Source organism: Vipera berus (genome assembly GCF_964194415.1).
Source record: "Vipera berus genome assembly, chromosome: 2".
Classification (NCBI taxonomy): domain Eukaryota; kingdom Metazoa; phylum Chordata; class Lepidosauria; order Squamata; family Viperidae; genus Vipera; species Vipera berus.
Genome location: NC_138203.1, coordinates 208,028,602 through 208,145,955, shown reverse-complemented (window position 1 = coordinate 208,145,955; position 117,354 = coordinate 208,028,602). Strand labels below are relative to the sequence as shown.

At 40.5% G+C, this 117,354-nt stretch overlaps 1 protein-coding gene across 3 annotated transcripts; it reads right to left on the bottom strand.

Moving 5' to 3' along the window:
• Positions 1–8,196: 8,196 nt before the first annotated feature.
• Positions 8,197–65,189, bottom strand: SYNPO (synaptopodin). 3 transcript variants are annotated; one of them, XM_081320437.1, is made up of 4 exons: positions 64,983–65,189; positions 22,160–24,438; positions 12,655–12,897; positions 8,197–10,114 (listed from the first exon to the last, which is right to left on the bottom strand). In XM_081320437.1, exons 2-4 carry the CDS (start codon positions 24,095–24,097, stop codon positions 9,878–9,880), a joined length of 2,418 nt encoding a protein of 805 aa, XP_081176563.1. In that variant the 5' UTR covers positions 24,098–24,438; positions 64,983–65,189; the 3' UTR covers positions 8,197–9,877. The 3 variants fall into 3 exon arrangements, 2 of the variants coding, with proteins under 2 accessions (XP_081176563.1, XP_081176562.1); XR_014025490.1 differs by having other exon boundaries at positions 9,973–10,114; positions 10,445–12,897; XM_081320436.1 differs by having other exon boundaries at positions 9,937–12,897.
• Positions 65,190–117,354: the final 52,165 nt, after the last annotated feature.

Here is a 117,354-nt window from a genome sequence, read left to right as displayed (position 1 = left end):
TGCATTTGGGCATGCAGATTGATTTTGTTACTGCTGCTATTTGCATTATATATTGCTTTCAGGAAGAGGTTTGGGGGGCAGATTATAATTACCCACCACAAATACCAATTTAAAAAATGCAAACAAACAGCAACAGGAAAAAAAAACCATCAGCAGAAACAATAGAACATCTCTGTTTCTTAGCCGAGGGAGCCAGCATTATCTGAAAACTTTTCCGTGGTCGTGTGGCCAGCATGACTATGTGCCAAGGTGCACGGAACACTGTTGTTACCTTCCCACTGAAGTGGTACCTATTTATCTACTTGCATTTACATGCTTTAGAACTGCTAGGTTGGCAGGAGCTGGGCCAAGGATGGGAGCTCACCCTGTCGCATGGTACTTGAGTCTCAAACTGCTAACCTTCCAATTGATAAGCCCTCTCGTCCAAAAAAGCAGCCCAAATGCCTGGTCAGAGGTAGGATGAAGGGTTTGCAGGGAACAGTGGGAGAGCTCTTTCTCTCACCACCTGGGCAGCCTGTTAGTTAGCCATGAGTTGAAGCAGAAGGGAGTAATCAACAAGAGCTGAGAGCAAGCGGTGACACTGGCAGCAAGCCAATAGCACCCAGAAGTAGCCCATTGAGATCTCAAAAAGGATATAGGAGTAGGAGACATGGCACTTGTCTTGCCGTACAAACAGGAGAAAATATGGCCGCAAGATAATCTCCTGGATAGCAGAAACAGCAGAAAACCTGTCACACATTAATTTGGGATGGGCTCAGGGACAAAATGCTAGAAGAATCTAGCTTTCATTTCTTGTAATTGCCACATGGTAAATAAATAAAATTAATTCTAATATCAGGGGTTGGTTTTTTAGATAGGTGTATTGTTCTTTTAAAAAATCTGCTAAAGATGGATTTTAAAACTGTATTTTAAAAGAGCTCTACCTTTGTGTCTAAAAAGAGCTCATGTAATGCTAATTTCAGTTTTCTGAAGCTTCAGCTAAAAATTACGTGGGCAGATGGGTGGAAGTTTGAAACAATCAAGTTTTTATGTTGAGCTCTACTTTACCTTAGTAAAAGCACATAATATCTAATGCTGATTATTATTTTTATTTCATTACAGGGAATGATGATATTATAGGAAGTATGCAGAGGCAAAAAAGAAACAACCACGTTTCCATTTTAGGGTTGTTTTAGTAGTGCAAGAAAATAGCAAGTGTAATATAAATAGAGAAATATTATCCTATTTTATATATTATTTAGCTTAGTTTCTCATGATGAGTGGTGATTGCACTGTCTTCTCCTGTGCTAAAATAATTATTGCCCAGTTAGTTTTTAAGCAAACTGAAGAGGGTTTTCGTGATCTTGTTTGCTCTGTTGAAGGAAGGCAACATCTTAGAAAAGTTTTGATACATTTAGTTTGGCAACAAAAGTAATAAAAAATGGAGGTCCTCTTGTCACTGGTAGGTCCGCAAGAGATGATGTTTAATTAGTGTGTTTTTTCTCATTTGTATTTCCTTTCCCATAATTAGGCCTCTTTCCATTCCTGTTATTCCTTGCAAATATGCAGCTATGGGTTATGTATTGCCTAGGGTAGATGCCTCATTACTCAAACCAGTACAAAGGAAATGGGTAACTTCAAAGGTTCTGTTCTTTCCCCTGGTCTAGGCAATTCTTCAAAACCTTCTTGAACTTGGAATGGGCAGCCTTTCAAGTGAGATTCTTTTTCCAATAATGAGTGTCCTTTTCAAAGACAGGGTTGTCCTCTGTAAGGTTGAATCCAGGGAATCACAGTGATATCTATTGACATCTTATACATTCTATTCATCTATAGTAGACAAAAGATGAATAGCCAGTCCTAAAAGATGACTATTAGACCCCCACAGCTACAGATCCTGACTAAAGTACCAGTTCTGGCATTGTTTGCCTACCCCACCTTTTAAGGTGTGTGTGTGTGTGTGTGTGTGTATAAAGTTATGCAAGAATGCAAGTAAACCTCATAGTAGAAATATCCAGATAGAGTAGAGTAGAGTAGAGTAGAGAAGTGTAGAATAGAATAACAGAGTTGGAAAGAACCTTATAGGTCATCTAGTCCAATCCCCTGCCCAAGCAGGAGTCCCTACACCATTTCTGACAGATGTCAGTCCAGTCTCTTCTTGGAAGCCTCCAGTGATGAAGCACCAACATCTGAAGGCAGTCTGTTCCATTGGTTGATTGTTCTCACTGTCAGAAAATTTATCCTTATTTCTAGGTTGAATCTTTCCTTGATCAGTTCCCATCTGTTATTCCTTGTCTGGCCTTTGGGTGCTTTGGAAAAAGGTTGAACCCCTCCTCTCTGTGATAGCCCCTCAAATATTGGAACACTGCTATCATGTCTCCCCTGGTCCTTCTCTTCACCAGACTAGGCATGCCCAGTTCCTGTAACTGTTCTTCATATGTTTTAGCCTCCAGTCCCCTAATCATTTTGTTGCTCTTATCTGCACTTTTTTTAGAGTCTCAACATCTTTTTTATAGTGTGGAGACCAAAACTGGTTGCGGTATTTTAGGTGTGGTCTTACTAGGGCTTTAAGAGTGGTATTAGTACCTCATGTAATCTTGATTGAATCCCATTGTTAATGCAACTTAGAATTGCATTGGCTTTTTTGGCTGCCTCTGCGCACTGTTGGCTCATATTTAATTGATTGTCCACTAAGACTCCAATATCCCTCTCACAGTTACTGTTATTAATCCAGGTTTCACCCAATCTATATGTGTACTTTTGGTTTTTCTTGCCTAAGTGTAAGACTTTACTTTTCTCTACATTGAATTTCATTTTGTTAGATAGGGCCCAAAGTTCAAGTCTATCAAGATCCATCTGGATCTTGAGCCTATCATCTAGGGTGTTGGCTATTCCTGCCAGCTTAGTGTCATCAGCAAATTTGATAAGTTGCCTTTCTATTCCCTCATCTAGATTGTTTATGAAGATATTGAAGACTACTGGGCCTAGGACAGAACCTTGTGTGCCCCACTGCTTACTTCCCTCCATGTAGACATAGTACCATTAAGGCTTATTTTGTTGAGTGCAGTTTGTCAGCCAGTTAAGAATGTATCTGATGGTGATGCTGTCTATCCCACCTTTTTTATGCTTTCCAAGAAGTAGGTTGTGGTCTACTTTGTTAAATGCCTTGCTGAAGTCTAAGTATACTATGTCCACAGCATTCCCCTGGTCTACTAATTTTGGTTACTTGATCAAAGAATGAAATAAGATTGGTTTAACAAACCCGTGCTGACTTCTAGTTATAACTTTCTTTGTTTCTAGTTGTTCGCAGATCTGTTTTTTTAATCTTTTCCAGTATCTTTCCAGGTATTGATGTTAGGCTGATTGGTCTGTAGTTTCTTGGATCTGTTTTATTCCTTTTTTGAGGATGGGAACCACATCAGCTCTTTTCCAATCTTCTGGTAGTTCCCCAGTGCTCCAGGATTTTTGAAAGACATGGTACAGTGGTTCTGAGATGACATGTGCCAGCTGTTTCAGAATTCTGGGATGTAATCCATCAGGTCCCAGTGATTTATGTTTATCAAGATCAGACAGGTGTTCTTTTATCATTTTCTTTGTTTATTTTAACTTTTATTTCTAGTCTGTCTTTTTCAGTGATGTTTTTGGTGGGTTCGGCTATAATTTCTTTTTGTGTGAAAAATCAGTGTTTTGATAATGAAAGTTCAATCTTCTTATCTGATTTTAAGTGGGCTAGAAAATACATACAGCACAACCACAATGCAATGCAATATTTCACTTGCAGACTAAAATATTGGGGAATATTCAGAGTATTCTTATGTATTTCATGTCCAAACTCAATTACCACCTCCATTGGAGGACCAGAAGTAAAGTTATTCATTCATTTAGAACTGCTAACCTTTTGTGCTCATTCTTTTTCACTGGAGTTTCAGAGACTAGGATAAAACCTACTAATTGGCATTTTCAACCCAGTTTGATTGATCTGAACTTAAACAATTCTCCCACACGGAATTCTGTTGATGAATTGTACCTGCCAATTCATGTCTCAGATAATAAAACTATTTGACAAATATTAAGCTTGGTAGATGCTACCATCCATCCCCTTTCATCTGACCCAGGGTATTTTCCTTGTATACAATTGTTGCATTGTGGTTCTATATGAATAAATGTTGTGTAGTGTTCACTGTATTTATACCACTATCAAATGCCATTCCCTCAGTGTTGAAACCGTGGGCGAAATTGGAGGTGTTTGAAAGATCACTTGTGTTTATGATGTTTGCATGAGCCAAATGCCTAGTGGGAAGCCATGTAAACCTGTTCAGCTATTAAAATTAAATGTTTGTTGGTGATTCATTGCTCAGCTGTGTATGTGCATTGAAAATTAAGCAGCTCTGAACAGAATATCTCATTATTTCCCCCTCTGGTCAGGGATGTCAAGGGAGTCAAAAAAAGTCAAGATGGTGGCTACAGTTGTGCAATCAAAGCATGGTCCTCTTTTTTAAAATCTGCATCACCTCTGCCTGTGGTCAAAAAAGATGAATTGCAGGATAATCACAAATGTCCTGCTTTCTTTCTCCTATTATGTCAAGTGAGGTTGACAGAAAATCTTTGAGAAATTGGCTGTATGAATTCAGGGATGCTGCCTCTAGACTAATTGTGCCACTGCTGGATTGGAGCACACACATAAAAAAACAATAATAGAAAAAATATATTGATGGAGAAATAGGTTGCAGATTGTTTTACGGCCATATGAGCAAATAATAGGACACTCCGGCCCCTTCCCAGGCTTATGTGGCTCCTAGAATGGAAGATGTTCCATCAAGAGTTTACTTCTTCTTACAGATGAAGGGTATCGGCACGTCCTAAAGCCCATTTCTTGAATATCTTTGATTACAAAGTTTGTTGTAATTATACTTTCCTTAACAGCCAAAGGCAATGATATAAACACATGATAAAAAAGCAGTGTGGCTGTCCGCTCTTCAAGGTAAACCAGGTCAGGAAATAGATTCTACAGTGATTACTGGAATTTTATAGCAGTAGTAATAGCACTTAGATTTGTATACCATTCCATAATGCTTTACAGCACTCTTTAAGAGGTTTACATATTGGCCCCAACAATCTGGGCCCTCATTTGAATGACCTGGGAAGGATGGAAGGCTGTGTCAACCTTGAGTCCTCAGGATCAAACTCCTGGCTGGGGGCAGAGTTAGACTAAAATACTGCATTCTAACCCCTGTGCCATCATGGCTCCTTTATTTTGTTGTTGCAGGCTTTATTTACAGAATTTGGAAAGCCTGACAGAGATTTCCCCTCCTTCCCCATTTAAACCAAGGAGAATCCAGCTGAGGCAATCCTGAGTTTCTTTCTCACTTCTTCTCTCTTTCCAGAACTAAGCTGGTGTTTACGTAAGAATACCTGTAGAATACCTTCTTTAAAGCCATCTCCCTACACTTCTACATTGTACTATATACGCTCTACAGAGATTATCACTAGCCACTGGATGGCATTGGAGTACAACACTGGACTAGATGCATCTTCTGTCTGATCCATCGGGACTCTTCTTCTATTCTTATGTGTACCATTATGATTTTACTGAGGGTTGGAAGATGGAAAGACACAAAGAAAACTCCTTAGTGAATAATTTTGATTCACTGCATTGAAAGGTTCTAAACTGGACTTTATGTTTCAAACATAAACCAGTAAAGGGATGTACAGGGTTATTCCCCCCCCCCAGAAAAACACATGTGATTGTTACACTAACACAAGTTGCACCTGATTTTTATTCCATTTTTTTTTCTGGTGACAGAAGAATTTGCTTTGGTACCAACTTTGGGATGGAAATGTAATTTATTCAAATAAACGAATTTAAGTATGAACATAAAGCTTGCTTGTGTGGAATCTTCTTGTCATGTATGGACAAAGTTCCTGTAATGGGTTCCTGTAACTGCTTTGATTTCTTCCTTTCTTGCTTTTCTTGCCTTCAAATCGATTTTGACTCCTGGCAATTGCCTAGAGAAGTCCATGCTATTTTCTTGACAGAATGTTTCATAAGTGGTTTGCCACTGCCTCCTTCCTAGGAATGAGAGACAGTAACTAGACACCCAACTGTGCCTAAGGCAGGACTAAAGCTCCTGGTCTCTCAATTTCTAACCTGGTGTCTTACCACTACATTAGATTGGCTGTCTTATTTAGGACGGAGTGTCTGGCCTGCAAATCCCCAGATCATGCCTAGACGGCAGCAAAGCAACATAGAGACTTCTAATTCATCCTGATTTTTGCAGTCTGTAATATGTATTACTATCTTATTACTATTCCTGGCTTCCAGATGTTTAGCTGAATGACTGCCATTTAAAAAGTTTCATTCTTGCCTTTCCTCCATGGTTTCTATGAGTATGTGGGCAAACCCACAAAGACCCCCCAAGTGGACATAACAAAAGGTGGGTGTATTTCAGCATAACAAAGAGTTTAATTCCATAATAATGTATGATTGACAACCAGGCTATATGGGCTATTGTCTGATTTATTTTGGAGCTTTTATATAACTGTATGGCATGGTGAGGACGCAAACAGTATCAGGTGAAGGGATACAGCAAGCTGTACATGTTCTCAGTGATACATTCAGAAATAAGATGACTCACAAGTCAAAAAAGGTGTAAATTGCCCCCAAGGCTCCTACATGCATTTTTGTCAATATTTGTAGTACAATTTCACATTGTCTCCTTGCACTCAGTCCTTTGGTTTTCAAAGCGTCTTACTCCCAGCAAAGTATATACAAGTATATACATACCACAATTAGGACTGGCAACTTGGCCGTTAGGCTAAGTGGACAGTAAGTGGAACTATGCTTACAGTCTTACTTTCATTTTATTTCACTTTACAGATCTGCAAAGGTCATCAATGCAAGGACTAATCATAAAGTTACTTTTTTATCACTGTCATACTTGCGAATGGTGGCTAAACAAGACAGTTGCTAACTGAGGACTACCTATGCAGAATTACAGCCTTAGTTAACTTACATTTTCCCAACTGCTCATTTCTTCTGTGATTCTGAGGAATTTAGCAGATCAACGTGTTAGTGTAAGGATAAAAATTCGCCCATCCTTTGGTGCATTGTTTTGTGGAATATAACCCCGGAAAAACTGTGGCATGAACTGAAACTGCACCTTTGCTGTATAGACAGATCTAAATCAAGAAACAATTTTGTTCATGAAAACACAGCAGTAAATCCTGCCCTAGGGAATTTCTAACAGCAGAAAATGAGTTCAGGTAGGTGCAAGTAGGTATGGCCTTTCCTTTAGTCACAGGGCAATAGTGGATGAATATTGCAGAATGGAATCTTATATACCTATATGGGGGGGGGGGCTTCTCAGATAATATGCAAATAGGATTGCACTATAAGTTAGCAGGGAAGGGAACATACAAATATTCAATGTGCCCTTAACTTGCTTTGTAACGTATATGTGGAATATATTTCTGTGAAATAAGGCACGTCTGATAAATGAGCTGGTCCCATAATAGAAAATAACCAAAGGGGTAAAGGTATCATAATATACTATCAAACTGCATCCATTAACTTAACAATTTGGAAGTAGTTACGGATATGCATTCTGTTGCAGATTCGTTGAGCAGAAGTCTCAGTTGCTATTTACACACAGAATCTGAAGACACAGAGAAAAATTTTACACTGTCACTATTTAGAAGCCTCGTGGCTGCCTTTTTACCAATCCCTCACTTAAGGAAAAATGGGGCTTTAATCCTGGGATAAAATAGGAAGATAGAATTCTTGAGGCTAGTTTCAGGCTTTTCGTTTCCTGGACCAAGCTTGGCTTTTTCCTTCCATAAGCTGTGCACAGCAGCAGCAATTTCATAGGTCAGGGAGAAAAACTGCCTGTATAGGTTCTTGATATCTCTTTTGAACACCTTGTCTTACTCTTACTCTCACACTTGACATGCAGCATTTCCTTCGTCTTAACTAACCAAGATCTTCCCAAATGACTGAGACAGTGCCTTCTCTCTGCCACAAGAGGTATGAAAACAAAGCTCAACTGTTTTGCTTTTATGCTTTGCATTCTCAGTGGCAGATTTATTTTCCTTTTGCTCTTAGGACAAAACTTTGCAATTGGCACCCTAGAGGGTGCCATTGGCCTTTTTTCTTGTCATCTTCCCTCCCCCCCACTCCTCTCTCTCCCTCCCCCCTTTCTGTTTCTCTAAAAGAACATGTTGGCCGATCTCCTAATGCTATCTGAGAATGACACCTTGATGTTCCGCGTGCTCCCTGCCTTCTGCATGAAATAGATCACTTTGGCTCGACCATCATGGCAGTGTCCTGGTGGCAGGGTTCAGTGTGCAGTTCTCTCCTCTCCCTTGCCATTTCTCAGGAGAAAGTGCAGCAGCAGCAAAGTAAAAGAAACAAGCAGTGACTATTTTGTAGCGCGGAGTGCTTTTGGATCTTTCTTTGAATTCTTCTACTCTACTTAGTCAATGGTCTTGACTAAACAGCACAATGGGTCTTTCCAGCAACAGGAGAACCTGCATTTTGTTCTGTGACCAATACATCTGTTCTCTTGCCAACAGTAATCTAAACGATGGTTAGGAGGAAGTCTAGATGGGAGTTGGCTGGCTGCTTCTACCATGGTTTGAGAAGAGTAAGGGCACTAGGACTGAATGGCTTATATAAGTCTTCCATGCAAAAATGTCCCCTTGATATGTGCACATAGGAACCACAGCCTGGCCAAACCCACGATTATTTACAAAAACCTTCCTCAACCATGTCCCTTTTAACATGAGGTGGCTGGGAATTGAAAGAGTTGAGGTCCAGCACGTCAGAAGCCAATATGCTGGGAAAGAACCTCTAGAACGTCAGACTGGTCTCTTTTACAGCCTGACCTGGAGATGCCAGGACTGAATTTACTGTAAGCCAAGCATTTCTACTCTATCAATAATCCCTTCTCTTACATATTCATATTCCTTATTTCTGAAAATGCCTAGCACAGCAATCCCATTTTTTCTGCTTCTTTTACTCTGTATATGATATAAACTTGAGGGCCTTGAGTTTCAGAACACTTGAACAGCATGGCTAGGCCAGCTCAGGCCCAGTGCCTCACTTCTCCTCATCCCTAAAAGGAATACATCAAAATCTTCCTGTGGAGACGTTATACTGCTGAAGCAGATGTAATATAAGGGCTATTTGGTAAGCTTGACTAAGTTTATGCTGGTATGTTTCCAAGGTGCCCACAGCCTGGAGCCTCCTCCATCTGATCTCCTACATAAGCTATGTATGATCAGAAGAAAACAAAGATGGGGGTGGCCCCAATTATTCATTTCTGGCTCAGTTTGAATTAATACCAAATAAATGTTCTCGTCTTTAAAGGTTACAGGATAAAAATAGAGGGCAACTGCTGAATCAAGGGCAAGCAGGGAAACACCTGATACGACCTAATCCACGCCAAGACCCGCTGATGTATTAGCTAGATGACACCGTATCACTCAGCAGAGAAGCAAGAGAAAAATGGGCAAGACACAGAGGGCCAGAACTGAGAGGGGAGGGGGAACCTTTTGCACACAGGACTCACTTTACTCTCATTGCCTGGACTCCAGACCACAGAACACATTGCCTGGAATTCTTGTAGTTAACTCCATCTGAGACTACAGTATGGACACAAATACTGCAGACCTATTCTATTCCTATGACTGGAGAGGGCAGGATAAGCATGGGACAACCAGGCGGTAAAATCTATCTGAATTATTCTCTTCTCTGTCTTTTCTCTTGGCTTGTCCAAATTACTTTGCTCAATGGGAAGAGATCTATTTCCCCAGTCACCCTGCTCCAGTCAGCTATTTCCATCCACACAAGGATGGATGCTTCTATTCTGCAGGATTATGGCAAGGTGCAGCACTGAATAAATTATTGTGCACTCAAACTGGGCTCACACATCACACAACCACAGACACTGCTTTGTGGCTTAAAGTAATGAAGAAAGCCAGTTATAGAGATCAATTGTAACTCTGAAAGAGAAATGTGCATGTATATGCATGTCTTACACTTCAAGAAGTCCTTCATTCTGGATGCTGAACAATAAAGGCAATGATGATATGAGGTGTGTTTTTCTTTGCTGCTCAGCAGAGGTAGATCAGAAGTTTCCTAGGGTCATACAGAGGGTGTAAATAGATAAGTGTTACTACCAGACACAGTACTATGCCTTGTAGATGTTGCTACGAGGCACAGTAGTGGGGGATAAGGCAAAGAGGAAACTTGGAAGGGAATTTAGCCTATAGGGTTTGTCTGCTATTTACTCTGATAGGCAGACCTCCTTGGTAGATTGCAAGGATAGGGGCCTGAGCTAGTTGATCCATATAGAATCATCCACTTGACTGGCTTATATATCTTGGTACCTTGGTATGTTTTAGATAATGGCTCCTCACTTTTCCTTTCCTAGTGTGGAATGTTATTCTGAATGCAAATCTGTCCCACCTGGTTAGGGATACAACTTCAGCCTTTTTGCCCTGACCTGTATAGGGTCTGAGATAGATACAGGTGAAAATCCAAGTGACCCATGAAGTTGCTGATAGGTGGCTGTGTTAGGGAACAGCTCTGTTGAGCTTCCCTACTCTTGGATATAACCAACTTTGCTGGGATATTGCTCCTGACCCTTGTAGAGGTGGAGCTCTCTTCTCCATGTGCTGTTTCCCAACCCTTATGCAAGAAGCACCTGGAGGCAGCTTCCTCCAGGTGCTGAAGGAAGAGTTGCCAGAAGGGGCATTATTTTGGGCTTACTAACCAAGAAATGTTTGAATCTCCTGCCCAGAGGGACATCTTGGATAGCATTGCCTCCCAGATATCTGGTAAACTACAAAGCAATGGAAGAGATTGGAAGACCTCTCTCCTAGTGACTGGCAGTACCAGAAGCATTGCTCACTGGGCACTGAGTCCCTGAAATCATGGCAAGAGTTCTGAGGTCATTTGGGTACATTCTGGGAACAGGCCTCCATTGCTGCATGTTAACTGGAAACCCATGTGCATCCTTACTGTCACAATCCCAGACTGGCTGGCTTTGGTGGCATTTCCAGAAAGCTCGGAAGTGCCTCCATTTCATATTCCTATGTGGTGTCTTGTAATGAGTACTTGGACTGTTGCTTGAATAGGTCTTTCATCCTCTTGTGATTCAGCTCCAATAGTCCAGAGAAGAAAAACATTCTTCTTTCACTTCATTTGGTTTACTATATATAAAGTCAAGCTTTGTATTTGGAGGAAAAGTATGCTATGCAGATGAAGCATCAACAATAACTTGTTGATTTCTTCTGCTTCCCTCAGGATGGTGGAGTGGAGGCCAACTGATACTTAGCTCTCTCAAAGTAGAGCTAAAACAATGGCAGTTGCTTCATGGAAGTGAAATATGGGCTTAAGGTTGGTTTTTTCTCTCCTACTGTAACCCTCATTGAAACTACACCAGGTTCTGTCGTGAGCTCTGTGTCCTCCTGTGGGATATTTCTCAAAGGGACAGAAAGCAATCAGATGCTTCTTAATCTCCCCACAAGCAAGGCAGTCATTGTGTCTCCAGTCCAACTGAGAAAGCAAAATCTGGGAAAGTCAAGCATGTTCCCCAAGAGAGAGAGAGGGAGGAGGAAGCTAACAAAGATCCTGTGGAAATGGATGTCCTGCAGGAATAGAAGCTGAAACACACTTATTCTTTGTGTGAGAAATGTTTCTCAGAAATAGGCCTATTTTCTTCTTCAAAGTCCCCAGGAAGTGGCAAGCTTGGAGAGAAGGTGTTACGCATCTTTGCAGATGAACTTCCTCCGCCTAAGACTTAATTAGGCTGGCAGGATTATGCATGTATGGACCTGCATCAATTTTTTGGCAACAGTTTTCACAACTGTTTTTTTCGATTCACATCTCTTGGCCCATGTTTAAGAGGTACAGGATGCTTCCGATGGGAGGCTACCCCGTTTCAGCCTCAGACTGCCATTCCAGCCTCGTGGACAAATATTGAAGCTGCGGATGCTAGGTGACTTGACCCCAGAGCAATCAGAGTCCACGGATGCCTCTGAATTGGTTGGGGACATGGAAGTGGAGTGCTTCACCGGGGAACATGTTGTCATCTTGGGAGACATCAGGGGGCTTTGGAAAGTGGGAGAACAAGCACCCAGGTTTTTTGGGCTGGTATATGATATCCCACTGGTGTTTGCTGGCAATGTGAAGACCTTGTGGCTATCCACGAATGTGGTTTTTTGAAGTGGCTCTGGATTCTTGTGTGATACAGAATGAGTGCCCATTATACTTGAGCCATTATGGTTTGTTGATGCAATGAACTGGGAAGCTCCAGTTCTAGCAGGCAGCATGAAGCATTTGTTTCCATTCATCCTCCCTGCTTTTGGTGATTGTAGTGGGCTGGGAGATTTGATGCCTAGCAACCTGGGGCTGTTGTTTGATGATGCACTAGCCTGGGGTTGGGCAGCTGAGACGGGGAGGGAGGCACGTCTGTAGCCATCCATTCCTGTCGGCTTGGGTGATTGAAGTGGGCTTGGAGAAAGAGTACCCCTGTTCATAGGACTTCCACCAGTGGATGACACATTGGGGCAAGGGACAGGGGGCGTGAAGGGCCTGAAGTTTTCTACTCCAGTGAGTTTGGGAGAAGAGCTCTTTCTCCGGGCAGCATTAATGATATTTCTTGCCAACAGCACCTGCATCTGTCGGCTGGACTTCGGGTCAATCTCCTGTCGAAATGGGGACAGAGACCTTTCACTCCAGGATGGAGACATGGGAGGAGGTGGAGTCATAACATGGGCTGCTCGAAAGGCTTCAACAAGTCCATCCTCAGATTCTGGAGTTTGGGCTGGGCTCATCCAGCCCTCTATGCTGCTGGACTGTCGCCTTATCAGCTGTGGGGTCCATGTCGGGGAGGCAGGCAGGGATGCTTTTCTTTCCTGCAACAGGAAGAGGAATAAATTTTTAGCATTCTGTTCCTCTAGACCCTTCAGATTGTGCTTACCTGCAGAAGGCAATGTCTGGCTGGGTACCGTAAGAGGAATCAAGGTGCAGAGAACAGCTTGCTCCCTACATTTCTTTTCTGGCTATATCCATTCTTCCTCAGATGACTTATACTTCCCTTACTCCATGAGTTCAGTAGGAAAATATCCTGGTACTACTCTAAGGGCGTTTTTTATCTGGGAATTGTATAACTGGAAAAGATTTGAAAAGACAACACGGAGAGAAGGACTTCCAACTGCCTGCCGGCTTCCCCATTGACTTTGCTTGTGGGAAACTGGCAGGGAAGGTTGTGAATAGTGATTTTCTGACAGCAGGATTGTACAAAGGCCATGCGTACAACATCGGGTAGTAGCTACCACTTGTTCAGGGCTGTCATAAATTCAGACATGATTTAATGTGAGTGGTCATTAAACAAGGACCACTTGTATTTTATTTTATTTATTAATTTTTTATCCTGCCCCATCTGCCCTGTAAGGTGACTCTGGGTGGTAGTGCTTTGGAGGGGAGTCTGGGGATGCAGGATAGGGATCACAGCAATGGGGACAGCTAATGTCATGCTGATGCAGTTTTCTGCCAATGGATGATGTTCAATGTAGGAGCCCTTCCTCTCTTTCTACATGTTTCCTCTCACTTGTCCTTTCTCCCTTATATTTGTACACCTTTCAGATGCATCTATAGGGTCTGCAGGCAGGAAAATCTCTTAACTTTGATGAGAGACACTCATGGGAAATAAAGCCTCTTCACTGGAATCCAGCTAAAAAGAGCCCCATTAAGATTTATGGAAGTGTTAGAAAGCCTAATGGGTAGGGACAATGGTGGCAATAGGACATAGGAATTGTTGTGGCAAGATTTTTCTGGAAGAAAGACCACCTTAGCCCTTCCTCAAGAACTGCCACTTACCCTCCTCCCCTCTGGGAAACAATGTCTCTACTGGAACAAGATTTTAAGAGTTTCTATGGGCACCAGCACAAAGCCACAAAAAAGTTCATCGCCGTTCCAAACTGATCCCTTATCCAGTTAAAATGTACAGTTTCCTGATAGAATTTGTAAGAGGTGTTTGGTGAACAGGCAAAGCTGCATCCTGAATTCAAATCTGGGATTCCTTGCATAAAATTAAATAGAAAACCCTTGCCACTCAATTTATTGATATGGGAACTAACAGAAGGCAGGGATGGTGTTCATTTACTGAAGGAGCTAGGAGTTCCCCGGTGTTGTTGGGCTTGTAGGAACATCTGAGATGTTGAAAAAATATTATAGGCAGATTTGCTAAGGGCTGCTTTGTTGGCATTGTCAGTCACAATGTGGTTGTCCTGGGGGACATATAAGTTTGGGTTTATCAGCAATCCACTTGTCACTAGCTGTACTATCTCTTCTGCAGGATGCTCCCTTTTTCTCCATGCATTTTTGCTCTTTTCTCGGGATGAATGGGCACAGTTCCAAAGACAGATCTGAGCTGAAATTATCACAGTTTTATTTTCTACGACACCTCGTGAGACCCTTGGTCTCTTTAGAAATAAAGAAGGTGGGGGATCAAACTGCATTGAAGCATGTTGTCCCTCCACTTTAAAAAAAAAACAATGCAGAAAATCAGCAGGGGCAGCTCCTGGTGGATAGTAAGGGAGATACCTATAGGATCACTGGTGCTCTCAGATATTGTTCTTTAGGGCATACAGTAGATCTACGTCTGGAATTTAATCTGCCAATCCCTGTAAAGAGTTTCAGGGTTTTTCTGGGGGTTTTCTGCTTTCATGTCAGACTTGTCTGCTGGCCACTGCCTGGACAAGTCCCTACAATATTCTTGGCAATGTTTTTCAGAAGGGCTTTGCTATTGCCTTTGAGTGAGAAAGACTAGCCCAAGATCACCCAGCTGGCATTGTGCCTAAACCAAAACTAGAACTCACAATCCCCCAGTTTCTAGTCCAGTGTCTTGAAGTGCTACACCAAATTGATTCCATTCTGCAAGAACAGAACTAAATCGCTAAGTAGCGACATGTAACATGGCTATGAAAACAAGAGGGCCCGTGCAAAAAAACTGAACATAGAAAGCAGGTGGAAGCAAGGAAACGAAGCAGAAGAACCTCTGCAAACCACAGAATGAATAGATAAATCCAGGAGCTTCCACTCATTGCTTGAAATTTCTGAGAAAAGTGAGATTCCTCTATCGACAAAACAAGGTGCTAAGTGGGATAGCAGGATGTAAAAGGAGAAAGGAATCTCAAAATCTGACGTTGAAAGCATGCCTCACTCACTCCTATGCTGTGGTTTTCTAGCATTATTTCCTTCCTTTACAGTACCTTTCAACTCACGTTTTAGGACACGTAAGGGAAAAAAAACACGCCAACACAGGAATATATCCTGATGGGTTTCCTGACTTACTTGTTTCATTGATTTCCTGCCTTTCTCCCAAATGTGTATCTCATTGCTGAAATAGGCTTGATAATAAAGACCTTAATGCATGTATTAAAGGGAGGGCTTAGCATAACAGCATTTTAGAGAAAGGAGGGGAAGCTGTCAGAAACAGCAGTAATTGAGATCCATTGGTGCATCCAAGCACAGGGGTCTGCAGCTCTCATAAAGAAGAAGAAAAATGTGCAGTACAGCACAACACGAATCCCACTGCTCTGTAGTTGCAATCCAGTTTCTGGCAAAATGACTAGAAGTCTTAGTATCTACATGTGACATGCTGCATTTTTTTAATCATTCTTTCACCCCCACTGACTGCATTCAGGTTAGCATGAGCGGAAGTGCTTCTTGTTATCATTGGGTTAGAGATGTTAAGCCAAGAGCCAGAAGGCATGTTGCTGCAGACATTAATGCACAAAGGTAACTATTCACATACAACTTGTCTGAGAACAATTTATCCAGCTGTATTTGTATTGGAATCCTGAAGTTGAAATTATTTCAGATGAACTGAGGTTTCTCAGTTTGTATGACTAGTTGAACAATTTGGATTGCCTGGGGAATGAATATCTCTTGCATTAAATTCCTCCCTCCCTCCCTCCCTCCCTCCCTCCCTCCCTCCCTCCCTCCCTCCCTCCCTTCCTTCCTTCCTTCCTTCCTTCCTTCCTTCCTTCCTTCTCTCATTCAGCTGTCCAAATTTTGCAACATCCCTCCTGCTCTTCATAGCTGTCAAATGGCTTCTTGTTAGTGGGAATGCGGACATGGAGATATCAATGGCTTGTTAATTCTTTTGTGCCATGGATTACTGAACTTTAGTCCACTATTTGTACACCCACCCACACATACAGACATGCACACAACCACACCCCAGAAAATAAGCATTAGGGGTGAATGCTGCTGTTTCCCTTGCTTCCAGCATCCTATCATCTAGGAAGCAGGCCTCTCTCTTCTCTGCCTCTCTCTCAACTGCTGCTGCAAGTTTCAGGAGAGAAGAGGAAATTCAGTCCTTCATTAAATGGAACATCTAGATAGGAAGCACCTGCCTCACTGAAAACATGCCTCGGTCAGCTTTCAGCAAAATATTTCATGTATTTTCAATGTTCAATAGTATGTGAAATTCCTAAGCATTGATTAAACATGTAATATCACCCCATTAAAATCGTTCTTTCCATAGGATGCCTTTGACAGTAATTAAACCACAGTGAACTATGGGAGTTGTAGTTTAAAACACATGTGGAGGGCTCCCAGTTGAAGAAGACACCCATGTTGTTCTCAGCAGTACTGGCAATGTATATTTTGTGTGCAGTTTTTAAGGCATACCTTGAACTCTATAATGAAAGAAACCAAATGTTGACCAAATTTGATACTACACAGGTAGACTGTGAGAAACCGGTGTCTATCCCTGAGACCCAAGCACAACTATGATGTGATATTTGACACAATGGGCACACTTTGAGTGGATCTATAACAGTTCTTCATGAAATAGTTTTCCATACTCAGACTTAACCTTAATTATACTTGATACTATCCTTAACCTTCCTGTTTATTATGCGTGAAGGTTATACACAAGAACCTGCACTTTGTTCATTTATATTAAACTACGTAGCCTTATAGGATATACCTTTTAAAGAATATTTGAGAATCTGTGACCCTTTGGGTTCTGCTGAACTGCAACTCCCAGAAGCCCCAACATCAGTAAGTGTAATGAAATATGTTGGATGATCTTGGGGGATTAGGAGGAGAGATGCTGTCTAGGAAACAATCAGAAGAGAGGCCCAAACCTCCAGTGGATTAATGGTCATAGGAAGGAAGGACCTGCATTAATTGTTCAGGAAGTTAAAAGTGGTGGTGGTGAGTTTGTACCTTCAGACTTGCAAGATTCTGTTAATGCAGCCTTATAATAAAGTAGATTTATTTCTTCTGTGTGGTTTACCTGAGAGAACTGATAGTAGTTCAGCAATATTTGCATTCTCCAACCAGTCTGTGATTTGACATATGCTCTAACTCCTCATTTGCCCTTCCATCTTTCTCTGACTCTAGATTCAAAATCTGTCCCTCCTTTCTTCCTTGAAGATGTCTTGCTGACTGAAGCAAAGAATAACTGGTGCCCATTTCTCCCCAATGCTTGAAGAATGCTTCAGGTGGATGGGCTTCCTCTGCAACCGTCTCCCTACTTTCTCTTCCATGACTTACCTAAAGTAAGCATTTTACCCTGTTGTATCCCTCTCCTTAGTCTTTCGTGGTTCTCTCCTTCCCTTGCTGCAATAGCACTGGTGGGATTATTTAACCTGGCTTTCCTGAGCTTAGGCACCCTCAAGATAAGTGGACTTCAACCGAAATAATTTTCAACAGTGGCCAGGCTGGCTGGGAATTTGGGAAATTGTCAATACATCTGGGCTGAGACTGAAACTGAAACTGTCAAAGTGAGCCAAAGCACTTGAGTTTCCCAAACATTACTCTAGATCTGTGTTTGTCAATCTCAGCAGCTTTGCAATGCAAGTATGCTAGCTGGGGAATTCTGTAAATTAAATTCCATACCTATTGAAGCTGCTGAGGTTGGGAAACATTGCTCTAGGCCTACCTTCATGGGCTGAACTGTACTTTCCACATTCCTAGATAACTGTGGGCAAAATCCGTAAGGCACAAGCTTGAAGAAAACTACTGGACTTTATGGCCTGGGGAGGATGGGAACGACAGTCCAACATTTTGGGAGGATTCATAATTGGTATTCAGTTATATTCTAGGCAACCGTCCTACATTCCCTAGATAACTTTTCTCAATTCAACCTTTGTTCCACTACTTAAGTCAATAAGGTCATGAAGAAGATTAAAAAAAAAACCTTCCTGGGTAAAGTGTTCACTTTAGAATTGTTTGCCAAGTTTTTTCCCTTTGGTAGAAAGCTTTCATCCAACTTTCTTTAAATTTCAGTGAAGTGGGGAATACAACAAGTTTAATGCTCTCTCATTTTGAAATCTTCTTTAGCTGTGATGGAAAAAACTTCATTTTCTTTTTCCTTTCCTTTCCTTTCCTTTCCTTCTCTTTCCTCTCCTCTCCTCTCCTCTCCTCTCCTCTCCTCTCCTCTCCTCTCCTCTCCTCTCCTTTCCTTTCCTTTCCTCAAAGAAATGTCAAGTCATCTAAGTTCTACTCTCCTGGGGTCTGTTTGACCTATCTCTTCTTTGACTTTCAGGTTTGAAGAAGAGAAAGTGCAGTTGCCACGTTTCAGGCTTTCTTAGTCCTTTGATACTATTTCTCTAATATATGGTATATCAATGCTATTCATGTATAGATGGCTTTATCAGCTCGCCCTGCATTAGCGCTTTACCAAGGCAGATGTTTTTATTGGATTAATGAAGAAAAGGGAGAAAACCTCTTGCTGCTTCTTGATTAGCCAGCAGGTATATGGTATTCAGTCAGGAATGTTTGCAGGAGAGGGTTGAAAAGGTCAAGACAGCAGCCATACCCACATAATCACATCCCGACCCTTTTATGTGTACATTGTGATACACATAAAAAGGACCAGGGCTGCAATAGCACTTAGACTTATATACCACTTCACAGTGCTTTACAGCCCTCTTTAAGTGGTTTACAGAGTCAGCATATCGCCCCCAACAATTTGGGTCCTCATTTTACTGACCTTGGAAGGATGGAAGGCTGAGTCAACCTTGAGCCAGCGAGACTCAAACTGCTGGCAGCCGGGAGTCAGCAGAGGTAGCCTGCAGTATTGCATTCTAACCACTGTGCCACCTCAACTCAGCAATCATATGGTCATGGCTGTATTTTGACTTATTTAACCTCCTTTTGCCCACCCCCTGATAGACCCCCCCAGGGCTCAGCATAGCTATTTAAATAATATATCAGAACTGAAAGAAACCATTGTCCTGCAACACCTAGCTATTCCACAGCCCTTCCCGCAGTAATTCTCCTTCTACCTTTGGAACTATTCCAACTCTGAACATATAGCATGGAAGAGAACAGAAAATGCACTCAATAATATTAGTTTCACATTTGGTACTGCCAACCAGTAGAAGCTTTCTGTCTGATAAGAGCCTTCCTTCATTGATCTTGCTTGCTTTACAGGCAGTCCTCAACTTACGACCACAACTGAGCCTCAAATTTCCATTGCTAAGCAGGACAATCGTTAAGTGACTTTTGCCCCATTTTACAACCTGTTTTGTCACTGTCGTTAAGTGAGTCATTGCAGTTGTTAAGTGCATCTGGCTTCCCCATTGACTTTACCTGTCAGAAGTTCATGACAGGTGATCACCTGACCCCGGGACACTGCAAAAATACGTGACAGTTACCAAGCGTCTGAATTTTGATCATATTTGATCTTGGAGTTGAAGTATTGTTTGTAAGTGAGAAAATTTCCCGTAAGTCACTTTTCCGGTGCTATTGTAACTTCAAACAGTCACTAAACGAATGGTGCTAAGTCGAGGACTACCTGTATTAGTCTTCTGCTAGAATTTGTCAAGCAGGAGAAAGCAGGAAAGAGGAAAAGCCAGAGGCAGAGAATGAACTAGATTGGGAATCTCTGTAGAAGAAAGACAGCCAGCGTGGCAGTGGGGCTGAGGTCTTGGACCAGGTTCTCGTCTACCTTCAGCCACAAAAGTGTGATTTTGGGCAGGTCTTCTTTCTTCACGTCAGCCTACCTGACAGGACTGAAGTTATGGAGCAAAAAGGGAGAAAGGAAGCAACAGCATATGTTGCTTTGTGCTCCTGACCAAAACGTAGGATAGGAATGTAAGAATGGCTAGTGTGACTGAGTGTTTTGTGTCTAAGCCTTGCGGTTTGCAACTTAATAAATCACGGGAGGAGGCCGATGGCAGAAATGAATTCTCAGTGCTGGATTTGCTTAGAGACAGCTCACTCTGCAGGGTAACCCACCACCTGTTCTGTAGAGTCAGCCTGAAGGTCAATCTGCAGTCAGCTTACTTTAAAGATGACCTTTTTTTATTGCAAGCAAATGTATAAATGAAGCCTCGCTCCACATAATTGCATAGAAATTTGAAGTTGTATATCCTAAAGAAAGATTGCCCCACTTGAAAAGATTGCAGGAGCTCACTTTGGACCTGTTGCACTGGTCTACAGACCTGGTCTGAAGATTTCCCACTGTGAGGAAAATGAAGGAAGGGCTGTGATGATGGCTGGAATTAACATTAATTCCTTACTTAACACAAGGGATCTCTTACTTCTAAATACCAGAGGCATAACTTGATCATGTTGTTCTGTGGTCTATGTATCATCTCAGTGATACTTTTAGTCCCAAATATTCAACATTCAATTCAAATCCATAAAAAAGATTAACGTGGATGTTAAATAAGAGATTAAGTGTGGAAATGTGAAAATCTTTTTATTTGCCTTCTGTTTCAATCTTTTTTAGGGAACAGCATGATGTTCCTTTTTCCCTTCACTCCACAACAAAAAGGAAAATCAATCCTAATGACCAGAAAAACATGTCAGCATTGAAATCCCTTCCACCCCCCCAAAAGACCTTAGTATTATCAAGAAATACTGTAGCATTGGGACAGTATAGAAGAAATACTGTACCACAGAGACTATATTTTACACATCCCTGATTTCCGTTAATAGTCACTGGTGCTGAAAAAGGTTCTTCTGTGAGATAATTGCACTGTCAGTGGATTCTGCCAGTATAAAATGTTTGAAACCAATTTATGAAACCTCACTGTAGTTCCCAGAGTCTAAATCATGGTACTTGGCTGTATGTATCTCAGCAGTTTAACTGGTTTGAGGCCCTTTGGGTCAATGATAACAATCTCTGTGTTCTCCTGAATCCCAGTATAAGGAGGATAGAATTGTCATAATATTACTTATTGTAAGCTAATTGCAGAACATCTGCAGCTATTCCCTGATGGCAGAAAAAGGATTTGGGGTGCATGCGAGGAGGGCAGTGTGTGACTTTTGAGGTTTGCAAGCTGGTTTAGTCCAACAAGCACTTCTGTGCATTAAAAGTTGTTATTAAATTAAATGTGTATTAGGATGCTAAGAAATTAAGATGAAGTTTGTGTTCTGGATTATGTTTACGATACATGTATTCACCCAAAGGTATTCAGTTTCCTGCCATCTAAGAGAGACAATAAAATTAGAGAGGAGAAATAAATGAAACACAATGGTAGCAGAGACAGGAACAGGCATCAGCTAGAATTGTCTTTTGGCATCAGCAAAGAACAGAGAAGGTGAGCATGTCATATTGGAGGCTCTTGATGCAGAGAAGACAGAGGAGAAACACCTTTCAGAGCAAAGAAGCCAAAAAAAAAAAGGTAAGGCAGAGAAGAAGCCAGAGATTGGATGTTCATAAGAGTTTCTGGGCATGAGAAAAAAGAAAACATTTCTTTTTGCTTCAGTCAAGCTTCAGCTAATAATCTTCTAAGGACTCACTCCTATGCTTTGACTATTTTTACATTTTTTTGTAGGCTAAATTCACACACTGCTGAACACTCTTTGGAACTTGTATAGCACAAATCCAATCGCACAAGTTCTATTGGGACTGGCTTAGCCGAGATACGCTGGCATTAGGCTAAATTGGTTTTTCCGAAAAAGAAAAAAAAGCCTGCTCAGTTTTGTTAGTGGAAAATGTAACTTAGCTTATTATGGTTTGAGAGGTGGCACTTTTATGCAAGATTATTTGCGCTCACAACTCATTAAGCTGTCTTCATTTTGCTTTTTTTGCTTTTCTTTGCACACCACCAATCAGAAGCTAATGACGATGTAGGTCTTTTGCCTGAACCCTTGCACACTCTTTAAAATCTATTATTTATAGTAAAAAGAAGGTTTCCACACCTGAGGCTCAATCCCTGCATTCTTGGTGGAGTAAGATGGTCTTGGAGCTTGGAATACTCCTTTAGCTCTTGGAGACAAAATTTTAGAAGAGTAATCAAAAGATCCTTCCGGTGATGTTTCAGCGTTTGCTCTGATCTTCTGTAATGGAAACATGTTTCCAGGTAATGGAGCAAAGAGGCCAGGCAATGTTCTGCTTGGGCTGGACTGGGCAGGTGCTTTCAATAGAGGAGAAGGTGCCAAGGATGAAGTAAAGGAAGAAGCCTGTGTCATATAACCCCCTTCAGGGACTACAGGTCTCATGGGCTCTTTGACTGGGGAATGAACAAACAAGGAAGAGTGAAGTTGGTAAGGTTGTTGCTTGGAGATTTCCAACTCTTTTTTGGAGAGCTCGCTTTCTGACAAATTTCTGTTGTAGGAAGATGCAGGAGGACCTTTCGGAGATCTTGATGGACTTTTGAGTGTTGGTTGGAATGCCACAGGGGAGAGATGAGTTTCTGAAGTATACTTCCAGGATGGAGGAAGAGACATAGTAGGTGAAGGTGATCTTGCTATATCTGGATGTGATGGGGCTTCAATGATGTACTTCTGCATTCTTGATTGCCTCTTGGCAAACAGTTCTGCCCCCTTTCCTTTTGCTTCTGAAAGGCTTTGGTTAGAGCTTATTTTAGGTTTAGGCTGTATTTTTGGTGATCTTAAACATGAAGACCATTCTGGTGGAGGATCTCCAAGGGACTGAGTGGGTACATCTAATGATCTACCTTCAGTTAGAAAGTTAGAGGCATCTGCACCCAATGCAAACGATTCATCTTCAGGAAATGCTCCTCCTTGTCCTTTCTGCTTCTTTTTATTATCTGCTGTCTGTACTAAATTCAAAAGATCTGGATTAGGACCCATTTTGGGCTTCTCAACAAAGGTGAACATGGACTTCTTAGCTGTTCTGCGGGCTGCAGATTCCTCTAGAATGCCTGTTTTATCTGGAGACGGCGCTTTGTTCTCTCTGAATTGAGGTCCTGGGCTGCTGTCTTTAGACCTAGCTTCAGATGGAACCAGGATCTTCTGTTCTTGACTAGGATACAGTGCTGAGTAAGCAGGAGGTGACCTGACCCTAGTCACCGGAGGAGGGCTGGAAAATGTTTCTGCATAGGTGGGTGGTGGAAGAATCTCCACCACTGGGCTCTTCTCTGCTGGGGAGAGGATTTTAGTTAGCGACTGAGTGCCAAAAGGTCTTGCAGTTCGGTTCTTCACTGGTTGTGGCTTGGACAAAGTCAGGCGCACTTCACAGTACTGCCTATGATTTTGTGGGCTGATTTCATTAGAACATACATCGGTGGCTTTTCCAGTGTCAGCAGTGGGAAAAATGTTCTCATTTTCAGTGACCAACTCTTCCTGTTCCATGCAGGGCAACTCTCCGTTTTCCTTTCTGTCAATAATTGGTTCACTTGGTGTCTTGTTGAGGACATTATTATTCTCCCTGTCAATAACAGCTGTGTACAGATCTTTGTCAGGGATGTTGTTGTTTTTCTCACTACCTATGGGTAGATACGGTTCTTTATCGAGAATATTATTTTCCTCATCCATATGCAGAAGATACAGTTCTTTTTCAAGAATGGTATCTTTTTTCTCAATGTTAGGGGTAGCCTCATCCTCAGTCTTAGCTGAGATGTTTTCTATATTGCCCATAATTGGTCCTTGCTCAACAATAGGCACTTTTCCAAACTCAGTGAGAGGTTCATGTATTCCATTGGTTGAAGCTGTCCCTGTATTCTCTTTAAGGTATACACTGAGAGGGATCTGCTGAAATTCTTCCTCTGGAATATCTTTAGAGGATGTTGGGTTTGTTGAATAAAGAATTGTCTCACTCTTTTCCTTATTCCACAGAAGGCCCTGAGCGTTATCTAGAGGATGTTCCACACCCAGTTCCTCCTCATATCTTTCCATGGTGACTTTTTGCCCCCAGCGTCCAAAATTATTGACGCAGAATGAAGCGTTCAGCTCCTTGTTTTGTTTCTGAGTCTGCTTCAGATGTGATTCCTCCCCATGGCTCAGAGTGCAAGGGTGAGTGACAGCTTTGAGGTCATTCTCCGCAGCTACTCGATCTGGGTTGTTTGGCTTTGGGGCTCCTAAGGTGAATGCATTCACTCGCTGCTTACGTCTGTGAAACAACAGGACCCCTTTGGAATTGGAACTTGGTGGATTTGTCAGCTGAGCAACAATTCTTTGGCTCCTTGCTTTTGCTTCCTTCAGCTCTGTTTCAGACAAGCTTGCACTTCTTGAGAAATCTGGGGAAGAAGAAACATACAGAGTACCAAGTTATACATGGATATGGAATCCCGGAAGTGCATACCCATCACACGTTCCATCTATTTTTAAAAGAAAAAACAACAACTCTAATGGGATTAATTCTGTAGTTCCTCCTATCTGTGTGCTGCACTAGACTTATTTCTAATTCATTCAAAACACTGAACCATCTAAGAAGTCAGAAAACAAACCAATGAAATCAGTAGCCAAGAGAACTTATGTGGAGATGCTGAACCAGAGAAACATAGGTTTAAATCCTAACCCTGCCAGGGTTTGCATATTACGCTGTGACAACTTACTGGTGCTGATGCTACCTTATCATATATGAATTATCTAGTTAGCAGCAAAGCTATCCAGAAGTATTGTTTTGTATCCTTCAAAAACCAACCAGTTACAAGCAAACTGGTAGTGTCCTCATGCACTGTCTTTAAAGGTCCTTCTAGATAGATTCAAGTCCAGATTTCCCCAAATTTGCACCCTTGTGGGCAGTAGGATTTGTAATAGGTAGTTATAATTCCAACACATCTGGAGTGTATTAATTCAGAAAGGTAATTTTAGCTCTGCTAAATATATTACCTAGCCTGGCAACAAAATGTTCAGAAACCAACCACAAGCTTGGAGAACAAACCTTCACCTTCATCCCATACCTGAACTACAGGTATTCAGCACTATTACAAAGGTAATTTTAATTCAGGAGGAATTAAAGGTACCTTTAATTCAAAAAGAAAGCAGAGCTAGTTTGATTCAGAAGCCTGGTTTCCATGGTCAACCAGAATTTAATGTGGAGTTTTGTCTATCAAGGAGTATGAAGGAAATTAGATCACCCTCAATTTTGTTAACAAGCTTTAGATAGTTTTTTCTATGAACTGTGTCTTATTCCAACAGTAGGTTGTTTTATTTCCTATTGTTTATATGGTATTTACTATTTCAGAGAAATGGATTGAGTAAATAGATATACTTGAAGTTAGGTCTTCTATAAATTTAATAAAAACTGATCATATGAACATTTCTCTCTTACACCTCCTACCTAAATATCCATTTATATTTTAGCGTGGTATATTATATACTGAAAGCGTTTACAAATCATAAGGATAATCTAAACAAAAATGCACCGTATCTCTCTGCTCAGTTTATTATATACGAACTAATACTGAATGGGCAATGGCAAACTTCTCTTCATCGATAGACTTGACCCTGGAGAGTCCTTCAAACAATGGAGCGAAATAGTCACCCTAATGCTGATGTAGTAATCCTTCCTCAAACAGGTGCTGGGGCTACATATCTCATGACTTTGGATGACAAAGCCTTCTTGGCTAGAGGTAAAGGAAGTTGATGCTCAATACAAGCAGAGGTCACCTAGTTGAAGGGAACTGATGTAGGCTGGAATGGAAACAATATTGCTCTCCTCCACCACCCTTTTAGTAAACAAATGCCAAACTGTTAGTAAAAATAGGGCCAATAGAAATAAAAATGTTGATCAAATAGTTGGGCATATCCCTATCCTTGGGTGAAGACGTGAATTGCTAACAACAGGAAGCAACAGAGTAAATAAGCAACGAGAAAACAATTAGCAATAACAGTAAAAAGGGGGCAAGTCGTCTTCTCTCCTCCCATTTCCACGGGGATTAACTTAAAAACAGGGTACTGCACATGTTTCACAGATTCCTGAAATATTTCATGACATAAATCCTATAAACTGTAATTAGGACCATTATATAAACATATCTTGTAAGACCTGAATAAATTGCCTGAAATAAAATAAAATAAAATAAAACCAAAGTACACTAGTCTTCCTCACTGATGGTGTTTATCACAATCAAAGCAAATTGACAGCAGCGTGGAGCTGAGATATGAATCTATATCAGCGTTTTTTCAGCCTCAGCAATTTTAAGATGTGTGATCTTGAACTGCCAGAATTCCCCAGACAACCTGCTGATCTATATCAATCATATCCCTACAGATGGTAAATTATACTGAACTGGAAGAATTTGACACCTGTATGGCACCTTTTCAGTTTGTCACCTGTACGGCACCTAATTTCATTTTCCACAACAGTTTTTACATGGGCTTTAGTGCTCCTACTCTAATGGAAAGTGTATGTGGTTGCTGTTAAAGGTTTTATAACACATCGCTTTAGAACAGAAAAAAAATCTAGACTTTCTATTCTTTTCTATACAAGACCTGTTTTTTTTTGCAAACCCAATACATAGAAATGTCACAAGAGGAGGTTGCAGCTTTCTTTGTACGAAGTTTTGCTTTGCAATTGTAAATGATTGCATGCAAAAGGAATTCATTGAAAGACTTCAAAGTTTCAAGTTGCAGTTCATTGGGTTTCAAACACCCTGTACAAACACGCTCTAAGCAGGAAGTTGGCCAGCTCTAAACTGTCTCACAGAACTCCCTGAGCAGAGGGCAAACGAAGTACAAAGTGCCTGGTTATCATAAAAAAATAGGAAAATAAACCATTGCCTCTACGTTGCTAGAGGGTCACTTTTAATACAACCGATGCATGGTGCCGATCTAATAATTTTGCTTGAATTTAACACAAGATGGCAGCGCCTGAAAACAAATCTGTAAAGATTGGGGCCTTTTAATGTGGTTTCCTACGCACTGATTGAAAACCAATTAGTCAAGCCACTTCCTAGAATAGAGCCTACTTAGCATGTCATAAAACCATGATGCTTAGGCCATTTGCCTGCCTCCCCTAAGCCACCTGGCCCTAGGGGAAGTGGGAAGTTGACAAGCTTTTCAAAAGATCTGTTCATGGGTCATGGCAAAAGTTGCTATTAGCAAAGGATGTGAAAGGACACTGAATGCATTTTCTGTGGGTGAGCCATTTCCTTTGTGCCATTTTCCCAAAATGGCCATGATTTAGCACCTCTGGCAAGAGGAAATATCAGAAACAACTAATGGTTATAAAAAAAACTTACCACCAAACTGCTGACATTCTTACTGGGGAAGATGGTCTCTCAAGCACATCGTTCTCTAAGTTCCTCGTTCTGATCTCAGTTTCTCAAATGGATCAGGACCAGATCACCTCTTACTGAAGTTGTTTTTAAAAATCATTATTAAGGATCCAATGAAGGTTCTTTGTACAAATCAAAAGGAGGCATGTTCAGTTACTCTAACTATTCGCCGTACTTAGGAAACCCATGTTACAACCTGCCTTCAGCAATGATACTTAATTAAATGATTCTGCTTGTGGTTATGATAGTCCTAAACCTGAAGACTTAATAACAAGCCTTCTTAGCCAAACGATACTCCAACCTTTTCCCCATGGCTCCATGTATATGAGTACATCTTATGTTCAGTTTTCTACTTGGACATACTAGAACAATAAGATGAAAGAACCCAACTAAGAAACCATGAAAGATGATTTTAAAAAATCAGTCAGAAAAGATTGTAAAAAGGAGAAAAGAACTAAAGAGGTGAGGAAGTAGGTGTGGTAGCAGAAGTAGGGTGAATAAAGAGGAATTCAAAGGCCAGTGAAAAAAAGGAAGCAGAGAAGGATCCTGGGAAGAAATTCAGGTGAGTATCAAATCCCAGCTACTTATTGTTATAAATCATTGATAGCCTGCTGGCACCTTTCCTTCTTTTTCTGTACTGCAGAATAACCAGCAGCTGCAGAGCAAACAGGAAGGAGAGCGCTAGGAGTCATCATCATCATCATCATCATCATCATCATCATCATCATCATCATTATCATCCTTGTAGCTCTTTCTACTACTGCAGACATGGCTGGGTTCTACTAAGTTTCCTTACTGAGGAAAAGCTCCTCTTTTTCCAACATTAGAGCTCCAAAAACTGAAAGTGGTTGCCAAGTCCATTATGTTCAGCCTTAGAAATATTTCTGGTCCTTCCTCAAGCCTTTTTGTGGCATCCCACACTCTCACTTTGGCCATGCAAGGTGCGTCTTTCGTAGGGAAAATAAATATGCAGCTATTGAATGCAAACCAAAACAGAATTCCCAGAATTCAATGTTTTTCATATGGACAGCTTGTTCTGTTTATTATAAAAGACCAACTTTCATGAAAATATATTTTATTAACTGTCTGTGGAGATTCTCAATAATCCAGGTGAAGAAACTCCAATTGTCTTTTGAAAAGCACATTTAGGATATATTTTAGTAATAAGAACACTCCTCCAAAAGTACTTTTGAGTTAGATTAATAATGTCTGTCTGTCTGTCTGTCTGTCTGTCTCTGTCAGTCTATCTATCTATCTATCTATCTATCTATCTATCTATCTATCTATCTATCTATCTATCTATCTATCTATCTATCTATCTATCTATCTATCTATCTATCTATCTATCTAGACTATCAGCTAAATAGCCTAAAGATATTCTTTCAGTGTGTAAGAAAATAAGCAGGACTTAACTGTACACACCAAGGATATGTATGCATTTTCTCACTACTCTTTTTACAGTTAATGTATGTAAATTAGAAGTACTCATTATGTGTGAAGGGGTTGTAGTGTGGTGGGAAAGCAAAAAACAACAATAATGCAGTTTGACCTGAGGCCATAATAATTGTGAGACATGTATTACTAGGAAGCATCACTGTTTCTACAGATATTAAGATAAGAATGTAAAATTATGGCTTTCCCATCAGAATTATTGCTCTGAAGAATGCTCAGTTACAAAACTCAGTATTAGTTCTATTAAATCTGAGAATTCTTCAATTCAATACCATATGGAGGACCACAGATTCCCAATCTCTGCAGGAGGGAAAATATTTATCTGGACTAGAAAACTAAGACAGGAGGTTTAATCCCTTCTTTTCTAACCATGTACTGAAAGCTGGGGTCTTTCAGCTTAAGGCAGTCTTCTTCCCAACCGTATTACTTATAAATACATTTGACTGATCTGTGAGCAGCAGACTTTCCTATTAGAGTGCTATGTCAGTCTCTGCATGTTCTTAACATGGATATCTGTAAATAAACAGTCAGCAATATTTTATGTTCTAATCATTTCTTCCTAGAATATCACCTCTCTGCTAAGTGACACATGCCAATTTTGTATGCATCTTAAAGCATTCTCTATTTTAAATGGTGAAAAACAATTTGAAATACAACAGAAAATGGCCCAGTGTTCTTTGAGAGCGTTTGGTGTGGTAATTAAGGCGTCAGACTAGAAAATGGGAAACCGTGAATTTTAGTGTCATCTTAGGCGTGAAGCCAATCATTCTTTCGCAGCCCTGAGGAGGAGGAATGTGGTAAACCACATTCAAAAACTGCAGGGACTTGTCCATACAGTCACCAAAAGTCAACACTGACTCAAAAGAACCAAAATAGTAATAATAATAATAAAGAAATAATGGTGTTCTTGCATAGCAAACACATGCAGGACAGTGACAGGGTCATTTTGGCTTTGGCTTAGGTAGCCAAACAGGAATGGAAACACATTATCTTCAAACTCCTGTAAGAAATATAAGAAAAATTGATTGCTTTAGAATGAACAAAGGGAATCCCAAACTTCATGCAGCAGCATAGCATTACAAAGGAAACAGTTGACTCCTAACAACAAGGCAGAAATAATATGGACAGTATTAACTGATTGATTGATTTTATAAACAATTTTTCCAGTTAAATTGGGATTAAATGTTTGTGGCATTTCGTGTATTATTTGATTCCAACTCATACCCCTGCTAATTAGCATGGTTAATGATCAGATGGGAGGGTCCTGCAACATCTGGGGAGCCACTGTATTTCTGTGATGAACAATAAACACTTCTTACCATGAGCAAATTTGAAAGGTAAGAGTGGCGCCTCCTGCCCCCTAAAGGATGGGGGCATTCAGCAAAGCCCAAGTATATGACAAAGCAAAAGATGAAAATCAACCAAGATTAAAGAGATTTTCTCTATTATATTTTGTTATTTCTTACTTGCTATTGTTATTATTTGCCTACTTCGTATATGTTCATATCACACCAGTCTGAAGTCGAGGATGCTTCAGTACTGAAAGGCAACAAGTAAGTTGCAGGTCAGTTGCACAAACTGATGCCATGACCTCCGCCTAAGCCTTAGCTTCTGGGGTAGAGGAAATGTGGGTCAAGGACACAGATTTCAAGTTTTTATTTATTTATTTATTTTTATTTTAATCCCATTTATATCCCGCCCTTCTCCGAAGACTCAGGGCGGCTTACAATTTAAGCACAAACCAAAGTTGCATTTTCCATCCTAAAGGAGTATCTCCTTGCTTTTCAGATGCTTAAACTAGTAATTGCTTCTATAGCTTTTGGCATGATTTTGATTTCTGCGATCTTGTTATTCTGATAGTAGGTTGGCTTTAGATTCAATTTCAGTTGCCTGTGCAAGAAATTAAAAACAAAAAGAACAGGCTAAAAGTATGTTGAGATGTAAGGTGTTAGTTACCCAGCAACCATGAAAAGAAAAAAAAATATGAGTTAAATATGTGTGTGGGTGAATTTGGCCTTTGCATTTCTTTTCCCAGAGCCTTTTAATCTATCTCTATCTCTATCTCTATCATCTCTATCTTTATCATCATGTAACTAGAGCAAAATACAAAAAGGCCAGGTTTTAGGGGGAATATACAAAATTCACAAAGGAACAATTGTTCAACTCCAGATTCAAAACACCCTCCAATCACTGCATAAAAATAAGCAATAGTGTGAAAAAATAAAGTTACTAAAGCAATTTAACTCCCTTCTTCTTGCCAAAGACATTGCCCTTAACCCAATACTACCAAGTATTCATGGATGTCATTAAACTACATTCCAGAAAATAAAAATCTTTTTTCCAGTCGATAAAGAACAACGATCCATATTATAACCATTCAATATTAAAAGGTTGTCAGACTCTATGTTTTCCCTCCCCTTATCTTAAACTATTTTCTTCCCTATCCCTCACATTAATTAAAAGGATGATCCTGATGCTTCCACTATCAAGCTTGAATGTCACACTCCTATAAATTAATACAGCCAGATTCCCAGTTTAAAATTTAAAACACTCGGTTTTCTTATGTTAGTCCTGAAATTAGCTAATTCCTTTATGACTGTTTTTAACAGCCTTTCTCTCAACAAGTGAGTTTGCTGAAAGATAAGCCCTCAAAGAGGAATAAGAAATAAAGGTGCAATAGAAGACTTCTAGTCTAAAATCAGGATTACACAGAATTAGTCTCCATCTCCTGAAATTCCAATGCAACTAGATGCCAGATTATATTTGCTGAAGGCAATTGATTTTTTTTCAAGCATTGTAAGTAGATAGCCTTGGACAAGCCATTCCCTATGAATCATTTACAAGCTAATAACCACATTATAGCCAAAGTAATGTTAAAACAATATAAAATATTTTTATAGCAGCAGTAACAACAAAATCCCCAACACTGAGGCCCAAACAATGTAGTTAAACATTCACGTTCAGAAAGGAAGAAGACAGATATCCCAAAGGCTGCTGACCAACCCAGATGTTACTGCTGTTTGCAACACTCAGAAATATTAGGTCACCTACAAAGGCCTGCCCTGACTTGCACTTTATTGTGGATCTTCATTCCCTGACAACACCAAACTTCCCCCTTGGTTGTCCAATATTATCTCCATCTTGCCCACAGCTCCTGAATATCACACCTTTGGAATTATTACAACTTTATAATAATTATGTCCTGGAGCATGAGGACTATTTTCCCTCTTAAACCAATAGTGAAGGTGCACCATATCTTCAAGGTGTACAAAATCTAGTGCATTTTGTCATCCATTATCTTAGAAGTAGGATAATGACAACTGTTATGGGTGAGACTAGAGATGCTATTTGAGAAGGTTGAGAAACCCAAGAACACATTCTCCCCTCTAGCCACTAGCCAGTCTCAGCCACAGCCTTTCCCCACCCCACCCCCCACTTCCTCCCTTTGTTTCTTTTTTTGCTGTTCATTCTCTACGTCATGACCACAAGGACCATAGCATGTCACCGCCCCTCCCCATCCTCCACTTCGTTCTGGAGTTTGCCCAAATTCATGTTCATTGCTTCAGTGACACTGTCAACCTATTCTCCAAAGCACCTGAAGGCAAGACAAGAAGCAATGGATGGAAACTAATCAAAGAGGAAAGCAACCTAGAACTAAGGGAAAATTTCCTGATAGAACAATTAATCAATGGAACAACCTGCCTCCAGAAGTGGTGAATGCTCCAACACTGGAAGTTTTTAAGAAGAGACTGGACAGCCATTTGTCTGAAATGGTACAGCGCAGGGGTCACTAACCCCTGGTCCATCGACCGGTACCGGGCCATTGCATACCAGCAATCAGTCTGCAGAAACAAGCAAAGCCTCATCCATGGGATGCAGGCAGCACACAAAACCACACACTCTCTGGTTCATGGAAAAACCTTTCTCCATGGAACTTGTCCCTGGTGCCCAAAAGGTTGGGGACCTCTGGTATAGGGTTTCCTGCCTGAGCAGGGGGTTGGACTAGAAGACCTCCAAGGTCCCTTCCAACTCTGTTGTTGTTGTTGTTGTTGTTGTTAGAGAGTAGATTAGCACAATTCCATATTTACAGTATTCTGGAATGGTGTCCCTGTGGTTCTTTAGGCACTTTCATAGGCAAAAACAGTTATTGCCATTTTTGCAGCAACCAGAAAATGCAAGTGATGTTTTTGTTGTTCAGTTACCAGTTCCCATATACTGGTCAGTTTTAATCAGTTCTTCCCCAGCTTCTGGTATTTTCATATGCTTGCTCAGATACTAGTCAGTTTTGGCTATCCCTCTCTAGAGGAACTAGTAAATTGCACAATCGTGGCAGTTTCTCTGCCTCACTCTCTCTGGAGTTCTTTGTACCTGGAATCCTCCCATTGGTTTCCATTTATTTTCACATGTGAGATGCCCACAGGGGGCATAGGAGGAGGGAATGAAAACTCAATCTGGAAAAGTCCAGGCAGGGCATTAAAGTCAAACCTGCTTCATTTTTGTTGTAGTGAACATCCATGGGTGGGATGTTCTCCCCACTGGCTGGAGATATGCTGATGATAGACAGAAGCAGCAAAGGCAGAGGAGAAATCAGAGACCTAGTCTGCACTCACTTCTTTAAGTTGTGTGCACAGCTCTGGAGACTTAATACAGTTTCTTCAGTGGGAAAATTCCTTGCAAGAGAAGAGCACTCCAGCTGTACCACTCATTTTGTTTGATATGAGGACAAATTGTTTTTGTTATGTTTTAGGAGGGAGAGGTACAATACTGGAGGGGGGAGTGTGTACACATCCATTGTCGCTTTCTTTCCCCCTGCAGAGAGGAGAGGCAAAAAGAAAGTGTGTAGGACGTTCTCGGGAGCTGGCAGGGGTATCTGCCACCCTTGGTTCCACCCACTCGGAGCATGTCTAATGTTAACTTTGATTCATTTCATGTGTTTTTCATTTTCTTGCCTTCTGTGCTGCTTGGACTGTTTCCAGGGTATTTTAAACAGCGGTTCATTCCCCCTGAGTGTACTAGCAAGAGAAAAATGGAAAATGAGAAATGAAATGAAATGGAAGGAAGAAGAAGGCAGAAAATTTCCTGGGAGAAATCTGACTCTGATCTGTAAATCTCATTCCTGACCCTCTTCTGGGAAGACCTTCTGCAGTGGAATATAAAATCAAAATACAATATGGCCACACACAAAAATTCAGAGAAGGATTCCCTTTCTCAGCAGATCAAGTGGTTCAAAGTGGAGACAATCAACCGTCACCGTCAATCCAGAGACAGGTTCAGTAAGGATTGAAATATTTAGCTTTGCAAAGAATATGATTGATTATCACTCCTTTGGTACTGAATTACAGCATTTGCCATGATATCACAATGTTTCACAAACAGATACTAGTTCTAATAGGTACCATCCACTCCGAGTTTGATATGGTTTATTTAATCAACTTATATGGCCTCCCATCTTGCAATAGAGGCTCTGATATTTAGGTGCCCTACACCTATAGGAGCAGTTAACTTTTCTTATGCAAATTAATAATAAAAATATTATTTTTTATGCAATTTTCATTTATTTTTTAAATGAGTCTGAGTCACATGGCCTTGCTTTTGCTGTACAAAATTAGCTGGTCTAATGGCTTCCAGGAGAAGAATGGCGAACTGAAGATGGCTCTGCAAAGTATTTCCAATGAACTCAGCAGGCACCAGGGACTCAGTGAGTAGACAGGTTCCTTGGAACCTCTCTGCATAAGGAGAGGATGGGAGATCACCCACAGGTGATTTGAATGCTGAGAGACACAGAGATTAAACATCCTATCATAACTTGCAAGCTGTCTTCTTTCTCCTGCTCCATCTCCTGCTCAGAGATGTGGCAGAGCCTTTTAAATGATGCCAAGTCCACCAACCTCATTTTCTAATCATGTTTGGAAATTACCTATTAGCTATTCTAAAGCTATTAGAGACCTTGGGAATGACTGGTTTGAAAAGTCTTTATTGGGCGAATTTATCTTCAGCTCTAAAAAAAAGAAAACAATAATTACAAGTTTATGAACTCAATGAATTTGAAATAAAGAGCAAAAAGCTAAATAAGATTTTAATCTAAGAAAGTTATAAACGGATTAAGGATCCAAATAAATTTGGAACATTGACTTTTACTACAAGGGTTGGAATTAACTATAAAAAATAAACAACCTCATTGGAAACAGACTTATTTTGGTTATTCTGGCAATTGAATAATAAAAGATAAATGATGATTTTAGAAACTGGACACTAGAGAAGATTAATGAAGGAGAATACAAATTTGATGTCATAATGTTATAACATTACAGAATGATACATAATGTTATAATATTGGAAATAATAATAATAATAATAATAATAATTATTATTATTATTATTATTATTATTATTATTATTATTATTATTATTATTATTATTATTATTATTATTATTATTATTATTATTATTAGGCATTGTTTAAAAAATACAAGTTGCCTGTGTCCAAAAAGTCATGGGAACATAGGGTGGAAAAAGTTGTTGAGAATGAGAGGGTGAAGATCTTGTGGGACTTCCAAATACAGACAGATCGCCACTTGGAACACAACACACCAGATATCACAGTTGTAGACAACTGAAGCATACAGCTGATTGATATCGCTGTACCAGGAGATGCCAGAGTCGAAGAAAAAAAACTGAAAAAAATTACAAAATACTGCGACCTCACCATCGAAACTGCACGATTATGGATGAAACACGTAACAGTGATACCCATTGTCATCAGGGCACTGGGAACTATGTCCAAAAACTTTACAAAACACATCAAGAAATTTCAACTTCCTGCAATAACTCCAGCAAAGCTACAAAAAACTGCACTACTCGGAACATCTTACATTTTAAGGAGATACCTGGTTGATACCTAGGATGCTGGCAGCAACCCATGTCAACCATTAGTGCCAGTCAATTTGAGTGTTCAGTTGACTGAGTTTCATGTTTTATGAATAAAAGTTTTATAATAATAATAATAGCCTTGGGTGCAATCCCAAAACAACTGGAGCACCACTTGAACACCGTTGGCATTGACAAATTCGCCATTGGTCAATTACAAAAGGTGGCCTTACTAGGAACTGCTTCCATCCTGCAACGGTATCTGTAATACCATCAAACATCCACATCTGCCTATCCCTTTGTCGATAGACAAAAATGCCAAATCCAGTCTGAACATCTGGCTGACTGTATGATGATGATGATGATGATGATGATTAATAATAATAATAATAATAATAATAATAATAATAATAATAATAATAATAATAATAATAATAATAATAATAATAATATTCACATGATCTTGATTCGATCCCTCTATTAATGCAGCCTGTGTTTGCTTTTTTGGCAGCTGTAGCACACCGCTGGCTCATATTTAAGTAATTTGTCCACTAACGACTCTGAGATCCTCTCACAGTTACTACTATTGAGCAAAGTACCACCTATTCTGTACTTGTGCATTTGGTTTTTCTTGCCTAAATGTAGAACCTTGCTTTTTTCACCATTGAATTTCATTTTATTAGATAGTGCCCAATGTTCAAGTCTGTCAAGATCCTTCTGTATTTTAAGCCTGTCTTCTGGAGTGTTGGCTATTCCTGCCAGCTTGGTGTCGTCTGCAAATTTGATGAGTCCCCCATTTATTCCCTCACTCAAATAATTGAATATTAAAATATTAAAGGAGAACTTTGAAGAATGGAGTCAGAAGTTAGTAACCAGACTATTTACATCATCAGTAATGATTTAATTATTGGATCTACAAAATAGGCTTGTTAAAACCCTGAAGAGATGTGTAATGGGATAAAGAATAATTGAAGAGAAATCCAATGGATTTATGGAACACCCTCCCTTCCAAGGTCTGAGAGGCCCCAACACTTCTATCCTTTGCAGAGCACTTAAAAGCTTCCCTCAGGCATTAAGGTGGGATGAGAATATAGATGGCATCAGGGAAGTGGTGCCAGTTTGTTTGTTTTTATCCCTGTTGATTTGTATTGTTTTACTGGCTTTTACTGCCCAGAATTGTTTTAGATGGGTGGCTGTACAAATGTCTTAAATGTATAATTAAATTTACCTCTTAATCATTAAAAGGGTATCAAGAAGAGAATGCAGTAGAGATTGCCTGAAAAATGATGACATCTGTCCCAAGAAACTTGTCATTGATGAAAAACATAGGGTATGAAAGATGAGGATTCAAATGCAAGGAAAAAGGGAGAATTAAGAAAGCCATTCTAGACCCTATCGAATGGAAGGACTAGAACAGTTTGGGGTTTATTAGTTTGATTTCCAAGAGCAAATCTGCAGAGATATTTCAAAGGGCTAGAGTGAAATAATTAGGAATATTCATAACACAAAATGAACCTAACAAGGATGTGAATGTGTTGTTGAGAGTATAAAACTTTTCATATTGTTTTCATATGATTTTGTGAATTTACTGAGTAAGATGCCAAAGCCAAGTGGTCTTGAATAACATGCCTCTTGCTTAACAACCCTATGATGGAGGGGCATGGAACTTGGGGAGCCTTGGTGGAGCAGTGGGCTGATGCCTCCTTAAGTAACACCAGATGCCTGCAATTAGTGCAGGTTTGAGTCCCACCAGGCTCAAGATTGACTCAGCCTTCCATCCTTCCAAGGTAGGTAAAATGAGGACCCAGATTGTTGGGGGCAATAAGCTGACTTTGTAATAATGCTGCTTGGGGGGGCGGGGGTGAAAGCCCTAATAAGCAGGCATATACATACAGTAGAATGAAGGCTATTGCTAAGCACATTGATTTGTGCTTAGATTGTAAGCCGCCCTGAGTCTTCAGAGAAGGGCAGGATATAAATGGGATTTAAAAAAAACTAGCTGTCTAAAATGAGAAATTCTTCTGTGGCTGCTTTCCAAAGGCTTTTCCTGTTAGAATCGTCTTCCTCTTGTCCTTATTTCACCTGCACTACAGACTAGAGAATGGCTGCTTTGTGGCTGGGAGATCGGTCCACGTTAAGGACTGCAAATACATTGTCCTTTCTCACTGACCATCATGGCTGTCCTTTTAGATTCCACTGAGGAAGACCATTATCAGGAGAATTTGAAGTCCATATGAAACCTACAAGCTTTAACACCCCTTCACAATAATTAAGACTCAAAACATTGTGAAGTGTGATCATTTACTATTTGATGCCTCTATGACATCAATATAATGTAATTCAGCTATTCCTGCCAATCTTTCCCTTCAGATCTGTTAATTCATATTATCTTCCTTTCCCCCACTTAGCATTACAATGAAGTTGGCATTCAGGGACCTTCCCGATCATGATTTTACTGTGTAATTGTCCTTCCTAATTTACAGTGGGTCCAAAGAACATTTTTTCATTTCTAATTCTAATTCTTCCATTTTTCCCCTCCCAACCAAAAATACTTTGAGGAGGAAAAGAATGAGAGGTCCGATGCCTTTTGACAGGAGACACTAGGAATTGTCTGCCAGAAAGCATTTTTACTTGGAAATATTTTTATTAAGAAAAAGTAGCAGGTTTCCTGTCCCCCCCCCAAAGGCCTTCCAGAGAAAGCAACAACTTGTTCCTTGCAAAAGAGCCAAATTATTACGTGGCTTTTTATGCTCTTTCAATAGGAAGGGTTATTTCAGTGAGTCCCTCTAAGCTATTGGCAGCTTTGAAGTCAAGGACAAAGTGACAATTTCCTTTGTCTATTTAATTCATTTTTAATTGTACTTTAATGACACAAAGAAAAGAAAGCAACAAGGAATTAAACACACCATGCAAGGCTTATTATGAGTTATTAAGTCTTTTTGCAACTTAACTGCACGAACCAAAACTATGTATTAGGTGCTGAATAATTTCTAAAACAAACTAAGAGGAAAGGTGTAAATAAAACTCAGTTATTTGATCTAAATGAAGTCTACCCAAGTGCTCAAGAAAAGTCACATCTCTGCATCTAGGAGCTGTTTATACAGACCAAGATCAAACTGTGTGGCTCTAGTCCAGAGGATGCTGAATTCCCTCCTGGGTCCCACTGCACCTTTTTATGTTATTACAGTTCTGTCATTCCCACATATTTCTGAAAATGTACTATTATATTTTCATACATGTGATATTCCAATATTGCTCTTTCAATATATCGCTAAAGAATACAATCAATGAGCAAGGTCCGCAGTATCGTCTGGGATGTTACACATCCTCTTCATGACCTGTTTTCCTTGTTACCTTCTGGGAGGAGGCTTCATGGTACCCAAAGCAGACCATCCAGATTCAGTTGCAGTTTTGTTCCATATAGTATCAACTTTGTGAACTCTCAAGCTTCCTCTTTCCGCTATGCTATATGCTATATACATATACATATATATGTTTGTTTGTGTGTGTGTATTTCTTTTGAGAGAAGGCAACAGAATTTACTGTGTGCCCACAGTAAAAATGACAATAAGTCTTCTCTTCTCTTCTCTTCTCTTCTCACCTCACCTCACCTCACCTCACCTCACTTAAGAACTTCCCACATGTGGCAGATAACATGAAGGGAAACATCTGAAGTCACTTAGTAGCTTTTTCTTAATGCATTGGGCAATTATTCAAACTGGAAATAAGCCTCCTTTTGTTGCACTGCATTAGCTCATGCAACTGGCATTTAATAATTAAAAAATCCAATTCAATTATTATGAATCACATTGATAGCAATGTATCATATATTGAGGCCTAAATCATAGAATTAATCACTGCCCAATGCCCAACATGAAATATAAAAAAATAAAATAAAATAAAATAAAATAAATAAATAAGAAACATAAACGTATACATTGTAAAACTGGGGATTTCCAAATATTCCAAATATGGAAGAAATGAGTCAGTAATGTTTCAGTGTTGGTAAGGTTGAAATGTCTTTACTTGGGGAACAGGAAGACTTTGTGATGGTTCGCTTACTATAGTTAACATCCTCCTCCCTTGCTTTGTATGCTTTTTTATAGTAATTGTGATTGCTTTTATGCATTTATTGTTTTTTTTTTAATTAAGTGTTGTATGCCAGCCAGACTCATTTGATGTGAGATGGGCTATACAAATAGGGTGAGGAAAATAAATCAAAATAATTTGTTGCTGCAGTCTAGTAGCTGGAGCAGCTTCCCCCAGCCTGGCATTCTCACAATATATGGTGAGACTCCAGAATTCAACAGTCCAGTCAGTACGCTAAGCATTATAGTCCCATAACATCTGGAGGGCAACAAGCTGGGCAAGGCTGAGCATAGCAAATTTCTACAGTGCTTTGACATTCAACTTGGCAAGTGTTTTAATAGGAAATCACAACAGTTGAAATTATTATTGTTTTTACCTTATTGGTCAACTTGCTGGTAATTATTATTTCACCATACATTTTCACATTAGCTCTTTCAGCAATAAGTAATGGGAGAGATAAAGGATTTGGTGATGGGGAACATTGGGGGGACGGGGACCTGGAAATCCTATTTCTAACAAGAATACAACCACACTTGAGTTGTATTATTTTTTTCATCCTAAGAGATTTCTTGAGTAAAACCCCAAGTGTGGGAGTATCAGCTCCCAATGAAAACTATTTACTGTTTCCTTTTAGTTCTTTTCCTGATTAAAAATCATCCAGTCTTTGTGGCGCTTTCCCATATGCAGAAGATAACAAGGAATATTTTTTTTTGTCCCAGAGGAGAAAAAGGAAAATGGAAGCAATTCAATGCACAGGGCTATTGATGTGTTGTTCAAAAGGCAGATGAAGATCAGGAAACCCAAAAAATTGAGCAGCCTTCCCTTGTTCCTCATTCCTCATTCCTGCTGCTCTTTTGTCCTACATGGCCACTTTACAGAAAATGTACCTGAGAATAACAATATTTATTTATTAATCAAAGTTACATAGCTGCCCATTTTACTGAAAGTGACTCTTGTCAGTGTATAAAAGCATAAAAGCAAAAGATACAAATCATAGGAGAGAGAGAATAAAAATGGCTACCTCAGCAATGGAGCCATCTGAGCAAACCTTCGGTTCCCTGGGAGTCCCAGCCAGATAACATAACCAGATCTTGATGGCTTTCCAGAATAACTAAAGGATGAGCTAATCTAATTTCAAGGGGAAGAATATTCCACAAGGCAAGTACCTTGGCAGAAAAGGCACATTTGTTGGAACCCATCAAATGAAGAATTCTAGTGATGGCACCTACAGCATGTCTGCTTTGCCAGATCTAATGGTGTGGGTTGATGTAACTGGAGAGTTACATCTTTGAAGGTTGTGTCTTAAGGTACAGATTCCACAAGCAACCTGGTTCCCATCTGTATTGCAAGATATGTATAAAATAAGCTATAAATACATAAACATTTGGGCGATGCCGAAAAAAACTTGGGTATTATTTGTTGCTGATTTTCCAAGGCCATAGTTAGAGAAAGACAGAAAGAAGACAATGAAAGGGAAGACAACTTGTCACTCCATTTTATCTTTTTGAAGCAGGAGAAAAAAACCACAAAGCACAACAAGAGGAGGACATTCCCAGGAGAGGACCGCATTATGTTGGTTTTCTACAGGGTAGTCATTTCCCGCATGTCTTCACTGGATACATTTTATGGAACAGAAGCAGACTATTGAATCCAGCATAGTAGAGTAGCTTCTTCTGGAAGCATTAACATTTTGTGGCAAATTAGAAATTCAGTTGAAACAAATGATGATTGGCTGCACTTAACTGGGTAGCTTGCTTCAATTATGGTCTCTTTTTTGCAACTAAATTACATCTGGATAGTACGACACAAGAGAGGGAGCTTCAAAGTTCTACTCCATAATAACTGAATGATTTATAGTAACAAATAAATAGATATTTATACATTCCATCAGAAATTCATTTTTACCAAAGAACTTTTCCAAATTAGTTTGTCCCTAGAGATGCTCTTACAAAAGTCAGTAGACATAGTATATGCTTACTGGATAATTAGAGGAGTGCCAAAAGGCTGTTCAGTGCTGAATGTTGCTCCTTAAATCAACATCTCCCCACCAATTCGTTTATAAATATTGAAATATCATCATACAAGACATAAAAACAAACATGGATAACATAAACTAAATGAGAAGATCCATGCACCTGAGATTCAGTGATGCAATACATATAATGTTGCACCTACTTTTTTTCACCACCAAAAGCCTTTAGAAATATCAGGGGCTCTCTAACATCATTCAGGCTATACTGTACTTTCTTTTGCCATGTAGTGCCAACAGTGATTGGAAATGATTCATAGGGTTTCAGGAAGGATTTTTCCCCCAGCTTGATGTGGTGAAACAAACAAAACAAAAAAAACCCACCTTGGGGAACTTCTGCAAAGCATTTATGTACTATTGAGCCACATTATGCCTTTTTCTTTTGCATCTCTTCTTAGAAAGAGATTTGTCGTTGAAGAGAACCAGCTCCCAAACATTTCAGTGACTAATGACTCTAGAATAGATCCAATCCAAGACTGTTTTTTCAAAGCAACCCAGTTTTACAGTAAACAGAGCCCAAATACTTGTAGTCAGTGCTTTTTTGTGAAAGAAAAAGGTGCCGGAACTCAGACATGTCATACAACCTGCCTTGCCTACCTTACAAGGTTCCATCCAAAAAAGGTGCCGGAACTGCGTTCTGAGTGTTCTATGACACTTATATAGCTATTGCTATATAAAATATTGCATATTTTCTGTTGATTTATTTAAATGTTCATAGCTTTTAAAGAAGACAAATCCCTTCTCTTTTATAATTTAATGAATACATACATTTGGTATTTAAATAAGCACCTAATAAAAGTCCATTGAGTTTTACCTATTATTCTGTGTGATACAAAAGTACGTCCAGTATCATATACTCATTAAGGTAATTAGGACCATCATTTTAAAAATAAACAGAGGCTGTGAAATTGGGGGAAAACAATGACAAGTATAGATTAGGATATGAACTGATGCTTACTGGACAGAGATTTCGGGAATGTTCTGAGCATTTTCTTCTGTTTTCTGGCTGTGATCATGAGCTATGAATTGCAATAGAAGTCCTATTTCATTGGTTTTTGAGAAATCTCTGCATAAATCACAGGTCTGACCATTCTATTTAAGATGATTGGAGTCATTATACTGGCATTGTCTTCTTGAAACTGATGAGGTCTAAATGGATAAAAGTAGATAAATTCTAATATAAATCTACAGTGATTCAGAAAGTTTATGCGAACATGGTCAGACTTCATGTATCCTTCAGAGCAAAGTTTGTCCATCAACAATCACCTCCAGTCCTTGGACATTAAAAAATAACAGTGAAGAGTATACTTGAATGCCTGATTTTCCTGTTGGATTAGATAGACTGGAAGAAGCTCTGCCAAGGTGAGAACCATGTCTGTTATGGAGATCTCTGCAGGGATAAGCCTTTGGTGGCTGATGTTTCCACTCAACATTAAGCACCCAATGGATATGGGATAGCAGCTTGAATATTGCCTTGAATCCTCTGGACCCAGATGTGTTCCTTACTCAAGAAGCTCCAGGATTGATCCTTCAGGCTGGCAGACTTTACAATTTGTGCAATATATAACTCTTCATTCACCCCACCTTTAATTTAGGAATGCTTTCTAAATAAATAACATCAAAATATCAACTACCTAAAATATGGTCTCCCCACATTAATTATTGAAACTTACTTCTCTAAAAAGTTGTTTGCTAATTATTTTTTAAAGTGTACCAAGCAACAGACAGAGCTAGGAACTTTTCCTCCCACAATATGCAAAAATAATAATCCCAAAAGGCAAAGGAATGAAAAACTTGAAGACAAAAAATCTGATGGTGACAATAAGCCTGTGATGCTCAACTCACACCGCTGGCCTTTTTGGAGATCTTCAGGATCATAGTAGATGGGAGGATTGCTCAGTTAATCGGGAATGGCACCTAGGCTGCTAAGGACTTTAACAGTGCAAATTATAATCATACAATGATAAATTCAGATGTGAGTCAGCAAAGGCAATGAGATACAAACTATTCTGTTTATTCTGAAATGTTTATAGTTTCAGTTTTATTTTACTTGGCTGCAGCACTAACAAAAATGTTTCTTCATCTGACCAGAGAGACTGACCTTGGCTTAATTAGGGCCAATGCAGGCCTGGGTTCCATCCTCCAGCCAGTGGTTCATCTGTTTCAAGTGTTTGTCTTCTTAAAATGCAAAGAATGTTCACTGTAGAATGCTGGAATTGTTAAGAACCAAACCACAGGGGCCAAAAGATTGGGAATGTTATGCCTTGAAAGATAAACTGTTCTAAAAACACACCCGACATTTTTTCCTCCTATTTGTCCAAAGTTCCTTGGCAAATTATGCTCTTACCAGAACCATTTTTCTCTTGACATTATTCTTAGAAAAACTTATAACTTGATACTATTTTTTTTCTTTTTTATATAACATCTGTCTCAGAACTTTCCTCATAACCATATGTGAGACACAGTAGGGTCTGCCTATGCAAGTTTCTGGAATAAATTAGGAGGAACTGAACTCAACACGTATTTAAAAAGGCTCAATATATTATGGGAGTCCTTCTGGATAGCTTTGAAAGACTCTTTTATTGGACATTGAATTGTTTCTTACTCAGCCTAGTTACCATTCTTTGAAATCTATATAACCTCATTTGACGTGGAGAGACCTGGCTCATAGAATCATCAACTCAGACATGGCTGAATGGATATCATCATCACCATGATCGTCATCATCATCATCATCATCATCATCATCATCATCACCTCACTTAGGTTGAGCAAGTTTTGAAAGTGCACATATATACACAAGCACACTTTTATAGGATTGTGCACTTTGATCTTCATCCAGGTTGATGCATTGATGAACATATCATTGACCTGATATAATTAGCTATCTTGGTTTAATAAGAGTACACATGCACATCAACCATTCTTATCAACTTGAACGAAGGTGGATATTCTTTTCCAGTTCCACAAAGTCTTTAAAGGAGAACTGTGATGGAAGTTCAAAATGAACTGCTTCCTCAAACATGTACCCAGCCTTATTGTTGACATAGTGAAGTTCAGAGATCTTTGCAACTTGCTGCCAAGAAAGATTGTTCCCAAACCATGTCATACCATATAATACTGCATTGTGTGTAGTGATAGAGATACATAGATATATAAATATGGGCAGGGCTTTTTTTCTCATAGAACGCTCAGAACGGAGTTCCGGCACCTTTTTTGGATGGAACCCTGTAGGGTAGGCGAGGTGGGTTGCATGACATGTGTGAGTTCCGGCACCTTTTTCTTTTACAAAAAAAAGCACTGAATATGGGAGAGGATATATGAATATTTCTGAAATAAAACCTTTCAGGAATGGAAAGTACACATTCCTGGTCATGTTATTAGGCCAGCAATATATGTCCTTGCATATTGTGAATTGGTAGGTGGCTTTATTTGAGGAAGACCTTTCAGGGGTAACCCTACTACTACTACCCAGCTATGATATTTACCTACTTTGCTGAATTTCAGACCTTTTTTTAATGCCAGGCATTTAACTTGTTCCCAAGATTCATTTCCTTATTATATCATTTCTCCTACAGCTGCTTTTTCCCCTCCACTTTTAGTATTTGTTGCTTCTAATACTTTGGACTCTTTTTTTTTGCTCTATTAAATATCCTTGATTTTTATGTATTTCTATTTATATACATCAGCTACACAGCAGAATAATTTTCAAGCTGAACAAATGAATATCCCCTTATTTACACCCATCTAAAACTCCTATGACTTTTTAATAGTTTATCTGTAACAAGTTGGAAACAATTTATATGGGCTTGCATCTCTTCCATTTTAATTTCCCTCCTTCAGATTTACTTCTGATTCACTGAATAGTATGTAATTCAGGTGTTCAACAGGAGAAAGAAAGGGAAAGGAATCGACAAAGGAAGATGGTATGTGGTGCAAACAGAATCCATTCATTTTTGGAAAATAAATGAGGGGGTGGAGATTTTGAAGTAACAAAATGTGATTCACACATCTTTCATTTACATAGTTTGGCTCATCAACTTTTAGATGATGTCCAGAACCATACTGTTATCACTTCCACTCTGCTGACACAGTGTTGACTCAGAATAGGATCAGAACCCCTAAAAGCTAGCCCTCTTTTGAAAGTGCCCCCCTCCCCAATTTACACCTATCAACTTAGTATCATTAGCCATCTAATCAGTCTGATGGGGATATATACAGTAGGTAGACCTCCAAAACATCCGATGAGGCTAGGAAATTTGGTAGGATAGTTTTAAGTTTAATATTAATAGTTTAATATCCCTGTCCTCTAGAGCTCATTTTTCAGCACCATAAATAGAATGAGAAAATGCTGAGAAAATTGCCTATACAGGAATGTTCATTTTAGTACATTGTTTATTGCCTTCTTAATCCTGAGTTGCTTCTCTTTGTTCATGCAAATGGAGAATGGTAGAGAATTGTCTCTTTGTTTTCCTGTGGACTGCACAGCACCGTTTCATGCTACCAAATGCACCAGAGTGTTTCCATTCACTACTCACCTGGAAGATAGTAACCTAAATTGAAGAAGTGTTTTCTTTAGTTCTTTCCTCCTGTACCTTGTCTGTTAAAGGTATAATTATGTTGGCAGGCCTGGGAAATGAGTTGTTTCCTCATGTGTTTCCTACCAGGAAAATGGCTTTCTGCTGTCTTCCTTCTCTGAAGCTCAAAGCAAGATTTTTATTTTTATTGTTTTGTTATAAGGATGAATTCCTAATAGCTTCTTCTCCAAGGACTTTGCTGAAAGATTGGTTAATGATTTCTCCTCCCAGTGTCACAGGTGCTACCATGCCACCACTCCAGAAGTAGTGAAGGGCTGCAGATTGTAAGTTTGGCTAGACTAAAGAAAAGAAGAAATAGGGGTGACCTGATAGCAGTATTCCAGTGTTTGCGGGGCTGCCACAAAGAAGAGGGGGTCAGTTTATTTTTCCAAAGCACCAGAGGGCAGGACAAGAAATAATAGTTGGAAACTGATCAAAGAGAGAAGCAACCTGGAATTAAGGAGAAACTTCCTGACAGTGAAGACAATTAACCACTGGAACAGCTTGCCTCCAGAAATCATTGGCGCTCCATCACTGGAGGTTTTTAAGAAGAGGCTAGACAGTCACTTGTCTGAGATGGTATAGGCTCTCCTGCTTGAGCAGGGGGCTGGACTAGAAGACCTCCAAGGTCCCTTCCAGCTTCTATTCTATTCTAGATTCTTCCATGAGCTCTTCTACTTTGACAAGTTTGATCATACCTTTTCTTAGACATCTGACCTATAATGAGTCTTCAGGGAAGAGGTCAAATGTCCAAATCACCAAACTTCACGCAATGGTACAGGATAATGCTGCAGCCCTGATTCCCCAGATCTGCTGCTTTGTGGATTTGCTTCAGTGTTCCATCTGTTCAACATTCTGTTGGGTATGAATATGTCTCCTCTCTCTCTCTCTTTAGAAATTTAGAAATCAGTGCTACTACTGGCTCTTTAATATTAACCATCTCCCTTGGGTGTGGTATCAGCTTCTTTGCCAATGCAAGTGATATCTTGGGTTTGATTGGTTCCATCCCTTCTCTCTGATTATTTCTGTGTCAGGGTTTTTGGCACCTTATTGCATATGCTCTTCAAGAAAGACCTGGAACTCAACTTATTTTGCCAATAGAGAGAATATGGGGATGATAGATATAGATAGACAGACCAGACAGACAAATAGACAGACAGATGGATATATAGATGGATAGATATATAGATCTTCACATTACTACAGGGAGGAAGGAAATAGATTTCTACAATGTAAAAAATATATTTCAGGGTTGAAATGAGGGGTCCTTGGTGCTCTCTGAGCTTGGTTGTTTTCTTGCAGACATTTCATTACTCAAACTAGGTAACACCATTAGTACTACTAGCACTGATTCTAGATTCCACAAATTCACAGATAATGGCGACCTCTCTGGTGTGAATGGATGCTATTAATACACCCTTTGGTCAAGTCAGATTAAATAAAGGAGAATAAATTGCTCAGGTTGCAGAAGAGGCATCTGATCAAAAATCTGCCATTGCTCATATAATGGTAGGCAGATACCGGTAGGAGCCTCATCCAAAAATGAGTGATAGAGAGCTCTATCATCTCTTTTGTATTCCCATTAAGAAGGGGGATGTTTTGCCTGTAAATCCACAGATAGGACAACAAATAACTGCATGTTACAGAAAAGTATGACAGGGCACACAAAAGAGAGCGGCTATAAAATGTGTCTGGAGGGTTGTATTGAAGCTGGGGTTAAGCAAGGTTAAGAAAGCTGCTTCTCTGTCTGCAAAGAAGGAAATTTGTGAGGTACCTGGGAAAACTAGCAGCACTTATTCATACAATCTGTTACAGGAAGAAAGATAGAATAACTGAAGGTCAATGAGCATTTTGTGTGGGGCTTTGTAGTATATCTTTTGAATTAGATACTATATTTCATACTACGAGACCAGGAAATAGGACAATGATCAGAGACAGGAAGCAGATTAAGGTTCAAAATGTCCAAGTCTCTCAAAGTGTTTTCACTGCCAATCATGTCATAAAGACGCCTTGTATCCTTATCTAAACTTGCTGTTGCTTGTACACTTCCTAAACCTACAAAAGTTGTTAAATTTCAACTTCTGTAGTCCTAGTGAGAATGTCCATTGGAAAGAGAGGCCAGAACTTCAAATTCAGCTACGGATATACTTGGAAGGCAATAGACTGTGCACCCTTGTGTAAGCAGTTCAATATGCACTGAACTGGGAGAAACCCCCCCCAACCCCCCCCCCAAAAACCTGGAATCTTTCTATTTAGTTCCACACTGACTAGCCAGCAATTCAGAATTGTGTTAAATCACTCTGAAAAATCTTCATGGCACACATAAATGTGCGCACACTTTTACATACTTCTTTTTTTAAAAAAAAATACGGTAGAAAACCGAAAGAAAATGAGCTATGTACACAGTGCATTGTCAGATTATACATCTAGGGCTCATTCAATAAAATGAGTGCTTGTTCACAGTTTCCCAAAATGTAATGAAACCGCTAAGAGCTAGCGGTTGCCTGTTTATAAACTTTATCACTTGACAAGTTTCCTGGATCTCCAAATGTCACAGCCACGGCTCCAGTCACATCCTGAAACATAGAGCTTAGCACTTTCTTTCTTACTTGTCAAAGTCAAGTACTTTGTGACAAGGACATTGGTTCCTTTTTCCAGAAGCTGAGTGGAAAAAGAAGGGATAACGTTGTAGAATTCAAATCATTCAAGGGTGCGTGTGTCTAATGATTTATGTTTTTACTCAGCTCAAGGTGATCTTAGCTGGTTTTGTTTTAATGTAATTCTTTAATGTAAATCTCAATAAGAGATTCTCAGTCATACGGGCAGCCATACAGATTGGATAAATAAATACAGTGACTGAAAAGGACATTACAGTTAATCTTATATATACTATAGATCAGGGGTGTCTAACTCACAACGTCATGTGATGTATCATGACGTATCATGACTTTCTTTGCCATTGCCCGCAATAGATGGGTGCAGTTTTACTATGATGGATCCGGCCTGCCGGCTGGCAGCTTATCACCCCTGCTATAGATAGTTCTCACTTAATGACAGTTGAGCCTGGAATTTTGGCCATAAATCATTGTGGTTGTTAGTGGCTCACCATGTGACTAGATTAGGTTTTACAACCATCTTTCTGTGATCATGAAGTGAGTCAGCATGGTCATTAAGTGGATCACAAACCATGTGATCTGCTTAATGACCATGCTGACTCACTTCATGATGACATAAAAATGCTTGTAAAATCTAGTCTAATCACATGACCATGATTTGCAATATTTTTTCCCAATTTCTGGTGTTTCTGGGCATTTTCTTTTGCCCCGAACTGGAAACTGGCAAAACATCAGAAAGCAACAAAAAGCATTGCAAATCATGTGACTACGGAATGCTGCAACCAGTTATAAATGTGATGCAGTTGTCAAGCAATGGAAATGCGGTCATGTGACCATGAGGGCTGGGTGCAGAAGCAATAACGCAGACATGTCAAATTTGCGATGTCACATGACATCGTGCAACGTATCGGGACAGTTTTGCCATTGCCAGCAATGGGGTGGGTGTGGCTTCTGGATGAAGCGTCCAGCCCATGAGCCAGGAGTTTGACACCCCTGACTTAGACGATGGAGTATAACTTTGAGTCTATCATAACTTTGACTGGTCATTAAGTGAGTATTGCCTGTACAACAAGATCTTCCAAACTAATATGAGTTATTATTCCAAAACAATAAACTTTAGCTCTGATTTTTGTTAATGTACCTTCCATCAGACAATTCAAACTTAAGCACCCACCAACCCAGTGGTATTGAGTATGTGCTGAAGATGAGAGGGTTAGTAACCCAACACCTGTCAAACTGTTGTCCTGGACTATCTAGATTATGCTGCACCTACATTAAAGAAATAAAAGAAATGTTTTACAATGTTTAAAAACATGTCAGATAGATGTTGGAAATGTAAACACAAATCAGGTACTTGCTACTATGTTTGGTGGACATGTGCCAAAGCAGAGTTATTGGAAAAAAATACATAGCTGGCTTAAAAAAGATGTTGGGAAAACATGCAGATTTTAAACCTGAACTTTTTAAATTAGGTATAATGCCAGAAAAGACTGATAAACAAAACATATATTTTATTTTACATGTAATAATAGCAGCAAGAATTATATTCGCACAATATTGGAAAAATTAAGAAATACCATCAGATGAAGAAATAATTTAAAAAATACTAGAATGTGCAGAGTTTGAGGTTGAAAGAAAAAGAAGAAACAGAATATTATCAAACTTGGGACTTATCAGTGGCTAGAGAAAAGAATAAAGGATTAGGAATTCAATCTGTATTAGTGAATGTAAAACTCAGACAACACATTTGTTGAACAAGTACTATTGAATGTATGAAAAAAATCAATAAAAATCTTATAAAAAAAGAAAAAAATGCATTGAGCAATTGCAATAACCACAAGAAAGCTCTACCTTAAATATTTTTGAGCTCTACAAGAAAACCCAATTTTACTACCAAGTCATCTATACTAATATTTATTATGTAATGACATAGCTATCTGTATACAGTACCTGAACTAGCTTGAAATAGTTCTGGAGTATTTCCTAATTAATATTGTTGACATGCTCAGGCTACAATTTTAGAGAGTCTTGGAGGAAACAGTTTATCTTGAATTTTCATCAGGTTTCAGGGCAGGATGGATATTGTACTGAGACAGGGTCTCAACTGGAACTGGAATGGGGATAGTGCAACTGTCCTGCTGCTTCTTGATCTCTCAACAGCTTTTTATATCATTGATCATGATACACTTTTGGTTCGCCCATGAGGACTAGTAACAGGCAGCTCTATGAGTTAGCATGCTTCAGGTCTCAACCATTGAACAATGTCATCTAATAGGATTCAAAAAGCAGGCCTTGCTGACTGGAATTGCTATCCTTCCAGAGAACTGTATTGCCCTTGCCCTTACCTTACTTAAACAAGCTCTCAAAACCTAGGAATGCTAGCTTGGGTTATAGGTTATAGGTCCCTCATGGGAATGTTGTTATATCAGAGAAAGTTTATTTTGCTTTCTAGATGTTAATTATTTTTCTTTGCTGTATATTTGTTTCAATTTGTTCTTAATATGGTATATCAACCAGATTTATCACGAAACTTGGTGTCTATACAAAATCTACATATTTACCCATCTAACTGCCTTTCATCCATCCATCCATCCACCCATTTCTTTTCAACATAAAGTATTCCAGAAAAATGTAATAATTAATCACATAGGTATGGATAAATTCAAAAAAACAGAATAGAAAACAGCTGCTTTTCATGTCTAATTTGATGTGTACTTCAAATAACCCTTTTGAAGAATAACTTATTCTAGTGGTGCTCAGTTGGGGATAACTGAAATCCAGTAAACAGTGTGATTGTATAAAGAATCCTTTAGAAACAAACAAGATGAGGAAGCCAGCCAACAACCTCTCTCTCTATAAGATTGAGGATTCAAATAATGTCAAAAAGTGTTTCCATTTAATTGAACAAACCCTTCAGATAAGCAAAGTTACATAACATCACTGATCCTATAGGTGATTTTTGTGTCCATGAAATACATAACCTATGTGTCAGTAGGCTTATCCTCATGTTTCCCTAGCTGCGGAACAAATATGTCCTATGAATGAAAACATAAAATATTTTTCTAAATGCTGTATCTTCCTAACCTTGCTTGTATCTTCCTAACCTTGTTTTCATCTCATTTTCACCCCTTAAGGCAGCTTAAAATTGTTTTGGGCTGGTTTATATTTGAAATAGCATTTTCCTTCGTATTTTGACACATTTTTTCCCTGTAAATACAGTGTAAGCAAGTTACATTGATTATGTAGTTAATGACAAGGTCACAGATCTTGGGATCTGTCCAGCTGCTAGAAACCATATTAAGCTGCTGATATTTTCTGTATAATTAGGCAGAATGGGTGAGCTCCAGTTCCATTGACTGAACAATGCCATCTGTTAAGATACAGGAAGCACATATTTTCTGTTGTGATGCCTGCCCCCCTGGAACAGCTTCTATCCAGAAAACATTATGGATCCCAACCTAAAGATCCAGGTTGTTTCTCCAGGTCTTAGGTTAGGATGGTGTCAAGCCATCCTAAAGTCTTATTTTATACATAAGCTGGAATGTTTTTACTCGGTGTACATGTCTCTCTTCCTTTTAATTGTTCTTGCCTTTTTTAATATTGTACACCACTTGTGGAGTTGGCCAGCCTGGTAAAACAGACAAACAAACAAACAAATCAGTCTGATCTAATCTTACCCCAGTCATTCAGCCCCTATCATCCTATCTTGATGTGACTTTCAGAAGAATATCTCCAAGACTGGTGAACTGCACTTTAATGTGATTGCCTGGATCTGCCCAGAGTATACTGCTTACTTGGTCAAAGCTCTACTGATCCCTAAGAGAAGTTATCTCTTAAAGCGCCATCCCCCAAAGAAGCAGTTATCTAATGACAAACAAGCAGTGGGGAAAATGTATTACATTTAACTTCCAATTCTCTGGAAATAATACTTTTCCTGTCTAAGTACAAAAACATTTTTTCTTTGATCTGCAACATGGTTTTTGAATAAGAGATTATCATATCTTGAACTATCATACCAAAGCTAAGCAAGTTTATTTTGAACTCAGATTCTGTCAAAAGACCACAATCTTGAATGATTGCATGAATTAGTTACTGTTGGGAAATATTTTTTTTTACCCAGCATTAGATCAAGCTTAATGTATTTGGTACTTTAAACATTAGCAAATGTATTCTGGCTTCAGATTTTGTGGATTATGTGCACCTGAACAGACTCAGGTATTTAATGAATTTAGTCCATAAAGGTTTTGCAAGACTAAATGTGTTAATTTTGAATGTTTCACAATCCTGTTTTTTTCTGCATTGAATTAATGCAGTAACCCTAATGGAAATCTCAAAAATATCATTCCCTGAAAAAATCATTTTCACTAAGACCACAGATCCAGCTTTTATTACATTATATTGAACTAGGATTTTACCCAATGATTTTTAAGCACTGCAATTTAAACATTATTGTCTGAAATATAATTTTGAAACCATATATTTTTAAAGGATTGTCTTGTTTCTGTATCTATTGATAAATATTAGTTGAGCAAAACATATTTGTTATTGAACCTGGCAGCTGAACTTCAAAAGTCAGGACAAATGCTTGTTCTAGATGGGGTTGGATGTACAGACTTGAGATCCTTCTGGATTCAGCACTGAAGCTATATAGCCATCTAACATTAATGGCAAGGAGTGTCTTTTATCAGCTAATGGCCCAACTGCACACCCCTACTGTGAAAGCTAATCTTCACACAGATAAGACAATCAACCCGTTACTATTTCAGGCTATTATCAAAACAAGGATCAAATGAAAACTGTATCATCCACTCAAAAGAAAACTGGTTTTAACTCTGTGTAAGATGAGCAGCAGAAAGAGACATAAGAAGTTTGAACAATGGTTATATAATACAGTCACTGGAATTTTTGGTAATGGTGTCTTAATGTGATGTGATGTAATGTAATGTAATGGTAATGCAATGCAATGCAATGCAATGCAATAACATAACATAACATAACATAACATAACATAACATAACATAACATAACATAACATAACATAACATAACATAACATAACATAACATAACATAAATATTTTACTATGTGCCTGTCTAGTCTATTAAAAAAAGCCTAATCCCTTCCTGAAGAAAAGAGACTTCAGTAATTCACCTGCTAACAATCTCAGGGTTAAATTATATTGCATTTATTGTGGCAGTCCTTGAAGATGGCAATTGACTCAAAATGAGTCAACAAATATAGTGAGTGAAACCTCACTATGATGATCTTACAGAACACCCATGCTGAAAAACTTCATGAGTTGCCAACTGCTTTATGAACCAAATCCTATTGCTACCAGTCATGGGGAAAGCCTTACATGACATAGGACACAATACTAACAGAAACACCTATTTCTACCTTATTTTTAGAACATTGGTGGGGCTGGTTTTGTGGTCCTAATGCAGGTACACTTGACATCAATGATTAATTCTGTTTTCTCTGTGTGTGGCTCTATACTGGGGAACAGACTGCCTCTGGAGCTGAGGCAAGCCCACTCCATAGCACAGTTTAGAAGAGGTTCAGAAGAGCTTTCCTTTGTTTTAATGGTTATGACATTCATTATTAAAAGGTATTGTTTAAATTGTGTTTAAAAGCTTGTTTTAACATTATGCTTGCTATTTTATTATATTTCTGTAAATTTGCTTGAGTTGTTAAGGAGGCAAGTGCCACCCAAGTATGTTAAATTAAATAAAGAAATGAAAATGACATATTTTGAAATATATATTTCAAAACTTGGATATCTCAGATGCCAAATCTATTAACAATTTCCTGGTTATTTAGCCTGTAAATCAATGCATGCCACAATTTACTGTTACCTTTACTAATTATTAAGTTCAGTTATGTAATATGTTGTTCCAGATCAACTTCCAGATGCAATAAAATATTAATAACCATGAACCAAAGGTTGAATATCTGACAATGTTGAGAGCTACTGTGCAATGTTGGGGATGGGGGAAATCCTTAAACATTGTTAAAATCTCATAAAGGAAACTCATAAGTTTTCAGTGATTTTTGCCTATAACCTCTTTCAAAATCTAATGAGAAAGAAATTGAAATCATACTAACCTGACAACCTCAAAAGTTTATATGATTTTAACTTTCTTTGTTGAAATTGTGCCAGCTCTCACACGAGAATCCTGAAACACTGTGAGAATTGATGCCTTTGTGATATTTCAAGTTTTTTTCTGGTTCTTTAAAAACACTATATAATTATGAGGATCTTTAGGTACTTAGGAGTCTTGCAGAGGTGTCTAGAAGCCTACAGGTGCCATATGAGTAATCTCTGATGTAAATCATCACCTCTAGCCCTTGGAAGCCAAAGCCACTGGTGAAAGACAAAAGCTAAGGGCCATAGATGGAGATGTACAGACATAAGAGAACTGTTTCCTAAAGAGTGCATCCTTCATTTTACTTATTACCAAACCAGTTTGTTTTCAACATGGTCATGCTGCCTTTGTTCTGAGAAATACCTGGTAATGCATATTTATTGACTGTTAATTACATTTATATTTCTGCAGGATTTCATAGTGGTATACAGTACATAGGGCTTTTTATTGACTATGTTAAACTGTTATCCATCCATCTTTGGGCTGGCTGGTATATCGATATGAAATTGTCAATCACTATCCTAGCTCTAATGCTTCTGTTCCTACCCACAGCTGGTCAACTGACATCTCTCCATGATAAGGGAGACAAAGCTTAGGAGATTTGACATACCTAGAAGCTGTTCTTGGGCAGTGTCAGCATAAGAGGAAAAACATTACTTTGATAATTGGCGTTACTGACATAACAGCCTGTCATCAGTGACAGATCAAATGATGTCAAATTAATGGAGACAAGATAGGGAAAAGCTTGTTGTCTAAGAACACTTATGCTGTGGTTAGGGGCATACAAAATAGGGATAGATTACAGCCATAGTCTTACCTTACTGTCCCAATTTTACCTTAATAATTATCCCATGAAGTAGATTCAGAAAAGGATAGGGATTAGTCTAAATACAACTGGTGAATGTCTCTGGCTGAGGAAGATTTGAACCTGAATCACCTCAGTTCTAACCAAGCCCAGCACATAACCATAAGAAATCATAACTATAATATGTATCTACATTTTTTTTAAAAAAAGTTTCCTTCAATCCTTTTTTGGACTTTCCAGTTGCTCCCAGGGTGAAATCAAATGGAGCGCTGAAATGGAGTTTAATGGAGAAATAAGCATGCTTCCCTATGTCTTGTATTTTGACTCCTTTATCTTCATTCCACATACTGTGAGATTGAGAAGAAAGAAAAAGTGGAGCTGGCAGAAATAAGTAGATCATTAATTGAGATCTTTGATAAGAGGTGCTTAGAAGACAATTCTAGACAAGACTGTTGTCCAAATTCCATTCCAGTAACATGATTGTATCTGGTGTGAGTTGCTACTTTATTCAGACTAGCTCTATTGCGTTAGAATGTTATCCAGTATGATTGAATGAGCTTATGGCAGAATTTCTACACCTTAACAGGAAAAAAAAAGGTGGATTGGGGTGGATTGAAACAGCTACGTAACCATGTTGTAGGTGAGACCCATGCTTCTTGTCTTCTGGCATGCTTGCAAGGAGTTCATCAATCCCCTAACCCTAAGCCTTCAAAGGAATGTATTTAAATGACTTGATATAAAACAGGGGTGTCAAACTCAATTTCATTGGGGGCCGCATCAGCATTGTGGTTGCCCTCAGGGGGCCGGGTGGGTATGGCCAGGGTGGGCGTGGCCTACTGGGTGGGTGTGGCTAGAGTGCGTATGGCTTACTGGGTGGGCGTGGCCAGCTCTACATCGTTCGCATCAAGGGTGCCTGTGGGGGCCTGGGCAGGAGTGGGACAGATCTGAGGGTCCCTGGCAGAAGGAGGGTCTCTGGGCCAGGGCCAAGGCACTGGGGTTCCCTGTTTCCAGGATGGCTTCGCGGGCCACATGAAACCACTTTGCGGGCCGGATCCGGCCCCTGGGCCTTGTGTTTGACATGTCTGATATAAAATAACAACACCTTCTAAAACTTGAGAAGGAGAGCATGACATTTTCTTTGAAATGTTTTGGGCTCTGACAATAAGAAATGAAAAGTGGGGGGCAGGGAATGGTGAGAGGAGGGTTGGCAAAACAACCCACTGTTTCTTTGCCTTAGCAACAGTTGAATAGTTGCTATCTCTATAACGAGGCAAGGGATACATTTTGCTATGTTCTACTTTTATTCAGATACATTTGATTTTTCTTTTGCATCCAGAGATCCAAATCTTGCACATTATAGAGTTTGACAATGGACATATGAAGCTTGTTTCCACCGAGATGAATGCCCATTGTCTGACTTTTAAAGAAATATATGATTTGATTGATTGGTTTAAATTCATCTTAATTTTGTACAGTTCAAGTTGATATTGTGTATATAATGCTCCTTTTTCCTATTTACCCACAATAACAACCCTAAGAGGACGGTTGGGCGGAGAGAGAGGGGAAGAGGGAGAGGGAAAGAGAGAGTGGCGGGGAGAAGGGGAGAGAGAGAAAAAAACCTGGCCCAAATGGCATAGTTTGCTTGTTAGGAGAGACTGGGTTCAATAAATTAAATAACTTTGATAAATTTACATAATTCCAAAATATTAGCTGTTTTGCTACTTTGCTTTTATTCTCAGTTGCAGGAAGCTATAGAGCAGGGGTCTTCAAACTTGGCCCTTTTATGACTTGTGGACTTCAACTCCCAGAATTCCTCAGCCAGGCACTCTGGCTGAGGAATTCTGGGAGTTGAAGTCCACAAGTCATAAAAGGGCCAAGTTTGAAGACCCCTGCTATAGAGCAAGGAAGAAGAACTTGACCAAAATATGCAAGAACTGTTACTTAGGCAAAAAGGACTGAAACATTTTTAAGTCCAGAGCAACAAGATAGCATTTGGAAGTGACTCAGGCACACACCTTCCTAATTAAACAAGAGTATAAGAAGTGTGTGTGGGGAGGTACAGCACAATTGGGCTTGCAAGATTCTATTATTATAGCCCATCTCAGTACAAATAGTTTTGGTCTTCCTGGTGGTTATTTGGTCTGCTTTATTAGTAGGCTGACAGAAGCAGAACAATGAGTATTAGGAATAAAAAGCATATTTTTCCTGATAATGCATGATCCTTTTGCTTTTTGAGAAACAGCCATTCCTTTGGGAAGTTCAACAAATACCCAAGAACTATGAAGATGTGTAAAAAAAATTACAATCATATAATGCAACAGGAGTAAATGAAACACCTTCCATCACCAAGAAAGGAAAAGATTGCATCTCTGTGGAACATTGGAATGAAATTGATCACTAGGGCTGGTAAGAGAATGTTCTTGTCAGTTGGCAAGGCCAATGTTAATAGAGTAGAAAGAAAGAAAGTCTCTATCTCCATTCTTTTGTTATTTCCTAGTGGTATTCTGTCTCATAATCTCACATCTCCAGAAGCCAGAGAGGATGACATGATTATTGCAATGTTTCCTATTGCATAAATGCTTTAGCACAGTGTTTCTCAGCCTTAGCAACTTTAAGATGGGCAGACTTCAGTTCCCAGGATTCCCCAGCCAGCTTTGTGGAATTCTGGGAATTGAAGTCCACCTATCTTAAAGGTGCCAAGGTTGAGAAACACCACTTTAGCTGAAAGGTGTGGCTGCTTTAAGATTTGCTATGACTTTAATAAATGGATTCCTTAACACAATCACACTTTCTTTTCAAACTAGCACAGAGGCCTAACATTTCGGTGTAGACCTCTCTTTCTTTTGATATTTGTTGGCATTTTTGGTAATTCTAAAGTATTAAACTGTAACCAGTACATCTTAGTAACAGAAAAAGTAAAACTGGCTGAACAGTTTGTCTCTTCTGGGGAAAAGTATCCAATCACTGGCTTAGTCTGACTGCATTTCCATGGAGAGGAATGTCAGTTTCTATCACCTTACAAAACAAGACATTATCTTAGCCTGAACAGATATGAATCATAAAAACCATTCTTTAAAAGGTTGGATGAAAGTACAGTATTGTAGGACTGCAGATGATGTCATCAGCTAGTAAACCCCAGACATACAGACAAGAAAACTAGACAACCATTTAAGATCCCAAAGGTCCTTTTTCAAAAGGCAACTGGACTTTCTTAAAGATCTTTGGGACAACCATGACCTCCGTAGACATCCATTTAAGTGTGACTATGCTTTACATTCTCTTATCACACAGCTTTACCTTTGTAATGAGAGATGTTATCTTTACAGAGAGACAACTACAGCCACCAATCCATAATTGGTGGATTCCCTTACTTCATTTCCCCTCCCTCCCTCTGATGTCACCTGCCAGTGGGAAAGTATCCACCAATGGGTTTTCTTCACATGGAGAAATTGGGTAAGGGTAGAAAGATGCCTGACATAAAGGGTTTAGTTATTTTTCAAGAGGTCTAGCAAGTCACAGGCCAAGAGAAGGGGGTTGTGAGGAACATCAGGAGCACGCCTTCCTCCCACTTCACACCATTTCTATCCCTCCTGCTATGTTGGTTGGACTAGCAGGAATGGGCAGGGGCACAAGGTGAAATAGTGATCAGTAATAAGAAAACTCCATCCTAAAGGAATGCTGCAACAGGTGTTGGTAGAGAGAGAGTGATCATGGCTGGCAACTCTCAGATGTAGGCTGTGGACTAGGCAAAATGGGAGTGCTGCTGTCCTCCACCCCAAAGTAATAAAAAGAATAACTATCCAACTAGTAACTATTGTCAGCAGAAGTGGCAGAAAATCTATAATGCACCAATTGTGACAGAAGCATCATCATCATCATCATCACGATGCTGGAAAAACCCTGTTCTCTTTCCTGGTTTAAATCGGAACTTCCGAGTAGCACACTTTTAGGAGGGCGCTATTGAGGGAAGTTGGAAAGCACCACTTTTAAACTGGGCCATCTTAAAATGACTTTAAGCAGCCTCTGAAGAGACAAAGGCAGGGTCCTCAGATTATGTGATATAAAGCTGCTTCTCAGAGCTAGGCTTATGCCATGTTCAGGGGACATGAATATGGACATGACCAAGAGTCCAGCTACTTGATCATCAGTGGTTATATAAGTCTGTCAGCTCCTAAGGTTTCAAGTTGCTCAGAATCAATAACTTTGTCCCAAAACGTTTTGTTCCAAGGAAGCAAGGCATTTTTTTTCTTCAAGCACAGTTTCTTTCATCAAAATGTTACAATGTAAAGAAATTAACTGTTAAAATAATGTTAAAAAGGGAGGGTTTTATTCCCTCTTTTGGAAAATTCATTTCAGAACGAATTACACAGAATGGTGGTGAGTTCTCCTTCTACTGAAAGTCTTTAAGAGCAGACCAGACAGCCGTCAGTCAGAGAGATGCTTTAAACTGGATCCCTACACTAAGCAGGGTGTTGGAACTTGAGAGTCTAAATAGCCCCTTTGAATGCTAGGACTCTATGAAATTTGATGCTGTGGAAGACATTATCTCTGGAAGAGCATTCCCCACAGCCTGCCATTTGATGCTATACAGAGAATAGAAACTTTTTCTTTTAAAAGGACATGAATAAAACAAACATGTTTTTTTTAAAATTGCACCTCTTCTTTTTGTCTGTGATTAAAAGGCAGGTCCTCTCCTTGTGACTGATGTTACTAGGAGAACAAATGCAAAGTGTCTACCTGATAGTGTTCACCAGGGGTCTTCAAACTTGGCCCTTTTATGACTTGTGGACTTCAACTCCCAGAATTCCTCAGCCAGCGTGCTTGGCTGAGGAATTCTGGGAGTTGAAGTCCACAAGTCATAAAAGGGCCAAGTTTTGAAGACCCCTGGTGAACACACACACACACACACACACACACACACACACACACACGCAAGAGTAAAATTTTCAAATGTTCAGCTTTAAATCGTCCTCATCCCCACCCCAAGACCGGACGGCACTCTCCCCAAAATGGTTCTCTTATGCTTGTGGAAGGACTGGAGACTTCCACATTCAGCACCTCCCAGGTCATATTGCATTCACTCACCATGACCTAAGTGTAGACATAAAATGCAGCTTGGAGTCCTTGTAAAATCACATTCATAGCTCAGATTATGAGGCTTCTTTGTGTTTAGTAATTAACACACTTCTCAGGACTTGCTGAGTTGGTACCATGATGGAAAAATATGCTTTGGAGGCTCTTCTGCTTTTGCTAATATTTTCAAAACAATATTCTCACAATAGTCCCATAGAAACCAGAGGATTTTGCACTCTGGAGAATTGGCAGACAAATGGACTGAAGAAGATGTAAAAAGAATTGATGGTACTCTTATGTTTATATCAGACTGAAGACCCTACTTTTATACATTTTCATCCTGGTGCCTGGAGTAAGTACATAAATCCTAGTATTTCAGTTATGGCATCATGATGGATGCCTTTATCACTTGCCCTGCCCCTGTGGATACTTATGTCACAAATGTTGGATGCTAGGAGGCCCAGTAAAGTTAGCAATTGGCAAGCTTAAAGCAGACAGTAGTGATTCTGACTGGTTTACTTTCTCTATGTTTAGCTAATGGTTAGCTTGTGTACTGAATAATGGTTGATTGAAAGTGCTGTTTGGGAGCTCTGGACAAAACTGTGCTGAATATATTGTTATTAAATTGTCGAAGGAAGAATGGGAAAAATTAGTGTTGAATTTCAAGTGCATCAGCAATTACATTTGCAAATAAAGTGGATGATGGTACATTGCAAAACTTTGTGTTTCCTGCCTTAAAATGGCAGGAAATCAGGCAGGTGATGTGGGTCAATTGTCCCATTGAAATTTCATGGTGTGATTTAAAATTCTACTGCAAAGCAGTAGAAAATGATTTGGAGACTATATACCGTCCTGTTCTAGGATCACAGGGCCCTTTCCCTTGCTACTGTGAATAGGTGACCCCACCCCCATCAGTTCTATTCCAATTTCAGAGCTACTATAGTTTCTCAAAGTAGACCCAATCAAACCCGCTCATTCTATCTTCCACTGGAACATTCACATCTCAGTGCTGAAAAAAGCAGGCCAGAACTGGCTACTGCTTGCTATTCATCTAAACAAACTTTGTGACCCCCGTTTGTCTCAAATGCTATTTGAAGGTTCTGTGGGGTTTTTCTTTTTGGTGAGAGAATAAATCTGTTTTCATTGGCTCGTTACCTTAGAACTACTTTTATCATGCTTGGAAGTTGGCACAAAGAAGCACTCAATGCTCACTACAACCACTAACTAGATTTGGGGAAAGGACAGAAATGGAAGCAGTTCACAAGACTGAAAAACATATCCGCCAGGAACGTTCTCCTTTTTGCTAAATCTTTCTACTGATTTTGTACTGGGACAAATGGCCTTTTAGGTATCATTTCCTTGTGCTGTCAAGAATCCTACCAAGCTATCAAACTTTTAAATAGGCCTTTCTCCAAACTGTAGTCGTTCTGCTGGATTTTGTGAAGTTTGCCTTCTTTGACTTAATTTAGTCAATAGTCTCACAACTATTCCTAAATGGCAGCAGAGCAAAAGTGCCTCAGAAACCTATAAAAAGCTACAGTGGTGCTTCAAAGATCATCATATTGTAGATAGTTTCTATTGAAAATCAAATCCAACAGTCACTTTAAACTGATACACAAAAGCTAGAAAAACCCTACAGCTCTTTAAAACCTTTGCAGACTGCAGCCTCTTTTGTGTTTATTTTAGGAGCCAATATTCAATGCTTCAATGTTGTGGTCCAGATGGATCTAATTATTTACATATTCTTCTTGTTAGCTCCCAAATGCAGCACACAGTCTAGAAAAGGAATAGGAAATTGTCGTGCTCCAGACGTTGCTGCACTACAACTCCCAGCGTCCATCACTATTGCTCATAACAACTGGGCAATTGAAAATTGTGTTTGAATTTCTGAACACTGGTTCTGGAAGGTTCTGATTGGCTCTGACTCTGGCTAATCGCAGTGGCTTTTCTGGGTAAATTCTGTTGTCAAAGCTACATCAGGAAATTCAAGCAGCCCTTTTTGTGGAGGAGTTCATGTTTGGTATAAAAATCCTCATAAGAAATTAAGTTGTTGTTGTTGTTGTTGTTGTTGTTATTATTATTATTATTATTATTATTATTATTATTATTATTATTATTATTATTATTATTATTAATTTCAAATGGGCAAATGGTGGCAGAGAGTTTGAAGACTAAAGAATTGTCCTTGGATGGTTCCTATGAGTTTCTTGATGAAACAACCAATGAGACTTTCCCAATCTTTTCTAGCAGTACTCAGCAATGGGACTGCCTTGAGTATATTTCTGGGCCTGGACAGGACATCAGGCTGCTGCCCTTGGAAATGTCAGAGGGAAGAAGACCCTTGGATGGGACTTCCAGTTCTGTGAGCATCTTAGAAGTGTTCTTTGACATAAAGGGGTTCCTTTCTGGATGGACAAGCAGAGCTTTTTGGCACAGAAGGTGATGATGAAAGTCTGGCTGAGAAGCAAATAGCAGTTTAATGGCTGGAACAGGACAAATAACTAAAGGATACAAAGATTATACCGGCATTTCTCACATTCATATTAGCAATACCCCTAGGCTAAAACAGGTGGCTGTGCGTAGCAAGGACACATGTCGGGAAGAGGACAAAATAGTCTTCCTTTTAGATATTTATTTTCTGGTCAAGACTGAGTTAAACAATATGATAGTGTTCCAATATTCAAATGGATCTGGGCATCACAAAATACATTGGTCAAGTGAATCTAGCATAGATGGGTATTCATCAGTTTATTGGCTTACATTTCCTACATATGCTCCTGTCTTTCTCTGCCTGCTAGCTTTCAAGAGTGAAGTGAACTAAAAGGGCAAAAGTAACCCTGAATGACAAGCTGAAGGAGAGGATGAGCAAGGGCTGCAAATGGTAACTTGTATGGCCAGTAATCTTATTTGCAAGGCAAGAGATTTTGATGGAATTGGAAGATGGCACACAAAGGAGACCAAATGCTGCAAATCTCCCTGTTTTCCCGGACGTTGTGGAGCGGAGGCACCTACATCAATGACATCGAGCTGTGATGGTTCCTTCTCCACAAATTGCCTTCACCAGTGAATGTCACAGCCCGACTTCTGTGCTCTACCATGCAGGCTGCCTGGGAACCAGGATATAGTTGATTCCTAAAGAGGGTGCATCAGATTCCACAGAGGGTCGTGCACCAAGTGGGTTTCTCTCTACGTAGGGGAACTTGCCGCAGTCCGGGAAAGTCCACTCGGTCCACGTTTCTCCGGCACCTTACAAATCCGAGGTAGACCTGACAGTCCGAGTTGGACGTGCCCCGCAGTGGGGACGCAGGGGAGGTTTCCCTTCCCTGCGGGGCACCTTTGGGATGCCCCACTGAAAACCCACGCAGGCCACCCGCGAGAAGAGACTCGCGTTTTCCCTGTCTTCCGAAGGAAAACCCAGCCGCCGCCGCCGCGGCGTTTGGGTTCGATCGCCACCGGAGGCGAGCGGCTCTTCCCTTGTGCTACCCCTGGCCAAGAATAATCCGGGGGGGGGGGGAGAAACCGCAAGGAAAAGCGGCCAGGCTCGGCCTTCCAGTTCCTGGCGATCCGTTCCCTCCTGTCTCCCTGGAAGGGCGGGGGCAGGCGAAGGGGCGGACGCCAATATCCCGAGCCGACAGGTTCCCGCGCCAACAAACTTCGCTTAGCTGCCTTGGCCCGCCGACAAATGGCAGCAGCCAACCCGCCGAGGCTGGGAGAGAGGAAGGGTTCGGCTGGGAAAAAAAAATAAAATAAAAGGACACGCCGCAGGGCCAGCGGCTGTCGGGGCAACAGGTAGCCCTGACTCGCCTCTGGATTTTTAGCCCGGCGCCTCCCTCCCACCCCCCCGGCCCGTCTATTGCCCCACAAGCGCCCCACCGGGACCCGTCCCCCCCACTTCCTTTCCTCTTACCGTGTCTCCCCTTCCACGGGGGGTGGGTGGGCTTCTCTCCTTGATCTCAAGCCCCGGGCTCCGATCCTCCCCTCTCTGTCTCTCTGTGTGTGTGTGTCTCGTCAAGCGAGCTGCCTCCTCTCCAGCCTCTCTGCCGCCGGGCTTTGCACGGCAGCGCGCTTTCTTCTGCCTGCTCCCGGCTGCTCCAAAAGCGGATCGGGTGTCCGGCTTTACTCAGCAACTGGCCGCGTCTGTCAAATCGGAGCCGAGGGACCCGGGCGCGGAGAGGTGGGGGGGGGGGGAAAGTGGGGGGGGGAGGCTTGAGAGAGAGAGAGAGAGAGCAACCCCCAGCCTGGTGCGCCTGGACGCCCCCGGGGCGAGCCAGTTGGAGGCTCGGCTTCGCATCAGCCGCCCTAGCGGTGAGAGCAAGAGGCAAAAGCGGGACGAGCTCGGCTGACTCACCGAAGCTGCCTGCGCTTTTTTTCTCCTCCCGCTTCCTCTCCCCCCTCCCACCCCCACCCCCACGGCTTCTTTCTTTCTTTCTTTTAAAGTCGCTTCTTTCCTTTGACTCATCGGGCTCGCCGTCGACGGATTTCTTTCCCAGCCCAGAGTCATGCCGGCGGGCAAATCCCACTTCTGCGAAATGGGATCCGAAGGGGAGCCCCCCTCCCTCGGCCAGCAGTTGTTGGTGGGGGCGGTCAGCCTGTCCACGCGCGAGCGCGATACCCCCCCCCCGCACCACCCTGGCGGAGGCTCGACGGAGTAGGCGCCGTTTGCCTTTGGCAAGGAAAGCGATAAACGCGCCTCTGCTCTTTAAGAAAGCAACGCGCACGCCTCTCCTTTCTCGCCCGGCCGCGCCAATGTTTTTGTTTTTTTTTTTAACCCGGCGATCGGAGTTTTCACAGATCGCAAATCGTCCCTCTTTCGATTGGCACCGCGCTTGGGTGTCGCTGAGAAAGTTCACGCCGTGGGTTTGGGCTGATAAAAACCGCTTTCACACGTTTCAGAGGAATCTTAACCGATTTGGACTATTCCTTGTGCCATGCAGGAAATGTAGAATCTTTTTCACGGGTTGTATTTGGTGACGTTTACTAAGAATTATCTACAACAATTCTTGAAGAGATTTAAACTTTAAGTTTAATTTTATTATTTGGGAAAACTACACGCAAACACACCCAGTTTCCGTCCTCATTTTAAAGCCTGGCGTCTTGCATTGCTTTATGGATCATACAGCAGTTGTCCAGGTATATTAGTTTGGTATTTTCAATTTTGATATTTTTATAAGTGATGAGAGATTATAAAAATCATGTCCAAGGCAATTCTGGAGCTGTTTCTTTTTTCAAACACTCAAAACAGCTCCACAATAATAGTTTTTAATTTTAATTTAAACTTCCCTTAACTTAGAGTACCTCTAGGTAGGAGAGCAAAATACCAGCCATTGCATCTTAAAAGACACACCTTCTAGGAAAGTTACTTCTCTCTCTCACAGTCTTCCTCTCTTTATGTTTCCACTTTTATCACCAAGCTCTTGATACCTGATTTATTCTCAAGTATTTATCATATTCTTTGTCCTTAAGAAAAATCCTGCAGCTTCTTTTTGCACTATCATCAAGAGGATATGCCATTCAGATAACAGTTCTCCAAAATGCTAGGCTACCAGCACCCCTATATTCCTCCGCTAGCACAATTTGTTGGCTGTTACATACATTGGGCTCTAATTTCCTGAATTGATCCAGTGGCGGTCATGGAGCTCTTTTAACTTGCCTCTCTTACCCATCTAAAATATTTCCAAATTAGTCTGGTCCTATTTCAAAACCTAAGAGATCTCCAGTTACAGGTCATTTTTGAGAGTTATACTGTATCTGTGTATACCATTAATGAAGTTGACTGTGCAAAGTTATTCTACAGGGTATTACTTCACATGCCTCTGATTTCTCCATCTCTCCTTGCTCTGCTTTTTGGGTTTCACTTGATTTTTAAAAGATTTGGGACGAGTTGTATTTAACTTGGAAAACAGATCACTGTTTTAGAAAGTCTGCCAACCTGCACTCTTAGCCCAGAATCCTGGAGGAGATTTCCCTGCTTCTCTTACTGATAGTCCAAATGATCAAAACATAAAACATATGCACAGTGACTAGAAAAACTGTTTTTTTTCTTTTGTTTTTGAAAAGCCATAACTCAAAGGGGAGAAATTCAGGGCAGCAGCTGAAAAGAATTTTTTTTTCATATAATGCATAACTCTATAATAATATATTTGAATTTCCAGCTGGACAGTTTTAAAAGGGAATTAACAAACACATAAATATTAAGGTTATATACTGTATTATACCAATAGCACTTAATGAGGACAGCAGGCAAAGAAGAAGGAAATGGAAGGAAAAAATGGAATAAAAATAATCACAGCATTACCAAGAGCTTTAAAATGATTTTACCAGCTGGGGAAGTCCATTAATCGGTGACTGGTTTAAAGTCCATCCACAACAATGTACTTATTCAAGAGAGAGGATGGGACTACAGCTATTAGAGAGGTGGAATATCCATTTTCCTTGCTAAAGATTTTCATGCTACCTTTGGGGTATTAGGACCCTGCCTTACCTTCAATATCTTTCCTTATATCACTTAGTATCACTTGCTAGGAACACAATTGGGACTATGCAATTGGTATTGATCTTGCTGATGGGCTGTAGTAAGGCCCATGAAAACATAATGCTGAACTAGGTTGGCTTTTGGCTTTATTTAGAGTTTTTGTACTGGTTGTGTTCTAATATACTTTTGTTATATTGCTACAAAAATGTGTGCGTGAGTGTGTGGGTGGGGTGGGTGGGTGTTGTACCTATGGCTATATTTATAGGCCAGAATGTAGTCTTTTCTTAGAATTAAATACTCCTATCTCCTATAGTTCCATGGTTTATTCGGGCAAGTAGCTTATTTTCTATATCTTTGTGCTCTAGAAGTAAATCAAAGAAAGGGGGGAAAAGTCATCCAACACAAGAATAGATAATTACATTTTAATATAAATTCCATGCCAGGTCTAATTTGTAAAGTAATAAGGTATCCAGGTGACTTTGACTTAACTTTGAAGATCAAATTACACAGGCAAATAAATATTATATAATTAATTTATCAAGTCACAGGAGGATCCAAGGACAGAACAAATATTCATGATAATTTAGAACCCCTTTCAAATTTTTGCATTCTAAAAACAAGATTGGTGACTATGAGCAGAAATATGCCTTATACACAACACAACCATTGAAAATAGCAACCTGAGTCTTACGTTAGTCATCCTCTTAATATGAAGGAACTTTCACCAAACCTTTGTTGTGAGGTCAACATGTTTGTTTATTTTTCACCCACCTCCCTTAAAGACAAATGTCCAGCTTTCTGCCTACAATCCATACCACAGATATAGCTGTACCCAAGATATAGCTACACACAATATGGTAACATCTAGGATCACAAGTTGTAAGCAACCCATATTTTATGGGGAAAGTGTAAGAATTTGCCTTGAGTTGCTGGCACAAAATAGCAATCTTGGAATCACTTTACATTCAACTATATTTCAGTGTTTTGAACTGGATAATAGCAAAAGCCACTCAGTGTCCTTTTTTTGTCACCTCACACTTTTCTACATTTCATTTCCTTCTGAACTTCCTAATCACCTTTACCTCTAGGTAATACTGGAAAATGATTCATGTATTTGATATTGTGGATTTCAGTCCATAAAAAACATAAATTTACTTGGGTTAGAAATAGAGTTAAAGCTCATACAGGAAACCTTAACTATGGAGTTTATGATACTCAGCAGATTTCACAATTTGCTACTGTGTTGTTTCCCTGTAACACTAGCATCTCTTTCTGATACAGAAAGTCCTCAACTTATGACCACAATCAAGACCCAAATTTCCAGGGCTAAGCAAGACAGTTGTTAAGTGAGCTTTGCCACACTTTACAACTTTTCTTGCCACAGTTATTAAATGAATCACTGCACTTGTTAGGTTAGTAATGCGGCTGTCAAGTGAATCTGGCTTCCCCATTGGCTTTGCTGGTCAGAAGGTCACAAAAGGGGATCACGTGACTCCAGGACGCTGCAACTGTCATAGGTTGCCAGTTGCCAAGCATTCAAATTTTGATCATGTGACCATGGGTATGCTTCAACAGTTGTGTGGGAAACAGTCATAAATCACTTTTGTTCAGCGCTGCTGTAACTTTGAACGGTCACTAAATGGTTGTAAGTCAAGGACTACCTGTGTTGTGTTAGGGCCACATCTGATATATTGTTGACCAGATGGAATTCAACTAGAACAGGGGTAGGCAATCTTAGCTCTTTTATGACTCGTGGACTTCAACTCCCAGAATTCCTGAGCCAGCATGGTTGCCTGCCCCTGAACTAGGAGCTGCAGCTTGTCTGGTCCTTCCTTCTCTCCCTCTCTAATACAGCGTTTCCCAACCTTAGGAACTTGAAGATGCGTGGACTTCAACTCCCAGAATTCCCCAGCCAGCATAGCTGGCTGGGGAATTCTGGGAGTTGAAGTCCACGCATCTTCAAGTTCCTAAGGTTGGGAAACGCTGCTCTAATACACACATATGCAAATTCGCAAAGCAAGTCACCAGTCTGTATTTTCAGCCATATTAAAGAAGTCACTTCCAATAAATCCTGTGTGGTTTTTTGTTTTTTGTTTTTTAGAAAATTGTGATTGTTATTTAACCTGGTAAAGTCCAAGCAAACTAATACTTGCCTTATCCCCGAGAACGCAGAGTCCTTTTGATTTGAAACTGCATTGAAAGTGGCAAGAACTTACGACTTGAGTGGCAAAAGTTTCACAATGTCTAGTTAATGCTAGATAACGATACTGAAGGAGATCAGCTTCATATTTGTTTGCCAAACCATCTTTGCAGCCCGGGTTCAAGAAAGTCTCATTGACTTCAATGGAACTGAGGGCCACCTTTGTTTTTCCCAGCACCTGCATGGAAGAATGCATGGAAGCGGGGGGGGGGGGAGACTCTGTATCCTAGACCTGCCTCTACTATCCTTGCTTCTTTAGGCTGCACTTTTACTGATTATTGATTGGCAAATGTTTATCTTATCTCTCTTACAGCTGGAGCAGGATTAAAAAGTGAGATCATACTTACTCGCTTTCCGAGATTCTTCAGCAGGAGAAAGCAGAACTCGTTTCACTTTCACCACTTTCCAGTCTTGACTTTGATCATCTCTGTTGCTAATCCCAGGATCCATCGCATCAGAAACAGGCCAGGGAGAGTCTCCTCGTCTCTCATTGGACACCAGCCTGCTGTCATTGCTTTTGTGGGGGAGGACATTCCCATTGGCTCTCCAAGTTTCCTTCTGGAGATTTTTTCCAGCTGACTCTTTCCTTACTTGCTCTCCATGGCTACTATCGTTTCCTGTTCCTTGCAGCCTTGCCAAATAGCTTTTGCCTTCTGCAGGGTCAACCTTAGATTTCTTAATAATGTGAGGATTTGGGTCAACTCTCCCGGAGCCTGCAAAGTTGGGCTGAGGTTGGAGGCAAGGTGGTTGTAAGGTCGTTTTTAGCATTCTGCCTCTTATTGGATAATATTCAGTGCTTGGTAAATCTGTTCTTCCTCAGAAGAAAATTCTTTGCAATTTTCAATTCTTCTTGGATATTGCCTGGGAAGGCAGAAAAGCAAATTATATCCTTCAGTCCAATAAGCCTTTCACAAGCCTGACCACAAAGCTTTTAAGTGCAGGGACAGAATAAGATGGCACCAAGAACACATGATGCATTTTTAAAAGGAATTTGGGATTTAAGTGATGGAAAACAGACATATTTCTCTTTAATTCCTTTGCAGCATTCAAATTGTTCAGATGAACAAAAGAAAGTTTCTGATAGAACTTTCCTTGTCATGTTTAGGTACAGGGTAGTTTCCAAATAAATGCATTTTAGAATAAACAAATAGCTTTTTTAACGGTGTTTAATACACAAACACACAAAAGATGTGTCTACATTATTTTACATAGCTACTCAACCTATGAATTTGAAGTAATATCTTCATATATGAGCAGATGATTTTGCATTAAGGAAAATGCTGCCAATTTTCCTTTTTCACATCCATTCCTGCCCCCATAGCCCTAAAGAACAATAAGGCTTAAATTAATCATGGTTGATTGTTCTCAATGAGACTAAAACCTAACTAAAATAAAATAATCAATCCATTCAAATGGTTGAAATCAGCATCAACTTTTTAGTAGCAGAAACCACCCATATTTCTACTTGTGACTTATGAAATTTGTATATCCTGTACTGTACATGCCCTGTACTGTAGTGTTTTCCATCTTCCCGATGGAAGCTATTTCAGTAAAGCTAAAGCATGACTAACTTAGTCTCAGTCTAAACCATTACATTACATTTACAAATATAAATATATGCACACATTTATTTCACAATTGCTGATTAGAAAAGAAAGGATTTGAAGATTTGATATCTCAAGATTTGTCATTATATTTATAGAAGTGTAGAATATTATTTTCTAATGTTACTATAATCAGCTAGGTTAGAACTTTCTCAGCGATAGCATCTGATTCTTTAGCTTGTTACATCCCAACTACTTCAAAATTTAGTGTAGAATAACAGTGAAGCATACACGAGTTGTCAATTTTTCCACTGAGGACAGAGGTGAGGGAGAAGCAACCTCTCCTATCCATATGCCTGAAGCAGTATGGATTATATTCTTCTGTCTATGGTATTTTGCTTAATGGGACAGGAAGAACTCTGGCTCTTTTATTTTGTCCACTAAAAGACAAAAGTGAAGGACATTCAAGATGTTCATGTTAATGTTATGTTTTAACTAAAGCCTCCTCAATCTTTTGCAGAATAGCTACACTATACATGTAGTAAGTGCTGTGTAGACTTGCATGCACATGTCAAGTTTGTGCAGAATGATATCATCTTTTCAATAAGTATGGCACCAAACTATATTGTGGGAGTTGTCAAGTTCCTGGAGGTCAGTGTTTCTCAACCTTGGCAACATTAAGATGTGTCAGTTTTCACAATTCTCTAGCCAGAATGAAGTCCACATATCTTAAAGTTGCAAAGATTGACTTTTTTTAGACTGCAGAGCAAGCCGGCCTTTTTCAATCGGGTACCTTCTGTTCTATTAATTTGGTGAAGAGCAATTCTGATATCTTTAGATATTGTAAGATATAACAAGTAATGGATGTAGTAAGAAAGATAAAGGGAGCATAGAACAGGATTCAAATCAGTCTCTGCAGTAATGCAGCGGTAACATTCTTTTACTGCAAATTGGGGAAATAATGGTTAATTTTGCTTCTCCAAGACTTGTGGCATTTTTTTTTCTAAGAAGAAAAAAAATTGATAAAACACTCAAAGGACCTCTACTGATGACTCAAGTTGAGTGCTAAATTCCATACATTCTAGATTGGCAGCCTTAATCTCACTTAACTGAGAGCTCCTTCTGTTTCTTTGACAATTCACATCACTTAGCTAGTATTCAAAGAAGTTTAGGTGCCAGGGGAAAAAAAATGGAGCTGATTTGATAAAATGTGCAAAGTCTCTCTAGCAGCAGATTAAAAAAAATAGACAAAGCTAATAAAGCCAGTGCTGCAAAAAGGAAAAGTTAATGAGTACAATCCTAGATATCTTCTGAAAGCTACTTTGATTTACCTGGGCCATGTCATGTGTGCTAATTCATTGGAGAAGGCAATACTGCATCACGAAGAAGGGGCAAGCAAAGAACATGCTGGCTTGATAATTTAATTTAATTTAATTTAATTTTAATTCCATTTATATCCCGCCCTTCTCCGAAGACTCAGGGCGGCTTACAAGCTTAGCAGTAGCCTTCATTCTATGTATATGCCTGCTTATTAGGGCTTTCACACACACCCCAAGCGGCATTATTACAAAGTCAGCTTAATTGCCCCCAACAATCTGGGTCCTCATTTTACCTACCTCGGAAGGATGGAAGGCTGAGTCAACCTTGAGCCTGGTGGGACTCGAACCTGCACTGATTGCAGGCAGCTGGTGTTACTTAAGGAGGCATTAGCCCACTGCTCCACCAAGGCTCAATTTGATAACCTCAAATCTGATACATCTAACAACTGAAAGAAGCTGTGCTTGACAGGCTAGCATGGAGTGGCAAAGAGTCGGACACAATTAAATGGTTAAAACAACCACAATCTTCTGAAAGAATGTTATACAAATTAAGTTGGGTTTTTAATAGTATGGATAGAAATCACGTGACAACCTTATGCAACGTATGCATGGGGAAAAATAGGACAGGGTAGTGCTGTCATAACAACCTGTAATTTATTAATAATTTTAGCTAACTTTTCGCTCATGGACAATTTTTGGAGCATATTTGACCTCTGACCTTTTGAATAACCAGCAATTTTTATCAATTTCATTGTAAAACCTTGCACTGGTAAATCCATTTTTGTTTTTGAAGTTTATTTTTAAATATATTTACAGAATACCCATAGCTTTTTGCTTTCAAATGTGTAAAAAATATTAGTTTTCAAGAAGCTGCTTGTTTTAAAATGTCATCTGCTCAGGGTGACCAGTGCTCAGAACAAATATTGAAAAAAGAAAAAATACTAGGAAAAAATGTTGATCTGTGACACTGACAATATTCAAATATGGCAGACCCAAATAGTCAACTGTGTATGAACTGCACTGAGTATGAAGCTTTTTATCAATCAATCAATCAATCAATCAATCAATCAGAATAGAGCTGGAAAGGCCCTTGGAGGTCTTCTAATCCAACGCCCTGGTCAAGCAGGAGACCCTATACCAGGGGTGTCAAACTGCCGGCCTGTGGGCTGGTTGTATCATATGGAGGTCGTGCCCACCCCAGTTCCGGCAATGCAAAAAAAGTCACAATACATCACGACACGTCACGTGACGTGGCGAGTTTGACACCCATGCCCTATACCATGGTACCTATACCCTTACGGAAGACCTCAGCACCTTGTGTGTATGTGTGTTTGTGCCTTTGAGGTTCTGACTCATGGAGACTTCTTGGACAAGTCCTCAGAGTTTTCATGGCAGGGCTTTTTTTCTCATAGAACGCTCAGAACGGAGTTCCAGCACCTTTTTTGGATGGAACCTTGTAGGGTAGGCAAGGCAAATTGTATGACATGTATGAGTTCCGGCACCTTTTTCATTTACAAAAAAAGCACTGTTTCATGGCAAGATTTTTTTTCAGAAGTAGTTACTTACTTCCTAGGGCTGAGTGTGTGTGACTGGCCCAAGGTCACCAAGCTCGCTTTATTCCTAAAGTGGGACTAGAACACATGTTCCCCTGGTTTCTAGAGTGAAGCCTTAACCATGATGCCAAACTGGTTGTTGCCAGCATATCATGGCTCCATGGAAAATGATTTATGCATTACCTGGGCTGACCATCCAATGGGAGACAACTTGTGGAATATAACATTTTGAAGTTACATACTGAATTATAAATACCTTGAAAATGCTACAATATGGGCAATTTTAATTTTGAATTTTAATTATTTTACTCTTAAATTATTTTAATTAAAATAAATAATTATTTTAATTATTTTACTATTTTTATTGTAATATTTATATATAGCTTTTCTGTTTTATGTCTTTTTGTTCACCACCTAGAATTGCTCTATGAGGGAGATGGGCAGTTTCTAAATTAGATAGACAGACAGACAGACAGACAGACAGACAGACAGATAGATAGATAGATAGATAGATAGATAGATAGATAGATCTCAAATAGGTTTTTGTGAAGTCCTATTTGCAATATAAGTTGTGTTAAATGCAAACACAAGTTTGGAGATGGGACACATTAGTTCGCCTACTAAGATCACCTTGTCACCAAATAAATTATTAATCAAATAAATGTTCCATCTTTCCTCTTTGCTGTTAAATGATCCCACGGTGATCACATATTTGTGCCATCATTTTAAAACCCAGCACAAACCACAGTGATTAATCAATGTAAACATAAACAAACCAAAGCTGCTTTATAACTATTCCAGCTCTGTTGCCTGGGCCCAATGCTTAATTCAAGGCCTCTCTGTCTTCCAGTTTTCCATTTGAAATTTGAGCAAACATCACACAGATGTTTGCCCAGCAGGGATTTCTTCATCTGATTTAAAGCCTGCAGGAAATCTGTTAGTGTTGAGGGGGTTCCATTTTTCATTTTCAAGCAGCAGGCTAGGCATCTTGATCTATTCATAAATGCTCGCCCTAGCTTCTGTAATAGTGTTGTTCTATAGCCCAGAAAGTCTTCTGAAGCATTAGATTTCCTTCCCAGACTGCGCATCTGCAATAACAAAGAGCAATTGCAGATCTGTAATCATGTCCCCACCTGTACCTAACCGTGGCACCCTGGAACACTCTTTTCCTGCCGTGTCTGCATGACATTGCTTTCATCTTGTTCCCAGCCCATGAATAAAATAGGCTTAAGCTATTCCTAGCTGCAGCAGCAGCATTGAACTAGCATTTTTCTCTTTATTCCCTTTATCCCATCCAAGTGCAATCTTAAGATAAGTACATTTTCTTAGGCTTTGTCACCCATTGCTCTGGAAAGAAATCAGGTGACTGGCAGTGACTGAGAATGGACATGCTTGGAGGATGGATGGGGATGGACAGAGAGGACAGTGCAGTTCATGCCAAGAAAGTTTCCTGTCAACCCAGCTGTGCTGATCTTCTCACTTTGAGAAGCAGAACTGGTTTGAAATGGAGAAGTGGATGGGCTCCCCCAAAATCATTCATCTAAGTTGCACGTCCATAATGGGAGGAGAAGGGGGAGGAAGACAATTGGCTGATCTCTCATTTTTCTCCACAAAGGCATTCACAGAATAAACCCAATGCTAAAGGCAATTTATGCCTCATGAGCTTGCTTGATCATTGAGATTCAATTAGGAATCTGCTTCTTTGGTTTTCTTTCTTTCACTTAATGAAAAGCAGGGCATCCAGCCACCTCACACCCTGCATGATTATGTTGCAAGGAGAAAAATGATGCCCAGAATACAGTATTGCCGTGCATGTATCCGTGTCATGCATGTGCACTGCTGAGTGATACATAGGACATAAAGCTGCTATCATATGTCAACTGTGTGAATAGTGTCATCCATTCCTCTGTACTATTTATTTATTTATTACACTGATATTCCAACATTCCCCAAAGGAGATCAAAATATAACCTTCAATTTATTCCGGCAATAATAACCTGGTGGTCAATAATAAGACAGCGACCAGCTTAAAGGCCTCAATGACTCGATTCGACTTGTGAATCTGCAACTTATTTTTTGTTATTGTTGGTGTACAGTCTGGGAAGGAAGTCTAATGCTTCAGAAGACTTTCTGGGCTATAGAATAGCATTATTACAGAAGGTAGCATGACCATTCAACTAATCCCAGGCCAACATTTGAAGCGTTCCCTCACTGGTTCCAGACTAATTACTGCACCTGAAAATCCTGATTAAAGCCAGATTTGGCAATACATGTGGAGCTGCATTTGCTTTGGCTTCTGCAATGGCATGTCTCCTTTAAAAAGGTTCTGTAGGCAAAAGTCTAAACTCTAAAGCATGACCTCTGGACTGATGGGTCCCCAGCTCTTTGCTAATAGTTTGGCATGAAATAGGCAATTCCTTAGGTCAGTGTATACCAAGGAACTTTAAGAGCTTGTCATAGTGGTCTATAAACTGGCTGCCGTGGGCTAGATTAATATGACCATTTAGTAGAAGAAGTGCTTTTTTTGTAAAAAAAAAAAAGTGCTGGAACTCACACACGTCATACAACCCACCTTGCCTACCCTATAAGGTTCCATCCAAAAAAGGTGCCGGAACTCCATTCTGAGCGTTCTGTGACAAAAAAAAAGCCCTGTGTAGAAGGCAAATGGTCTTTTTTTGATTCTGGCAAATGAAAATGTTATTTAGAATCTGGTATTTTGCTTTGTGCTATGCTAATTTCCCATCTAGAAATGCATAGCAAGGAGTAAGGCAAGGAACCAAAGCAAGTACCTGGGGAGTACAGAGGTGCTTGCAAGAGCTGAACTGTCTAATTCTAGATTAAAAGAACTGCAATAAGGATCTCGGAGGCACTTCCTCTGTAGAGAATTGTAGGACAATTTCATAAGTCCTTCTCTAATCTCCTGAGTAGCAGTAGGATATATGCAATATGCTGTAGCATATTGATGTTGCATTATATTCGGGCCAAGTATGAATAGAACCTCTTCCAAAAGGACTAACGGAAGATAACTTCTCACTTCCTACACATTTATTCCTTGACAGGCACCAAATGGGGAGAGAAAGAGCTGTTAAAAAGTTTCTTGTCTAGATATCTCCCTCAGATGGGGAAAGTGAGAGCTCCAGTAGAGTGTTCATCCATAAATATTGAAACCCGTAAAGGAGCGGCTAGAATCCCAGAATGGACTCTAGATTAAGGATACTAGTCCTCTCTGTGCTTTGCGGCCGAATCTTGTGGGGGAAAAATGCCATTAAAAAAAGCAACTTTGTATTATGGCTACTTATGTAGAGGTGTCTAAGAGGCAGTAGTTAGGGAGCTGCTCCTGGAGAAAAAGTATTAAGTGTACAAGCAGATGTCACAGTACTCCAGGAGCAACTTTCTTGCACTCCATAATACCATGTCTCTCTTCTGACTGTCTGGAGGAAGAAGCAGAGCATTGATGCTTGTTAAAGCTGCAGATTATCCCACAAACAGAGTCAGGAGTTTAGGAAGGCACCTCTTACAGTAGGAACAGCTGTCCTAATTTTGCCTTCCCCAGAATACAGAGAACACATGCTGAAGTCTGAAATTGATCTCAAGCCTATCTTTTAAACATAACAGCCATGCAGTGAGTGCATTTTTTTTAAATAGTGAACGTGATATAATTTTCTGCAGCAGCAATTATTCCAGGTGGAAGATTATCCCAACCTTTATGGTAGCACGAAGAACAATTCCTTAAAAATGCAGTCATGTACAGAAGTACCTGGAAGTGGGAGAAACAGCAATGCTTCCTCTAAAGCCCATCACAAGGAAGAAGGTGTGGATCTGTTCTCCATAACTCCTGAGGCTAGGACAAGAACCAGTGGGTGGAAGCCGTACAGAGAGAAATCCAAACTTGAAATAAAGAGGAGTGTCCTGACCTTCAGAGCTATTAAGCACTAAAACAGCTTGTTTCTGGGAGTTGCGTATGTTTCACCATGAGGAGTTTTCAAACCAAGGTTGGGCAACCATGTGTCTGGGATAGCCCAAGGGCTCCTGCTCTGGGCAGCTCTGGATTCAGCTAGATCTCTAAGCTGCCTTCCAACTCTATGATCCTAGGACATTCTCCATTTATTTTATTTATTTATTTATATTCATTTTATTTAATTAATTAATTTATCGGAATAACAGAGTTGGAAGAGAACTTGGAGGTTTTTTAGTCTAAGCCCCTGATCAGGCAGGAAACCCTCTGCCATTTCAGACAAATGGCTGTCCAGTCTCTTCGTAAAAACTTCCAGTATTGGAGCATTCATAGCTTCTGGAGGCAGGTTGTTCCACTGGTTAATTATTCTGTCAGGAAATTTCTCCTTAGTTCTAGGTTGCTTCTCTCTTTGGTTTGTTTCTATCCATTGCTTCTTGTCTTTCCTTTGGGTGCTTTGGAGAATAACTTGACTCCCTCTTCTTTGTGGCAACCCCTTAATGTTGGAACACTGCTATCATGTCAGCCGTAGTCCTTCTCTTCATTAAACTACTAGACATATCCAATTCCAGCAACCATCCTTTATATGTTTTAGCCTAATCATCTTTGTTGCTCTTCTTTGCACCCTTTCTAGAGTTTCAACATGTTTTTTACATTGTGGTGACCAAAACTGGATGCAGTATTCCATGTGTGGCCTTACCAAGGCATTATAAAGTGGCATTAACACTTCATGTGATCTGCATTGGCTTTTTTGGCAGCTGTAGCACACTGCTGGCTCATATCTAATCAAGGAGAGACGCAACCTGGAATTAAGGAGAAACTTCCTAACAGTGAGGACAATTAACCAGTGGAACAGCTTGCCCTCAGAAATTGTGGCTTCTCCATCACTGGAGATTTTTAAGAAGAGACTGGACAGTCAGTTGTCTGAAATGGTATACAGTAGGTTCTCCTGCAGGGAGCTGGACTAAACAGGGCTTTTCAACCTTTTCACCGATTGTACCACTTTTAGGATATGGCAATATTCAAGTACCACCTAGCAAGGTGTCCAAAACCTGATGACCCCCCCAAAAAAACCTGTTCAAAGTTGCAATTGCACTGAAATGACTTATGACCATTGCAGCATGCCCAGGATCATGTAATTTATATTTGGATGCTTGGCAACTGATTCATATTTATGATGGTCACAGTGTTCCAGGGCCATGTGATCCCCCTTTGCAACCTTTTGACAAGCAAAGTCAATGGCAGGGCTGCTGGTAGCTAAGTGCTAAGGTGGGACTTCCCTCCCCCACTTCCTCCTTCCCTGCCTCCCTTTTTCTCATTCCCACCTCCTTCTGAAGGAAAATTTTGAAAAAAAAACAACCCATATTTTCTCTCTTCCATATATTTATCAAATAAGGAAAAGCCTTCAGAGACAGAAAAGACAAGCTGCTGAGTGAACTATCTTAAAAAGGTGCATTCCCCTTTAAGAATTAGCTACTGGCTAGAAAGGAAACGTAAGCAGCTGGCACTTAAGGAAGGAAAAAAATGTAGCAAGTACTGGCTGCTGGCTAAGGCAGTTTCCCCAAATGGCTCCATTCATAAGTAAAGGAATGCTACAGGCAAAATCCATTCAGGAGAAAAATACTTCAAAATCCCTTTCAGCAAAGCTCACAGCTAACAGAAGCAGAGCAATAGAAGCTAACACGAGACATCAGCCATCAGCCAAACAGAAATTGGCAAACACTCCTTAAGAACACAAAGCCTACATTGCACAAATCCCAGAACTTCAAAGTCACAAAAGCACATAAGAATCCTTCCACTCTCCATCTCCCTACCTCCCTGCCTCACCTCCAGCCAATGCTGCCTTTCTTCATTGCTGCCTTTCTTCATTCCTTGTGAAGGGTGACCCTTCACCCATTGTGTTTCTTGCCTGTTTGTTGCTGCCAGCACAGGTGGCTGCCACAGAAGTTGTAGATCGGCTCATGGCCGGCCTGCTTGATCTCCTCTCCTCTCCCCCCACCCTCCTCCTTCTTTCCCTTTGGTGCAGCTACAGCTGACTCCACTTCCTCCCAAGGCTGCTTCTTTTCTCTCTCTCTCTCCCTCTCCCACCCAAACTGCCTCCTTTTATAGCCTCTCCTGTCTCCGCCCCTCCTCCTTCTCCTCCTTTCTGATCTAGGTAAGCCGGAAGTAAGCCTGGGACCGTTGCCTCGCCCCAGCCACTCTGCAGCTCCGGAGGACTCTCTCACAGTAAATCCTGCCCTGTGCTGGCTTGTTTCCTCCTCCACTACACTTGGCTGGGCCGCATACCACCTGCTATGTGGTAATGTACCACAGGTAGTATGCGTACCACTGATTGAAAATCCCTGGACTAGAAGACCTCCAAGGTCCCTTTCAGCTCTATTCTGATTGATATTTAAGTGATAGTCCATTAGCACTCCAACATTATTCTCGCAGTTACTAACTGTTGAGCCAGGTACCATTTATTTGATTACGACAGCTGCCAATCTCAGCCAAATGACTCAACCAAGTGAATACAGTTTTCTAGAGAATGGGTGGATCGTGGCTGAGAGGCTTTTCTACTGATAAGCCAGGTTCTTGAATAATGTGTCAGAATATTTTCTACAGGTAAATGCCTGATCCAATTATTAATAAGACTGTAATATGTCAGCATTACAAACAATGAAAGACAATGACTGAAAAAAAGAACAGTTGCCAAGCTTATTGCATCTTCTAATAATGTCAGCATATTTAAATAATATTAAAAAGTTATTTTCAGTAATTATCCACCAGTCGGTGTTTATAAAAAAAGCTCCTGTGGGAGACAGTTTTCTGAACACTATCCATTACAGGTGTGGATAGTAGAGTCCCAAACTCCAACAAATCTTATTAAAAATATTGGAAATGCTTGGGTATTAAAAAAATGCTCCTATGGGAGACAGTCTTCTGAATACTATCCATTACAGGTGTGGATAGTAGAGTCCCAAACTCCGACAAATATTATTAAAAATATTGGAAATGCTTGGGTATTTAAAAAAAACCTATCAGAAATGGTCTACATAGCTCTTCTCCCAAACTGAGCAGAATTCAACATGGCAAGGAAGATAGCTGATTATGCTTTCTCATCATCTTTAGTCTTGAGTTCATACGCCAAAGTAATCCCTGTCATCTCATCACATGTGTAGAAGTGGATTGACTCCTATTTGCAAAGGAAGGGAGCTGGGACTGGCAATATAGGAAGCCTTGGGTTACATTCCAATTATTATTATTATTATTATTATTATTATTATTATTATTATTATTATTATTATTATTATTGTTATTGTTATTGTTATTGTTGTTGTTGTTGTTGTTGTTGTTGTTGTTGTTGGTTGCATGACATGAGGGCTCAGTTTCCTCCCTGCATGGAACTAACAACACCCACAGGAAAATCTCCCCCCACTCAAAGATTTGATTGTTGATGAAGGCTTAAGAAAAGTAGAAGTTAAGTGGAAATGAAAAAGGTGACATTTGATTGCTTTTGTAAGTGCCAGGGGTCACTTCAAAAGACAGAGTCATTTCAGCCATCAGGTCAGTGAAAGGCAGCCAATGTGAAGTGATAGAAGAACTGATGCCTCCAAGATGCCTTTCCAGGTGTAGCTCTGAATAAGATCTGGAGGGCAGCCAGAGTTGACTGGCTTCTTTGCGCCTGATGTTTTCCATCTGTTGTAGCATAACAGCAGTTCCTCCATTGAGCCTTGCTAGAAATTCCTGACTTTCTGGTAAGACCTCCCTTACATCAAATTTCCCTTTGAAAGAAATAAAGTATAAAAAGTTTCTACAATATGGTTTTGGTGACAACTCTTAGGTAGAGGTAGTAAAAGTGTCAGCAGCATCCAGAAAACTGCTTTATTCATTTCCTCAAGAACTTTCAGGAACTGCTTGGTAGTTTTTGTCCTGGGCTACTAAGATATGATGGGATAAACACACTTCATTGGAAAAGAAGAAACGCATCACTGAAAAAAGAGAATTAAAGAGGGTGCAGATAGATATAGAGAGACAAAAGTATGTGTAACATGCCTATGCCAATTTATTGGTATAAATACAAATTCAGGAATAATTAAAATAGAAATACTATACAGTACACCTTCAAATTACTATTGTTGCCAGTTCCCCAAAATCTGGTACCTTCAGTCTTTCTGATTTGGCAAACTTAAACATCTGATAAATTGCTATATTATTGTTATTATTTTCCTAAGTTCTACCATTGCTGAAAGGACCTACAATTGTCCTCTCTGCGACCCTTGAGGAGAATTGAGGTCAATCCCAGGCAATCAGCCTTCAGCTGATCAAATAAGGAAGACCCATGTCAGAATGCTGCTGTCAAGTTTCCGAGGTATGGGCTTTTCAAGTGACTCTGAGGCATTGTTTACCTTAAAAGTCCTTTATTAGCCTAATACACCGGCCAAAGCTTGCTCAAAGGAAGCTGGAATCTGAAATCTCTGCCCCCTTGCACAATATATTAAATAAAATTCTCCACCTTTCTATTTTTGTCATTAATCACATTCTCCAGTTAATTTAAAGAATTAGTTTCTCTTCCCTTAGACAACCGGCCAAGTTCTTATCTTCTGTAATTTCAGATGGCCTTGAGGTACAATCCTCCTCCTCCCTCCTCCCAGCCTTAACCCTATCTCTTAAAGCAATACACAAGTTTAACATATGAAATAGCTGCTTCTTCATCAATTGTCAAGCAAAAACATTGGATGTTAGCAGCGTTGACATCTGCCTCTCCAACCCTACTCTTGCCTTGCCACTATTTTGATTGTGTGGGAGAAAAGATTTTGAAAAAAAACCATCCTGAAGTTTGGGGCAAGAACATCTGGCCTCTAGAGAAGCTTAGAGGGAGAGACCCAAGGAGACTGGATTTCCTGCACTGGGAACTGACCTGGTTCACACCTGGCTGAGCTTCCACTCCTGCAAATGGCAAACTTAGAAGCTCGGCCTCTTGAACTGTGCTGCTAAATTGAAAGAAAATTGCCTCAGCGGGGTGGGGTGCCAATATTATCTCTGCATAGGTGTCCTCTGGTCAGGAGCCAAAGGTAATTTATGATTTCTTCACTTATGAACTTGTAACGCTGTGAACAATCTGAGAAAATTAATGCTTGCTCCAAAGTGCTGCAGATCCTCTAACAATGAAAGACCCATCATGCCATCTCTGCCCCAAAGAGGGAAGAGAAAAATGGAATAGAGACCCACTTCTCAAGCATTGGAGAGAGAGGAAGCTTGTTCACAGGGCTGTGGTAATCAGTCTAGCAATTCCTGAAGTTCAAAAAGAGGGAGAAGAGATAAAAGTTTTCTGTGACAATAAAATAGAGCTCAACATTAAAATCCACCAGGGGTTCAACTACACTGCTGGCTACAATCAGCCCAGCTGCTGACATCATGGGTACAGGATGTTCCAAAGTAGCTTTCAAACTATTGCAATATCCTTGTGTAGAAGAATTTAAAGTATGAGAGTGAAGGTTCGTTCTCTGAGCTTGTGGGTTGGTTTCCGAAGGTTTCGTTACCAGGCTAGGTAATATCTTCAGTGGAGTTTAGGGGATGTCAGTGTCAGTGTTCTGTTTATAAAGGCTTCAGGTGTGGGTGTGTCAAGTGAGGGTCTTGTGATGGGTCATGTATGAGTCATCAGTGAGAGGCTTGAGATGAGTCTATGACTCATTGATGACTCATACCTGACCCATCACAAGACCCTCACTTGACACACCCATACCTGAACCCCATATAAATAGAACTGACATCCCCCAAACTCTGCTGAAGATGTTACCTAGCCTGGTAATGAAACTTCAGAAACTAATCCACAAACTCTGAGAACAAACCTTTACCCTCATCCTGTACCAGAACTACAGATATTTGCCACTATTGCAAATTTAAGGTATGCCTATTGTCCATGTGCTTCTTACTGATGGGCAAAGGCAAAGGCCCCATTTTGCTTTCCATTGTACTTTGTCTTTCAACCAGACCTGAACTGGGCTGCTCTTAAAATAGAGGGAAGCTCCAAATATAACCCTGCCCTCTAACAGCCCTCCTGATATTCAGCTGTTGTCTCTCAAGGAGGATACTTGGCCATCTTCATGCCTGAAAGGACTCTACAGTCTACAGCAGAAGTCTCCAACCTTGGCAACTTTAAGACTTGTGGACTTCAGCTCCCAGAATTCCCCAGCTTCATGGCTGGTTGGGGAAATCAGGGAGTTGAAAACCTCAAGTCTTAAAGTTGCCAAGGTTGGAGACCCCTGGTGTACAGGATGTAGTATTGTGGGACAGAGATGACTATATTCTGTTTTGCTGAAGAGTAAAGTAGCAAGAATAAATTCACATATGGAGTAGTCTCAAAAGCATCCTGATTATGGTTTCATTTGCCAAGTTTTAATCCTAACCCTTTCAGATGAGGAGCAGGCTTCAAGGAGTTGTAGTTTGTACTGCAAGCTATTTTTACCCCTCTCTGGCAAAAGAGACACAAGTCCCTTGATCTGGAGAAACTCACTCTGCTTTTCTTTTTTGTAAAAACTATGAGAGGAAGTAAACTCATTCCAAGAAAATGGAAAAATGAATGAGCTATTTCTACCACGTTTATGTACTTGTAGTAATAGTATTGTGGTTATTAGTTAGCTCATATGTGCCAAGTTACCTTGTTCCCACTAAACTGTGGGCCTAAGAAATTAAAAAGATGAAAGTGATTCTAGTTATCTTAATCAGATCCAGAACTAAGACTGAGTCAATTATATTTTTGATTGAATCTTCCACTTCCTCTACACAGTTTGTGGTTTATACCAGAAACAGTACATAGACAGTTTTATATCTGATCCTTCTATCCCAGCTAAAATCTTTCAATATTTCCCAATCACAAAGAAACTGGAATTCTGGTTTGACTGTGATGGCAAGATAGATTTAATGAGCTATTGGCTGTTTCACCCTAATTCTTCCCAGTCACCCATTATTAAACTTCAGTTAACACAGAGTGTCTCTGCCATATGGAGATTTGTACTGAGTATAAAGGAGTAGGTTTAGTTGTCCCAAACCAATATGGTGGCATTGTAAATGGAACCCACTGGGGTTGAAATATAATTTGCTAAATAACCCAAAATAGATAGCTGCTCAAAAGATTTTAAATACTTAAACATAAAGATATTTCCACTTGATTTTTTTCTACAAGTGGATATTTATTCCATTTTATTTATTGTTAGTGGAAAGGACCAAAAACCCCCGAGTACAGTTAATGTGAACCACTGAAAATGAAAAGTTGTGGGAAGTATGTATATAACTGCTGATATTACTTTAGTTCACCTCCTTTTTGTTAGTTGTTATGCTTCTCCGAGTCTCATAAATATCATTAAGTATATGCACATATACACACGCACATATACACTGGATATGGATTCATGCACTACAGTTACTATTTTAAAAAAAGAAGGTTCCAGATGTAATTCCAAAATCTAGTATCTTTCCAATCACACTGTCTCCAATTTGTTTATTGCTTTTGCTCAGCCCCAGCTCAGCAACAGAGGAGATGAGGGGTGCCGGCAATAGCTGCAGGGGGATGGGGCAAAGGGTGCGCCATAAAAGGAAGTTGAGGGGACTGTGATGGTGTCTGGCTTGTGTTGCATTAGCCCTAAATGCCCTGGATTTCATTAAGCTCGCATGCTTATCCAGTAATGTGATCTGAGGAAGTATTCAGTGTTGCTTTTAAAACTTGGGAAAAGAGGGACCAGAGCAGCAGAGATTGTTTAAAAATGAAATATCGCTTTTCTTCTCTACACACGCTCTTCTTGCCTCGCTCCAGGTGTCTTTCCAAACTGAGAACACTCTAGTCCACTTTCTACTTGTCTACCCCATTTCTTTTTACTTTTCGACATACGTTTATCATTACTGTAATTTCTCATAATATCAGAAAATGCATTGGAAAGGAAAGGTCTCTGGAACACAACACAAAGGAAACTATGGGTAAGAGACTAAGATAGCTAGATTGATTCAATTCCATTTACAGCCTCCAGCACCTTGCCAAACATGTGGTCTTCACACCCACTTCCAGAATGGACAAGCTCACTGAGCCCAACCCTTGATTGGCTTTTTACCAATGGGTGGTTAGCCAGAGAGTGGGAGAAAAATTCACATCCATCAGAGAAGTCATGACACGGAGATCTACAGGCCATAACTTTTTTAAAAAAATCAAAACATTAATCTCCCTACCTTGCAAACTCCCTACCTTGCAAACTATATCAGCCTTCCCAAATTTGGTGCATTCCAGAGGCATCGGACTCTTGCTACCATGCTCCACACAAATTACCAGATCTGCTTTCTCTCTCTGGACATGCAGCTTTTCCAAGATGAGGAAGTTGGAAATTTGGAACAAGTCAGTTTGAAATAGGCTTTATTGTTATAAAGAATATGTTTAGTGTTTAAGAAACAGAATATACATAAACACATAAACTCAAACTTTAACAACGCCATTGTAACAATGGGAATCATAGACCAAATGCCAAATAGGGAGGCAATTAATTGATGCAAATTAAATCCAATTCATCTGCAGAGCACCAGGTTGAAGAAGCCCAAAGACAATATGAAGAGACCTTGAAATTTGCTTGCCTGTTTTTACTGGTCACCATGAACAAGTCTAAACATACAAGCTTAGCATTATCTTCAAAGCAATTACAGTAACTATATTCTGAAGATAATACAAAACCTGGATGGCTTAAGGAACTTTATGGCTTGGTATTTCTATCTTATGATGGACTGGCTACAGCCCAAGTCTAATAGGCCTTACATATATTTAGAATGGAAATAGGATAGTGTGACAGGCATTAATGGGGCCACAGAGTAGCATGACCTCTGTAGCTGTCCATAAGGAATATAAGCCTTGAAACAAAGATCTCATCCAGTACTATTACATTTCAAAGAACCATGCTGGTTTTAAAATAATTACACATTGTTTTCTCTGACAAACAGATGGGGAGGTTGTGCCATTGGTGATGACTGATATGAAATATGTATGCCTTCAGAAAATAAAGCTTGGGAAATGCCTGAACATGTTCTTCACTTTGGGGAAAAACAGGAAAAGCTCATTGTAGTTTGTCCAGGCCATTTAATCTCTAGAAATATTTCTGAAGAGGGTAGTGGATATCACTGTACAAATGTTTACTGAATGGATAGGTGAGATTTTGACATTTTGGTGAAGTCCTTACTGCGCCCATGTGACTCAACTCTTTGCATTGGGTAGAGTACATGTAGGATAATCAATATCTGGATCACTAAATCAACAAAGATTATCATTGCCCATATCAATCTTGCTGATGGATGGACTATGGAATTGAACAAGCTAGTTCTTTTGATGGACAACAATGCAAGGATGAAATTTCCCTTAGAATATACACAATGCTATTGATTATACCAGTCCTAACAAAATCCATTAACATAGTATTCTGAAATATTATCAACCTGCATTAAAGTTGGAAACACCATAGTATGATGTTATTGCTCTCTTTTTAAAGGCAAGTTCTATGATTGTGTGCATGTGTATAGTACTTTTGTTACAAAGTGCTACAGGACTCACTCTTTCTGTGTCATTCTTCATTAGAGGGAGCTGGAATTTTGGTGAAATTTCATCAACTCTATTTCTTGTTTTCAACTAATCCTGAAATGCTACTGGATGTGCTGGACAGATGCTTGGAACTGGTATAGTCTGGGTAAGAACAAATTAATTGAATTTTAATCCAGACATGGGTATAGTTGGTGTTTCATTTGTCAAAATAATGAGATGGTGTCTCATCTGTCCTAAATTAAAATACAATTGCTCCCAAATAATTTCACAGTATTTCTGAAACCATTCTTGGCTTTCAGCACCCAGCTAACATCTATAGCACAAACCAAATTTGCTCAGCCTCAGATGGTTTATCTATGTTCTTTCAGTTTGGGTAAAATTACCTTTGTCATTGTTACCCATATCTTAGGGATTTCTGTTATTATGGTTGGTCACACAGTGAGCCAGATGTTTAGACTGGATTTGGCATTTTTGTCCATTTTTAAGGACCTGGGATGGTCAGATGTTGTTTTTTTAAATAATACTAAAGGTATTGTTTCAGGATGTACATTGTTCCAATTATTATGGCTGGTCACACATCAGCCAGATATTTAGACTAGATTTGTTGTACTATGGACACAGGACAAACTTGAGATATTTGTTTAGATATTATAATTTATGTGTCTGACTTTGAACATTCTCTCAACTCAATCTACTTCACAAAAATATTGGGCCAATGCAGTTACAGTTAAATTATTGGATTTAGACCTAGGATTCCAAGTCAAATTCCCCTTTAACCAATAGTTGCAGTAGAATAAAATACATGTAGCTCAGAGCTGAACTGTGGAGTTCTTGGTATTATTCTCCGAGCTTGGCTGTTTGCTTGTGGATGTTTCATTACCCAACTAGATAACATCATCAGTGCAAGTGAATTTGGAGTTTGCTGCCTGCCATTTTTAGTGAGGGTGTGGTCTCCTTGAATGAAGTAGGCACATAGAGAGAAGTAACATTTATATACCATTCAAAAATAACAATTTAAAAAAACGTAGGAAGGAAAGAAAAGGACTAAGACACACAGGTCTCTAGCAGCTAATACTCAAATAAGCAGAGATCAACCCCAGACAAACAGGCAGAAAACAAATATCTAATGAAGGAACCGTCAAGAAGGACTGATCTTTTCCCCTCCCCCCCAAAAAAAATCTGTCAGGGCAACATACTATAACTTGCACTGAAGATGTTACCTAGTTGAGGATTGAAATGTTTGGAAGCAAATAACCAGGCTCAGATATTACTAAGAAATCTATAATCAAAATGTATTATATGTCTTTTGTCAATTATTTTCTCTCAGCCCAACTGAACATGCAGAGCTGAAGTGATCTATCATACAGACACATGCAAGAAGCATTGTGGACTCCATTCTGAGGTACATTGGGCAGAAAATGGAATAAAGAAATTATTAATTAAATTTTGTACATGCTAATTTCTTTCTTATAAAAATGTGATAGAGATACATAGAATAAATAACATATTAAAATAGAACTGGGGGAGAGGTTGTGCCTTTGAGTCAATGTTGGTTCCTGGTGGCTGTCTGGACTAGCCATGTTTAAATAAATATAATTATCTCTGGAGAGGAAATGAGAGGTAATTCCAGCTCTGTCAGTTCTGTTGAAAACTGGATCGAGTGAAACAATGATAGCCTTTAAGGAAAAATGAGAAGACCAGAGAAAGAGAAAGATAGATCAAAAGGACTAGATGGTTTTCACACCGTTCAAATAATAGAACTCATTTATTTGATCTAAACATATTTGTTTCCAGTAGTGACTAGACATCTTTCAATTCTTCCACAGCCCCACATTCACGATAGCATTTCAAAGGCATAATTTTTGTCGAATATGGAGCTGGAAAGAATTAAATTAGTTGGATTAATGCATGGTTTAGCAGAAAAACCCTGAAGAGTTTGTATTATGAATGAATGAATGAATGAATGAATGAATGAATGAATGAATGAATGATCTTAGAATTGGAGATATTTCTCTTTGGAATCATCGGTACCATTGTATTTTTTTATTAATATGATTATGAAAGAAAGTGAAACCAAACAACCACAAACACAATTCCAGAAAATGCTACCTTTTAGAGTTTCTGGCATGGTAGTTTTAACCTTTCTTTGTGCTATTCCCATCCCTAGATTTTTTTTCCACTCCATCTTTTTTTTAAAAATCCAGTTCTTTTCTGCCAACAATTACTGCAGTTTGCTGACATGTCAGGCATGTCAAAGGACGCTGCTGGTTTAACAGTGACCAGAAAAGGCCTTTTATGAGGATGACACATATCAGCACCTTCAAGTGCCCCAAAAGGGGAAGGGATGCTTCCAGGCCATTCCAAAAAAACTGAGAACCCTTTAAACCATTTTGAGTTTGGAAAAAAAGGAGGAGGAGGAGGAGGAGGAGGAGGAGGAGGAGGAGGAGGAGGAGGAGGAGGAGGAGGAGGAGATTAAGAAGAGTGGTGAAGTTGGGTTGATATTCTACATCCATTTTTCACAGAGAATGCCTCCAATTAATTGACTAGTACTTACTTTTGCCCTTTGTAGAATGATTTATAATACAACCCTACCAGTGATAATAACTATTTGCAAAATTAGTGAGCCCAATGGGCCATACTAGTGCCTTTCAACCATTTATTTTGAATTAAATGTAGTAAAACGAATGTTGTGCATGGTGGCACAAAGCTGGATTCTGGCCTGCATCTCAGACTAAAAATGGTCCTCTTCTTTTCTCTTGTTTAAAGATGAAACACACTTCGTGCATGAGCGTGCGCGCGCACGAACACTTAGATGATATTTCATCGGGTAAACAGATTCCAGAGAACTGTGCCGAGCGGTTCCTGCCAACCAATGTGATATTCCCCAATTTTATTCCATAGCTTTCACCTAATGGGAGGCATATTTTAAAGTATGAATAGGTGGATGTTGATGTATATGTATCTCAATGATGCAAATCTTTGACAGGAAACCTTTTTGCTCCCAAAGAAGAGGCGAGAGGATCCTGAACTAAGGAAAACCTTAGGGATCTCAAAGTCCTGCTGAATAGGAGGTACAATCCAGGTGAGAGAGGCAAGGGAAAGGAAATAATATGTCTAATGCTGCCGATGAAACCGTGTCTACGAAGAAGGCATCCCCGACCCTTGTCCAATAGTATGATTCTGAGATAGAGATAGAGAAATACAGTTCTCCATCTTCTCCCTCCCATACCTTTGTGAAGCACACCAAATATCGGTCTGCCATTTAAATATCTGTCTGCACTTCCCCCCCCCCACCCCCAGGTCAAGTTCCAGCTTTCTGCCCTAAGTAAAGTTTGCCCTCTAGTTTCTGCTCTGCTCTCTTACCTGCAGCAGTAAAATGATGCTTCCTGGGCTGCTGCTATGCCTGCAAGCAGAAACGTCCCTTCTCCATCCACCTCCATCCGAATCTCAGAGCAACTGGGTCTCTTTTCTTCTTTCTCCGCTCCCTCCTAGTTACTCGAGCTGGAGCAGAGGAAGGAAGAGTGGGGAGGGGGGGAGGTGAGAGGAGAGGAGAGGGAGGAGAAGGGCCGAGCTGAAACTTTAATAGCACAGAGGCCCTTTTCTTTTGCAGCATATGGTATATTTCGCCCATACTGAAGACATTAGGCATCTATATTTTGAAAGGGCTTACTTCAAAAGTGTACATGCAGCCCATGCTTAGCATTTTGAAAACACACTCTGGGAAGGGTTAGGATCTCTGGCAAAGCCAAATAGAGAAAAAGAAACTGGCCAGCCTTGAGATGCTTTGAACGCTCGACAGGAAGGTTTTCTTCTTTTGAATTCCAGGACTGCATGTGTTCAATTTTATACACAAGCCTTGGTGGATGATCCATGTTAACAAGTTTCCTTGTTGCTCATTTGGCCCAGAATCTCAGCTCCAGATGCTTCCCTACAAGGACTGGTTCTCACTATAGATTTCTGGTTCTAAGAAGGGGGTCCATGGTGAGACTCTTTTTTCTCCACTCCCACATCATTAAGTCCATGGAGTTTACTGTGTTCCAATTTCCAGAACTGTGGGAGGGTTTGTGTCAAATCCTGGCCCAAACAGACACAATGCAGTGGCAAAGATAAGAAATAGGAACATCTGGCAATAATTTAAATATATAAATATTTGCCTTGAACTCCTTCAAAGTCTTACCCTTTACTCCTGCTCTGAGCAAAGAAACTATTTGTAAGAGTCTAACAATGTCCACCATATCCAATTCCTAAACAGCTCTTTTTTTTAAAACAACAGATTCTTAAGGGTCTTTCCGTACTATTGCTAGCCATTCATCCCTGAGTTAGCAGAAGCATAACATTTGCTCTCATGCTCCATGGCTGATTCCCACCATGCCTTGGTTCTCGGTCACTGCCAATCACCCGATTTCCCTCTGTAATAATATTTGACCAAGATTTTAGGCACATTAAGGGTGCTCTTGAATGGTGTCAGAAAATGGGGAAAATACTATACTATTGTAATACCAGTAAAGCTAATAACCAGTTAAGCCTCTTTCACTCATCAGCTAGGACAAGAGGAAAGCAATCTCATAGGAACAAGGCAGGAAAAACATGTTTCCAAGGCATGTTTTCTGCAGGGGTTAGGTTCAATAGGGATCAAACTTAAATACCAATATTGTAACAGCTATGCATATGCATTTCTAATGCAATGCATACATATTTCCTTGGTCCTTTATTTCAGCTTTGCGTGCATTTGTGCCTTTGAGTCATTGTTGACTCCAGGCAACTGCCTGGACTAGTCCCTGCAGTTTTCTTGGCAAGATTTTGGTTCCAATATCCAAGACAAAAGTTGCTGGTCTTTGAAAGACAGGTGTAATCCAGGTGTAGAATGTAGACCATCAGGAAAAAAATCAACCAAAACAAATGGTCTAAGCTGCAAAATAATGTCCTATGTTAGCAACAGCCCAAGCTGTTCAGCCCATTGTAGAGTTAGGAAGGACCATTCAGGTTATTGACTCCAGCCCCCTAGTGAATGCAGGTATCCAAAGAAAGGCATTCCAGACAGTGGGCTGATGAGCTTTCTCTGAAACGCATTCTGCAAAGGGGACCCCCATCATCTCTGGGTAATTGGATCCACCACCATCAAATTGCCTTTACTGTTTACAGTTCAACAATTTATCAATTCTACATATGGGAAATATTAAGGGATAGGATCAAACTACATGTTGCATGAATTACACAGGATGCAACAACAAGCCCTGGATTTGTTTGTTTAAACTTTTAATAAATATCAGGACTATATTGCAAATGGATGCTATTGCAAAGGGGGACACACAGACACCCATACCCTTCTTAAACAATCATATAGAGTGGTTGGAATTTTAGGAATGAAATTCCTGCAGTAAGGAAGCCTTAAACCTTTGCTCTGCAGGCGTCCTCTTGAGAGCTTAAAAAAATGAGGATCAGCTGCATAGTACATATTAAACAGAACTTGTAGTCAGTCCTGAGTCTCAAATTTGTATGGTAAAGGATGAGTCCACAGCTGACAATTCAAAACATATGGGCACTAAATCATTCAAAAAAAAAAAGAGAATTCAGCCACAAGCAAATAATTCAAATGACAGGCAAAACGTATTGGTATTAAAGAGCAGCTTAATCACAAGATACACCTGGACAGTGTGGTTTTGGTAAAGACTTGATTTCCTTTTAAGAATAGGAAAACTTGTATGAATGACTGGGGCATTAGACTTGGACCAAGTTCAAATTCAGTCTTAATTATGGAAGCTCACTGGGAGACTCTAGGTGAGTTCCTTTCCCATAGCCCAAGCTATCTTAGACAGTTGTTGAGAAAAATGGCAGAAAACAGTATATATCATCTTGAGCTCCTGAAGGATGTAAATCTAACAGACTTAATAAAAATGCACACAGAGATTGTCAAGTGAGGAGTTAATGTATTTCAGTTTCACTTAACAATGGACATCTGCCCGTGTTTCTCACAATTGCATACATATTAAAGATGTAATGGTGATTTAAATGTCTCCCCTGTGCTTATGCACTTCCAAATCTACTTTATCCGCCACTAGTATCAAGAAATCCCAGAAGCTATCCATCGGTTTGCTAATGTGTCTGCCAAGATGAGGGGGGAAAGCAAGCTCACAAACCGGACAGGTTAAAACAAAAACAGCCCCTCGTTATCCTCACTACTGAAAATAAATTAAAGTGAATACCTAAATGTTAAGGGTTTTCCTCCTGTGCCTTTAACAGATTAAATCAAATTATATGTTCCTTATAACTCTACTTCCCTGCCAAGGAAAACCTCTGCAAAAGGCAGCTGAACTGGCTTATTCAAAAAGCTGGTAACTACCATGAAATTTGCTGACTCATTTTCAGAAGGCTTTGCTTGGTGCCAACCTTGATTGACCATGCCATTATGAACTTTGTGAGCTGCCCAGAGTTTGCTACAAGATGGGTGGCACTCAATCAATAAACAAATCAATTAACCAACAACCTTTTGGATTTTATTCTTCAACCCAAACAAAGTGGTGGACCAGAAAGTGATGGTCTTCAGCTACTCTTCATTAACAATGGACTCTGTTATGTTTGCACTTAGTTCCCATTTGAAGTAATACATATTTGTCTGAAGTGACGGTGGTGGTTGGGAGCTATGGAGCTAGCCAAGTGCTACTTTTCTGTTGTGTTTTAAAGAGCTGTGAATTAATAGCATGTGGGCAAGATGCTATGGCAGTGTTGCCTTTATGGGAAGGGGAGCAGAAAAGCTAGGCCTTGCATTACCGTAATTTGGATGCAAACAGGAGCCAGGAGCTAAAAGAGAGGACGACACAAGAGTTTCTGCTATTGGGAGATCAGCTCATCCACATGCTTTCTCAAGTTTGAGTTTATTAGAAGAAAAACAATTTTAAATACTCAGCAGCAGGAGCTAGAAATAAATAAACTCAATGTCAAACCATTGAGCTGAAAGGTAATTCTACACTAGCATTTCCATTTCCTAAACATTCCCCTCCAAAGCAATCTTGGAATAGGGTTAGTTTGCCAGCATTTCCTCCCTGGAGATTACTCAGTAATCCCAACACAGGGCTGTGCCCCCTATCTGTCTTTGCCTTGCCCACTTGCCAACCATGTAAAGCTAAACAATGTTAGGGAGCAAAAATGTGTGTGTTGATGCCAGTGTGCTCAAATCTGAAGTGAAAGTGCTCAAAGGGACTTCAAAATATTGAAATGTCCATGTCCATGTTCCCTATTTTTACCAGTGAGACATTCCTGTGTTCTATCCAGGACAAATAGACTCTCTCCATGAATAGAAATCTGATATTAAAAAAGTACACACCTGTGCACAAAACAATATTCAAAACCTCCAGAGGAAGTACTGAATATATACTTCAAGTTTCTGTATGAGCATTTATTCTACAATTTCTCCACCCAACTCATTCCCAGAATTTTAAAGAGAATCCAGATGTCATTATTAGCTGTACTATCACACGTGATTGGTACCACTGGAAACCATCAGTGAAACACTCTTGCTCCTAATACGAAAGCAAAAACAACAACAACAACTAGAGACCAGGACATGTTATAATCCATTAAGAAATTCATTTAGCTTTCTTCTACTTTGAAGTGAACTGAACCAGGGTAGACATGATTGCAAAATAAATCTACTGTGAAAGTGCAATCAGCAACAAAAATGGTTGAAATTGCCAAAGTGTGAATCACCTGCATTTTGGTGTCATTTGATCACATTTATTACACTCCCAGTCATCCCATAGCCATGTTTAGATACCTCAGGGTAATACTTCAGGCATATAATAAGGTGAGTTGGGAGGGGAACCTATAAAAACTTACATGTAATAAATATTTTATCACATAATGCTTTGCTATTAATATTTTTTAAAAACTTTCAGTCCACTAGTGTCTTTAACATGTTGAAGTTTCTGAATGATTTAGGAGGTAAGTGCCAGTTAAATTCCTAAATAATTGCTATTGCTTAGAACTGCAATTCCCAGTGATATTTCCAAGCAGACACATATAGCAGGTTTGTCATGAGCCAACACAGATTGTTTGGGAAAAAAATCCTGTAGATCTTTTTCTGATAATTTTTCCAGAAAGTCCCTTCCAAACAGTGTTTGTCGTTCACTAGTCAGTGTAGCAGAGGAGCAGAATTTTATAGGACATATACAGAGGTGGGATTCAGCCGGTCCGCACCAGAACTGCTAGCTAATTTTTTGTTGCCCAAGCCCAGAATGCACTTCTGGAAGCAGCATCCACACAGAGAACTGGTTGTTCACATATTTGAATCCCACCACTGGACATATATTCATGGTCATTGACTAATTGCGGACCAAACAGAGAGAAAATTCATTCTAAAGTGATTGTCAAGAACAACTGCATCACTAGCCAAAAGCTACTCATATAACAATGGTGCATATGGCTAGAAACACCACATTCACCATGGAGGCTACTCCGAGGCAATGTTTAAAGTAGCTGATGTCTGTAAATGTGATTATCATCCAACACAGATGCTTGCTTTGTCTCTGCATGTCTCAGTCTTCTGATGAATGTTAATAGCACTCCACTGGATGCAAGGCAGCACTTCAGATACCCTCCAAATGTTTTGAGTGCTAATGATCAGTGTTCCTACATTTGGCTCCTGGTTCTAATGTGGTTTACATATTAAAAAAAGAGCTGGGTGGTCTCTTGTACCAGTTGTATTCATACATATTGTGCCGTGATCATGCAATTTGGAAAGATGGGTTGCCTTTGATTACAAGCGCTTTAATCTTGAAGATTAAACGTTGCTGCAGGCCTGGAATGAAGTTAGATTGACAAGGTGAAAGTGGGAGATTCCTGGCATCACCATCATTAGAGAATGTGTTGCAAGATAAAATTAAAAAGCAGCAATGTGACATGATTTTCTAAAAAAAAAAGTTATAGAACTTGAAGGCACAGCTTTTTAGTTGTCCAATGTATTTTGTGAAAAGGAATTATATCTGATAGAAACAATATTGTTACTAGGCTACCAGTTGTAAGATATGTCTGAAGGTGCATGATAGAATGCATTTCATAAAATGAAGCAAGAACAGAACAGAACAATGCTGCAGTTAAAGCTTAGGTATGCCAACCACTTACATACATTTTTAATATGTTAAAATTGTTCACAATAAAGATGTGACTTCCTGGTATTCTTTCTTTCTTATAGGTTGCTTTAGCAGATGATTTGTTCCAGGGAAGCTGACCCAATTAGCACAAAGAAACACATAATACACGCGTACATTGAAAGAAATCTGTTTCAATTCTGTACCTTTCCGTCATGTATTGACAGCCAGATAAATGCAGTTTATTTATATTTAATCTCTCATAAGCAATGCTTCTCACAAAGAGATTTAGCCTGCTGTGATTTTTTTTTCTTGCTGACTCTGAACGTGTAAGCCAGGTCTTTGCAATAGAAATACTAACAAGTTCTTAAGCATTAGCAAACCCTACATAAGCCAATTTGTAAAACTCTTGAGCAGGGGTCTTCAAACTCAGCCCTTTTATGACTCATGGACTTCAACTTCCAGAATTCCTCAGCCAGGCATGCTGGCTGAGGAATTCTGGGAGTTGAAGTGTATGAGTCATAAAAGGGCCAAGTTTGAAGACCCCTGCTGTTGAGCCTTTGGTGGGGGGGGAATCACTGTCAGGCAAAGGTCTTGTTCAGTATATGTATTAGATGCTGCTGCTACTACTACAAAGAGTTGTTGGTCTACATTTTAGAGTCCTTCGCCTGCTGCCGCTCCGGTCTCACCCATACTTCAAGATGCTCCAGTTGTCTAGTTGTCTAGTTGGCCTTGCATATGGAACCAAGTGCCTTCTGCAGAAAACCAGTACAGGCAGTGATGGGATTCAGCCAGTTCGCATCATTTTGGCAGAACCGGTAGCAAATATTTTGTTGCCCAGGCCCAAAATGGACTTCCAGAAGCAGCATCCACACAGAGAACCGGTTGTTCCTCAGCTTATGACCACAAATGAGAATAAAGTTGTTGTTACTGACTGAGACATTTGCTAAGGGAGTTTTGCCCCCTGCTCTGCCAGCTTTCTTACCACACTTGTTAAGTGAATCACTGCAGTTGTTGAGTTAGTTCTTGGCTGTGAAGTGAATCTGGCTTCTCCATTGACTTTGCTAGTCAGAAGGTCACAAAAGGTGATCACGTGACCCCGGGACACTGCAACCGTCATAAATATGAGTCAGTTGCCAAGAGTCTGAATGTTGATCTGACCGTGGAGATACCGCAACAGTTGTGTGAAAAGTAATCATAAGATACTTTTTTCAGTGTTGCTGTAACTTTGAATGGGCCCTTAATGAACCGTTGTAAGTCGAGAACTATCTGTAATGACTTTCAGTGCAGCAGCTTTTGCACTGATGGCTACAAATTCATTGTGATATTGCATTAGCTTCCAATAGGTTTCCAAGTGTAACTTTGAGTATATGGTCCCATAAGGCTCACAGCCCTACCCTACTGAGGTTTGTAAGTTAAAACTAGCACTTTAACTTATACTTGGAAACCTATTTATTTGAGTGCAGGGTTACAGGTTTCTCAGGCTGGAAAATGAAAGGGATTGGGTGCTGAAAGCCCTCTTTCTCTGTTGCTGCTCCAACCCTGAGAAATAGGTTGACATGCAGCCCCAGGATGCAGATAGTCCTCACTTTTAAAGTTACCTTTTAAAAAGCAAGGGGAAATGGCTTTTTGAACTGCCGCTTGGAGACTAACACGCTGTCCAATCAGCAGGTGGCTGTTTTAAATTTTGCCTATTTTGTTTATAGTTGTGATATTTGTTTCATTGTTTTTATCATTTGATTTTTGAACCTCTAGATTGCTATAACTGGAACAATAGAGAAATAATGGAAACAAACAGGTATGCTATTGAGCAGCAGTCTTCAAACTTGGCCCTTTTATGACTTGTGGACTTCAACTCCCAGAATTCCTCAGCCAGCAGTTGAAGGAGTTGAAGTCTACAAGTCATAAAAGGGCCAAGTTTGAAGAGCCCTGCTATTGAACCATTTAAACCTTCCTTCCAAGATGACCTGACTCTATGTGTCACTGCTGCCAATGTGCTAAGACCATCAGCTCAATCATCAATCAGAATAAAGCTGGAAGGGACCTTGGAGGTCTTCTAGTCCAACCCTCTGCTGAAGCAGGAGAGCCTATACCAGGGATGTCAAATTTGCAATGTCATATGGCATGTTGTGACGTATCACTACTTTTTTTCCATGGCTGGCAATGGGGTGGGCGCGGTTTCGCTATGATGCATCTGGCCCCTGGGCCAGCAGTTTGACACCCCTGCCCTATACCACTTCAGAGTGGTGGCTGTCCAGTCTTTTCTTAAAAACCTCCAGTGATGAAGCACCTACAACTTCTGAAGGCAAGCTGTTCCACTGGTCGATTGTCCTCACTGTTACGAAGTCTCTCCTTAATTCCAGGCTGCTTCTCTCCTTGATTAGTTTCTAAACATCCTGTCTTGCCTTCTAGTGCTTTGCAAAAAGGCAGCCCCTCAAATACTGGAATACTGCTATTATGTCACCCCCAGTCCTTCTTTTCTGTAGGTTGGCCATACCCAATTCTTGCAATTGTTCTTCATATGTTTTTGTCTCCAGGCCCTTAATCAGCTTAGTTGCTCTTCTTTGCACTTTTTCCAAAGTTTTTCCAAATATTTTTCCAAAGCTCCTTCCCTACATTACCTGGGTTGTCTTGGTAATGTATGTTGTTCACAATATTTTCTCCAGATAAGAAAATCATCATCCCGAGGGCAAATCCATCTGTATTTGTATTTATTCCCTTACATCTAGCTTCTTTTATTAATGATGCAAAGCAGGAAGAAAAACATTTAAATATTGCAGATTTGAAAATGGATAAGATAATACAAATTTCAGAATATGCATATATACAGGCACACATTCATTAAATGATCCAAAAAAAAGTGGTGTTCATTTTTCTTTCTTTCTGGATAGTCTGGTTCTCATAAAGGGTACTCAATTTAGGAATATGGAATTGACAGACATAAGGCCCTGGTTTATATCTAGAAGAATATCAAGTTTGGAGAAGGTTGGAAATTTGGCCAAAGCTTGAGGTTTTAAAAAGTGACACAGGGTCAGGAAGTCTGGTTAGTGACCAGATTTGGAAAAGAGAAAGAAATATTTACTTACATTGAGCCCATTTACATTTCTGTTCTGTTTAAACATTCAATGGTTTTCAGGCAAATGACACTATAAAAGCCAAAATGTAACAATGTTGGTAGGTTGTGTGTTTGTGGTTTGCTGTTTCAACTACCACACTCCACCATGTGAATTTGGAAAAAACGTCTGATTCTTAATTTTTTGCACAGCTGAGAAAAACAGGTCCAGCACAGCTGCAGCTCAACATGAACCACAAAGTTAACCCCTTTGGGCAAGTGCAGGAGCACCAGTGGGTCACTACTCTTAGTCTTTCTAATCAGTTTCTGACTAGAGTCCTTTAAAAAAAAATCCTGGAGAGTAAAGTACCTGCCCCTTCCTTAGTCTCTGGCCTCTTGCGTGCAATCCCAACTGTGTGTAATTTATGTTCTGCCTGATTTTTTTTCCACTCACCACTTCCTGAACTCCCCTTCAGTGTCCCATGTGTTTAAAGGTAAAGGTAAAGGTTCCCCCGCACATGCGTGCTAGTCGTTTCCAACTCTAGGGGCTAGTGCTCAACTCTGTTTCAAAGCTGAAGAGCCAGCGCTTGTCCGAGGACGTCTCCGTGGTCATGTGGCTGACATGACTAGACCCCAAAGGCGCACAGAACGCTGTTACCTTCGCACCGTAGTGGTCTCTATTTTTCTACTTGCATTTTTATGTGCTTTCGAACTGCTAGGTTGGCAGAAGCTGGGATGAGTAACAGGCGTTCTCTGCTACGCGGCACTCGGGATTCGACCCGCCAAACTGCCGACCTTCTGATTCTACTGTAAAAATATGAATAGTTTATGGCACAAAATCGAATCTAAATAGGTGTAGTGGAATGATTTCATAGGATGAAAAGGCAGATATTCCAGCCCTCTTCTCCTAGAAATCCACTGACCATCATCTTGCCTTACGGTCACTGCTTCACATTACAATTATTATAGCCATCACCTATAGAAATAGCAATAGCACTTAGACTTATCTACCACCTCATAGTGTTTTATAGCCCTCTCTAAGCGGTTTACAGAGTCAGCATATTGACCCTAACAATCTGAGTCCTCATTTTACTGACCTAGGAAGGATAGAAGGCTAAGTCAACCTTGAGCCAGTCAGGATTGAACTCCTGGCAGTGGGCAGAGGTACCCTGCAATACAGCTTTCTAACCACTGTGCCACCAGGGTTCCTATCTTCCACCTATTTTCCAAGGTGAAAACAGATAGCATCCTGTTTTCTAATCCTGGGGTCTGATATAGTTAGGGATCCCATGGTCTGTGCACTTTCATGGAGGAGGAAGAGGAAGAGGTAAACTCTATAGTGACATTTTTGTGACACTATAGCATGAGGTACGTGATTAGGAAAATGAGAGCCCCCCCCCTTGTCCTTTCTGTAAAATCAAACTTTTATTTTTTTAAAAAAAAAGGAAAAGTGAGAGCATAAAAATTCCTGCTTAACTTTAAATAACCACTTACAGTTGTCAATCAGTGCTGGAAGCATTGAAGATATAAGGCTGATAAAATCACAGCATGTCAAAAGAATCTCTCATTAAAAAAATCAGAGCACAAAACTGAAATAGCTACATACCTTGTAAAATAAAAACAATCATGGAATATATCCAGCTCAAACTTAGTACAGTTGCTGTTACATGGAAGTAAATGGATGATTGCAGCAAATATTTTCCACTTGCTTACCTTGGATTTTTCAGATTGCAGTAGATTTCAACTTTTACTTTCGAGTTGGGGAACAATGCTCTTAGCTCCTTTCCCTAACTTCTCCCTTGGCGTTGAAAGGTAACAGCTTTTCATTCGATAGAGTGGGAGAGGGTGGGAGATCTCCTGTTGTTACATACTAAGGTAAAGATCCTTACCTTACACAGGGTTCATCACAATCCTCCTTGTCCCTGCTTTGACCCAGTCCAGTTGCTGATTGTTAAAGACCTTTCCTTATACCAGAGCCTCCTTCTTTGGCCACATGCTGTTGAAACCATGTCATCTGACAGAGAACTGATGTTTTCTACCAGAAATATGCATTAAAACATCCTATGCTTGCGTTCTATGTCATGTGAAAGGAAGGCCGTGATGGAGATTAGTGGTCTGCAGGGTTCTGATTGGCTCATTGCAGAATTGTCTTCTCATCCAGCCCTGGGGTGCTGTACTTTTGTGGCTATTTCTTTTCTGGCTGCCTAGAGAACAGTATAGTTACTGGTGTAGCTGTATTTCCCCACCACCACCACCACCACCACCACAGACCACTCCACTTTGGTCTGAATACTTGGTTGCTTCCTTCTAGAAGGTCATTTCTATGAGGTCCATAGGAATGTTGACCTTATGAAGCAAGTCTTCCAGGAAGCTGATGATTCCCATGTGAACAAAAGGGAGTCTGTAGTTCTCTGCCATTCAATTGCAAAGGCAGACTCTCTGAAATCCCAAATGAAAACAATAAAGTTCTTTTAGAGATAAAATTGCTGATCAACCTTATTTATCATTGTGGCTTTATTTTCTTGATCTGTTCGTGCTCCTGAGATTTTCTGTCTCCTGTGCCAAAAACATGGCTTACTTTTGGATCATTAGGGAGAGAAAGGTGGGTGAATGAACCATTAATGACCAAGTTTAAGTCCATGTTGCATTCTCTCATTGCATTTGTGGAAACTGAGAGTATTGATGATTGGCTTTGCTTAAGTATTCTTCCTATATTATTTAGGAATTTTGGAACTGAACCCCAAGCTAATTACTAATCTGGCAATTAGGGAAAGCAATTGTTTCTGCAGTCCACAGTCTACAACAGGGGCATTAAACTTGCCATTTCACGTGGCATGTCACGATGTATCATGACTTTTTCCCCATTGCCAGAGCAGGGGTGGGCACAGTTTCTCATGACGCATTCGGCCTGCAGGCCAGCAGTTTGACACCCCTGGTCTATAAGATATGTTAAGATAATAATCTGTGGGAACTTTTCTATATTTATATTTATAAAATAATGCCTTTTATTAAAAGAAGGAAGGTTCCATAATCATGAAACAATATATTGAGCTCATTACAATTTCCCTTTGTACTTCAAAAACACAATAAATTAGAAGTTAAGCACTTTACAATACACTATAAATACTTAACTGAGCTTCGGATATTATTATGGATTTAGAAGTTAACACTCCACCCAATTTGTATTGATGTTTGAACTGGTGGAGTGGGTAGGAATATGCCTAGGCAAAAACTGAAGAAATACAGTTACCTTATCATTTCATAAAGATGCACTGGATATTATTCTTAATACATGCATACAAATCATCAAGAAGACATAATGTATAGATATGGAACAGTTGACTTTTTTACCTGCACAATTACTATTGCAAATTGAAAATTTGTTTCTTGATCATTCACATTCTGTGCTAAGCTATTATTAGTTGTGTTTAGATTTCACACCAAGCCATAAACCACAATGGTTGTATTTATACATTGTATTAAGTGAAAACCAGAAAAACACATTATTGCTTAGTGCGATGTATCAAACCAGATTTTTGTAAAATAATTTGTGGCTGAGTATGTATGAACCAGAGGGACGCAGTGGCTCAGTGGGTTAGGATGCTGAGCTTGTTGATCAGAAGGTCGGCAGTTTGGCGGGTCGAATCCCGAGTGCCGCGTAACAGAGTGAGCGCCTGTTACTCATCCCAGCTTCTGCCAACCTAGCAGTTCGAAAGCATGTAAAAATGCAAGTAGAAAAATAGGGACCACTACAGTGGGAAGGTAACAGCGTTCCGTGCGCCTTTGGCGTCTAGTCATGCCGGCCACATGACCACGGAGACGTCCTCGGACAAGCGCTGGCTCTTCGGCTTTGAAACGGAGATGAGCACCGGCCTGTAGAGTTGGAAACGGCTAGCACGCATGTGCAGGGGAACCTTTACCTTTACCTTATGTGTGAACCAGACCACTATGACTCATTCAACAGCCATAAATAAAACAAAGTATGGAGATGTATGAAGCCAATGATGTGGTATAGAATGAAAAAAAGAGAAAAGGCATTTGGTCTAATTCTGTACATCTTTCAGTCTTTTGAAATACAGCAGCTGAAAATATAGAATGGTGCTACCATGCAGCTATAAAAATCCAAAAGGTCACTAGGTGGGCAGCTGTATCTTAACCATACAGCTGTTTCTGTATAACTATTTCCATATCTTTCTGCTATGGTCTACAGCAAAAGTGTCCAACATTGGCAACTTTAAAGCTTCTGAACTTCAGTTCCCACATGGCTGGCTAGTGAATTCTGGGAGTTGAAGTCCATAATTCTTAAGGTTGCCAAGATTGGACAACTCTGCTCTAGAGCTGCCTGGACATTTGTAGTTTTGATCTAGTAATCCTATTATGACAATTTCTTAATTTGGTTTTTTCCCCCATTCCATTGTAAATTTCATTTTGGTTTGTAACACACATCAAACTTAAACAGTAAAGGCATTGGTTTTGGTTTTTGCCTAGCCATAGTGATTTGCAAATTATGGCTTATGATTTAACACTATACATGAACTAGGCCACAATGAGCTGTGCCACAGATTAAAACAAAGCTTGCCTTAAAGTAATTGTGAACTGGGATATTTATTCAACTGAGTGTTTGAATCATACAGGTCCTAAGTAAAAATGTATTTTATAGGTGAATCCAGCCAGTTAGGGTTTATTTGGTGATTCTGGATAAGTGTTAGCAAATTATCTGAACACAGTCAGCACTGATTTGTTAGAAATTTGATTCACTGTTATACTGATTTAGATCACCACATATTGATGTCTGGTAAGGAAAAAGGCAAACTAAAGTATTTCCTTTTAAAAACATGTAAGTGCTGAAGTCACCCTCTCCCTCCCTTCTCCCCCCTCTCTTTCTCTCTTCCCTTCCCTCCCCCCCCGTCTGGAATTCCTGATCAGGTCCCACACCTGTTTCCAAGGTTGCCAGGAAGATTAAAAGGCATTTAATGGCCTTGTTTGCTCACCACAAAGATGGTAGTTAACCATAGAAAATGTGTGCAGATACCTGTTGGCACTTCCCTGTAATTAAACAACAATTTAACATGTTATTTGAATGCAGGGAAGACACACACAATGTTTCTAGCCTTGGCTAACCAGATACCGTAATATAAACATGGTTTGTGATTATTTCCACATTTTACCCAGTTAATTCAGCCTGGAATAAGTTTAGGTCCTACTTTAAGACAAGTTAAACACTAAACTCTGTTATAGGTACCCATTGTGGGAAACAGCTAATGGGCACATCATGATAGGCTCATACCAAAACAACCTCCTTTGTGGCTTAGGCAAAACTAACAAATGTACAATGGAAATGTGGACAATTATATTATGTGCAACCATGACCTAATGTAAGTGTGATATCTCCAGAGTAGTATCATAACAAATTAGGGTGTCAAAAGGAAAGTCAGTATGTTGTTTGGACAAATGCTAAAGTTCAAGTTTGGAAATATATAAATGATGCTGATTGATGAGGTTGCTAATCTAGCATCCTCTTTCTCAGAGCTGTCAGCAAGCTAGCAAGCTATGAAGCTCCCTCTTCATAGGCATGCTGTTGCTGATCCTTGAGCACATATCACAACTGTTTTTTTGAATGTATAAAATTCTCTTTTCAAGTCATGGAATCAGATAGGCATCCCCACATTTTCTGGCCATGAACACCCTATAAAATATGTACTGTATAGTGTGAAGAGGTGCTTCTTAATCCCAACTATGATGGTTCGTGGAATAATCCAATACTCTTGTATTATGAGATACAAAACATGGCTACATCCAATCATCATATAGTCCTGTTGTGTTCCTTCCACTCTGCTGAGCTAAAGAGTTCCAGATTTGAACATGGTTCCTCCGTTCCTGCAATCATTTTTCATTCTCCTGATCTGCCTATTTTTCAGCTGCAAAGTCGTGTCTTAAATCTTAAGAGCTTGCATATTTCAAATATGGTCACTCTTGACATTTTTTATAAGTGCAGTTGCATTTTAAATCTTTCCCCTCGTGACTCCTAACACTGATTCCATCTTTTTAATAGCTGCTGTCCTCTGAACTGTTATTTTTATTAAGCAATCTGCCACAATTACTAAATCTCATTCCTAGTCAATCAATATAAGCTGAGACCACACAGGGTGCATATGAAAATAGACAAGATTTCTCCCCAGCCCGCCCTGCATTACTGTAGGCTTAGATCAAAATGCAGCTTTCATTTTTCACACAAACTAGAAAGATCTTTTTGGAACTCCTTGCAATCCATGTTTTAATTTTTATCATCCAGATTAATTTGGTGTCATTTGCACATTTCGCCATGGTTCTTACCTCAAAATCATCTTGAAAAATTTAATCCTGTTTCTGAATGAAAAGAAAAGAAAGGAGGGTGGCAAGAAAGAAGGAAGGAAAAGAAGGAAGAAACTCGTGTCCCAGAAATTGTCTACCTCCTCTAGCTCTGTCTCCTTCCTTGTAATGCAGAAGTGGCTTATTAATTCAGAATTATTAAACTAAACATATTAACTAAATTATTGTTTAGTTGCAGGGAAGAGCCAACATATATCAACAAACATTTTATAAAGTGCCATCCCTGAGGTGGGCAAACAGGGTCACTGATGTCATTAAACACAACACGTGTGAGAATCAGGGTTCCTACATTCAGTGAGCCTTTCTAGCAATTAAAGAAGGAGAACTATTATAAATATGGGACTAAAAAGTTTCATTTAGCATTTGAATAAGTAGTGGATTTTTATGATGTATGATTAGTTATTTGTTACTTTATTAATATTATGACTGTGGAGAGTTAAAGTCCGATAGAACTTAATGTTTTATTTTTGTTGTTAGCATATTTTAAATAATAATAATAATAATAATTTTATTTGTATACCGCCCTTCTCCCGAAGGACTCAGGGCGGTGAACAGGGCAAACATATAAAAATACAAAGATACAAAAGTTAAAAAAGAATTAAACACAATGCCCAAGCTAAAACAATAAATAGATATATTAAAAACAACAATAAAATCCCAACCCATCCCCCATCAGGCCAGGCCGGCTTGTTCGAACAAGTGAGTCTTCAGATCGCGTCGGAAGGAGCGAAGGTCGGGCGCCATCCAGAGCTCGACCGGCAACCAATTCCATAAATCGGTTTAGTTTATGTTTGTATTCGGGGAGGGGGGAGGGGAGGGGAGGGTTGGGGAGAGGGGAGGGGGAGGAGGGAGTTTATTGTATTTAAAAATGTATTGTAAAACTTTTTAATAAAAAAAAAGGAGAACTATTAACAAAAGAAGTAACTTTTGAGCGGTCCTCGGTGCTCTCTGAGTTTGGTTGTTTCCTTGCAGATGTTTCATCATGCACGGATGATATACGGTAACCTGATTTGGGTAATGAAATGTCTGCAAGAAAACAACCAAGCTCAAAGAGCACCCAGGACCCCTCATTTCAACCTTGTGCTATAAATACTCTCCTCCATCAAAGTAGCTTCTATAGTTCCAACTCCTGACTTTGTAAGTCTTCAGGTATCAGCCCTTTCTTGCCCTCTCAGTTGTAGGGAGATAAAAACAATCTCACTTGAGCTATCAGAATCATGCTTTATGTTTTTCAAAAGGAAAAAAGGAGAATATATAAACCTTCCTTTTTACATTTAAAGAGTTTCATTCAAAACAATCAGATGAAGAAAATGAAAATTTGAGCTTCTAACATTGCAGGCAGCACCTTAAAAGAACCTCCAGTAGAAATACAAACAAGTTTTTTAAAAAAAAATTAAGGAAAGCACCAGCCAATGCTGCTTTGTGCATATTTAGAGCAATCTGGATGGACAGAGGTTTTTTGTTGCATAAAACAAGCAATGAGTGGGTCCTATAGACAAAATGATCACCAGAGACAATAAATTAGATTTTAGGTTGAACTTCATGGCCAGACTGCCCAGCATGAGTACAAGCCGCCAGCCATTTCTTGAAAGCAGAAACACATGTTGTCAACCTCTGTTCACATAGTCCACTAGGAAGGTCAACCTCCTTCTCCTATCATTTCCTGCTATGTGAAAAAAGTAATGTTTTCCAACGATACTCCAGCTGGCTACTGTGCACTGTGGCAGGAAAACTGCTTCTCTTCCAGTCACTAGCGACTGCCTTCCACTGGCATTTCATGGATTAGTGAAACACTGAACTTTTTAAAATTGCATCAGCAGCAGCACAGCAAAAATATCCTACCCTATCCTATCCCTACCCTACCCTACCCTACCCTATCCTACCCTACCCTACCCTACCCTACCCTATCCTACCCTATCCTTTATTTTATTCAAGGACTAAATTTAATTATTTTAATTGTTCTTAACTTTTGTAATTTGTATTGTTATTTTAAATACCTTGTGAACCGCCCTGAGTCCTACAGGAGAAGGACGGTATATAAGTCCAATAAACATAAACAACATAAACATCCTACCCTACCCTACCCTACCCTACCCTACCCTACCCTATCCTATCCTATCCTATCCTATCCTATCCTATCCTATCCTACCCTATCCTACCCTACCCTATCCTACCCTACCCTATCCTACCCTACCCTACCCTATCCTATCCTATCCTATCCTATCCTATCCTATCCTATCCTATCCTATCCTATCCTATTCTACCCTATCCTACCCTACCCTATCCTACCCTATCCTATCCTATCCTATCCTACCCTATCCTACCCTACCCTACCCTATCCTATCCTATCCTATCCTATCCTATCCTATCCTATCCTATCCTATTCTACCCTATCCTACCCTACCCTATCCTACCCTATCCTATCCTATCCTATCCTATCCTACCCTACCCTACCCTACCCTATCCTATCCTATCCTATCCTATCCTATCCTATCCTATCCTATCCTACCCTATCCTATTCTACCCTATCCTACCCTACCCTATCCTACCCTATCCTACCCTATCCTACCCTATCCTACCCTATCCTACCCTATCCTATCCTATCCTATCCTATCCTATCCTACCCTACCCTATCCTATCCTATCCTACCCTATCCTATCCTATCCCATCCTATCCTATCCTATCCTATTCTATACTATTCTACCCTATCCTATCCTATCCCATCCTATCCCATCCTATCCTATACTATACTATTCTACCCTATCCTACCCTATCCTATCCTATCCTATCCTATCCCATCCTATCCTATCCTATCCTATTCTACCCTATCCTACCCTACCCTACCCTATCCTATCCTATCCTATCCTACCCTACCCTACCCTATCCTACCCTACCCTATCCTACCCTATCCTACCCTACCCTATCCTACCCTATCCTATCCTATCCTATCCTATCCTATCCTATCCTACCCTACCCTACCCTATCCTATCCTATCCTACCCTATCCTATCCTATCCCATCCTATCCTATCCTATCCTATTCTATACTATTCTACCCTATCCTATCCTATCCCATCCTATCCCATCCTATCCCATCCTATCCTATACTATACTATTCTACCCTATCCTACCCTATCCTATCCTATCCTATCCTATCCTATCCTATCCCATCCTATCCTATCCTATCCTATTCTACCCTATCCTACCCTACCCTACCCTATCCTACCCTACCCTACCCTATCCTACCCTACCCTATCCTACCCTACCCTATCCTACCCTATCCTACCCTATCCTACCCTATCCTACCCTACCCTATCCTATCCTATCCTATCCTATCCTATCCTATCCTATCCTATCCTATCCTACCCTATTCTACACTATCCTACCCTACCCTATCCTACCCTATCCTATCCTATCCTATCCTACCCTACCCTACCCTACCCTATCCTACCCTACCCTATCCTACCCTATCCTACCCTATCCTACCCTATCCTATCCTATCCTATCCTATCCTATCCTATCCTATCCTATCCTATCCTATCCTATTCTACCCTATCCTACCCTACCCTACCCTATCCTATCCTATCCTATCCTATCCTATCCTATCCTATTCTACCCTATCCTACCCTACCCTATCCTACCCTATCCTATCCTATCCTATCCTACCCTATCCTACCCTACCCTACCCTACCCTATCCTATCCTATCCTATCCTATTCTACCCTATCCTACCCTACCCTATCCTACCCTATCCTATCCTATCCTATCCTACCCTACCCTACCCTACCCTACCCTATCCTATCCTATCCTATCCTATCCTATCCTATCCTACCCTACCCTATCCTACCCTACCCTATCCTACCCTATCCTATCCTATCCTATCCTATCCTACCCTACCCTATCCTATCCTATCCTACCCTATCCTATCCTATCCCATCCTATCCTATCCTATCCTATTCTATACTATTCTACCCTATCCTATCCTATCCCATCCTATCCCATCCTATCCCATCCTATCCTATCCTATACTATTCTACCCTATCCTACCCTATCCTACCCTATCCTATCCTATCCTATCCTATCCTATCCCATCCTATCCTATCCTATCCTATTCTACCCTATCCTACCCTACCCTATCCTACCCTACCCTACCCTATCCTACCCTACCCTATCCTACCCTACCCTATCCTACCCTATCCTACCCTATCCTACCCTATCCTACCCTACCCTATCCTATCCTATCCTATCCTATCCTACCCTATTCTACCCTATCCTACCCTACCCTATCCTACCCTATCCTATCCTATCCTATCCTATCCTATCCTATCCTATCCTATCCTATCCTACCCTACCCTACCCTATCCTACCCTACCCTATCCTACCCTATCCTACCCTATCCTACCCTATCCTACCCTATCCTATCCTATCCTATCCTATCCTATCCTATCCTATCCTATCCTATCCTATTCTACCCTATCCTATCCTATCCTATCCTATCCTATCCTATCCTATCCTATCCTATCCTATCCTATCCTATCCTACCCTACCCTACCCTACCCTACCCTACCCTATCCTATCCTATCCTATCCTATCCTATCCTATCCTACCCTACCCTACCCTACCCTACCCTACCCTACCCTATCCTATCCTATCCTATCCTATCCTACCCTATCCTACCCTATCCTATCCTATCCTATCCTATCCTATCCCATTCTATCCTATCCCCTTTGAAACTGGCCAGCATTCTGCCCATTTCTCTTTTTAGGCCAATTGACAAGAATAATAGTAAAATATTCCTTGACCACACAGCTTTATCGATCCAGGACATGATGACCTTCCTTTCTGTTCGCATTCAGTACTCAGCAGAATTGTTGGAAAGCAACCTGTAACCAAATATGCCAGAGAATGCTTAGATGATTGGTGTGCTAGAAGGGCACTGCAGGTTTACTGCAATTAAAATTTATTACTAGTGTTTAAAGCTACACTGAACAGAAAAAAACCTACACAAGGCTGAAAGTAATTCAGTCTCCCTTCCTTCCTTCCTTCCTTCCTTCCTTCCTTCCTTCCTTCCTTCCTTCCTTCCTTCCTTCCTTCCTTCCTTCCTTCCTTCCTCCCTTTCTTCCTCCCTCCCTCCCTTCCCTTCCTCCTTCTCTCCTCCCTGTCAATGATAAAGGTGGGGGTGCTCATAAAAAAGGCTATTGAGGAAGCCACCTGCTCTTCATGGCTCATCCATGGAAAGGAAAGCAATTGGGGCTTGCATGTGTAGGAAGAGCAAAGAAATAAGTTAATCCCCAATCAGAGGCCATGGAAAATGTAATCTAGACCGAACTACACCCCACTGTGATGGTCAAAGCAGAGGAAGCAATTGAAATCCAGAAAAGAATTTCTCACATTGGTTTCATTTTCAGATATTGGACACATGAGAGTCAAGCAGCACAAAACTAATGAGCGGGAAAACTGTCTAACATACCCACAAATAAATTAAACTTAGTGCAATTCTTAACTATTCTTTTGTCTCTGGAGAACAGAGAGCTTTGGAAGAACTGCTACCTCTATACCAACTTCTTACCTAGAAGATCCTTCTTCCTGCAAATGCCTTGCAAGGAAAACTGGTGTACATATTCAAGATGCAGGTCAAACTGTTAATATTTGAATTGGAAGCCACCAGGGAATAGCACAGTTCTAAGTTAGTCAATTTTTTTTTTAAAAAAGTCCTAGAATAAGGCAATGAAGAATAGTTATTGTGCCTACCGAATCACCAGAAGCTGAACTTGACTTGAAGAAACCTTTGCCACTATTGCATATACAATTATGACTCGTCTTCTACATTTTAGATCATTGTCCAACATCTCTCAAAAATTTTGTGACTTATCAGGTCCTCAGATTCTCAGCATTTGGTTTTCTTATACTGTTGGAAGTTTCTCCTTGCCCATTTCCAGGATTTAAACAAAGAACATGGAAAACTACACAACTAGGCTGGGTCCTCCTGTAAATGACATGCTAGAGGTCGAGGCTCTGCAACTGATTTATATTACAAAAAGGCAGGGAATAGATGGCTATTAAGATAAACTTCCTAACCATAAGCACACATGGCAAAGGGTGTAATTGTCTAGGAAAGCTGTCAGCAGGATTTCCTTCTTTGCAGATCTCAGAGGTGAGTACTGATAGATGTGGCCTTAGTTACAGCAGAAAGTGCCTGGCTGAATCAGGGTAGACTAAAAGCCTTTTCAAAGCCACTTGTGAATTTACTTCACCTTATCTCTACACTCCAACCCTTGGCTTTGGCTGCATTAGTGGAAGTCTGCAGAACTGGCAGGAAAAGCCCAGACAGCCAAGTTTAGACAGGGAACGGTGGGAATTTGGACAGAATGTGAGGAAATGGTAGGGTGTATGCTTACTGATCAGCTGATTGGGGAAACCAGGGGCAAAAGAGAAGTTTTTATATGGACACCCACCCCATTAGCAGCATTTTGGCTGCTACAGTGTGAACTTGATTAAAAGGCCTTATCTTTCAGACCATTTTATGTTTGCCTTGAAGAAAAATGGTCTGTCAGATGAAACTATCTGATAAACTATCCTTTGGCATTGTGAGGAACATACTCAGCCAGCTGCCTGAACACATCAGAGACCACATATTTCTAGAATGAGCTTCTTTGATCTGACCCTGGAAAATATAATGATAATGATAATGATAATGTTGGAAGGGACCTTAGAGGTCTTCTAGTCCAACCCTCTGCTCATGCAAGAAACCCTATACTAGTGATGGTGAACCTTTTAGAGACCGAGTGCCCAAACTGCAACCCGAAACCCACTTATGTATCATTGGGTGCTGGATGGGCATGGGCCTTTGGGTGGGCATGGCCCATTGGGTGTGCGTGGCCCATTGGGTGGGGGTGGCTGCAGTGGTAATGGCAGACTGGGTGGGACTAAAAAGTTCAATCAATCAATTCCAACTTTGCGAGAACTTTTTTTTTCCTGCGAGAAGTTGAAATTGATTGATTGAACCTCTTTTTTTGCACATGGCAGCAGAGGCCTAAAGCAAAGAGGTTTTATAAAACCCAGCTGAAGACCTAGGACTGGGACGATGGCATGCATGCCCACAGAGAGGGCTCTGTGTACCACTTGTGGCACCCGTGCCATAGGTTCGCCACCACGGCCCTATACCATTTCAAGTTTCAAGTTTCAAGTTTTATTTAATTTGTATACCGCCCTTCTCCTTGGTAGGGACTCAGGGCGGTTCACAGGGCATATATAAAAAAGACAATACAAAAATTAAAAAAAAGATTAAACCCATGCCCAGTTAAAAACAGTAATACAAATCTAAAACGACAAATTAAAACCCATAATCCCCCGTCAGGCCAGACCAGCCATTTCAAATAGGTGGGTCTTCAGGCCACGATGGAAAGTTCGGAGGTCTGATGCCGTCCGGAGCTCCACCGGCAGTTGGTTCCATAATACCGGAGCGCCCACAGAGAAGGCCCTCCCCCTGGGGGCCACCAGTCGGCATTCCTTGACTGGCGGCACCCTGAGGAGGCCCTCTCTGTGGGAACGCACAGGGCGGAGGGGAGTTGATGCCGGCAGCAGGTGGTCCCTGAGGTATCCCGGACCCATGCCATGTAGGGACTTAAAGATCGTAACCAAAACCTTGAACCTCACCCGAAAGACAACTGGTAACCAATGCAGCTTGCGGAGCAAAGGTGTAACATGGGAGTACCGGGAAACTCCCAAGACAACTCTCGCGGCCGCATTCTGTACCAGTTGGAGCCTCCGAGTGGTCTTCAAGGGAAGCCCCATGTAGAGAGCATTACAGTAGTCAAGGCGAGAGGTCACGAGCGCATGAGTGACCGTACACAGGGCATCCCGGTTCAGATAGGGCCGCAACTGGCGCACCAGGCGAACCTGGGCGAAAGCCCCCCTAGTCACGGCCACTATATGATCTTCCAGGGTAAGCCGTGAATCTAGGAGGACTCCCAAGTTGCGAGCCCTATCCACGGGGGGTAAGAGCTCACCCCCCATAGAAAGAGATGGAACATTTTGAATGTCCCGGGATGCCGGAATGTACAGCCACTCAGTCTTGTCAGGGTTGAGTTGAAGTCTGTTCCTCCCCATCCAGACCCGAACCGCCTCCAGGCAACGGGACATCACAGCGAGGGCATCACTGGGGTGGTTTGGGGTCGAAAAGAAAAGTTGGGTATCATCAGCATATTGATGATACCCAACTCCAAAACCACGAATGATCTCACCCAGCGGTTTCATGTAGATGTTGAACAGGAGAGGCGAGAGAACCGACCCCTGAGGAACTCCACAAACGAGAGACCTAGGGGTCGATCTCTGCCCCCCTGCCAACACCGACTGCGAGCGTCCCAGGAGATAGGAGGAGAACCACTGAAGAACTGTGCCTCCCACTCCCAATCCCCTGAGACGCCGCAGCAGGATACCATGGTCGATGGTATCGAAAGCCGCCGAGAGGTCTAATAGGACTAGGACAGAGGAATATCCCCTATCCCGAGCCCTCCAGAGATCATTCACCAGAGCGACCAATGCCGTCTCCGTGCTGTACCCGGGCCTGAAACCCGATTGGTAGGGGTCCAGATAATCCGCTTCATCCAGGACCAGAGGGAGCTGATGCGCCACCACACTCTCGACAACCTTCGCAAGAAAGCGAAGGTTGGAGACTGGATGAAAGTTGTTCAAAACAGCTGGGTCCAAGGCAGGCTTCTTGAGGAGAGTTCTCACCACCGCCTCCTTCAAGACGGTGGGGAAATAACCCTCACTCAAAGAAGCAGATATAACCGCCTGGAGCCAGCCTCGTGTCCTCTCCCTAGCTGCATAAACCAGCCAGGAAGGGCACGGGTCCAACAAACATGTGGAGGAGCTCAGCCTCCCCATAATCCTGTCCACTTCATCAGGGGTCACAGAATCAAACTCTTCCCAGGTAACATTGACAAGACCGCCCGTGTCCTGATCGCCTGACTCTGCCCAGCTGGAGTCCAAACCGGTCCGAATCCGAGCGATTTTATCCGACAGATGTTGACTAAATTCCTCGGCACGACCCTGCAAGGGATCCTCCCTCACCTCCTGATTAAGAAGTGAGCGAGTCACCCTAAACAAGGCGGCCGGGCGATTATCTGCGGACGCGATGAGGGTGGAGAAGTAATTGCACCTCGCCACCCTCATCGCTGCGAGATAAGACCTAATATAGGTTCTTAACCGCAACCGGTCGGGTTCGGATCGGCTAGACCTCCAGCAGCTCTCTAGGCCCCGTTTCCGACGCTTCATCTCCCGGAGCTCCGCAGAAAACCATGGAGCTCGCTGGGATCTGCGCCGGGTCAGGGGCCGCAAGGGTACAACCCGGTCAAGTGCCTCAGTGGCTGCCCTTTCCCAGGCTTCCACTAAGGCATCCGCCGAGCTGTGAGCAGTGGAGGCAGGTGGGGACCCCAGCGCCGCTTGGAATCTATCAGGATCCATTAAGCGTCTGGGGCGGTACCATCTAATTGGCTCCGTGCCCCCACGGCGGGGGGTGGCAAAACGGAAGACCAGCCGCAGGAGATGATGATCGGTCCATGACAGGGGCATAATAAATGGAGAGCCCCCACCTAGATCATCCAACCACCGTCTAGATAAAAAAATCAGGTCAAGGGTGTGGCCTCCCTCATGAGTTGGCTCTGAAATTACTTGCGTCAGGTCCATGGCCGCCATGGAAGCCATGAACTCCCGAGCTAGCTCAGATGAACCTCCCAGGGATGGTAGATTGAAGTCTCCCAAAACTATAAGTTTGGGAAACTCAACCACCAAGCCCGAGAGGATATCGAGCAGCTCGGGCAGGGCTGCCGCTGTGCGACTAGGCGAAATGTACACCAGCAGCAAGCCCAACTGCGCCCCAGGACCAAATCTCATAAAGAGAGACTCACACCCGACTATCTGAGAAACGGTGGTCTCCCGCGGGCATAAGGTCTCCCTAATGGTAACCGCCACTCCCCCACCCCTACCTTGAGCTCGTGGCCGGTGTAGCACCCGGAAGCCTGGTGGGCAGAGGTCAACCAAAGGGACCCCACCCTCTGGGCCCAACCAAGTCTCCGTGATGCAGGCCAGGTCCGCATGCTCACCCTCAACTAAATCCCTAACGAGGGGAGCTTTATTAACCACGGACCTGGCATTCAGGTACACCAGCCGGAGCTCAGGAGGCTGCACATCCTCGCTCCCGGGATCTCGGGGAAGAAGCAGAGGGTCGGAGTGCCTCACCGCTTGCAAATAGCGGGGACGGCCCTCCCGGTAGCGATACGGCCCCCTGTCTATCCGCCTGCTGCCATTCCCCGTCGTGGGAATTGATAATCCCACGACCTGCTCATGAGCCCCGGCGACAACGCCACCCCTTTCTCCCCCCGTGCTATCAGACCCAAGGCTGGTCTGAACCATGGTAGATCGGCCACCCCCCATAGCCAAACAACCGCTATCACCCACCCCGCTCCCTAGCCCTATAAAAAATTTGGATAAAAAAATAATCAGAGGCTTTCTAGATTTACATGGACAGCCCCTGCCCCTGCCCAGCCATCTCTCAGAGACCCAAAACTCGGGCCCGTCATCAAGGTTATCAACGTTTAAGGAGGCAGGTCGCACCCAGGAGAGGGGGGCACCCCTGAGGGCGTACAAACGCGTACTCGTATATTGCCGCATAAGTATAAAAAAGTCCAAACAGTCCAGGATAGGCATCCCTTAATTGTCCATGGGAGGATTGAACATGACAGAAGTCTGGATCCCCACCCAACTTCAGACAAATGGCTGTCTAGTCTCTTCTTAAAAACTTCCAGTGTTGGAGCATTCACAACTTCTGGAGGCAGGTTGTTCCACTGATAAATTGTTCTAACTCAGGATATTTCTCCTTAATTCCAGGTAGCTTCTCTCCTTGATTAGTTTCCATCCATTGCTTCTTGTCTTGCCTTCATGTGCTTTGGATAATAGCTTGATTCTGTCTTGTTTATGGCAACCCCTGATATTCTTCATAATATATAAATCTGAAAGAATTTGCCCTTTTAAGATTGAATTTAGATTTGGTCCTATATGAATAATCTGTTGAAACCAATAGAAGTTTGATTTATTTTAATGGATCCACTTTCCAATTCCAGAGTGTTGATAATCTCCTTTTTAGTTGGGATTTATATTTATTTTTTATATTTATATTTATATATGGGGA

What these genes read in the sequence shown, in the direction of transcription:
- SYNPO (XM_081320436.1), bottom strand. Translation starts at nt 24,097, where the DNA reads ATGGAAAGATATGAGGAGGAACTGGGTGTGGAACATCCTCTAGATAAC. An exon ending in ATGCAGGGATTGAGCCTCAG is followed by an intron (nt 12,898 to 22,159) that starts GTGTGGAAACCT and finishes TTCCTGTTGCAG; the next exon opens with GAAAGAAAAGCATCCCTGCC.